Source organism: Anas platyrhynchos, chromosome 3 (genome assembly GCF_047663525.1).
Source record: "Anas platyrhynchos isolate ZD024472 breed Pekin duck chromosome 3, IASCAAS_PekinDuck_T2T, whole genome shotgun sequence".
In the NCBI taxonomy this organism is placed as follows: Eukaryota; Metazoa; Chordata; class Aves; order Anseriformes; family Anatidae; genus Anas; species Anas platyrhynchos.
In genome coordinates this window covers 74856749-74978644 of record NC_092589.1, presented here as the reverse complement: position 1 = coordinate 74978644, position 121896 = coordinate 74856749, and the positions used below count along the sequence as shown (strand labels likewise).

The following is a 121896-nucleotide window of genomic DNA, read 5'->3' as shown; positions in this document are numbered from 1 at the left end:
ATAGTTAGAGAGCTAACAGCAGACAGGGAACATTGTTAAGTGTGTACGCGTACCTGGACTGAGCTTAGAATGAGAATCTAAGAATTCTTCAAGTTTTTCTCTTCTATGAGGAAATAAATGACAGAACAGAAAATCAGTGACAGTTTGAAGTCTTTTTAGAAAGAAAAAACAATTTAGCAACACTGTTATCACAGACTGTAACACAGTTACAAAGAGCATGAAATATAAGGTTTTTAATAATATTTGGGTAATTAATTACCCAGATTACCATCTCTTCAGTATTTCATGATTATCAAAGAACACTTTCAATTTCCATTCTTAAATAAGTTACTGTGTAAATAAAGTATGCTCAGAGTTCTTGTATGTGGACAGTACTTACATTTAATTACAGTTGACCTGGATATGCTTATTGGTGCAAAATACATTGAAATTGTTTACATGAAATCAGCTCAGCTAGCACTAACTCTGGAATCTAAATGCTCACAATAGCACTGACAGTAGCTCAGCTATTTATCTGAACATGCTACTTAAAACATACTCTGAAACGCAGTAGAAAAGAAATTCTAAAAAAAAAAAAAGGGAAGCACAGAAGATCAAAATTCCATAGCAGGTTGGATCAATAAAATATTAAACTGCAGTTCTTAAATGTAAGTACTACACCAAGTAGTAGTCTGGTTGGTCTTAAATGGTGTTAAAGCCCTTTTTTCTAAAGGAGACAGTAATAAACATTTTGCCTATTCAATCCAATCAAGATTTAGGCATCGTGCTATAAAAGCAAACATATCGGACACTTCTTCTATAACTTTAGCAGTGGGCTTTCCTGCTCCATGCCCAGCTTTGGTGTCAACGTGGATGAGAAGTGGATTGGTTTGTTTACGGCTTCGGCCCACAACGTATTGCAGAGTAGCAATGAACTTCAGCGAATGTAGAGGGACCACACGATCATCGTGGTCTGCTGTGAGGAGCAGCGTGGAGGGATACTGGATGCCATCTTCTTCTGGTAGCTTGACATTGTGAAGCGGAGAATACCTGAAAAAAGCACCCAAAATGTTCATGTATTTTTTCCTCAAGACCCAACAAGAAGGTCCTCTCCTACTGAAATTGTCACAGCGCTCATAATACTACAGTTCTCAGTTGCAAAGGTCAGAATTACACCCCTGGCAAATGATACGTCATAGATCTCTGGCTCGCAAATGTAAAGCAAGTACATTTCTTTAATTTCAATGAGGCATATGCATACACTGTACAGAAATATCAAAACATCACAAATGGGCAACAGGGAAACTTGAGCAAAAGCTGTAAAGTTCATTGCAGAATCCATCCTACTGGGAAACAAGAAAATCAAGACTTTTCCCCAGCACACGTCTGCATGTGAATAGCTTTTTTCCATGCAAATTTGGAGACAGTTTCTGATAGTAAGCCACAAGTGCTGTAGGCTTATTAAATTTGCTTCCTCTAATATTTACACCACTTTTGAACATGCATTAGGGAATACTATGCAGGAAACTGAAAGGAAACTGTAGGTTTTCCTGCTTTCTATGGAAGACTGATTCCTATTTTTTGATCAAGGAATAATCCGACTTACAAAAACTTGTTTTCATTGCAGGAGAATTTACTTCTTTTTTTTTTTTTAAACTACTGCAGCATAACATTAAAAATATATCTGCATATCTCAACACAAGATACTCTGTTAGAAATGAAATGTAATAGTAAGTCACAAAGTATTCTACCTAACCATTTCACACTTCATTTAGACAAAGCTACAGCTAGAAAGAACGTTACATTTCTTAAATCAAGAGTAGGGTAGTAGCTTTCTTTTTTTCCCCTATTTCATCACAGGAAATACAAAGAGAATTTTGCTTTACTTTTGAATCAATTTCACACGTGGATAAGTATTCGTACAGTAAACCCAAATTATTTTTAAGAACACATGACAACACTTGAACGTCTAACCCAACAGATTCCTAGCTTTATTTTTTAAGTGGAAATGAAGAAATCAGTGAATTTGTAGATGTTTTTTTTTGAAAAAAAAAAAAGCTAAATAATGGTCAGCACATAGCAGTCTATTTGCCTTAAATACTTTGACAGTTGAATGCGAAACAAAGCAGCTGAAGTTTTCCCATCAAGAAATAAGTATTTAATGTATTGTCATGGAAGATGTTTTTAAAATTATGCATTTAAATTTTGTGAGTTAAGTATAATGAATATAAGTAGGTACAGAATGACTGCTTTCTACGTATGTGTTCCTCCTAGTCACAGAATGAATTTAAAAACTTTGCTTCCACTTTACCTCTTCAAAGTATCTGAATTCACACATATTCAGGTGAATTTTATTGTTCAAAATAATGAAGAGGATCTGGATCATTTTAAATCTTGTTTTTTAAGCTACTAATAAGATGAATTATGAGACTTGTTAATTGCTTTGTGCACTATATTTACAAAAAAAGTGTTTGCCACTGAAGCCTTAAATTGATCAGCAGGAGGCCTTGAAACAAACTAATTACAATGGGCCCAACAGACTCCAGCATTTGGATATGACTTTTTTTTTTTTCTAAACTAAAAAATGTATCTAAACACTATTACATTTCAGACAAGCCAAATTGTTTAGTATGTCTGAGGCACTCTCCAGTAATGTCAATCTTCATTACTAAAGGTATACAAATACAATAACAGGAGATGAGGTGCCAGAAAAATATTTTAAAATGATAGCACTCTCGGTCATTATTTGCCATATAAATACGTAAACCATTTCTGTTTGCACACAGTGTCTCTTTGATTTTTTTTCTTCTAAATAATCTTTCCAGACCTTCTCAGCAAGAGGCTGAGAACTGAATTAATATCCTGTTGTGGTCTACTGCCATTCAATTCCTACAAATAAACCCTATCCACACAGTATAATATAATTCATAATTGTGATAGTCTATCCCCCATCATAAAAATACAATTTATGTAGTGGTTCACTTGAGTAAATTCTGTTGTTACAGCCTACAGTAGTCATTATTCAGAAAGAGTATCTTATAAATCATTAAAGCTGATAGTAGAATATGGTCTTTGAAACCATGGCCAGTTGAATCAACAGGGTTTTGAAGACAGTTGTTCAAGCAAAGCTGACTTGTAAGGCAATTCTGAACTCCCTAAATCCAGTGTGGGAAAGGAGGAAATAATTCTGTGCAAGGATGAAATAATTCTTCAAATAGCTATTGATCACGACAACCTGAAACTGTTGATCAGAGTCTGCATTTTAAAAAGCACAGAAATATTTAAAGGACACTTACTTGCACAGCCATTCAAACTGCTCTTTGCAGTCAGAGCAACCATAGTCAGTAGTCCAAGCGTGGCCAATGGTGTACTTGTGGAATTTGAGCATATCCATCACTCCCACTTGGGCAATAACACAACCAAAGAGGTCGGGGCGCTGATTAGCACAGGCAGCTTTGACAGGAAAACAACTCTGTTAGTATTCTTATCTTAAAGAATTAGACTGAGCAGTAAAAGGCTCACTGCCAACAAGTTCATATCAGAACAACTTCTGCAGAGCTGTCTTTTATAACGTGGAGTTTCTTTTCAAAAGAAAAAATAAAATACAGAACTGTTAAGTCAAAAGGAGAAGAAATATAGGTTCCCATACAGTATCTGAAGCCAAAGAACTTGAATACAATATAAAACCAATTACACAGAGAAGCCTGCCAGTGTCTATGAAATCAAATAGTCTTTTAAGCAAAACAGAAAGCAAACATACAAATGGGTAAATACCTCCCAAAGACAGCATTTTCAAAAGCTACCTCCTTCCTCCAAATATACTGTTCTTAGAAAATTGCCTTCCAAAGACAACACGTACTTTTTAAATAAGTGAGCTTTCAGATTACTGAAATTGAAGTTTAGTAAACCATTCACTTTCTAAACTTCTAATAATAGTGTCAATAAAGAAAAGGACATTAAAGAGAAAAAACTCCATTTACTGATGAAAGTTTTCCTCTGTAATTACTATGTAAATCCATGTGAAAAGAGTTCTAATAAAAGCAAACTATTAAAAAGCAGAGGAACAACCTCATTTTAATAAAGCAAATTAGTTTTTTTTTTTTAATTATTTCCATCTTCCTGCTACTGGAATGGGCAATTTCTTTAAGAATAATGCTTGCCTCATATTATAAAAATAACCAGAGTACTTTTCCATCTAGCTTAGCATTCAATTTACAAGAGTGGCAACTGGCAGATGCTGTAGGAAAAGCTGTAAGAAATAAAGCAAATACTGAGAGATTTCCCTGTACATTACCAGCTTTTGCAATTAGTTGGTTAGGTTTACCCTCAGTTAAGAGATTATCTGCAGGCATCAAAACAAATATTCTCCATAAATACAACTTTTTCCTTTCTGATTGTTTATTTATCTAGTGTTGTGATAACCTGTAGCAATGAGTTCTTCAATCCAACTTCTGTTGCTTGATTTAAATCTATTGCCTGAGGATTTTACATATTCCCCTACTTATTTGTAGCATAAGAAATAATATCACTGAGATTTTCACCAAACTACAATGGATCTCAGAATACCTTTCTTAATTCAGAGCTAATCACCGTGCATCTACATCTAGGCACAGTCATTCCCAAATTCTTTATCTTCTCATTTTTTTCCATTGTGAAAATGGATTGCCTCCCATTCTTTGCTTTCTGCTAAGCAGGCTATTGCCTGCTTATATCATGACCTTCCTTCCAGCTCAACAAGAACTTTCTTGCATAGCCTTGTGCAAGGGACCTTGTCAAAAGCTTTTGAAAATCCAATAACTAGAACACTGTTACAAGCACCACGTGCTCCCTGACTCCTTCAAGCAGCTTTAAGATTTGCAAGCTGCAACTTCAGCCTCAAAAATTCTTCCCTAGGCATGTCAACTATTATTTATTGCTTTCAATTAGCTTGCCTGTTACAGAAGTCAGATTTACCGATCTGCAGTTTGTGGACTGCCACTTTAAAACCTGGCATTACACTCATCCCCTTCTGTTCCTCAGATATTCAGACTTAGTAGTCTGCTTAGTAGTCACACTGGAGTTCACTTCAGATCTTGTGTGCGCACCATCTGGTCCTGGCAAGACGCTGCTTTTCAGTTGATTGATTTATTCCAAAACCTCTTCTGCTGATGCTTCAGCTTGAGTCAGCTCCTCAGAGTATTCCCCACAAAGACAGACTCTGGTGCAGGGAACTCCCCGTGCTCCCCAGGAGGGAACATCAACATAAATGGAGCATTTAGTTGTGCTGCTCTGCCATTATCTTTCTTTAGTGCTCCTTTTATAGATCATGACCCTGCAGATTCTCTGGCCAGCCTCTTGGCTTTGATCTGCACAGAAAGTTTTTATTGCCAATCTTTTTGTTGTTAGCAATTTGCTCATCAATCTCCTGTGCTCCATCAGTCCCTGTCAGTTCACCTCTATCCAATTTTCTTCATTTCCATGTGATTTCTGCTTTATGGAAGATGTTATTCTACTTCTGGTCATCTCTGACATAACCACATGACTCTTCCTGGGTCCTTTCTGAGCCTTTTCCATAAGGCACATATGGTGTCTTAAATAGTTGCTGCCTAAGAGGTCTTCATCCTTTTATCTCAATCTACTGATCAAATCCCTCCTTTTAATGTTATTTCCTTTCTTGAACAGAAATGCTGTTATAATAGGGGAAAAAAAAGCTGAAACACCTATCATAAGACTGAATTTTAGTACCCTTCATTGCAGAGTCTCTTGAAGCACCATGTGTTGCTTGAGACTGGATCAAAACTCCTGCTCCTAGCTCTCTGAATTGTTACTTCAGTAAGAAAACACTTACGGAGACTCATCGGTTCCCACTGCACCCCTTTAATTAGCCATAATTACATGCATTGATGAACTGTTACCTCGAACCAGAATTTATTCATGAGTTTTACCCCGCTACACATTGAGCTTTAAAATTTGGTACTAAAATAAGATTTCAGAACCTCAGAACTGTTTGTCCAAGCAAACACGAGAGGTCGAACACTGCATTTGCATGAAGGAGGTTTGCGGCTCACAGCTGTGCTGTTCTGCTAAGCTTTGGGATGCCACTCTGCAGGACAAGGAAGTTTTGTTTTGCAGCTGAATGAGGCTGCACTCTTCAGAGGCATCTCTTGTTAGTTAAGCCTAAAAAGGAAACAGTATTTTGGAGGAATGACAGTACTCTTCCTTGTCAGTTTTTTCCTCAATAAATGAAAACTAAGAAAATGTAGCACTGTATCCTTGCACCTAAAATATCTGTTATGTTCTCTAGTGTTGCAGGAAAAGCTACTGCAAAATTTAGGTTTGCTTTGATGAAAAAACACCTTACGAGTATTTCCTAAATTCACCTAATTTTACCCAGTCAAGAAAAATCCCCATCTAGCTCCATAATAGCAAGAAAACTCAGCTAGATTGTAATCAGCCTGCAATTGCAACTGAAGGTTTCTAACGCTAGACTTTTCACAGCAGAGAGGTTTAGAGTCACAGCACCTGTCTCACACTGGCATGCTGTGCACTCTGCAGATGTCACTTGCTTCCCCTAACCAAAACAAGGAGCCCAGCTGACTTGTTCAGGCAGAAACACAGATTTTTTTGATGACTAAAGCTGGGTAGGATGAATCCCATCCTGAGTGAAACTAAAGTCCAAGTAAGCTTCCGAAAATACTGTTTTAAACAACATGTTGCATAGCATAACTGAATTTTCAGATATTTGTGCTCACAAATATCTGTTAGAGAGGATATTAGTTTACTCAAAAAACAAACAAAAAATCAACAGAGCCAGTATTCAGCAGCAGATAAATAGGAAGGAGTATAAAAAGCAGAGCATGCAAAGGGTGGTCCTAATAAATCTGCTCATTTCCTACAAACCAGATGTTTATGAACTTGAAATATGCTTTTTTTCCTTCTTATGAGTAGCTTATCTTTGTCATACTGTCACATGTATTTCATGTTGTTTAAAGAAATCCAAACAAACCTCAACATTATTCCTTTGCACTTCCTTCTCCTTTCAAGACTGAATAAAATCATTTCTTTTTCTTCTGCCACTTTCAGACACTGGGATATATTCAGAAATAAATTCTGTAGCTCTTCAAATACTAGTTAGACTATGAGATTTTTGTGAAAGCTTTTTTGAGAAGGCTATTAATTTCCTTGAATTTAAGAACACGGTAGTAAATTATATGTGAACAAGATGCCTTTGTAACAATGGTATTGCGTTTACATAGTTTGTCAAAAGATCTTGTCTTTTTCAAGTAACCGTACTTGTATTTTGCATTTCATTTTGCATGGTTTTATTTGTGGTCCTGTTTTAACTCTACACAATTAAAGTGCAGTCAACGTGTTTCTGTACAGAGACCATAAATGCAGAACTGTCATGTTTTCATTTTCCCTCTAAGAACTGGAATGCATGACTACAGAAAGACTGAATGAGAAACTGATGCAGGACTGCAGAACATGGGATTCTGGTTTATGCAACGTACAAAGTTTCCTGATCCTACGTAACAGATTTTCTGTTTGTTCTGTTATTGATTCATACTAATTAGCCTTAATAAATAAATTAAAATAACTAAGCTTTTTTTAAAAGCATTCTTACTCTCTGATTTTGCCATAGGGTTTGCTCTAACACAGAAGTAATCATAAGCTTGGCTTTTAACAGTCAGCATTTGTTAGAGACTGCAGAATCCTAATGTTCTTTGGGAATGTCAAATGAAGTGGAACTGAAGTGGAATTTAATGCTTGGTATATGTCATTGCGCTGACATTCTGGCAATCCTTGAAGAAGAGGAACTGATACATTTTAGTCTGATTACTTTGATAAAGCCCAGGGAAGTACCAAACCCAGGAAATATACAAGCAGTCCTTACCAACTAATAGGCCCCCGTTTGAGCCTCCATTAATAGTCAACTTCTTTGGAGATGTGTAGCCTTCTTTGATGAGGTATTTGGCAGCACACTGAAAGTCATCAAAGCAATTTTGTTTGTTGGCCAAGATACCACCTAGCACACAAATAAAACAAATCAGTTGATTCCAATTCCATAAAATCCATTTAATACCATCTATTCAGAAAACATGTGTGCAAAAATACCTGGGAACAGTTCCAGTTTCATGAACATTTTAATAATTGATACAGGTCAGAAAGACAGCAAAAACGAAAGATTCTTTCAACACAGAGTATAAAATGGTTCTGTCGATAACTCTAATGCTTTCAGAAACTCTGAATAATACATACCTATACCGTGGAGTGAGTGCCAGGTAACGTTTCAAACCAGAAAAAATTAAAGCTAAAAGCTTTGTGTTGCAAAATATAAACAAAATGACCACATACAATCCACCTGAGGTTTGACTTAATGGGACTCTAACAGCATTAAACACAGTGGCAGTTTCTTAAGGGAATAAAACTACCAATTTGCTCCTATATAATATAAGGACTTCTAATTTCCTGGGCATAGAATATGTGGCTGGCAATTTACCCTTTTTTTCTATTACGCTTTCAAATCAGATGATATATGGCTGTGGTCAAATAAGGACTTCACTCTAAAATAAGTGGAACGAGCTATCATCTGGAGGTGTCTCTATCTCCATAGTCCATCCAATGATCCCACACACCCGGCTTACCCTGGATGCTTCATTTCTATGTTGCAAAAAGTCAGGTAAGAAAACTCTAGCCTTTAGTCATAGAGATCTCCTTGTAGGATTGGAACCAGCAATTTATTTTCTTAAAACAAACATCATTCTCACATTAACATGACTGTTGAAGAGAGACATGTTGGGACAATGAAAAATTCTTCAAAAGTGTGGCAACACGAGAGAAATAAATCTTACTACTCTGCTTAAAGTTCTGATTTGATGTAAGGTCAGAAGCCTGTCTATACAGTTAAACAGCTTTCTGTAATTGCTTTCAGAGTTAACAAAGAACAGATGCATATCTAATTTCGCAAGTGCAATAAAAGACTTGGGTCAAAATTAAGCAGGAAATAGGTGGACTAAAAAAAGCATTATCATATTAAGATAAATTTTATTAAAACCTATTACAAATCAATTGGCAAATTAAAATTAATGAAGGATACTTCACCTTTAGCAATAATATCCTGCATCTGCAAGCTTATATAGCTTCTATTTATAAAACATTACATCTTTAACTCAATTGTGAGGAAATGACCCAGACAAAAAGTTACCACAGATGAAACGAAAAGTGACAGATGTAATGATCTGGGAATACCATTTTGTTTGATACAAAGTTATTATGGATTACTCCCAGTGCAAACTGTTGCATCATAAATATCACTGTTTTGGTCCATTTGCCTGACAACATCTCCAGCAACTTATCCATCAAATTCTCGGGATATTAATAAGGCATCATCGCTGAATAATGACTGCGTATGTTATGCAGCTGAGTGGGACTTCCTTCAGCTTCTTCCTCTAGTGAAGGGATGCAGAAAATTGTCAACAATCAGACAAGTTGACAAAGGCAATCAAAGGATTTAAACAAAGACTGTACTGCAAAAATATGGAGTAATACATCAAAGATACTAAGAAAAAGGGAAAGGGATTGACAGAGTTCTGTAGTGAGTGACCTGGCTTCCCTGCAGCACTGAAGGCAGCTTAAAAAATGCCTGTCTACAAGAAGCTGGACCTCCTAAGAGTACAGAGTGTGTGATATGCCACTGCACTTGTGGAGCTGACTGAAGTTTGTATGAAAACAATCTCATTCTCTAAATAAAAAATGAAACCTGGCCTATTCATAAATTGTGCAAAACCAATCTGGTGATGTCTGTTTTCTAACATGCAAAGCTGGAATAGATGCATTTTGAACTCCAAAGTTCACACCTTCTGTAGGGTTCTGCAAATGGCTAGCTTCTTTCTGTGATACCAAGAAAGACAAAGTAGTCAGCTGGTGGTGCCCTGGGGATCTAGAACATGTCATGTGCATCTACACATAATATAAGAGGTAGGTGAAAGTGAGGCAGATCTCTTGCAACACAGACAGACATTTTTGGAAGATAGTTTAAGATAAATAGCTGGATTTCCAAATGCTGTAAGTTTAGGAAATTAAACTTACTTAAAAAAATTAAGATTTTTTTCAGAAAATATTGTTTTTGTACAAAAATATTTTAATGTAGGTTGCAAAAATTCACTGAAAATACACTGGAAATATATAATAAATATACATATATATATGTATATATAAGAAAAAAATACTTTTTGATGGAATAATTACAAGCCAAAAGGAGATATGAGTATGGAAGAGGGAAAGAAAGAATGTTGTCATCTTCACAGCTAAGCCTGCAGTTTTGTTTCCAGGCTTGGACTGATTTACCTTTGTGCCAGGTCTCTCCATATTCACCACCGCCCCTGATGTTTGCCACTGCTAGAACACCTCCTAGGTGTCGCACAAAAATAAGTCTTGACACACTGAAAAAGCAAACAAAGGATTATTTTCAGACTTCCAACTGCTTACTTTCCTAACACTTTTATAAGAATACTTTTAGGAAAAGATCTCTCCCAAGATCAATGATGAAATCATGAGCAAAGTCCTGCCCTGACAGCAAATCTGAGTAGGCAGGCTTTCTTCAATGGTTTTATATGGAAATGAAACACTCTGCAGCCTCTCAAAAGGAACCCGCACTGTTCCTTTATTTCTGCACTCTGGAGGAGAGCAGCCAGTGGTTCTGCCTCGAAGACAACCCTCCAAGACACGTCACCATTTTTTGATCATCTTTGAAGCCTTCAGTGTGGGGACAAAAACTGTCCAGTACCACCAGACCCCTGTGGCTTTCGACCTGTTCCTCCATGGTGGGCCCTTTGCTTTTTCAGGGTTTAGCCCAAATGAAGAAAGCAAACAATTAAGAGTTATGATCAGCACGTGAACTTTGCTTAAGGGCTGGTATTTTCAGCTTCTGCTTAACACTTTTTCTTTGACCTTTATAAAATTGTGTTTGCAAAAAGAAGTTCTGCTTCTGCCCTTGTTTTGCACCAGGGTCTGCAGTCAAGTTCTGGTCAATCCCTTTCCCTCATTATTTTCACTTGCATTGTTAAATACATAACAAATAGTAAAAACTGAAATTACTCGTTCTGCCTTCCCTAATATCTTTCAAACCTGTTTATTTTTTTTAATTACTTATTTTTTAAAAATTTATTTTTTTTAAATTGTTAAATTGCAAAAGTACCAAAGTTATTACTATATTTTTAAAAGGGATTGAAGTCATTTAGATTATATTTAACAATTAAGAAGAAAAATAGATCTCTGATCTGTTGAAGCAGTAGCTTAACATAGCATAAGCTCCAGATGGCAAACCATGCATATGCCAAGGGGAACAGTAATATATTCAAACTGAATCCCAACAAATCATTTTTTTTTTCTAGTAGGTTAAAATTTATTATCTTCTTGAAATTTTTGCTCATGCGAGAAACCATTCCTGCAAAAATTAATCCTATTCAACAAGAGCAAGGTTTGGCCTTCTTATTTTTAAGTCCCCCTAATGCTCATCAGAAATGTCCGGAAAGACAGTAGTCTTACAGCATCTCACACATGGATGTAGTATCAAAATAAGTAAATATTTCAAAGCAATTATCTATGTACTGGCATTGGTCTTGACAGTATATACTAAGGATTAAGAAAAAAAGAAAAGTAAAAGGATGACTGATAAGAAATTTTTGTACTTCCATAACCCAAAGGAAAAAATTCCATCCAGGGCAGGTTATCTGTGGCCATCAGATGGCTCAGGAGGCATGAATTCTCTCTGCTTCTGTAAAGACCAATTCTTAAGTCCATCACTGTGAATCATATTTTTCCTTACATCACTGGGACATGCCGATCAGATGTAAGATTTATATTCTTTAAGCATATTGTGCATAGGTCAGAGAGAATTATTCTGTCAAACTACAGCATGCCTGATTTCTACAAGTTGATACATTGCTAATGTGGACGTGGAGTAGCCTGACAGTAGCCTAATCCATGAGATGATGGCTTCTAATTTTTGGTATGTTAAACCTTCCAGAATATTCTGCACTGTTTTTCCTTGTTTCTGTCCCAAACAAAATTAATAGAAATTTTGGTCCAACTTACTTATCTTCTAGTAACTGAAATAATAGTAATTGAAGGTAAGCTATGAATTTGCTACCCAAATATATTGCCTGAGAATATTTGAAAAACAAAACATGCCAGAACAGAGTCCATCCTTTCCCGTCTTCCGAAAGAAACCGTGCCTATCTGAGGAATCAGCACATTTATCCAACAAAGAGTCTGAGCAACGCAAAACTAAATTCTTGAGTGCATCCTATCCACAGAGACTCCTCTAGCAGAGATGCTAACTTGAAGGTAGTTTGCAGAGGGGCCTCGGTGACTTGTGATCTCATAAGATACTTAATTTCAGAAGAGCTCCTAATGCAGCCAGTCAGTCTTATTATAGGAACGTAGTCCCCATTTCCCTGAGCAAATGCTCCTTCTATCACACAGATCCTCAGTGGGATGAGTTCCAGGGTTTGGGAACAATCATTATATTGCCAAAGTAAGGCTTAGTACATCTGTGCTCAATCTCAGCAATACTATTGAGATTTAGGCACTTCTGATATTACTGCCATACCCCCCAACATACATATCTGCTAACATCATTGCAAATAACAATTAATACCCCCTTGGGGATAGTTAGTGGTAAAGTGAGTTGGGAGTCTTAACTTGACCAATACTTTGAAGTGGGTGTGCCTAGAGTTTATAATAAGCTTTCTCAAAGCAGCTTTTAAATTCAAGGAATCAGGTTTTATTAGTATATAATCTGGACTCATTAACTTTTAAGAAAGTGAAAATCCAAAACAATCAGCACAAAATAATTTTGAACCTAACCCTGCTATTGCCTCCTATGTTATTCCAGGTAGGTTCTTGCTTCCAGATACAATTTCACGTCAACTTGCTGCTTGAGTCACAGCAAACTGCCCAGTAACCCTGGATGTCCAGAAAATGCCTCGTTACAGGGCTCCCTGTCCTTCCTAACAGTCTCTATAGCCTTTTTCTCATCAGCTCTGTTTGTTTTCTCCTGGAAGCAGGGTAAAGAAAAAGTCAAGGAAAGATTGACAAGGTCAGTGGAGGGAGGAGAGGGTAGTTCTTTCTCTGGAGAGTTCTTTCCTATGCCTATTACTCTTTTGTAAAAAGCGTAACAAAAAAAAGTACTTTTTGCAGTACAGAACAACATGAGGAGCTGTGCTTCAAGGAACAGGAATGCTTTCCCCAAATTAATGATGTGCTGTTGGGTATTGCAGCTGATTGCTGCAGATTTCTTCTTTGGAGGAATGCAGGCTGATGCATTGGTGATAGGGAAAATATCCTGTGTCACTTGACTTTGTTGCTTTCTTGGCTTTTGTGAAGCCGGAGGGAGTGGTAACAGAGGAGTTATCTTGCACTCTGCACTGGTCTATGCTGTGTTGCTTGACCTTTTTGTGGGCTTACGGACTTTCCCTGTGCTCTTTTCTTAAAGGCTTGCTCAAATCTGGCCCTGTAGCAGTGAAATAAAATTTCAGTCTGCTTCACAATCAGTTGTATTTCTGGATGTATTAGAAATTGCTTCTACTGCACCTACAGAGGTACACACAGAACAACACAGCAAAACATGTTGATTCCTGCAGTGTAATTAGTAGAACCTGTAGCATTATTGGTGGGCTTGCAACACCATTTCCACAGCAGCTCTGCGAAGCCACAGGTGCCGACTCCATCAGTTTTAAATTGCGCTTGCTGTGCAAGCTGTATAATTAATGACAGTGCTCTAGTGTGCACCGTATTAGAAATGCTACCAAATACAGCTCTTCAGTCCAGAGGAACATAAAAGATGCATGCTTGTATTCAAAAATAAAACACTGCGTAACTGACTTAATGACTTTAGCCTCATAGTTATTTTTGGATCCTCTAACTTGTTGATTTGTTTCTCTTACTTTCAGGGGAAAAAAAATGTGTGTGTGTGTGTGTGTTAGAGAATAAGTGAAAAGCAGTATCTGTTTCTGAATAGAGCAAAAATGAGTTTTCCAAGCTCAAGAGCTGGCTGATGTTAATGGGTGTGTTTGTAAAAAGTTACAAGAGCCTTAAGTTCAAATAAAAATCAGGAATATTTACCCAGAAACAGTGTTTTATTGTTTGTGGTGTCTGACAAGCAAGCTGTTATTCAGTTGCATTTCCATAACTATCTCAGCTCAGCATCAGATGAACTCTGTGGCAGGCCTTGGCCTTGACCATTTTGTGGCTCTTTTCTAGCACTTATGTCTGAGTTCATCTACAAAAAAAGACTGTGGGGCTGTGGTGGGAACAGCACTTCAAACTGGGAACTACTCCTGAATACTGCAGTATACAGAAACATGGACATAGTCACGTTACTTGAATCCCCCAAGTAAATGGGGAGCTAGAAAGAAGTCTGACCTTTCCAGCATAGGTTCTCTATTACAATTTCTTTTTCTGATCTTGTCTGCTTAGTTTTGGAACATGCTTCCTCATCAAGTATGCAATTCTGAGTTTATTAAAGATGCATTCCAAGGCTTTGGCTTATTTTTCTTTTAGAAATGTTGAGAAGGGATGTGTTGCTGTTACGGGGGAGAGAATGAGGAGGGAGGTGCAGCACACCTGTGTTTTCTTTACACTGTTAGTGGAATAATGGATGTTGATCTGGAGGTGACTGATAGTTCACTGTGTGTTTACTTTTAAGGAACTGTTACAGGTTCCTATTCTTATTTAATCAACCATATAATAGGAGCATAGTTTCATGGGGCTCAGGAAGATCTAGATAACTGCTCCCTTCTCTTCCTTCCTCCTCTCTTCTGTCTGCTACACTCTCCTGCTGCCTGCTCGTGTTTGCTGGACTCCTGTAAGTCAATTCTTAACTTGCCATTTGGCAGAAAACCATCCATTCTTTTTGCTAGGAGAGTTTTCTGCCATCCTTGTGAGGGAAACGAGCAAAGGTTCCAGCAAGCATCAGGGCTAACAGAAGGGAGACAGAGCAAGGTACTGTGAGATACTTTCTCCTGCTTTTGCCAGCAATCAGCTCATGTCTGCTCTGCAGTATGTGAAATTGTAACCCTAATCAATAAATACATTATATTTACTTTAGAAAAGAAAACATGGTAGGTTTTATCATGGTTTTCAGCATCTACAAAAAACTGTAATAAATCAATGCTCCAGTCTAATCTAAAAAGGAATTTAAAACCTATTCTGGTTATATAATTGTGTCTCACAAGAACTACAGGAAATTAAAAATGTAGTTTTACAAGGCATATAAAAAACTTTCAAGCAATCACAGACTGCAGGATGTGAGGTCCATTCTTAGACAAGGTATTTGCTATAGAGGACCAGAATTTGTAAATGCTGTTCAGAAATACAGTCACAGCGACGTGGAAGAGCAAGCAGTACAAAGGATTTCTTGAAATGTGCTGACTCTAAAGCAAGACTGGTAGCACACAAATTTAATAGGACAGTTTAATAATACATTACTTTTGTGTTAGTGAGATGCTCTTCTGCTGTCTGAAAAACTGCTTTCCATTCAGTCCTTTGCATTTCTGTTTGCCTCTTACCTTGGAACACTTGTTATGTATTAAAGCCCTAAGACAATCAGTGCCACTTTTACTAAATCTATTCAAATTCTCTTACTGAGGAAACAAGAATTTTCTTTAAAGAGATGATCTATTGAATAAAGCTTATGGCTTTTGAGGGCTACAAATCCTGTTTTGCAAACGGCATTTTGGGTTTACAATGCACTGCTTTGCACATGCAGAGCCTGTATCATACAAGCCTTGAGAAAGAATCATCTTTTCTCTTTCCTGATTACAAAGGAACACAGTATGATTTTGCTTCTGACAACTTCATCGAAGGTACAATAGGAAAATACAACTATTTTCATGATTTATATTAAATACATTTTCTTTAATATTTAGTCATAAGTAATTGTATAAATTGATAAAAAGGAAAAATCCTATGTTATTAGCTCAGCAGAAGGCTTAAAAACTTGTTTAATTCATTATGTCCATATGCTTTTCTGTTAGTGACAAAGCAGGAAGAGGTTAAGCTATAATTGAAAGAGTAGAGTGCCCACTGTAAACCTCTGAAAAGCACGGCACTTCTCTAGTCTGACACAAATTTCTTCTGTGACCCTGAGCAATTCCCTTGAATTCAGAACCAGCAAAGCAGATAAATGCTGCCTGTACAGTCCTTGTGGCCCCATCTTACTTCTCAAGGACCTGAAATCCTTAACTCTATCAGATCCGTAATCCATCCACAGACCTGTCTGACAGTCGTTAACATCAGATACTTTAGAAGAAGGCATAAATTATCCTGCTTACCTGTAGCTTGGTGTAATTGATATGTTGAAGCCTCCGTATCCGTACAAGAAGGCAGGATGAGAACCATCCAATTTAATCCCTTTCTTGTGAATAATAAACATTGGGATCTTAGTACCATCTTTACTAGGGTAGAAAACCTAAAACAAGACAAGAAGAAATGCGAAATGCTGTTATTGTTCTAACTCTATGTAACTACCGTAAATGAGAAGTAGAGGTTATCCCTTCCATGCTGCACATTGGGTAAAACTTCCTCAGCAATCTGCACCAATTGCTACAGCCTTTTCCTTATACTCAGCCTGGTCAGGTCAAATAATGGCCATCACCAGCTTGGTTGTTTAATAGCTCTAAAAACCATCAAAATGAGACAATGCAAGGGGTACGGCTGTATCGTTTTTACACATCCTATACCCTGACTGACCTGGCAAGGAGAATGAACAGAATTAAAATGAGATTTTTAACCTAAAATTTTAATTTCTAGATTTTTTTCATTTTTAAAAATTCAAAATTTCTGACACTAGAGAATAGCGCACAGAGAAGAAAGAGCTCATGGTAGGGCAGTGACTCAGTGAGGCCCAACTAAATGTTACACTGTTTTGGATAACAAAGAGCTAGAGAATTATTTTATTGCAGTCAATGCAGTGGTCCTTGCTTGTAAAAATATAAATTTAATCACAAGCAGAAGGCGATCCAGCAAACATGGATCAAGCACTGGCCAGTCTTTCCAAGCTGTCTCAACAACCACTTTACCTCATCACGGTGGTAGCACAACCCATGGCAGATACTTCTGTAATATTTGGTGTATTTTCAGGCATTTCCCAGCAGCTAGAACCAGGAGTGCTAGCTCTCCAGAACCCCCAAAACCACACAGCGAGGCAACACAGCTATCTGCTGGTTTTCAGGAAACCAACTCCCCAAATAACCAAGCATCCACACACAGCATATGCTTTCACATATGCCTTTCTACTACTGTCACAGCACTGTAGTAAGAAAAGCTCAATTCCACGTACAGAAATATCCACTGCAATTGCTTAGCCTAATTCCCATGTCTTGTTGTTTTGATGCATGTATCTGCGTGCATGTTCTAATTTAGGATCCAGCACATCTCATTTTGACAGTCAACAAAATGTGGGTGTGAATGGAGCTCACTGCTCATCCTCAAGTTCTGGTTGACTACTTCTCATTGCTTTCATTTTGGTATCATATCAGCAGCTTCTAGTCTAAGAACTAGAACATAGAAGTAACAGAGGATTACATTCTTTCTTCATTGCAAATTTACAGCCTCTGTGCTTTTAAAGGAAACAGACCTATCGTATTTTATAAAGCATACATGATCAACGGGATCTATTTTTGTAACTAACAAACCCCAACAGTAATATGATAGTAATATGATCCTGTGCAACACGTTTATTCTGAGCACTGCCTGTAATGTGAAACACGGAAATCCACATGGCTTGGCCAAAAAAAAAAAAAAAGCACATTTGATTTTAATTTGATCGTGGCTAAGGAAATGTGTGAAATTTCAAATGAAACTATTTCTATGTCTGAAGGCTTCACCAAATCATGTAGGATTATTCTAGGTAAAATTCAGTATTTTAGTCATCATTAGATGGAAACGTTTAGAACAAAAGGCTGAAGGCATTTTCACACAGATTTCCAGCTACTGCCACAAACATATCTTTCCTAAAGTGGTCACCAGAACCCACTACAGGAGAATTTAAGTATTTAGCTGGATGTTACGAACTGAACACTATAACCAAATAAAACAGCTCACGGACAAGAGAACTGCTGAGGCAGAGATGAGGCTTTCCGGAGAGACTCCTCTCTGAAATGCTATCCATCAGCTCCAGTCCTTGCTGGCAATTTCTGCAAAGTGAGCACCTGGCCCTCCTGTGTTTCCAGTAACGCTCACTGTTGCTGGCTAGTCATTGCCTGATGATTAAAGGATACCACTAATTTTCCTGTTTCTCTCTGACCAAGAGACTTTTTTTTTTCCTTTAAACAACTCTGAAAACTGACTTCAGTAGGGCTTTTATCATCATCAGCTAAGGTTAAATAACATACCATTAAATGAAAACTCAACAAAAAAGATGCATGTCAAGGTGACATTTGCAATTTAAGAGTTTTCATTCCTATCTTTGCTAAAATAATGATTACCTCTCTTGCCAAGATGAACAAATGGGAGGGGGAAAAAATCAATTCAGTGAGACACCGAGATATACGAAGCTATTTAAGCTTCTCCAAATAGACTATTTTCAACAACTGATTCAATCTCACCTTTAAATTAGGTGTTATCTCTGAAGCAAGTCCAATGGTTTATTCATGTAGCCAATAAAGGGACGTGCTGCTATCTCAAAGATTAAGGTAAACTGGAAAGGGCAAGCCCTAAAGAATTTCCCATGATGACATTTCATGCCTAATTTTAGAAGATGACAGCTTTTACAAGAGTAAATGCTCATAAAAGGGTACTAGTGTTTTCTGCTTTATCACAGTTAGAAGTGATCCACTTGTGCTAGCCACGTTATATTACTCATTGCTCACATATTTTCAAATAAAGACTCTCATTTCACTACAGCTATTAGCACATATAGAAAGCAAAGCGATGTACCTATCTGTCACATGGCAGAGGGGTCTCTGTGCCAGAAAGAATCACTCTCAATTCAGCCACTGGAACCAGAAGCATTTATTTAGAGCCCTTGTTCTTATTAGTATGATCCAGAGAGAAAGCAATGCTGCTTGCACAGCTACATCACTACAGAGTAGGTGAGGATTAAACTACAAACAAAAATCCTTGTCATTCTTCTTTAGTACGTACATACGTACATATATATATATATAAATATTTAAGTAAACAAGCTTTAGCTTTTGAAAACAATGTATGCACAATTTCCATCTAACAAAGACACTGGAAGTTTAGCTCTGCAGAGTGAGGTCTGCAAGTAAATGCAGTTAACAGCTGTGTGATACGATTTGTAACTTTACTTGCTAGTTAAAGTAAGATAAAAAATGTTCTGTACCTTTACTCCTGTGAAGGTCTTTGCCCTCCTAACTATTGTTTGTTTTAAAATGCAGATTTTGTTATATGATCTTTATTTAGGAAATAGGAAAACCACCGCCTAGCATGATAGTCACAGACCTAAATTCAGAAGGATGCTAAGATTATCTATTTCTGCCTCTGCACTGACAAGTGTCCTCTCCTTCACACAGTAGTTTAGCTTCTGAAAAGGTAACAGGGTTTGAAAGAGAGAGGTTGAAAACAAAGTTTTTCCTTTTGTTTGTTTATTAAGATAATATAGCTAGCTATTGAGACTTACACACTGAATTAAAAATACTTTGGCAGCCATCCACTATGTGCTTCTCCTGTGAGTAAATATGAAATCAGTATCTTTTTATACTAAAGAAAGTGATATGATCATCACAACAAACAAAATGAATCTGTCCAAATACTCACACTGCATCACACAGCTAAAAGTACTTTAAGCTGAAATTAAATACAAACTTCCACTTTTAAAAATAGTCAGCAATTTGCAAATATTCAGTTTCACTTCTCACTTTTAAAAATCTTTTGTCCATTTACAGAATAGAGAGATGGAAGGATGAATGTAATCACAGTTGTTCAAGTTTAAAAGGGCATGTACATCTGAAATCCCTTTGCTTTTATAAAACTGAAAATCATCCTAAGCAAAAAACATGCCCCTCAAACTTGTACAGATTTTAAATTAACCTTATAAAGGTAAGATTCAACACAGGTTTTGAAATATTGCTGTGAAATGCAAAATAATTTAAAAAAAAAAAAAAAACGTATCCAAATAGGTCTAATGTGTATATTTTTAAGCTGCAAACAATATCTGAATGTCTAGAAACATTTTAATTTTTTCTGACTCACTCATTAATAGCGAAGAGAATTAAAATCCAATTAAGAAGTGATTAGTTCGGCTTTTCAAAAAGAATTATTCCTTGCATATACATGAATTTTACATATGAAAAGAAACTTTGACTTCTGGGATTTGCAAACACCCTTTAAATCACAGTAGGCCAATCATTCTTAGAAAGACACTAGTGATTCTAAAAACGTCTCTCCCAATCTCTCCTTCAAGATTAGTTGCCACATACCACAGATATCAATTCTTTCCATGTCTGTGTGTGCTTGATCCAAACCAGGTAAGATTTGTCACTGCACTGACATTCATTGTGCTAAAAGGCCAAAGAATTTTACAAAAACTAAGGCAGCATACAAATCATGAGTGAACAGTCCTTATTAAAAACGTGTGCTCAGTAACTTAAATATGGGAATAACAAGACAAGGCCTTCAAAATGACTTTTTTTCCCATGTCTTCTACTACAGTTTTACTGCGATAATTCCTTTTCTTTCGAAACAAATACAGCACGTAGCAGTCTTGTGAAATTTAGCTGTTTTGTGCTGCTAGATAGGAAGGTCTGCCCTTTCAGAGGGCTGCTGTGACTCCACTTGTGGCCACCATGAAGATGCACGCAGTGCTAGGGAATCCCAGGACTACACAGATGGTGGCATCAGGGTGTTTGAACCTGTATTTAGGTACACAGCACCCAAGGCTGAGTGATGCTGTGTAGCAACACCTCCCACTGACAAACCCTAAGAGCTGCTGCTCAGCACTTCAGGGAGGCAAGTCACAAAGACCCTGCATTCACATCAGCAAGTCTGAAAACATCAGCACTGGCAGGCAGGGGGAAAATCCTCCCCTCGCTTGAGATGTCAGGGCAGGAATCTCAGATTGCCACAGAACCAGTCTGCAGCCCAGTCTGGACCCACACTTGAAGTCCACTGGCCCAGTGGACAGCTCTGGCAGCCAGCCAGCAGCAATCTGTACGAGAAGCTATTGCTAGCCACCATTCCGTGTTCTCACGTACACAGGATGAGCTAGAAGACAGGAGAATGAACAGGGAACTACTACCATTACACAGCAAATCCACAGCATCTGAGGCTTCCCTTCTTCAGAGGGGAATCCTCATCAATCTTCTTTAAATTAGCTTTGAAGCAATTCTCTGTGCTGGTTGCAAAACTTGCTTAATACAGAACTGGACAGGGGCCAAAGTAACTCAGTACAGCCAGAATTAATGCAGGTAAAACCCAGGAAGAAGAGCACTCGCTGAAGACATTTGCAAAAGCACTATGAAAATAATCAAGAAACCTTTTAGGAGAAATTGTTTCACTACCCACCCGCTGGGACAAGAAGCAGCCCCATGCTGACAGAGGCGAAGTGCCAGGAGATGGTCTTTTAGAAGAAATGCCTTCTTGCTAAGTTCAGCTGCCTAGCTGCAAATGACTGCAGGGAGGTAGCTCACAGGGTGGCGGTGGGGAAGGGCAAGAGAAAAATGCAGTCAAAAGTTCAGAAATCCTGCAGGGCAGGCATGGCAGAAAATGTTTTTAAATCTCATTTTTCTTGATTAGTTCAGAGACAACATTCCTATTACATAAACACTTAGTGGTGAATTGGTTTCAAGGAATCCCCTCTACTCCACTTCTGCAACCTGACCAACTTGTTGGCTTCTCTTTCAATGTTAATCTTGCTCCTTTCAAAGTGATCTCAGAGCTCCCTACAACAGAACAATTAGCATCTGCCATGTACAGCTATTCCTTTTCTTTCTCAATTTGCTGTAAAGAAAAATGAGCATACAGTGTAGAGACGTATTGGATTAATACACTTTACCTTTTGAGTTAAATATATACGGCAGTCTCATTAAACAGAAAAACTTCCTACAGGCCTACGAAAAGTTATGGTATCTTACCATAACTTCCTACAAAAGTTATGGTATCTTTCCTTCATTACCCCTGTACTTAGGTATTTGAGAAATGTATTACTGTGTGAAGTAGTACAGCATGAAGTAAATAAAAGGATGTCTCAATGGAAGTAACACATAAATGTGTAAGTAACAAGCTGCAGGCTAGTGCAGTTTCTTTTATTAAATCAAGATTTATTTCATTGAGAAATCTGCTCTGACAGTAGACAATTCACTGTAACACTGTATAGGCATTTGAAAGCAAACATCATTTGTCTGTACCATGCTGGAAATTCAGGTTGTAATGATAAATACTTTTATTCTTCAAGTGTAGAGGCAACTTACCCTATGGTAAGCAAAGGAGAGAACTTACATTATGTAGGCTATTCCACAATAACTGTTCTGATTTATGGTTTTATACCTTGATAGAAACACACATCTAATTGGATGTGCTGAGAAGGAGGTACTTGCACTCAAACAGTAACCAGCTAATTCAGCTTCTCCTGTTTCTATTTTGTTCAGAACTTGCTTGGTTCTCTCAACACAGCTCTGCTGTTGATCTCTTGCAGACTTCAAAAAGATAACCCAAACCTTGTTTTTTCTTCTTCCTAATGCAAGGGCATCTGGAGTATTCAAAGTATTCAAATTTTGCCCATAAACTTGTTTCCAGATGCTCTAGCACAGAACAAATACAATCTTGACACTGGTGATGTCAAGTACCCAGCTTGTGTCAAAGCCCCCCAGAGGACCCTCACTTAAACTGGCAAGAAGCTTGATTTTTGATTTATGACTTCCAATAGCTGGACAATTTCAGTGATCTGCTCTTTCTTCCTTAGAAAATAATACCCTGTTTAGAGATGTCACTGGCTACCCAAAAGCAGAGGCACTGTAAATCACCACACACCTACAGAAGCTCTGCACGTGCCTAGTGCAGTACTGAAAAAATAGGTGATACTCTTCATTTCTACTCTTTGGTTTGAAAACAAACAGGGAACACCTACACTGAACAATGCATGCTACAGAATCCTCAAAAACGTACAGAAAAACAGGTCACTTAAAAGTACAGTGAAACACTTCTACATGAGGTTTCTCAAAGTATAGCTAAAAATTTAGTATCTGAGATTTAAGCTTGAATTTAAAGTTCCCCGTTCATATCCCTACATGCTCAAATCAAACAAAAGGGCAGCAGAACGAAACAACACCAACACTTGAAAATGGTCAAGGATAAATTAAAGTCCTAGAAAATACCTAGGGAGCCTGTTTAGAAGAAAATAATTCTAAGGATCAGATCCTGTTGATTTTAACAGTTGTGTCTTGGTGCCTGCATCCTCACTTGTGGAGATGGCAGGCTTCAGGATCATCTATTGTTTTCAGATTTACAATACTCATTCTATGATGAAGAAAAAAATCACGCAGTGAGTAGCAGGAAGCAGAAAAGAATGATGAGAATGAGTTTGGGATATTGCCATAAAAACAGCAATAAAAAATAATAAAAAAATACACTAAAATTAGTATAACACAACCATGCAAAAATTTGACTTCATGATGCAACTTCCAGACAGACACCATAACAAGACTTTATGGTACTTCATAACAGGAACACTAAGAAGTCTGTTGATACATCCCTATAATAACATTGGAACAAGGAGCAGAAATATGAGGAGAAAAGAGGAACACTTTTTATTTAAAGACATAAAACAACTTCCAGCAATCTTTTCTTTCTTGGGCAAAATGTGAACAAGGTGGTAAAATTCAACAAACTTTTGTATCAGTCATAAAGAATTCAACTATTAATGATCACACACAACAGACCAAATGTTTAACCACAGCTGTGGTTAGTTAGGTGACTAACTTCAGTGAGTGCTAATAGTTCAAAAACACCAACAAATGGAAGGAAAGTGTTAGGGATATTCCTACTGGTAAAAGATTCTCTGATTTCAGGTACTGTACTATTATATATTTTGAATCTTTTTTGTGTGTTGTCTATTTTCAGGCATTAACAGTGATCACTGTGCATTAGTACTTTCAATAGTAATTGATAAACTGGCCGAGAAAAGCAAGCAGGTGTCATTCATCTGCACAGTTTGAAAACTAGTTGTTATGAATAATGATGATGCTTCTAGGAGGCTTCCCTTGTCCCATAAATTCTGGGACATGTCTCAAGGACAGAGCAGAAATAATTAATCTACGGAAAGATGATACTCTATTGGTACCTCTGGGCAGTGCTGATAAAATCAAATCAATTGCTAAATGAAGAGGCAAACTAGATTACCCTTAATAAAATCGTGCGCTGATGAATTCACACCGGATCATATGCAGACAAATACCCAAAGAAAAAACCCTCATATAACTAGTGACTGAACTGTTTCTGGGTGGAAAGCAAAGTGCTAGCTTCCTTCCTTTTCTTTGGGAAAAACATTCTTTCAGAATATGCCAAGATATTGTCATCTAAAGATTTTTAATGTTTCTGATCTTACACTGAGGACGGGTAAGAGAGAAGTCTCCTGAACAATCCCACGCAATATGAGTGCTCCACATACAGAAGCTGACAACTGCCTCAGATACTTATCAAAGCACTTTAATTTTGTCTCATCTCTACACTAGCAAATGATAATTTAACGAAAAAGAAAACCAATGAGCAGACCTCTCCAGATTGAAGAAAAAAACAAACAGTATTGATGAAGAAGCTTTTTTAGCTCTGCCTTACCTACAAGCGCAAATTTTTTCTGTGCTTAGTAAAAAAAAAAAAATGAAGACTATATTGTTGAAAGAGTCTAGGAACACCGACATAATATTAAGAGGCTTGATTGTGCCATTTTGATCTCTGCCAAAGAAAACACTGACAGAAGATAAACCCTGAAGAGGTTCTCCAAAAACTTCTCGCTTCTATTTAGTAAGAATTGTTTTCTCAGCAAAAACTGAACTGCTCATAACTATTATATGGCCATCTTCCTTAAATTGCATCCTTTACTAAGGTAATCACATACACAGTGGAAGTAAGAGTCATTGCTTCAGTTTACAAATATGCTAGTATTTGCTTTCCTTTTTCCTTTCAATTGCCAAGTCTGCTTTGAGCAGTAGTCGCAAAGCTTTGTTTACTTTCCAGAGGACTCCCTGGTTATGAACAACTTAGTTATACTGTTTGAAGCACATCTATTTACGATCTCTCCAACATTTGAAATTGTTATATTCACCATTCAGATCTATCCATCTATCTTCTACCACGGTGATGAATGTTAATTAACAACAATCACCTTAATCTACCACGCAGCTTCGGGCCTACGTGAAGAGCACAAGTAGAACTCTATCAGGCTGTTGTTATACATATATATAAAGTTTATGGTCATTTTTCATTACTTTTACATATTACTAATTATAATTTTTGACACCTCTATGCAGTTAATAAATAGTTAGCATATTAATCTTCCAGACACAACTTACTGCTCTGCCTTGCTTTCAAGCTGTGGTTGGTAAGGGCCCTGCTATGGCCTACGTTCATATAGCTCTTCAGCATGCTGCTAAACATGGTCCATGACTAAACCTCCAAAGTGCTACAATAAAACAAGTTGATAAAGAAGCAATAACCTCCTGCTTTGTTCTCTGTAGGCTGCTGTACTATGTTAAATGTCTTTGCATCAGTTGCGTCGTGTCAAGCTTAATATATGGCTGCATAAACTAGCTACTAACTTGTGTGTACTTAGAGGCCTGGAGCACTGAAACATAAACCTCCAAGCTCTGCCAGAGCCATTTCTGTTCTGAAAACACCCCAGTTCCTTGGTAGCCTGCAGGGACATCATTCAGAAAGAGATTCATTCACTGTGAGGTATCTAAACAGAATATGAAACTGCAGGGAAGCTTCACTGCTAACAGAAAGCACCATGACTGCACCAAAGAGGGGACAAGGGAGTGCTTTTTGGATGGAGAAACAAACGTAAGACAAAACTACATGAAAAAGTAAAATACAATCCAATACGGTCAGAAATTCAACACATTATGCTCAGACAGGTGCAATCACCTACAGGGTAGGGAACAACTGACTGAAAAAATAATTCAGAGAAGAGTCTTGGAAATACTTGAACATGCCAAACTGAACCTGAACAAACTGATTTTTGAGAGAAGAGAGAAAACCCTCTACTGGCACACACAGGCAGAAGTCTCACCTGCAGTATGAGTATGACATACGAAGCAATCCTTTCTGCTGTATTCAACATTTACAAAGCCTCAGCTATAGTATGATGGTTCAATTTAAAACATGGCATGTCACAAGCTGGCCATTTAAAGAGATTCTAGGGAAGGAAGAAGAGTGGCAAGAGCAATAGGAGGCCCAGAAGACAATCCACTAGAAAAACTGAACAGACTGCAGTTTTTTCCTAGTCTAAAGAAAAAAAATGAAGGGACACATGGTGACAGTCTCTAAATATACAGAAGTTTGCTGTAACTAAGAAGAAAATTGCCTGTCTCCCATCTCTGTGAGGGATGCAAAGCAATGCATTCCAAGTGTAGTAAGGGAATTTAGGTGAGACCTACTGGTGGGCACCTCACTTCTCTGTAACAGAAGCTTTTTTACAATAAATACAGTGAGATGCTGGGACAGATTGTCTAGGGAAGCTTAAGTTTTTTATCCAAAAGTAGATAAAAGCCAGTCTATAATAGTACAGGCAGAAGTGACCTGCTACAGATACCAGCACACTAGCCTTGGATGCCACAATGGCTAGCTCCAGTACATGGGTATGTGACCATGTCGCTACCATGTGCCACGACACATTCAGGCACTGCAGGTTCTTCTCTTTCCCAGTTTTAATGTCCAATAGTTATTACAGCAGCTCTGCCACAGGCTTTTCAGCAGCTTCACAGCTGCAATATCACTTGTCAGGCAGTAACAGCCGGCTCTTGCAGGAAAAGCCAGTATCTTACCTCGTGAACTTCAATGGATTCAATGATTTCTTGAGGTAATTTTTACTAACACTTTATATGATTTGAAGAAGCGAACTAGAGAATAGAACTAGAAAAGAAGTGGAAAAAACAAGGCAATTGAAAGAGAATAAGTGTCTACCTTCTGCTTTTCACAGAGCCATGATGTAATAATATCTTCAGGAAAAGTTGGTGAGAATAAAAGTTTAAAAATCCACCAACAGCATTGAAAATTAGTATTAGCTACATTACAGAGAGTCTTTTAAATAATTAAATGAAAATTGTAATGTTGTAAAACATCCCTATTCTTATCTTGCAGTTGCATAGACACCTATAAAAATGGAGTGCTCAATATTTTATTCACAAGTATCATGAGCTTCCCTTACAAGTAAACAACTGCAATTACCATTGTTCAGCAAATATGCTCCAATTTCAAAATCATCCTGTGGCAGAAACAGATAAATATCTGTCCATACAACTTATTAAATATAAGTCCTCTTCTTTGGAAACCCAATGACTATTCAACAGACCTAAGTGACACTACTAGTGCACTTAAAAAAAATATATAGTATTTAACTTGCCAGCAGCCCTCTGAAGAGTCTAGCTGCCTCAGTGGCCTAGTACTAGAACTCAGTGTATTTCCCTGCTAGATCAATGGCTTGAATGCTCGCCCACATCAGTGAGGGCTGACAACTGCAATCATTTAATGACCTTCTGCCAGCTAAGTGAATAAAACCAGTAATTGTAGTCCCAGAGAGAACTGTCTTCAATGTAGCACTATCATCACCATTTAACACCCTACTGGGTAGGCTCAAGTAAGGCAAAGTACTGGGTGGGCAGGATGGATAAAAAAAAAAACACATTTGCAGAGGAGTGCTCTCGTTAGGAACAATGCTGGCATGTCAACAATGTCCAACTTTTAGCCCCAAGAAAGGGATAGAGAAAGAAAACTGGCAGTTACTGCTACTTTCTTTCAGAGGCGGACTATACATGCAATCCGCAGTGTGGTAAAATTTTCCAGTTTTATGACTACATGCATCCAAACAAGAACTAAAGAAAAACAACAAAGTTTGGGTGCAGTTTTTTTGTGGAAGTATCCCATGCGTTTGACCCTCTACCACATATGGAACATGACTCTTCAATCTGTACTATATACAACAAACAAATACTATAGTGATCAAACGGTTTTTTTCTTTTTTTTGTCATGAAATAATACTGTTGGAGATATTGGGAGTTGTTTTTTGTTGTTGTTTTTAGCTGGTGTTAAAGGTCTCTGAACTGTTGTTTAAGACTAAAAACTTAAGTTTTCTAACCAGATCTGAAAGGCCAACTCAGGATCAGCAAAAAAGAGTAGCAGTGAACCACTGCCATTAGAATAGCAGACTGTACCCAAACATATCCCTAGCGCAACACCTCATCGGTGTGTAACCACGGACAAGTCTCATTCTGAATGTTTCTGCTCCTGTAAAATGAAGTTAATAATACTCACTACCTTTGAGAAATAACACTGATAGGCTTATACAAAGGGGAGAATAAAAGCTGAGAGAATATACCCACTGAGAATCATTAAAGAGAATTCTTTCTTATCTTGTAAGGAAGTTAATTAAAATAGTAATGTGTTCATGGTTAATTACTGGAGGTGAGATCAATCACAGCAGTGAATATGAAAGCTGGAAAAAAAGCGAAGGGAAAAATCTTCAGTGATTTGTTTACAAAGACGACAAGAAATGAGCATTTTCCCTGCAACAGCATTCTCATTTTAATTTCCTTATATTGGCAACGAATCTACCTACCTGAGGGCTTAAACAGACATGTTCTTTTAAGGTGCTCAAGTAAACAAATGTTTTCTATCTTTTTTTCTTGACGGCAAAATGTACTTAGCCATTTACTGGAGAGATCTAAACTGTTTTTATTCACCAGTAATTACACAGTAATTTAAGACATGGGAGGCTGTAAAACAATTCTTGAAGTTCCCTTACACTTATTTAAAGCTCCTGTATTTAAAAAGGGATTATGTACACCAGATTCAATGATTATGGCTGTGTTTTAATCCATGTTATTCCACCTTGTGTTTTAAGAAATTCTGAGAAAGAAATGGAGCACAGCATGCAGCTCAGGATCAAGCATGCCAGCTAACATCTCTACTCATTATAAAAGTTGGAAACAAAACCACTGCAAATTCAATCAGAAGTTCTACTTAATAAGGCACAGGAAGAACATTTTGAAATGAATTTTAGTTAAGCTACTAAGCAATCACTTCTCTTGTATACTTAAAGCAAACTAACACTTTTGTAATGCTTTGAGTATGAAGGTTCTACAGACTAACGTTTTAAAGAAGTTCTTCAATTCCCTGCGCATTCAGCAGAAAAAGAAACAATCTCATATTAAAAAGTTTGGAAATAGTGAATCACAAAGCATGTAAGATGATCCAACTGAAGAAGGAGAATGGTATTTTAGTATTATCCCCCCCCCCATGGTCTGGTATAGTGCTAATTCTTCCTAAGAGCAGTGAGCAGTTCTGTACTCCTCCATCCCAAACCACATTTCCATTGTTCTGTATTCTGCTGAACAAAAGCTCCCAACATCCTAAACTCTGCAGCAATCCTCTGTGGTATGTAAGAAGGGGATAGAGCGACCTTGGACATTTAGACTTTAAATCAGAATTTGAACTGGATTTACAAAGAAAGCAATGCAGTCTCCTATCCCTTCATCCTCTTACTTGGAATAGGGATCCCTTGTTCCTACTCCTCCTACACCTCCAGACACTTAGGGAATATCATGCTTCACCAGAATTACTGGTGTGAATTATCTGAAGTGCATTGGACGGAGCTGCTTAAATATGCTGGGTGTAGAGCGAACTGCTACTCCTCTACCCAGGTAGGACTTCAAAGCTCAAGAGCATGCAAGGTCCTTATGGGAAATCCTTCACTTGATGCTTTTCTAGACATAATATCCTTCATACTGATAATTTTCACCTTAAATGGAGTGCACTACAGCTGCAAATATAAATAATTTGTAATATGCAATCTCCGGGCTTTAAAGAAATACAGAGCCTAAAAGCTAGAAGACTGTTTTCAGGTAGTGTTTCTTCACTGACCTGGGATTAGAAAAGGTAATGGCAAATTAGAGTGGTGTTTGTAACAATCACATGCCAAGGGTGTAAGAAGCTAAATTCACACAGGCATCCTGCCAATACTGCCACAGTTGTCACTGTGATTTTGTTGATGTCCTCCAGAGTAAGACTGTTGCCTTGGTGCCAAAACCACAGCTATTACCAAAACACTGGCAGAGCTCAGAGCTGAAGACTTCAGCCTTCTTCCCGGGAATCCTGATAGAAAGTGAAGCAGCTCAAAGCTCCTTTTCTCCCTGGAAGAGGGCAGGTGTCTGTTACACTGTGGCAAGCATTAAAACCGATATGCTTCTTCACATTCCCTCCTCCACCACAGTATTACTTCATTTTCTTCCCCACTGCAACACAAAACCACAAGGAAATAAAATCCAAACAAGCAACAATAAGCAACTTGTTTCTCCCAAATATTAACTCCATTCTCCCACCCCATCCCCCATGAGGCAAAGGCAGGAGGCAAATTCCAAGTAATGTTAAAAACAAGGATGTCCAGCTCCTCAAAAATCAATCAGTTCTCAGGAGGGGATGGAAAAGGATGCCAAAACAACTTTTTTTCCCTAAAGCAAAGGGAAGAATTGTCTCTGCATATTTTCAGTGTTAAAAAGTACATGCCCTTCTCTGCTAGGGGAATGCTTTTTCTTAACACAGGTGCCAGAGCTACTGAATTTCTTTCCAAACTCCAGTGATTTCTTCATACCTATTAGACAAGTGACAGAAACAATATTAAGACCATCTCTTTATCAACACTGAAAAAAACAGTAATAATGTCAGCTCTTGTATTGCTAAGCAGGTTGAGCTTACTACAGCTTTCATAGGACACTGCTTTCTTCTGCTGCCGTCTCTTCTCTTACTCGTTATTTCAATGAGTGCATTTAATGCTTAGGGAATGACACTAACGGTGAGGGCAAGATCCAGGAATAGCGTGGGCAGGTGCTGAGCACAAGTTTCTCCCACAGCTCTGCCAATCAACTTCAAGCCTGACTCATCTTCCCGGTGTTTTATTTTCCTGAAACAGAGATTAACAACTGTGCCAAACTGTACGGTGTAAAGTTCCTCCAGGAATTGGCATGACTAGAGGTTAATTTTCCCTACCAGTGACTCATAACTTGAGATCAGCGCTTCAACAGGTTGAAGATGGGGGTGAAAGGAGGAGCAACAGAACAAACTTTTTACGAAAATCACTTCACCTATAAAAATGATTTTTGCAAAAGAGGAAATGATTCATCCCAGCCGCAAGAAAACAAATGTCCTTTTAAAGACTTGTCCTAACCACCAGCTGCTTTCAAACCAAACTAAGTAGTACTACAAATTTCACAGTTCTTCTGCAAGGCCTAACACAAAGTGCATCTGTCAATAGCAACAACTATTTTTGGTTCATCTCAGACTATTTTAAGGGCAGTACTGGAAGGTATTCAAAGAATGGCAAACGGAGCCAAACAACATTTCAATTGTTGCAGTTTCAACACTGACAATCACACGTATCAGCCTAAAAGTAGGTGAGTCCTGAGCCAGGACAGAGCACTGCTTATCCACGCCTCGGTGTCACGGTGAGGTGTTAATAGGGAGGCGCAGAAGTGTTAGTGTTTAGTTTGTAAAAATAAAATCAAGGCCTTTTATTTAAAGCAGCAGTTATTTATGCAGTGAACTACCAATGCCAACTGCCATTTGTAAGCTCCTGAAGAAGTGTTTCTCCTCTCCCGTAAAACCCACTCATGGATTTCAGCTGCTTCCTGAAAACGTCTGTCACGGTGACGGATGAAAGCATTCGGGGATGCAAAGACAAATTTTGCGAAGCATCTGGTAGAAAAAAGTTATTAACACTACTTAATATGTCATTTAACAAACACAGTCAGGATACAACTTTGATGTGTGACAAGCATTTCTCACAGCCTGATCCTTAACAAAGGTCACACACGAGTCTTTCAAGGTAAGTTACACTAAGTACTTGCAGCGTGTCCCACAGAGCCAACAACCTGTGGGCACGCTCATACCCTGGCGTAAATGTCAGGTATGGTGGAACAGCTCTCGCTTCGGTGCAAGATGAGTTGGCTAATTTCTTCTTTGGGCTGCCAAAGAGTGATAACATAACCTCAGGTACTACAAAGCAGCTGCTCTGCCATAAATTTACGTACTGTAGTAAACTTTACTGCTTGTCCGTACTTTCACAGTCTGCAAGGAGTCCGTGAAATGCTTTAAAATGGATCCAAAGAAAGAATAAAAAGGCACTGTGGCATTTTCCAGCTGCCAATAACTCAGATTTCATACACACAGAATCACAGAATGGTTTGGGTTGCAAGGGACCTTAATGCCCACCCAGTCCCACCCCCCTGCCATGGGCAGGAACACCTCCCACCAGACCAGGCTGCCCAAAGCCCCATCCAGCCTGGCCTTGAACACCTCCAGGATGGGGCATCCACAGCTTCTCTGGGCAGCCTGTGCCAGTACTTAACCATTTCTATAGAAAAGAATTTCCTCCTAACATCTAATCTAAATCTCTTCTCTTTAAGTTTAAAACCATTCCCCCCTGTCCTGTCTCTATCTGCCTGTGTAAAAAGTCACTCTCCACTTTACAATGATACCTCCCACCACTACGACACCTTACTACCACTTCAGTTCAAGTCTTCTTAACTCAGTCATGTTCAAAGACTGCTAAACCACTCATTAAAATTTCATATATGCTACACAAACGAAACTAGGGAGATTGCTAAGCTTAATGGATATTTCTTCAGGTATATGAGAATAAAGGAAGAACCTTTGCAGCTTACTCGTCTTTCATTAAGGGCGTGGGTCTGAACAGAGTCAATAACATCTTCCTTTACTACTTTAATAATTCAGATGGAAATTAAAATTCTGAAATACATACCACAGTTTTGTTTATTCTTCTGTAATTAACAATATTTGCCTATCCCCATCATTTTTCTTTTATTCTTAATTTTGAATTTCTTTCACAATTCCCTGAACTGTTGCCTGAGTTTTCAAATGACTATGAAAGGCTGAGAGGAATTTGTAAATTGCTTTGATTCACCTACTACATCTCCTTCCCTCCTCCAATGCCCAATTAGCAGAAAAAACATCAAACTACATGGGACCCCATAAATGGGGATGAGGACTGGGGTCTTGCTGAAGCATGGAAACCAGGTGGTTCCAGCCCTGGCCTTGACAAACAGCCTCCTCCATGGCTCATCTGAAAGCTCCCCATGGATCTGAATGATGTGGGAAACTAATTTCCAAGGTGTTGCCACCCTGAAATCATTTGTTGATAAAAGGCAAAACAGAAAAGGTGGTGATCCAAGAGTGCTCTTTATGAACACAGATCCCAGCGTAACTGCACAGGTCACATTTACCTAGAGCTGACACTGAGAAGGAATAAGGAGAAAACTACAAACAATAATACTGGCTTTATCTCCTCACAACTTAGCAGTGAACCTCTGCTAGTGATTCCCACAGTAAAAGTTTCCAAGGGCATAGCACAGAATGCTTCCTCCTTGAAACGAGGTGTATTACTACTCTGCTTTGCCCTAATTTAGCATGTAATTGATTTAAATGTAAAAAGAGATTTTATTTTTCCAGATATTTATTTTATTAAATGTGAAAAAATGCATTATTTCTAGTTTATTGCAACCCTAAATCTCTCTCCTTTTTTTTTTTTTTTTTTAATTATAAGGGTATTTGTGTTCCATTATTATCCTTGAGTTTGATGGCAGTATTATTATTGTACCAAGCTCTTCCCTAAAGAGAATGCTCTTTTCTTTCTCTTTTTCAGCTCACTATGCCCTGAAGTTATTCTGTGGAAGTTTCTGTCATGAATTTGAGTGAAACACACACTGTGAGTATTTTCAGCAAACTGTCATCCGCAAAATGCTTATTTGTGTCTGCAGATGAATGGACAAACAGATGGGGTTGTTTACAACAGCCTTAGGCACACACACTACTGTCATTCTGCTTTTACAGAATCTGTCCTGTATACATAGCAGGGGCAAAATTAGAAATAAGAAATTAAGAAAAATACCAAATCTCCTTTCAAAGATTCTAAGCCACGGTGTCACACTGTTGCTTAACTACACTATTTATATACATCTGTAAGATATACACTCTATAAGATATATATCTTATAGATGTATTGAGTATATTCTCTATCTATAAGATATCTATATATCTATCTTAACTCTACTATCTATACTAGGTAATTTCCCCTTTTTCTGTACTAGGTATATTTAAATTCTGCTTTCAGGCGTTGGTTCTTATACCTTTGTCCATAGAAATTAAAATCCTCTATTCCACTCTGACTGCGTTGCAAAATCTTACATATAAAGTAACTAAACCACTCTCCAAATTTTCTTCCATAAGTATGCTACACCTCATAATGTAATGACTGTAATGTAATTAGAATTACATGACTTTTCTAATTCTTTAACAAATTTCTATGAGCGCTCTCTAGAAGTATTATTACATAATCTTTTTAGCCACAATATTTGCTATGAGCTCAAAGCACATGTCTACAAAGAGCTCTGCATCTTCCTCGGCCTGTTACATCTCATCCGTAGCTTGCTGTTTTCATAGGAGTAATTTCACTTACCTTTATAAGCCTTAAACTTAGCTAAGTCTTAGAGAAACAGGCACCTCCAACAAAATTTCCGTGTTACTCAACTGAGGTACCAGTCTGAGCCTTTAGAGACTATTTTGTGAACCTACCATAACATTTCAGTTCAACACGTGTGGTTTTAAGTAAGTCTCCCCACCACTCTTCTTGTGCCTTGGCTCACACAGCAGAGAGGTTGCAGTGCGTGCAGACTGGATTCCTTCTGGATGAAACTCAAATAGCAGATACACTGCGTGAGTGCATCAGAAGCGCTTCAATCAGTTCTCAAGACAGGTCTAAAGCTAGCCTTAAGTAAAACTCACAAAAATGGGCACTGAACCCTTAGCACAAGCCATTTCACTCTACAGATCTGCTCCTGTTATGCCGTGCTGCTTATTATTATAGACGTAGCTTATGGCCTTCCAGGGATTGTAAAGAGACCTCTGGGTAACCAACTGACACAATGCATATGATTTCAGATTGTGAAGTGCAATAAATCCCTCTGGTGTCCAGATATCTTACCTTCACTCGGCTATATATACACTGAGTGACAGATTGTCATAATGGGACCATTTAGTAAAAGTTTACATCATTCTAAATAAGTAACCTGTTGTCCTTGTCATTGCTACCTGCCAATCTTTGTTGATGCCAAATACTTCATCAGCAAAGATTTTATTCTCTAGATTTCTGGGAAATTTACTGAATGGCATTAGACCTTGCTAGTGAAGACCTCACTCATCTCTCCCTGTGGAGAAATGGTTTGTCGACCATCCACATACATCATTTTGACACTATCTGTGCAAACTTTTAAATCCAGCAGAGGCCTTTTTTTTTTTTTTTTTTTTTTTGAATCAAGGCAGAAAGTCTTCTAAGAAATTTAATCCTTTGATAGCTTTATAAAGCGCCCATTCAACCTTCCCCTTCCAAAAGGCAGCAGACACGTTTGCCATGAAACAATTCCACAGAGGACAACGATATTTTCCTTTTAATTCTTTATTCCTGGAGTCCCAGTGAATCATTACAATGTTAGGAAATAATTAAAACAGAATTATGCAGTTCTACCCTACTACTTATTAAGTGCTGCAGCAACATCCCATGGTCCCAATCCCCTATGGTAGCAGGCAGCATACAGATAGAATGAAAAGATCCCTGTCCAAAACCATTTAAACTTCTAATATCAAAAGATGTTAGATCTGTACAGTAATTGCTTCATGGTGTATTACATTAAGAAAATTACTTACATGTACGTATACGTGTATTTTAAATTACTCTCATCTTTTGCTCCTTGTTCTAGTTGTGCCAGCACTGCAAGCAAAGGGTCTAATCCTGCTTTTACGGAAATCAAAGTGAAGTGTTTCAAGTGTAACTGCACCAATATGTTAAACATAATATACTATGCCACTTCTTGGAAAGGTGGACAGAGTAGGAAATTCTTATATAACATGAATGAAAGTGATTTTTCTGTTCACATCACTAGATATATTCCTGCTCTTGTCCCAGATCACCATGGTTAAGACATTTCATACTTCTATGGCAGACCTCACATATTTGACGCTAGCTCTGAATGAGTCAATGCATTTCCTTCTTTCCTCCCAATGTCTTCTTCATGTCTTAGAGTTCCCACAGCAGGAATCTGTAGCAAAAACTATCACTATTTTTATATAAGAATGGTGGGAGGAGAGAGGGTTTTATCTATTATTGCTACTTTCCATTGTGGGCTCTGGCATACTGTGGAAGTGCTGGGAAGAAGAATGGCTATTCAGCTTTCTTCTATTTCTTTACTGTCTCTTAAACCTTGCCCTATTACACACTTACTGGAGGCATGGCAAGTTGCCCTGCTGGAAGAAATAAAAAACATATGGAAAAGAAAGAGCCTGATGTTAAAACAAATATCCAAAAATACCATAACACAATAAAAGATTATAGAACACAGTGCCTTGTACCAATAGACAACTGAGGATTAAGCCTGCTTGGTTACTTGTGGTATCTCTATTCCAATCTCTAACAAAACTTAATGCAACGCCTTCAGTGCACTATACTTCCCACACAGACCTGCAATCCAGCAGCTAATAAAGGCACTCTTACCCTCAGCCAAGCACAATTTTGTTAAACTCTCATGTAAGCGATTAAAAGAAGACAGAAAGAGTCACGTTTATTACCTGAATTGTCTGGTAAACTGAAGGATCAAATCCTTTCACAGTCACCTCGCGGAAAACTCTTGGCTCCAGTTCCTCTTTGGTCAGATCACAGTGATAAATAATACCTATAACAGAGCACAGCTTTGTCAGCTTAGTGTATGGGCATCATTAAAAGGATGCTGGTTTAGGCACTGAGATGGAGTAATGAAAGCAAAGATAACTCAGCAGGGTAAAAAACAATAGCTCCTGATACGTTCTTTCAGTCGATATACATTAACATATACATATATGCACTTCATCTAAGAGGGCTGCAAAGGCTTTCCATAAAGACAGAATAATTCTAGCTGCCCATACAAAGTCTGTTTTCAAAGTGGGTTAAACTGAAAAACAAGTTTAAATGAAGTTACATAAACTTTCTTGAAAATGATAAAATTGGAAGAATTCTAAAGTCTACTTTAAATCATCTCCTCCATAGCCAACAGCCTAAGAATAAATACACCAAGAATTTTATTCAAATCTACATTTTTCTCTCTATAATGTGGTGTTTTTAAATTACAATTGAAACAGAACCCTAGATAATGGAAAGAGCTGGGCATCCCCTTGAAATTGTGGCAGAGTAGCAGGTTACCTATGTGACTGAACAGAATTTCGGTCTACAACAATTTATTTTACATCCTGATCCTGAAGGCTTGAAGGCAACTTCGCTTGCTGGAGCTGCACCTATGATTTCCAAATGATTGTGCACATGAGAAAATTTCTCTCTCTGAGCAGTACAAAACTTCTAGGCTTCAAGGTATTTTTTCAGACTGCAGAGGCAGAATCACAGACACTGTAGCAGTCTAGACACTACACAGATGTGTAACTAGCCAAGAGTAATTTTGTATTTAGAGCAAGTCACCTATTCTGTCAATTAATCCTGGTACCACTTGAACATGTGCCATACAGGGTAGGACCTTTAGGAGAGGGGCTCAGGCTACTATTGTGTTTGCACCCTAGTTCACATACTACAAAATCCTATGATTCATGCATACAGTGCAGACACATACAATATACCCGCAGTGTTAATTGTTCTGGTTTTCTGCTTTAAAACCAGATGGTCTCTGCAGAATTTTAAATGTGCATTAAGGAAAAGAACACTAAAAGTTGAAGGCAACAAGCCTTCTCTATAGAAATTCTCACTGTAATAAAATTAACCAAGGTGGACAAGACTTGATTGAAATAATGCAATATTGCGTATCCTTTAAATAATTACTTCTGTTTTCCTGAAAGTATTACAGAGGTTATGGCTATAAAAATTATATTGAAAAATGAAATAGCGAGGACACATCTAATACAAGTTAATTGCCTCATTAAATCATTTTTTATGGACTGTGGAAAATCAAAGATACAGATTGGCAAAGAAACACAGACAAAAAGCAATACTTCTAATAACTGATACAGCCTTTTTCCGTAATGGTCAATTAATAGGGGAATAAAAAGGAGGACTGCTCTGATCTGCTAGGAATACTTTTCCTTCATTTTCCTTCACAAAGTGACTAGCAAACTTAACTAATGCGGGGTGACAGATGCAAATAGGCATTAAAACAGCATTTCCCTTATGTATAAGGATCCAGCAAGTGATGTGAAAATGGAAAATACACCAGCTGGTCACAGGCAGGGCAGTTTTACTGCTGCCCAGAGTAGGCAGAATAGCTAACAATGGGAATTGTTAGGGACAATGGGAATTGCAAAGAGATTTTGACACCATAAAAATCATAAGGTTTTAGAAGTCCTTTATTCATTATTTCAAATATTTCACTATTATTATAAGCATTAAGCATCAGTATGTTAATTTGTTTCTCATTAGAAAAAAAACATTAACTTTATGCAAGAGTAAATAATACTGCATTCTAGCAGAAACGTAGGAAGATTTAGGTTAACCAAGGACCAGTCCTATACCTTTCATCTGATTATTCTACTGATAAAGTAGAATAATCTACTGACAAAGGTTTTAGGCAATTAAAAAATATATATATATCTATATCTCTCTACACACTTACCTAAAAATTACCTCCCTGGTCTGCTTTCCTCACCCTTTCATTATTCCCATACATTTTACCTCAATTTTTTCCCTTCCTCTTTCTTCAAGATTCTAGGTCCCTCTGCCGCACAAGGCAAAGCTACTCCATGGTGAATTTTCTGTACATGCTAAGCACTTGGGAAAAGAAGGAAAAAAAAATTGCCTACTTGATCAGTGAGAGCAGCCATTGCTGGCTGGCTGGCAAGCCAGGAGCTAAACTGGATCTTGGGGCTCTTCCCCTCCACGTGTTTAGCAGCTGCAGAGACTAGTAAGATGGATGGCACAGGCTTGTAAGACCAGCAACTTCTGTCCCACAGAGTGGGATGTGAATAAGTGAACTATCTAAACCATCAAGTTGGGATGAAGTTAGGTGTAAAAGCAAGAGTAAGAGTGTCCTCAAGCTCCTCTCCAACTGATTGCAATGATCTAACTGCTGTTCTAAAGTGTTTATTTTATTTTTCTTTTTAAGGAACTGGAAACATCTTATTTCTGGTTGTGCAAACAATGAGATAATAGGAAAGTCACCACACTTCTTTTCTGCTATGTTTGGTACATAAATTAGATAATTTGACACAAACCTTTCAAGCAAAACCACCAAATCTATCAAAACTAGCGTACAGCCATTTTGTAATGCAGCTGTGCTCTAACTACTGACACAGAGCAGAACTATACATCAGATGCTGTAAGAACATTTCTGATCATCTTATCATTCGTGATTACTAATAACTCTGGATGAGGCTAGAGATTCTGGCTAAAGATTCTTCTCTCCCCATGTGAATCCTGTCCTTTATTAACTATTGGCTGTTTGGGGGACAGAGCAAAGAAGAAAAAAAAAAACAAAACCCACCAAACAAAACAAAACCCAGAATCAAATACATTTTTTCTTATCACATACTGACTTCATGATTGTAACTTGGCAATTGTGTAGGAAGTCCTTTTGTTTTTCAGAATCCAGCAATATCAGTTTTAGCTGGAAAAATTAGACTTGAAAACTTTCCTAGTGTTAGCAGACTTTGGCTTTGTCTCCTCCACTCCAGAGAAATGTGTTTTCATAGCTTATAGCTCTGATGTATACCATTGATGCATATATACCAATATATGCATACCAATGATGCATACCATTCTAACGGGTGGGCACCCAGGTATTTTGGCAAAAAACAGGTATTAACCCAGTGCTTTGTCATTAATGCTGGTATTAATTTATGAGAACTAGAAAAGTTTCCCAATTCTTTCTTCACATCAAGTTGAAGAGAAAAAGGAAAAAAATAAAGCTGTTTTTCTCTTGAAATCTTTTACAAAACAGATTCCATAAAAGATCAAGGCATCTTCTTTTTTCCAGAAAACACACTTCTGAGACAACAATCATAACTGTCCTAGTGTCTTAATTAAAAGTGACATGATACACGCTCTCTGATCTTACGTGAAGTATTTCTTACGTCAAATGAATCATCTGATGCATTACCTCCAAACCTGAAAACTGAAATTAATACTCAAAAGTCATTATGAGACACTCACCTTAGTCTTTTGTCAAACCACAGAATTTGTACAACAACATTTAGGTTCTTTTAAAAATTATGAAGGCTGGATTTCAAAATAACTTATCAGTATAAGTTATTCCAAGTGAGCATTGCTATGAAGCTTTACTATCTTGTTTACCTGACTGTTACTGTTAAGAATGTATATTAGGTTCAAAGTAAGAGATCACTCAGAAAGCCCAAGCAGATTCCAAAATAACACAGCACATGGGGTTTAGTTTTGTATTTCTTGTTAATGCAGTGACATCATTACATGACTGGGAATCCCAGCATTAAATCCCCATGTTTGCTCTGAAGATGGCCCTTTTAAAGTTCAAAGCATTACACTAGGGATACTGGCCTTTTTTCTTCAAGTCATTTATGTCTGACTGCAGCAATAGAAGGACTTCTCTGCTGGGAATAAACACCACTTGGTAACGTGGCTTTCCTGAACAGTACACAATCAATACTGCTCTTAGAAGATAAAGTATTTTTTCACTGTTATTGTTAAACACAGTACAAGGAACATCACAAGATAACTTTATTTTAGTTATCTCTAATGTAACTTTTAATTTCAATTCCAGCATTGTATGGTAACTACTGGATTCTGAATATGGATGGTGCAAGAGATCTAAAGGTGATTCCATCTTGCAACTGAGACTACCACATTTCATGCTTTGCTCTGTACTCAGGTCAAACATTACAGTCATGCCAAACCTACAGATTTCTATACTCAGTGAGCAGAATGATGTCACTCTGGAAAAATGAAATGTAATGCTAAGGGAATGAATACCACTTCGATGAGGGAAACTCTCAATACAGGTCAATGCTAGCTTTATGAAGACAGCCTTCAGGATATATTCCTATTTGCAATGGACTTCAATTCTCCTCCTTCCCTGTCTGTAATTAGAATACTTGTATTAACCTCAACAAAACAATACCTATCTAGATATTTTATATTATGCTATTTTGAAGACTCTAAGCTTTTAATTAGTTTTGCTTTGACCTCTTTACACCCTCATTTTTCTCTTTAAATGATAAGAAATCACATGAGAATCTCTGAAAACATGAGCTATGAAATAGTGAGAAATATGCCTGAAAATTGTTTTTAGAAAAAATCCTTTCCAGTCGGTTGCTCATTTCTATTACTAAGATGCAACCCAAATTGCCATCCTTAAAGCGAGTGGGAGCTTAAACGAGTAGAAGAACAAGTAGAAGAAACAAGGATATAGACAAAATTGGGAAGTTTGTAAGTTTCCTTAGATTCAACTAAAGCTGTTGTTCAATTTAACATATATTTTCTGGAAGAAGAAAGAGGAACCTTTGGTTTGGGACATGAAATAGCTTCAAAAAGGATTCACTGTCTGCACAATTAACTTGCTTTTTCAGGTGAGGAGTGCTTCTGTGGCAGCAGTCACACTAACCATACACTGCAACACCATTTGTAGACTTTGATTTTACTGTATGAAGCAATGCAAATGCTAGAACTTCATCTCTAGCACAAGTCAGTCTTTTGTAGTTTCTGAATACAGATCTCACACGTTAGCAGGCACATTATTATATAGATCATGGACTTCTCCACTGGTACATGCTATGGTTGCCCATAGGGTGAGAGAAAGCAATTTTATCTGCATCTTAGATGTACCTAATACATACTAAACAACAGAAAGCAGATCCCCAGGAAAAGGAACAATACACAAGAGAAAAAAACATCTTACCTGGAGATAAAAAGGAAGTAAACTGATAGAATATTTCACTATCCTTCTTTTGACCGCTATATCCCACAATACTGCCAACCTCTAGTGGGAAAGTCTTGAGATGTGCACCAGTAGCTAGATCATGAAGTTGCAGCACATTCTTCACATCATGCAGATAGCACAAAACCAGGAAGTTGGACCTCACGCAGGCAACCCATTCTGCACAGAAAAGAAAAAGTCAAAAACAGTCAAAAAGAAAAACAAAGACATAATAAATACAGATAAATTGCACAAAAGAAAACAAATCAGGTTAAGAGCTGACTCAAATTCTTTAGCATACCTTAAAAAAAAAAGCACCAACCCTTCTGACATTGACCAAATTTAACTCTTAAATCCTTTAAAGTCACCTGCTTTCTGAAACCAAAAAAATGAATCCAAACGTAAAAGCTGACATCCTTTGGACATGCACTAACCATGTAGATTTACATTTATGCACACACAGATAAAAAGAATTGTTTAACCCAGAGTTTTCTGCATTTTGAGTTTATGCATCAGTATTGTTCTTAAACATCACATATTTTAATGAAAAAAAGACCAAACAAAATGGCCACCAAAAATTGTTTTAGTTTTCATGTATTTCCATAGGTATTGCTGACAGAATTCAAATCAGTATGATCTAGGCTTACGCTAAATTAATAGTGAAAGAGAGACATGTTATCCTGTATTGCACAATAAGTATATAGCCTAGAAGTTACCATTCATCCTGGTTTTACTGTCAGTATTCAGAAGACTATTATTGTAATCAAGCTTTACTCAGTATACGAAAAGGGCTGTTCTGAGCCCTGTGAAGTTCTCAAACATGCCATTTTCTAAAAGCAAACAAAATAATGACCCTCCTCCCCCCAAAAACAAACAAACAAACAAACAAAACAACTAAATCAGAACACCAAACTACCACCTGCTTATTCAAGAAATTCATATTTTTAAACAGCGTTTTTGAGACTCTATAGTTGGAGAGACAGGATAGAGTGTATCTGTATGCCTCAGCCTGGCATACAGACCCAGGACCAAATGGCACTGCAGAACTTCCTTTCCTTTATGCCTCTCCTGACAGCCCCAAGCCCCTGCAGAGCTGTGGACCTCAGGTGTGCAGCTGTGCAGGAATGAGAGCTGCTGCTGCACCTAACTTTTCATGTGCTGATTTTTCCCCCAGAAGAATTACAGGAAAAAAAAAACAAAAAAACAACCATAGAAACGGGAACTTTTTCATTGAATGCCTTTTTTTTTTTTTTTTTTTTTTAATTCTACTTTGGAAAATCAAATACAAATAAGGCTAAAAGTCATGAACAAATAAGGATGGAAGGAGGGACTTTTTGTTTGTTTGTAGTCATTGCCTTCTTCCAACTACATATATGCTACTTTTGCCTTGATAAGTGTGACCAGAGACCCAAATCATAGACAGGGTAGCAGCATTAGAATTCTTATCTACTGGAAGCAAAACCAAAAAAGATGGACTCAAACAAGCAAGAAAAATGAGACAGGACTGACTGGACCACACCGCAGTGTCAAAGTATCACTGCAAGGTGGGGACTTCAAAATACCAACACAGGAAGAAAAGACAAAATAAAATGGAAGCAAGAAAAAATTGACTCATTTTCTGTCTTACACTATATTATTCACATTTAACAGTTCTTTCAATTTTTCTCAAAGCCTTATAGAACCCAGTGATTTGAGTTCACAGAGTTGTACTGACCACAGCCTTATTAAAAGCATCTTGGAGCATTCAGGTTTCAGAACAAAGTTCAAAGACATATCCTGTGCCCTTTCCTTCAAGGATAACAAGCTCTTTCTGAATTGTAGGTCAAAACTCATTACTCTGCAAAGCACAGCATCTTCAACAGTCTCTGCTTTTGTATACAGTTCAGGTCTGTCATGATCCCCAAGAGTTTGAAGACCTTCAAATCCTAATAGGTCCAGGGAGTCTGCTTTCCTCTCAGCTCGTTCCTGAAGAACCAGCAAAATTTAACTATTCTGACTTTCTAGCCATACGAATTTGTGAAAAACAATACTCCCAAAAGACTACCAATGAAATTACTTTTTTTTTTTTTCCTAGGCTTTCAACTCCCTCATGAGCTTGTAGCCTAAATCTGTAATTTTTTGAGCCAAAGCCCCAGAGTACAACACTAATTGAAATTTCAGCCATGAAGCCATGACCTGAAATAATACAATACAGCACAATGTAAGATAGTCTATAAATTTAATTGCTGTGTAATTTTTGCTCTGGAGTGACTTAAACCTCTTAAGTGAGACTGGAGAAGAGAATAAACTTCATAACTTTGTTATATCCAATTACAGATTTTGAAATATAGAACCATTCCTGGCTTAACACACAAGGAGAATATGCAGTCATTTCAAATATTCATTACGTTGTCGTCGCACAAATCTGCCAACAGTCACATGTATAACTGGTTTATTAATAAAAAGCTGAATTAAAAAAATAACATCCCTACAGTAACATCGTGCAGTCAGAATCTGCTCTTGTGAAATTTTTAGTACTAACAGGAACATCTGTGGCTAAAATGTCCAGTTTTACACTGGAAATCTCCTGATAAAGTTTCACAAAAAGGATTGAGATACTGTCAGATCTGCCTCAAATGTATATAATATGTAGCTCTGATTCAGCAAAAAAACCCTTTGGGCAGTCTTTATTTTAAAATTAAATTGTGATGAACCTTAATTCCTCACTGATTACTTAACAAAGCATTGCAGTTTAGTGGATGTTTTCATTAAGCTGAAGTACATGAGGTATTACTTTTTTTCTTAAAAACGATTCACTTGCTCAGGGGTAAGGCTGCTGGCCTACACGAGGATTTCTGCTATGGAACTTGCCTAGGAAGCAGCAATATTACCTTAATCACCACCCCTTTTATTTACAAATTGGATGCCTTCAGCATGGTGAAAATAGCAGATGAGAAGACAATGGGAAATGTTTTTTAAATTGTCTAGGAGATTTTGGAACACAGCTTCTTTGGCATCCCTGTGTTAGAACTGGTTTGGTGCCTTGCTAACTGCCTCCAAAACTTATAGTAAGGAATGTTGAAATATGTAAATCAAAACATAAAACAACTGAGGCAGACAAGAGTGGAAGAAAATAAGACACCTTAAGAACCAACATTTATATACATAACAAGCAAAAACAATGCTAAATTATTAACAAGTGCTATTTCTGACTGCAAGCTGAGTCTGTTACTCCCATGATCAGCACTGAGAACTGCAAATACCCTTGAGTTAGTCAAGGGTAGTCTGCTAGTTAGCCTCCCCAGTTTTGCTCATGCTCTGAGAAAAGCATCCTGCATGCCTCTGCACTTTCTTGAAGCTTTTAAGATTGCGTGCATGCAGCTTCACATGTCTAGAAGTTAAGACTGACATCGTTGCTGTAGGCTCCCTTTACAGACAATGGGCAAAAATAAACACCTTTAGGATGCACTTCACTCAACTATATTGCCTACCCTGTTCCCGGACACTGTGAATTGCTTACTGAGCAATTTGTCTACATACTCACAGGATTTTTTTTTTTTAATACGTTTACCATCTGAAAACTCTCCAACACATAGGGTCAGTTTATTTTCAGTTAATACTAATGGACAGATTGGTTGTTCTCACATTTTTTTTCAAGCTCGGGTACACCTAAACTCATTAATTGTTCTCCAGCATACCTACAATCCACATCAGGCAAGGGATTTATTTTAGTAAGAAACAACCATGCAGAAGGTTGCCTTTTCCAACCTGACCCTCTTGGCTTTGGCACCAGAGATGGATGGACACATTTGGAAGCACTGGTCAGTGCTAAAAGCAAGTGTAAAGGATTATCGTTGGTACCACCCAGTTCTTTCAGAAGATGATGTCCACCTTGATGGCTACATTATGTTCCACAAAATTCTTCAATTGCTAAATCTGGGCTAGCAAAATTGATTGTCAATGCTTTGAGCTCAACCATCTCTCTTTAATAGAAGTGGTCTAGGTTCAACCTTTCAGAAACCTATACACTAATACCTTCCAAAATCTAGTTTACTTTGGCAGCTTTCACAGAAACACTGTGAGAGCCAAACTAGTGCCATGCGTATTAAAAAGTTATGAAATAGTTTTAGGAAAAAAATGTTGAATTCTCACAGATACGTTGAGCACTCTGTGCCACTAACCTTAATTACTTATACCAGTTCTGACCTTCATTTCTGCAGCAGTAGCTACAGCATGTTAAGTGTCCCAGTGTACAAACGTGTTTTGACAGATGCAGGTTGAAATGTTGATGGTAGAGGATATGCCAGGCTAGAACTATGTAGTCATAAGAAGAAACAGTTAAGTTAGTTTCGGTACAATATGCTTATGCATCCACTTAATAAATAAGAACACATTTGAATGGACTTCCGAAGCTTTAGCTGGAAAATAGACCTGCAAGGCCATTTTTGGTTTCTTTGATCATCACAGACAGCAACCATAAGTTCGCAGATCAACAGGTATGCACGTTGATGTTGATCTCCCATAATATGACCCATAACCATCATTGAAGGTTATCTACGGGCAGACTTGAAAGTAAAGTATTAGCAATTTGCAGAATAAAGCATGAATCATTCCGAAACCTGTGAGTAAAAGTTCATGAGCCCTCATAGCATATGTCTTTTCTCTGAGACACCATCCTCTGCCCACCACGTTTAAGTTAAGGACAAGGCTCCAACAAACTTTAATACACCAAGGATTTTATACTCCACCTTCTCTCAGTATGAGACAAACAAGAAGGAGTAGGAAGGCACAGCTCTTCTGAAGCTCTTTCGAAAGCTTCTTCAAGTAACTGGCAGACTTCAGTCATCTGTGACTGATTGAGGTTTTTCCATGCTAAACTGAGTTAATCAGAGCCACAAAGGCCCTAGCAGAGGAGCAGAATAAAACTCTCAGTGGGACACGCATCTGGACTTCATCCTCTCCTCATGTCCCATAGTGACTGAGGGATCGTATCTAGCCTGGCCAGATCTTAGAGGGTAGTTTTAGTTGCTAGGAAACATGGGAGCTAACCCATTTTTTTTTTAATTAAAAAAATAAAACACACACACACAAAAAACACATTTCACAGTAGAATCTTATCAATCTGGTCCTTTGCACTGCAGCAGATTTCTTCCTCTCTGCCATACCTCTGTGCAAGCTGTCCCCACAGTGTACTTCCTCAAGGCCCTAAGATGGAAGTTCACATACGTGCTCCTCAGAATACCCATGCAAACCTTCATTTGCTTTAGTTTGAACACAAAAATCCCCAGTGTGGAATAGGGGTATTTTAGGAGACTACACAGGGTAATGGAATGCACAAGTCTCCCAACACAGATAAACACAAGGGACTGCTCACACCTATACACGTCTTTGTCATTCAGGATTAGTTAGCAATTTTGTGACTATTTGGTTCAGACTTTCTCTCCTGATTTTGCTACAGCACCAAACGACAGTTATCTCTAAATACATTTGATGATTCTGGGTGTTCACCATCGTCCAGCAAAACCTATATGCAGAAGAATCAAATATAATCTGAAAGACTGCCTGTTGTGCACAATGCCGTGCTTTGGATTTGTGATTACAATAGAGGTGGTAAAACAGGGATGTTCCAGTCACTGCAGAGCAGTGCTCGCACTGAGCCGAGGCCTCTCCTGCTCCTGGTGCTGCCCGGCCAGCAAGGAGGCTGGGGGTGCCCCAGGAGCTGGGAGGGGACACAGCCAGGACAGCTGGCCCAGGCTGCCCAAAGGCATGTCCCACACCGTGTGGTGCTGTGCTCAGCGACAGCAGCTGGGGGAAAGGAGGAGGCAGGGGGGATGTTGGGGTGATGGCGTTTGTCTTCCCAAGGTGGTCTTCTCCTGGAGGTGGCTGAGCCCCTGTCTGCTGATGGGAAGCAGCGAGTGGATTCCTTGTTCTGCTGCATTTGTGTGTGGCATTTGCTTTGCCTAGTGAGCTGTCTTGGTTTCAGCCCATGAGATCTGGCACTCTTACCTCTCCAGTTATTTCCCCCGTCCCATCCCAGGGTAGTGAGTGAGTGGCTGTGTGGGGCCGAGCAGCCTGCTGGAGTTAAACCACAATAGAAGGAAGCATCCTGCATGGACTATGTTTTAGGTATGCAGATATCTGCAAGGTACAGGAGTACTGCTAGCTCTGCCTATGCTTGTTAAATGGCTGAGATTCAAGGAAACGAATGAGGTCACTTACCTGATCTATGACACATTCCAGAATACTTAGTATTTCTTAGCACTCCTTACTCAGGAGGATCTACTGTAATTTTAATTATCACAGCTACATATATACATGGATATAATTGGATAAAGCTGCACGTTACTACTACTTTCAAGATGCCCTGCTCCACGGGTACTGGGAACTTTTGAGGTGATCATCTCACTCTCAAAAAAAAAAACTTTCTAAAGACCACAGGTTTATCCAATACGTGAGGACCAGGGTCCAAGTGCCCATAACGATCATGGTGCATTCACAGTTTGATAGCTGCTTTTTAACTAATCGAGCACACCCAGCTGCAGCTCTGTGGTCATTTAAACCACTAGCTCAACATTAGACATGAACTTCACCTATGGGTCAATTTTAGACTCCTTGAAAATTAAAACACTTTATAAACAATCTCCAAAGGTGGGGGGAAAATGAGCCAAGATGTCCTCAGGCTCTTCTTTAAATTTCATTTTAAAATAGATATCATTTATTTCTTCCCCTCAACTCTCAGAGTAGAGATCTAAATTTACTTCTACTCTGTGTGAAGTCCCTGCTGAGAGTTGTAAAATGAGATGTATGATCAGTCTCATTGTAGGAAAATGTTTCCCCCTCCCTGTATTTCCCAAATTACCTCATTTCTAAACAGTCCTAAAAACAAAACTGTCAAAGTCAATATAAATACATATATATATTTAGAAGAACATGTTGATGAAACCAAACAACATTCACATGGTCTCGCAAGCAAGTATATTTATTTATTGGTTAAATCACATTAGCTATAGCATGTTCCCTAAGAATGCATTTTAACACTTTGTGGAATTTATTTTCACCATTAATGTAAACTAGAAGAGTTTTATCACTCATAGTTCCTAATTTATTAATCATAAATAGAATTTATTTCTGTACGTGCATGGTGCTGCTTTTCTGAAACTGAATCCGTTAACATACAGAAACGAAGATCATGCTAGAATAGGAGGCTTTGAGCAGAGTAACTATATATTCCAGTAAAAGTACAAAGATACATTTGTAACCTATAAGATCACTGACTACAACGTTTAGAATGAAATTCTAATACAGCTAAGGACATTTGGGTAAACAATCATCCCCACATATGGAAAACTGGACAAGAAGCATTTGAATCACCCTTTGAATCACTGCTGTCCTAGCTTTTGCAGAAGGATCTTCATTACAGTCATCTCTGGATCACACAAAATCAAATTCCCTTGACTGCAAGGCTTTGAATTATTAACTGCCTTCTGCTATAATTATGTCTTTCCAAACCAAATCTTGGAAAGATTAAAACAAAATGACAGAGACTGGTTTGCTTGTTGACTTTGAGTGTGAACGCACATTTTTTGTTGTTGTTGGTGGTTTTTGTGTGTTCTAATTTATTCAGGCGATAACCTCTTGAAAATGATAAAACTCCCTTACCTTGGAGCAGAGAATACAACATTGATTTGCAACTGTGAGCCACAAAAAAGCAAGCAAACAGATCAAGTTTACTGTAGCATTAACTCTGAGATTTACTTATAATGCACCTTCCTATAAAGATGTTTTCATTTGCTCATTTAACACAACTCCTTTATGTGCCACCCCAAAACGCTGAGGAGAAACACGTGCATATGACTGCCTACTCTGGCTCCAAATTCAAATACAGTAGAAACCTGATGATAACATAATGGACTCCTGAAAGTCACTGGGACGTTTTCATGTGACAGATTATATTTGCCTTCAAGTATGTAAGAACTGAATGACCGTTGTGTTTATAGTCTGAAGGCCAGTGCCCTCAGCAAATCCATTTATCTGAACTTTTGATTCTCTAACTGCAGCACTTGTTATGTTTATACAAGTCAAGACTGCCACATATAATCCATTAGAGGAGCGTTGCATACATTCTGTACATATACATACATATGTGCACAAACACGAACTTTGTCGTTAGAATGAAAACAAAATGGAGTTTGAGCTAAATATCACACTGTAGTTAAGAACAGATATGTTTCTAGGAAGGAACACATAGCTAGTGCCTATATAACCACTGCTTAGTGCTCCTAGGCTGCCTAGACCACATCTCAGGTAAATCCATACCCAGTAAACATTTCATGCCAATCACATTTCTTTCCTATTTTATTTGGAAGTGCCATCCCCAAGTCAATTCTTCAACTTTGTCCCTTTTTATAAATCGCTGTATAAACCTAAAAATGGCTTTATGGACTGTCAGCAAATTTGCATGCAATCAGAAACTAGACTTGAAAGTAATTTTTTGCTTTTACTTATTCTTTATGATCTGCCTACGGCTTCAAAGGTACTTCATTTAAAATCCAGATTGTTCCTGATTCAAAGAGTTCACAATCTTAAGAAGATTTGTTTTTCATTAAGTTCTGTTTGCTACTTTTGTGTTTAGCAAAAAGTTGGCTGCACTCAAAACCCCAGCTGTTTGCAACATCACTACAGTTCTGGATGTAGAATAGAATAACAGAATATCCAGAGTTGGAAGGGACCCACGAGGATCATTGAGTCCAAGCCCCTGGCTCCACACAGGACCACCCAAAAACCAGACCATTTGTAAGAGACCGTTGTTCAAACACTTCTTGAACTCCATCAGGCTCGGTGCTGTGCCCACTGCCCTGGGGAGCCTTTCCCAGTGCCCGACCACCTCTGGGCGCAGACCCTTTCCCTAACCCCCAGCCTGACCCTCCCCTGTCCCAGCTCCATGCTGTTCCCTCGGGTCCTGTCGCTGTCCCCAGAGAGCAGAGCTCAGCGCCTGCCCCTCCGCTCCCCTCGTGAGGGAGCTGCAGGCTGCCATGAGGCCTCCCCTCAGCCTGCTCTGCTCTGGGCTAAGCACACCAAGGCACCTCAGCCACTCCTCGTATGTCTTGCTCTTTAGACCCTTCACCATCTTTGTTACCCTCCTCTGGATGCACTCCAATAGTTTTTATATCCTCCTTATACTGTGGCGCCCCAAACTGCACTCAGTACTCGAGGTGAGGCTGCCCCAGTGCAGAGTAGAGTAGGACGTGCTCTATAGGTGCCTCGTTTTCCCTCACATATCTGTTATATGAGACACATGGCACAGGGGCTAGCCAGACAGCTTTTGATCATCTGAAGAACCCACCAAACATTGTGTTATAATAGCTTTAGTCTCCATTTATATCATACTGGAGATGCAGCCTGCCTAGTCTGTGGCAGAAATCAGAGGACACATTGCAGAAAATGAGATTATTTTTAGAGGTCCTGGAAAGATCTTGAGAGGAATTTGAAATAGTAGCCAAATAGATTTGTCTTAGTGAGAAAAGACAGAAGTTACTGCATACACACTTATCAATCATATACACAGAGGATTCTGCTCATTCTAAAAAACAGCTCTTCACTGGAGAAGTAACAGACAATGAATGAGTGGAGCTGTATAAAGAAGGATTAATAAAAAATAAACGCTGAGTCTTTTTGCATAGCTGTAATTATGCTACTCAGATAAATCATAGTTATATCTTGCACTGTCTGGAGAATAGACTACATAAATGTACACAAAGCATTTGTTAAAAAAAATAGCTCAAGGGAGATTTTTCTGTATTATCTGAAACTAATTCAAGTACTAAGTTTTAATATAATTTTCCCCCAAATGATGAGATTAAGAAAAACCCTAATGCTGAAACTTCTTTCAGAACATTTATCATAATACATCCTTTATCAAAATCTTTTACGTTTTGAATGTTTTGAACTTGTTTTTACACTCAGAAAATTCCATGCACTTTGACTTTCCTAAGGCTTTTTTCTAGTGGTGCCTACTCCTCTTATCCTAGGAACAACAGAAAAACCTGTTTCTGACCAGTTCTGTTCAATGTGCTACACTTCTAGGCTTGCTGTTTTCCTTCTTTCTGACTACGAAGCACCCCTTGCTGTAATTCTCGGCTGTCTAGTAAACATTTACTACATTGACACAAAGCAGGAAAATACTTTTCCCTCATTTCCTACAAACACAAGGACAGATGAAGTGACTTCATTATGGCCACACAGGATGTTAGAGAGCAAGAAACAGAATTTGGATCTCTCATGTCTCAGGCAAGCCTTAATTGCAAGCAAACATGTCAAATCCTAAACAAAATTTAAACACAATAAAAAAGTAACAAGGTCTGTACAAGATCATTCAAGAGACTAATGACTGAATTAGTTTGAAGAGTCTTACTTGACATAAACTCTTACCTAGAACATCTCTTTCATGTTCAGGGATAAGAACTTTCCATTTGGATTCCTCTGGGTCACTGAAGTCAATGTTGATTAACCGGTAATTTGGAGAATGACGATTTGTCTTGAAGGTGAAAACTGTTCCTTCATTGGTGACATACTCATACTCAGCCTCGAAGTTATCTATCAGCTTCACCCAGTGAAGAATTCCTGCAAGATCAAACACATGGAACAAATTCTTCACCTCCTGAAATGAAGATTTTTATTTTATCTTTTTAACACCTGAGAGCAAAGTCTTCCCAACATTTGCTGTAGGCTCTTTCTCCAGCAAGAGCACTGACCAGAAGGGGTACAGCTATGAGAAAGGCTGAATATATACTAAAGCTTATGAAGAATTGCTTATGAAGAATTGGCCAGTTTAATAGGTTGCAGAGGAAAAATGCCAGATCATGGACATGTTAACACATCGGTTTTGAGGAATTTCTAGTTAAACTCATGCATAGTACTGACAGAACCATGACTGACTTTTCATCAGCTTTCTTATGGGGCTGCTGGAAAGCTCAGATATTCACTGTGCAGACACTTCTACCACACTGTCTGCCCTGGAGACAACAATGCTGAGTGCATGAGGGTCTTGGCAACAGAGCTCACCAGCCCCCACTTACATGGATTTCTTGGAATTGAGAGTTACGGCTGAGCCAAAGAACTCTGCAATAAGCTTTCAAGCTTGATTCTACTAAATAGCTTTTTTTATTTTTAAATAGTACTTAACCATAAAAGAAGTTCTTTGTTTTCTTTCTGAAAAGTTATTTTTTCTTGAAGCACAAAGTTTTCCATCTTCCCTTAAAGCACAGAATTTTCCACAGAATAGAAATGACGATAATTGAATTGAGTATAATAAATTTAAGAATAAAGCCTTTCTCTGTCAATTCAGAGATGATGTTTCTGGAATGTTATTCTACAAATGCTTGTCACCACCACCAAGAAGGACAACACACAGTTAGCTAAACTGTTAAATTGCAGGTTTGTCGAGAATGATATTGCATTTTCCCTTATCAACCTTCTAGAGTATCATACCCACTAATATACATGTATACTGCTTAAATATGAATTGCTTCAGCTTATTTGTACTCTCTTTCACAGTCTTAGTATTGACAAAACCAAGAGTTAGGAGTGAAAGACTACACTATTTATTCACATTTTACTGTTTTGAAATAGGTTTAGAGGGTAGCAGAAAGAAAAAGAAGCAAGGCTATATCAGGTATTTAATATGCCTGCTATAGCTACAACGCAAGCCATCAGCCAAATGTATTATCATAAAAACTGTGCATTAGCTACGCAAAACAAACAAACAAACAAGCCAGTCCTTACTGATGAGAGAAACTGAAGCCTTACCATCTGAAAACAGTTGCCCACTCCCTGCCTCACCCCTAAAGCTAAAGGTTGGGTCCTTGCTTTTTAAGTCGAAACAAACAAACTGTGCATAAACCTGTTGTTTAAAGTCCACAATATAATGTTTGCTTCCATAAAACAACATGATTACTTTATAATATTAACAAATGAGCAAAAAAATAGAATTAGATCATAGCTGAGCTATAACTGCTCTAAGGAATAATTGAGGAAGGAGTGAGATGGCATTTTATACTCATTAAATGCAATAAGGTCTAGTACATTCATGAAGTTCAGATCTCTTAATTGCTGTTTCAGTTTAAGGAAAATTTCCCTGCCTCTTCATGTAAACTAAGGAATTAGCCAATTAAATTCTCCTTTGTAATACTACTGCAATACAAACTTTCCAGATAATCCTGTCAACGTAGTATTCTGGACGAGTGGACCAATTTCATGTGAAATTTTGATTTTTCACTGAGGTCCAAAGCTTCATTTTTCTCGAGAGATTTCATGCTGAAGAAAAATCCTGCTAAAGAAAGTCCCTCAAGTTCCATAGAAAATATGTGCTTTGATGCCCATGAAACAGAATATCCAGACTATATCCAAGTCTGATGTACACCTGCAAAACTGTTCAAAGATCTCAAATCAATGCACAAGTGTTTTGGTAAATAAAAAGTTAATTGCAGAGTAACACTATAAAAATATTATTATATTTTAGTCTCCGACAGAATGAAACCATTCTACTAAGGAAGAACAAACCTTCATAAAAAGGAATCCCAAGACCGTTGAAAAAAATCATTTTCTTATGGTAAATACACAGAGTAGCTGCAGTCTGCACAGTCACAACAAAAATTATATCCCATAGAGAAAAAGGACAACACTGTTACATTAGCGATTTACATCGCTGCCTTGCAACTCATTCATCCACTCCCAAGTGAACAGTCAGCACACGGCGAGAGGGTTGATACTCTACAGGGAGACACTAAAATGTTATTACAAAAATCAAGAGCATTCATCTTGTTAAAGTGGATGTTATATAGTCCTTGGAAGACAAATACTGCAGATGAATTACCTCTAAACCATTGTCTGACTGAAGTGGTTAATTACATCAGTATCTGCTCTGAGTTAAGAGCCAGTAACAGGGCAACTACAAGAAGCTGAAAGGGAAAGTTACATCCAGTACTTTGGCTACTGTACAGGTTAGTACTTCTTGTACTTTCTCAGTGAGAGGAAGAAACCCTTTGCATTCAGATGTGTCAGCCATAGAAGTGTATCCTTATGGCTGGCTGCAGCTGATCCAGATGTGGCATACAACTGAAATGCATGTCCTAGGATTGCCTGGGAGTGCTCTGTCTTGCTCTCCTCTGAGCTAGGATTAACAGCTTGCTGACCAGCATGGGGAGTTTACTGGGCTGAAAAATGACTTGGGGTGGGGGAACAATTATTAGGTGGCTGAGCTCCTCCTGGCTGCTGATCCCCAGATCTCACCAATGCCAGCACGAGGGAGGGGGCAGCTGTAGCCGCATGGTTTGCAGCACGGCACCACACCATGGGGAGCAACCCGACCATGCAGCTGAGTTCATCTAGCATCTCTTCAGTACCTGAGAGGAGCTGTCCTTCACCCCACTGCTGTTCACTCATCTGCGCTAGTAGGGAGTTGCTTCAAATCGTTAAAGTGACCAAAACCACCTGTGCTACAAAATAAAGTTTTATTTCATTGCCTGCACCAGCTCACTGCTAGAGCAGAGAAGCACAAGCATTTACAAGGCAGCCAATATGCATGAGGCAGCAACAGAAGCAGAGGATCACAAACATTTTTCATTACCAATGAGCGATAAGATAAGCTTGACTGCAGAATGCTGCCCCTGCCCATTTCGCCCTCCTCCTCCATCAGCATGTCTCCACTTTCACGCTTGGTTTGGCGTTTGCCTGAGTGAATAGTAAAGCTCATTAAATTAGTTAACCTAGAAGAAAATTAATTTTTCTGTTCTACAGGAGACAGTTTTTTTTTCCTGACAGATTAGCAAATGCAATCACCCGCTCATAGGATGAGACAGAAGATGCTGATTGACTTGAATGGAGGGGACAGCAGCAGGTAATGCCTGTGCATGTGAAGACAGATGGGACATCTCTCTTTCAGGGCAGCAACTGCTTAGACTGGCTCTGTCTCAAACTGCTCTCTCCAGTACCCAAAGCACCCAGGGGATCAGGCAAAATACATTGTTATTGAAGACAGGATGCTGCACCAGGAGGTGAGTCTGTTTGAATGAACATAACTTAAAGAGTGAAGCTTTCCTTGTCAAAGATTTTTTTTTTGTTATTGTCAGGAATAAGTCTACAGGTCTGCCTAGATAGGGAGACATGCATTCCTGATTTAAACTCAGTGCAAGCAAATTAAGTGCAACTCTTCTTTTATTTTTTTAGTGTATTTTGTTTACACATGTGACTGATTACATGTGACTATGGAAAGCATCTGCATGCAGCTTTTACCTGGCTTGAATTCAGGATGGTTCTGCAGCAACTGGTCAAACACTCAAAGGTGTGGCCAAATTTGTACTGCAGACCTTAGGCAGCACTCATTTCCTTACAGCATATTCACTATCCACAGGTAATAACAGAGCACACTGCTACAGGAGCTGAACAAGCAGGGCTGATGGCTGTTATCCAAAGCACCATCAGAAGGGGATGTTCCAGTGATCAGAGGTAACCAGAAAAGCAGTTTTGCATGCCGTGCTTGGCCATGGAGGACCCACATTATAACTATTGCTGGAAGAAGAACGAAGATGACTACACCAGAAGAGATGGGAAACAAAGCCTCCCAAGTCACTTGTTGCAGCACAAAGTCACATGTACTGATTTCCAAGGGACATGAGAAAGTCAATGAAGATATCAATGAACATGCAGCAGTAGCCAAAGCAGCATATGCCTTACTGAAGGGCATAAAGCTAAGGAAACAGGGAGATGAACTTAGTTTCTCTAAGACAAGGCCTGGAGAAAGATCCTTGTTTCAGACTTAAACCCAGAAGAAACAGCTGTTAAGCAACAGAAAGAACAGCACATCTGTAAGTTATGAGTTTAAAAAGCCCTCCAAAAGCAACTTTTATCAAAAACTGTAACTAAAAAACAAGTTCTTGATAAAGATTTGCACTTTTAATTAGCAACCTTCTGAGAACATGCCTTTGAGAAGAGCCATTGAGAAGTGGCATTTGTAGTCCAGGCTCCCTTATCCTTAACACCAAATCCATTGAAGACTCAAGATCTTAATCTACATGAGCATGCAGTGGAGACAGATTTATTACGTACGGAAAAAGCATAAGGCTGAAGCTCTTGATAGTTCTTTGTATACTGCTGCTATAACCTAATCCTTTTCTCTGCCAGTCCTTCCAGTAAAACACATTGCTGAAGAGCTATAGATGCTTTTGCATACATATTTTACCAGACTGCTATCCACGATGAGTAACTGCATCACAGTAGGAACTGGGGGGGAAACAGGATTTATAACCTTTAGTTGATGGTCAGTAAAAGATGTGCCACGTTGCAGAAAGTCATAAGCCTACAGAGCTGAATGATAACAACCTAGAATGTACAGGCAGGATTTTTAAACAAAATTTTCAGATCAATGAAAACAAAAGGAAAGTGATATCAGTAAGCAGCACAGATTCAGTCCTCAGCAGGCCTCTGAATACAGCAAAACGTTCAGTGGTCTGCTAAGGGCTCTCTGTATGATGAAGCAGTTTTGTGGCTGACCGATGAAAACTACAGTGGAAGGAAAAACTAATTTGAACAAACTGTGATTATAACAGCAAGAATGATCACAGAGAGCCTGCTGTCAACCCTCTTTGAGAAAGACAGAGAGCTTGAGAGTCACTGTTCATCAGTTAGCAAATGTTCTCAATAATTCCTTCTGTATTTCATGGTTCATGGAAAGGCCAAACAATCCATTTGCAGCAAATAACCTCCTGACTGTGCTGGCTGCAGAGACAAGGTTTACTGATCAGCTAATGGTAGTTTTTCATCTGACATTACAAAAATCCCTCTCATTCAGCCCTTTTCATGTACGCTAGCAGTCAAAGTTATCAGGTAAAGATATAAATGCTAATTTCCATTAAATTATAATCCATCTCACATTATGTCAATTACATTTTTTGTAAGATGGATAGTTTTTCTGGAAACAGGAGTGTGCTGAGAATGAATGATTAGGGAACCAGGTGAACCACAAGCTTTGGTTCGGAATGAAGGGATAGGCATTTTATCTGAATGAGTTATGCCAAATTTCGTTACGACATATGCACTATGTAGGCAAACTTCTACTCAAGGAAAGATCATGATTTTTCAACTCTTAGATTTTATTCTTAGTTGAAATAATCAAACAAGTTTTGAAAGGAGTTGGTGAAAGGTAAAATGCATTCCAAACAACTGGTGAATGCTATCAAAATTATTTCAGTTTAGAAATTAGACCTGTAACTAAGTTGGAGGCTCTGTTTTAAAGGCTAAAGATAAACGTTTTTTGTTGTTGTTGTTGTAAAACCCAAGCCACCATACCAATGTCAATCTCCTGCTTCCTGCTTCTTACATCAGCAGCTGGGATCAACTATGCATCTTCACTGGATTTGTACTTTCCAACTGCTGGAGACTTCTGTTCAGAAATACTCTGAAATGTCAGCTCCCTAGCCCTATTGTGGTTCTGAGACATCAGGCTTTGCTCTACCAGTAACTTTCTTACAGAAAGAAAACAATTAAAATAACCACAACCCGTCAACTATAAAACCTAAGAGGACGGCAGATTATGCTTGTGTGTACCCAGAGTACTGTGTTCAGTTTTGGGCCCCTCGTTACAAGAAGGACATCAAGGTGCTCGAGTGAGTCCAGAGAAGGGCGATGAAGCTGGTAAGGGGCCTGGAGAACAAGTCCTACGAGGAGCTGGGCTTGTTTAACCTGGAGAAGAGGAGGCTCAGGGGCGACCTTATACTCTCTATAAGTACATTAAAGGAGGCTGTAGTGAGGTGGGGGTTGGCCTGTTCTCCCACGTGCCTGGTGATGGGACGAGGGGGAATAGGCTTAAGTTGCACCAGGAGAGTTTTAGGTTGGATGTTAGGAAGAACTTCTTTACTGAAAGGGTTGTTAGGCACTGGAATGGGCTGCCCAGGGAAGTGGTGGAGTCACCATCCCTGGAAGTCTTTAAAATAGGTTTAGATGTTGAACTTAGCAATATGGTTTAGTGGAGGACTTGTTAGTGTTAGGTCAGTTGTTAGACTCAATCTTGAGGTCTCTTCCAACCTAAACAATTCTGTAATTCTGTGATTCTGTAGCTAGCTATTCCTATTTACCGAGTACACAGAATAAAATGTATCTAATGGAGAATATCTAATGATTAACTAATTCAGTAATGTACCACACAGGTTTTTAAGAAAAACACCGTATTGTTTCTGATGTTTTTAATGTAAAAAACACCCTTATCTCAATTTCTGAACTTGTTACTGTCAGTGACAAAGAAAGGTGAATTTATTTTAAAAATAATACAAGAAGTTTCATCCCTATTATAAAATTTCAAGTCATTTGTCACCAGAGAAGACATCTGTGAAGACAAAAACCACACGATGCTTAGGATGATAGTTTATATAGCCACTATCCTTTTCTGGTGTCCAACATATGAACAAAAACCAAACCAACAAAAAATGGTGCTAGTGAATATGTTGCTTGGAAAAATAATCACGTTGACTAGCAGATGAAGTTTATCTTTTAATTTTCACTATAGCCACTCATACCAGCCAACAGCTTAACTGCACAAAGCCAGCATGGTTTAGGATGCAGTCACCGTATAAGTATCTGAGTTTTCATGCAGAAGCACATTTTCATTGCAGAATACCAGCAAATCAGATCCATCAGGTTTTTAAGACAATTTTCAGACCCTGAAAATACATATATTTAGAGGCATCTAAATTTCAAGTACTCTCTATGAGAAGCGATTTTGAAAACAAGTCATTTACTCCAGTATTTGTCACAGTATTAATATACATAAATTATGTTCAACCTATGATAGATAATCTCATGGTGCATACTACGGTTCAAACTGGAAATGACTGCGTCATGGTGGTATGACCACAACACATCCTGGAAAATGAATGACAGCATGCAGCCCTTCACTCGGACATCAAAATGTAATTGCATTTTGAATCATGCTTGTTTTTAAGCTCTCACTCAGAGCTAGGCAGCTACAGAAAGGACCTTAGGATCGGTGGTGGTTTTTAAATATTTTTTTCCCCTCTTTCTTCTTCACTGTCACAAGCCTTTAATTGTGTCATTCCAGTCTCCAAAGGTAAGAGAGAGTCCAAGAAACTTGGACTCTTGGACTATTAACATCTCAATCTCTTGGGACCAGACTTCACTTAGGAACATGTGAGGGAGAAGAGGTATTAAGGGTTCCTGAAAGCAATGCAACTTTGTTGTGTTTGTACTGAGAGGGCTCTCAGTACCACTCATGCGGTGGATGATGGCTACTCACTCATCAAAATATAATGCATTATTCCTCCGAGTTAAAAAGTTCAGACATGTCAAGATATATCAAATACTAGCCCAGATGAAAGAAATCAAGCACTTTTATGAGCAGAGATTTCTCCATCAGTTTCAAGGCTTCTACTTTACTTCCATTTGGATGATTACTCAAAGGACAGGAGAGAATATATATGCTTTGTTTTGAGAGTTATAGCTTATGTCCTCATGCAGCAAAACAGAACAACAGAAAAACAGGAACCAAAGGTGACCTCTTTCATACCTTGCCTTCTGTACTGTACGAATTATACATAGTCTAAAAAATAACCTTACTGTGAGTGCTACTTATTAATGTTGTGCCCAGTCAGGCTGAAGCCTCACAGCCCCATGTTGTTTGAGTAAAGCTAAGAAAGCAATCTGCCTCTGGACCAAACATTGGCCTCACCCCTTCCTCCTCTTTTCATCTTGACCAAACCACACAGCAAGCCTTGCTGAGAGCCAATCGGCACATGATTAATGTCTCAGTCCTACCTCACCAGAAGTATAAATCTGGTATTCAGAAACCTGTTTTGTGGATGAGAACTCCAACTATTGGACAGGTTGATGGGCCTGGACCTCTTTCATTCCCAAGCAGGACACCTCTTTGTTAAGATGCTTGCCTCCAACTGTCTGATGTTACCTGGGAAAATATTGATGACTAAAGCACTGAACTATTAACTCGAGCTCAATCATTGCAGTAAGTGAATTTATCAACGACAGTTCTGAATCTGCTATATTTGTCGCCTTAATAAGTTACCCAGCTTTTCAACTTTGCCAAACTGTCTCAGTGAAAGCCCTTGGCAGGGCTCTGAAAAAGGCAGAAGCTGACTCTAATAAGAGGCTGTATACATAACCCTTTGGACATAAACCAGTGAGCAAGTCTGGGACCAGGACTGGATCCAGCCACACCTAGGCTGCCCTCTGAGAAGGGGTTTGGAAAGCAGGAGGACCCTTTCTGAACCTTGTGACTCAACAGGAGGGCCTTCCTCAGCCACATACCCTTAACACAACATGAGGCATCCACATATTTTCCAAGACTCAATTGTTTCTTTCCCCTCTGTTTGCTAGGGAACTAGGATGTAGTAGGATGTAGTGGCCTAGTTTCAATATTGATTTTAGAATATACGTTTTTTCTTAAGTTGCTTGAATCACAGAAAAGTCTTTCAAAAAAGAGTATGCTCCCCACCACCATGCTCAGCTTTCTGGCTGACGACTACTGCCTCCTTCCTCACTGTTCTTTCTCTTGTTCATTATCATTATAAAAGTTTTGATCCACATTTTCAGGCTACACAGCAATCACATACTGACTCATCCTTTTGATGTTACTGTATAGCACCGTTCATTCTTTTTATTTATTTTAAATATGATCGCATAAACTGCAAGGCTGAACTAAAACACAAAAGGTCACATAAATGCATTTTCAACAGGAAGTTGGGAAACATCACCTTTGTTTTTCTACCTGTCCTCAAAGCACATAAACACTTTCTTCAGTGTGCCTAGGAAAAATAGAACACCCTTCCAAAATAATTCTTATAGCTGATAACCCTGCTTTTAAAATTCCTTCTTGCAACCTGTCTCTACCAGCTGAGTACAGAGCAATTTCATCTGATGACTAAGCAACTAGCAAACTCAACTTCAGCTTTTGCTCAATTTTTCTTGCCTCTTCCAAGCCAGTTGTTTTCAAGTATTTCAGACTAGCTTCTCTTCCCGTTCCCATGTCCTCCTCCTACCTCCCCCTGTTCCCACCAGACAAACTACCAGGCTCCAAGCAGCCCCAAGTCTCCAGTTCCCATTACCCAAGCACAAGACCTCTCACCACCACGTCCTTTCTTTCTCACTGTTCTCACACTTTAACTCCCCCCAGGAAAAGGAAAGATCCATCCAGAGCTCTGAGGCAGTGACTCGTAAATCAGCTCTGTGGTGCTATAACCAGAGGATCCCGTTTCTTTACTAGGCTTCCTAACTGCCACAATACAAAATAAAGAAAAAGGTCAGTATCAAGAACTTCGAAAAGACCAATTGGCCACGTCACATTGGTTTAAGTTTTTAACCAAGGATGATTAAAGAGCTTTCATTTGCTTCTCTTTGCACGCCTACAGATTCGTGCTAAATCCCCTTCTACCTTCACCAAGCCACACGTTCAAAAGAATAAATAATCAAGGCTGACAACTTAATCAAAAAACATTTTCTAGAAGGGAAAAAAGTTATTACCAGACACAGAAACAATAAGAGACATGTCAGGAGAAAAAAAATTGTTACTTTCTTTTTTTGTAAGGTGTACAACAAGGTTTGCTAATATATAAGTGCTTGATTGCTATGTATTCAGCTGTTTGGCTAAAATGATGTAGGCATACTGAGAACAGCAATTAAGCAAGGTGACAAATTAGAAAAGTTTTTTTGTTTGACTGGTTCAATATGCAGACTCCAGAATGTTGCCAGCATTGCAGAAGACAAGTTTGATAAAACAGCTATTAAAAATTGTGCCTTACAGTGCTCAGCTACTGGGCAACTGTGGTTTTTAAAATAAATATTCATCATTAAATAATTTTAAAAAGTGTTATACAAGTCTGTGCTTGAGAAACCTATGTTCAGTTTGGCAAGACAAGTAAAGAAATGTGGAGTCTTGAATGAGGGATAACCTCTGGGACATGAGCCCACAGTGCTACTACCCTTCCTGATAAAAGGTGCAGCTGCTATACCTCTGCTACTGAAATCTCATAAAACAAAACTAAACCTCATTAGTCTGTTCAGTGGCTGACAAACAGGAGTGAAAAACCAGCAAGAATTCCGACACTTCAGTTTTCCCTGATCTTTCTAAACCCAATCCTATAAGCACCCAAAGAGGCATACCTCCTTCAAGTTGAGTACGACAAGAAAGTTTCTCCACAAGCTTAAATAACATCCCAGCTGTCTTCTTCCACTGGTGTCTAAGACTTCTCATAGTATTGTGAATTAAGAACACAAGTATCTAGTCTTGAAGAACAAAGTATTTGCAGAACACATTAAAATTAAATAATATAAAGCTTTTTTTTTTTTAGGCGCATTTGATTAAATTGGTTGCAAATATCAAACTGCGGTTAACAAGCCTGGCCATTCCTAACATGAAGAGTTCTGTAGTAAAAACAAAGCAATGAACAGGGTTAACTTGGTGGGATTTGTGAGGTACATGTGGTAAAGGGGGGGGAGGGAAAACAATATTCCCCCAAATCTCTTGTCTCTGCAGCCTAAATCACAACCCTCATTAAAAAGTAGCACTGCATTTGTCAGAAGTTACTTACACAGTGATTTTCTATTCTAAAAAGGAGCATTCATGGCACAAATAGATCACAGTGGCCCAGTTAAAACCCTAGCAAACAAACTGAATATTTGAAGAGCAAGATGACTCAGTCTGTATACAGTATGAGGGATTGTGAAGGAGGGAAGGGAAGCGCGAAGAACATTTTACCTAACCTGAGAAGCAGAAAAGATACTTCCTTTATTGTTAGTAAAAGGAAACAGAAGCACTGTTTTACAGGTTATCTTGGATAACCTGTCAATGGAAAGCACATTGACAAGGATTATTATAGAAGATTGCACTGCAAATTCAATTAACCCATGGCTGTTGACAAAGTGTCACGAGTACTCCCATGCAGAAAAGGGCTAGATGACACTTAAATTTTCAAATGCAGAAATAAGCAAATGAAATCTATTGTGTTTCTTAAACGTTTAGAAGTAGCCCATGTTTGTTTGTTAGATGTGATCTCTACTCAGAGTCAAGAGCATTTCCTAACCAACACAAAGCAAGTTGACTTCCACGGGTCCACATCCACTGAAATAAAGAATCAGTGAATACGCAACACAACTACACTCACAGCAGCAAAACTAATACAATGTCATGCTTGCACAGTCTTTAATGATATCATTATCTCCTCGCTTGTAAATTAAACGGAGTACCTACAAAGAGAAGCCACAACTCATACTGTGCTGGAAGTTAATGAAAGGCATTAACTCAAGATTACTACAGCAATAATGAAGTGTCAAGTATTGGGCAAACCGTGTTTCATAAAAAGATGACTTGTGAGACAGTTAAGCCAGAGGTTCCCTCTACATCAGTGTGGTTTAGTTGGACTGGCTGACATCTAGGATGCTGCACTGAAACATACAGCAGATGATTTCCACAAGTAACGTATTTTCCCCATAGTATTTAAAATAGCAATTTTCAGATTTTGACTCGATGAAAATGCATATAGCATTTAAATTAAGAGGCTAAGTTGAAGACAAAGTATGGCTTGAATACAGAATCTCTTCTCAAAAAGCATCTGCAGTCACAGCAAAGACAATAGTATGTGTTTACCATATTATGCCCATACTGCAAGGACTACATTTTTGTTGAGGTACATGGTTGTAAGCTTTTTGGAAATCCAAGGTAACTGTACAAGTTCACATCACCTACATTCAAAAGTCTGTTGTTCCCTTCAAAAAACATCAACTGGTTTATAAGATGTTTAGATGTAGAGCTTGGTGATATGGTTTAGTGGAGGACTGGTTAGTGTTAGGTCAGAGGTTGGACTGGGTGATCTTGGAGGTCTCTTCCAACCTAGATGATTCTGTAATAAGATTCTCCTTCACAGAACCCAGGTAGACTTCTTATTCGGTTGCCTCCTAATTCTATTCCTATACTTCCTACTAGTTTATCTTGTACAGACATCAGACTTCCTAGAAGTCCTTTACAGATTTTGCATTCCTTTCCTACCTTTCACTTGCTACTCTGCACACTACCTCAATAGTTGGGCTATTTTACCTTGAGTTCTTCTAGAACTCATGGGTGAGTTCCCGTAGATTTATTTATCTGTTCTGGTAAGTGGATTGCTCTTTTGTCAATTTCTTTTCCAAAACCTCTTCTTTAATCCACCAGCAAACTCAGACCATGCTCACTTGAATTTTAGATAGATCTTGTGATATGTTCCCTGAAAAAAGCAATTCCAGCATTGCATTAGCCTGTTCTTATCTACAAGTAATTCACAAACTAGCTTTGGATGTTGTAAAGACTAGCTTGTATTACCACACACCAAGTGAATCTCACTTGGAATTCCCAAGAAGGTAGCTATCCTGCTACATAAACATTAGTCCTGCCAAGCCATGATGGATAATTTACCTGAGATTAAAAAAACAAGACTGTTCTACAGAAAAAGTATGATGCAAAAGAATTCATTGCTCAGTAGTTTGAGCAAGACTACTAAGATATTCTAGACTTAAAAGATATATGTATTTTATATATATTTACAGGAAGGATATAACATGCATCTGTGTTAATGGTATTTGAGAACTATTTAAGACTAGCAAAGAGACAGGACAAAGTTCACAAATCAAAAGTCCTGTTCTGAAATTTGGTAACTAACTGCAAGTGTATTTGGTTCTTACATAATATGGCTGTTTATCTCTGCCATGCTGTATTTTGGAATGCATTTAACAGAGAATTCTTCTAGCCTGAAGAAACAGCATAAACACAAACAATGCTATGCCCACTGAAAGAAAAACAGATGGATTCCATTTTACAGGATTACACTGCTAACAAACAAAGTCAGCTCCTTCAAGGTACAAATGATAGGTAAGAGAAATTTTGCTCCTAGCAAAATACTTATCTGGCAAGAACACCTGTACAGAGTTCTATTTTAAAATCAGGACTGCACACTGAAAAGGTATATTCTAACTTCTACACCAAAACTAACACAGAAGTTAGTAAGATGCTTAAACTACATGGTCACACCAGCCATTTTGAACCTCTATTAACCATTAAAAACTTATTTCATAATAAGGAAGAGGGGTAGTAAAGAACACATCCACTCAATACAGGACAAAACATGGAAATATACTTTATGTTCCATATTTGTAATTCTTCTTTATAAGCAAGATTTCCTAAGATGATGCCCACTATTGTAAGTGAAAACATCGCATTCCATAAGAAAAAGATGGAAATTATTCTAACTAAAGACAGCTAAAGATGAGTGAGCTACGTCAGGTAACTTGAGACAACAAAGCACTTAAACTGTGTCACTGCCCACCAGATTCCCCTAGGAAAAGAGATGAGTGGATTAAAGAAAAGCTTAAAGGAGCTGAAAAATAATAAAACAAAGTCACTGTCAGGAATAAGAGACAAAAGAACAGCTAGAATACTGTTCTTCTGCTTAGGAAAGTAAGCCATTGTTCCTACTACTAATAGATTGTTAACAAAAAAGGGGTGACCTTTTTATTCAATTGTTCCATTCCTGCTGATTCTCACGGGATGATCATGATCTTCCATTTCAGTCTCTAATATGGAAAAGCTGATGATTCACTTATTTGTATTGTCTAGATACCCAATGAAAAACAGGATGAGCATGTAATTGACCATAAAAGAGTTTGTAATTTAAGGAAGCAAAAAAGGTTTTAGAGCTTTACTTTTCAATTGGATATGCTTATCATGTGGTATTCATCTTTTCAAAACAAATTAATTCAATTTGCAGTTAAAAATGAAATCCTTTTCTTGTTATAAAAACACGCTATATGTAAACAAAGGTAAAAAGGGAAGGACTACACATTCCTTCCATCTACTGGGGAAAGAAATACCTGAACTCCTGTAAGCCTGCTATGGGTTATATTGTGTTGCACAGTTAAGTAATTCCCACAGTAGCTGACTCATCCTTGAATTCACAATCATCTTGAGTTCTCTCAGGCAGATTTCTGGAAAGTGTTTCTCATTTCCACATATGAAACAAACTGTTTCATCATTTTGCATTTCTATTTCTTTTTCTTTTCCCAAGATGTATTTTTTTTTTTTACCCATCTCTTCAATCTCTCCTACAAATGTAAGCCACATAATTCAACTGGATACTGTATTGTTCAAAGGACAATGATTTATTGTTTTTTATTTTTGTCTTTGAGACTAAAAATAAAACTTTACTTTGAGCTTTCTTAATAGATAGCTCGTGTTTTTTCCTAATCACACATTTCTAACATATGCTAAGTCGGAAACACAAATACTAAGGATGAAACACCTTAACTATCCAACAGTAATTTTAGGATCCCTTCATAAATAGTGTATTTACTGCTGCAATGTAGCTTTATAAACTTTAAACTTATATTTTAAAGTTCTGAACTACATGAAATTAGTTGATACCAGTCTTGAAATATTTGAAGAGTATAACTCCTGTATCTGTGCACCGAGTTAAGACTAGGACAGCTAAAACCAACAGATTACTAGTGGAAGACACTATCTAAACATGACAGAGATGACCAAGTTTCATACACGTGTATGAAGTCTGCCACCTACCAACCTCCAAGTAGTACTGTCATACTGCATGATCCCCCCCCTCTTTTCTGAAGGCCTTTTTAAAATGAGAAAAAGAAATAGCAACTGCTTTAAACTGTAAGTTGCACAGTGCAATATCACAGGGATCCAAGCCACAAACCCGTTCATGGCAACACAAACATCTTTCACTAAATAGAAGAGCATCATACTAAACACCACAACGTTGACAGCCCTTCTCTTACAGCATAGCAACGTATGACATGCCTACAAAATATCTAGGACGAATAAATGGCCTTAGTTTATTAACCTGATCCCTCTGTAGTTAAGAGAAGCCCTACATTTGTTTTGCCCTGTCTAGACACGAGTAGTAAGATCTGCCTCCGTTTATCTTTCCGCCTTGCTGCTACAGCCATTATGCTGCTGTGGAGAGACACGATCAGTACCATCAGCACATGAGCTTCTACACTGGAAATGTAGCTTTAGTCCTTACGTACTTGTATATTAACGTGTACTTATTACTTTGACCTGCTGCTCAAAACAATATTTAAATTCTGATGCATCTGAAAGGAGTTAAACAGGATGAAGGACACTCCTATAACTTATGATAATTTTGGCCCTATAAGACCTTGAAGTACATGTCCAAACACTGTAGGGAACAGGGATGTCAAGGCCTCTAACAGAACAAGGAAGGAGAAGAAAAAAAGATAACCGAAGCAAGGAATTCCTACAGAACCATTTATACTACCAGAAACCTGGTCACAATCATTCAGTTTTGAGGTACAATCCATGTATTAGATCCTTTCTTTTAAATTATCAGCAGTTCTTTCCTCATTACAAAACCAGAGTACTATCTCTGGCATATATGACAGAAGCTTTCTGTAGTCAATCGCCTTCCACAATCCAATACCTAGTTTAATTGATTTCACCTTAGCATGGTGTTTAAAAAAAAAAAGTGTTATCTTAGCTTCCAGTTGCAAAGTCAGACTATTGGTACACATCTTTCCACAGCAAGCTTCTACAGGATGTAAAGGTATTTTGATTGAAGTAACCAAAGCCACTCCTATTTCTAATTCGATGCTATTTCATCTCTTCTTTAAGGTCACTAAATTGGAGTTACACTGTCAAAGCACTTTGTCCTTACAACATGTAGGAGACACCTATATCAGATGCGTTATCTGGTACATCTGGGACTGTCCTGATTTTGTCTGGGATAGAGTTAATACCTGTAATATCCTGACATTTTCTTTCATTTTTCAATATCCCTCGCTCCCTCTTTGCCTGTCTGTACAATTTCTGAAATAACTAATGCTCATTTAAATAGTCCTGCAACTAGTTCTCTGAGATCTTTGTGAACAGCTGCATCTTAATTGCCTCATTTTCTCCCTCACTTCTGCTGTGTACTTTTTTCAAATACCACAGGAGGAATTTTTGCCTTTTAATTTCTGAGAGTGGTCTTTAGTTTTGTGGTCTGGCCCATTTCTTTCTCTCCCTTTAATTTTATGAGCATGGGAGATAACAGCCTCACTGCCATGGGTACCCTTTGCATTCAGCACAGAAGCCTAGGTTCATCCAGAGGCTACCTGTAATTATCTCGATGACTTGGATTTCACAGGAACTCTTTCTCCCTAATAGCTACAGGAAAAAGGCAGGAATGCAGGAGCCTCAGCAAATGGCCTACACAGGTCAACTTAGTCCACCATTCCCTCCTTGAAGACTTCTAGGGTCTAGAAGTGACTCTCCCATTACCTCTTATGCAGAACTCAGCAGTAACTGCATTTTTGCAGTACAGCATAATGTAACAAAGTTCATTACCCATCCTAGCCAAATGGGATCTCACTGCAGTGAATAATGCAACTAGCTGTAGGATTAGCTTAATGAACACTTGAAATCAGAAGAGACTTAGAACAACTTAGGCCCGTTATTACATACACAACCTACATCTCAGTTATTAGCCAGTTCAAGTACAAATTTAAAACCAACCACTACCTTCTATCTATTCACCATATATGTCCTTTAAATAACATACCACATTGTCTAACCTTCCTTCTGGTACATTTTTCCAGTTATAACAGTTAAACTTTATTTTGACTCTGAGAATACAGTTGTAAAACACTATGAATTGATTTCTGACTTAGTTGTCATCTCTAGGAACAGTCAGAAAACAACTTAAGGAGTTCCCTAGAAACACAGCTGCTTCTTAACTGCTCCTTCCAGGTCTGAAACTGTACCACCTCAGGTCACAATTGTAGCAGTGATGTAGCCCTGATGAAGATGACAGTAATTCAAGTAAACAAATAGACTGGAAGGGGTGTCATTCTGTATCTACTTTCTACTTGAGGACTTCTATTAAAATACCAAGTGGCATCCTCCAGGTAAGTATGCAAGTTCTGTAGAAAACAAACCTATACAAGAAGTGCATCAAGCCCATGCATTATTTTAGTCATGAGATCAATCATCCCCTCAAGGACTGGAGCCACTGCAATTTTCCAACATCTTTTCATTCCTTTCCTCTCATTATTTTGTGATAGTGAAAGAAATTTTAATCTAAGTCACATATTCTGAAACTTGGTGTACAGACTTGTAGGAAGTCATTTGCTGACATTTTAACTCAATTTGTATTAAGATTCAGCATAAGCAAGATGCCATCTTACTATTCATCAGAGAATTCACAGAGAAGAGCACTGTTATTAATGTCACAACTGAAGGACAAACTTCATTGATTTTCATGTCTCAGGTAATCCATAAGGGATAAAACCTGAACTTAAAGTGTCTCAAGTCAACTAAGGCAAAAAATATCTTCTGAAGCTTTCTCTATACTTCAGGCATCAGTAATGGTACTCATCTGAGTGAATCTTCATGGTATAACAAGATCTAGTTCATGTTGCAGCTTCTCATGTAACAGGCTCTTGCTTCTCCCTAGGATACTTGACCTTCCATGCAGTATCGTGAAGGCTGCAGCCTATTTGGACCTATAAGCATTACATGTAGATTGAATATAGGAGCAAATGGTTCACAATGCAAAGTGGGATTAAGTACCTCTTATTTCCATAAAAAAAAAAAAAAACAAGTTAAGGAATAGAAAACATCCATCCATACAGATCCATTAGAAAAACTAAGGATACAGTAGCTATTACATCTCACTCTGTGCTACTATACTGTTATCCACCTGACTAAGCAGGGCAAAAAGTATCCTTGCAACTGGCTGGCCAACCTCATAAGGAGAGCTTTAAACTAAAAATGACAGGGGAAAGTAGAGAAGTTGTGGTTGGGCAGGCAAGCCAAGGGCCTGGGTGACAGGAAAGGAAGGGACACAGCAATCAACACAGCAGAACTGAAGTGGAATCACTCCAAGTGTAAGCACACGAAGAAGAAAGTGCCTGCTGAACAGCCTCATTGGGAGGTTCTCAAACCTGCATGGGGAATCAGCTTGGTTGGGTGCCTCTCTGAAATGCCTTCTCATTAACACACAACATGGGGAACAAACATGAGGAGTTAGAAGTCTCTGTGCTGTTACAGGGCTATGAAGCTCACTGGGATCATGGAGTTGTGGTGGGTTTGGGATGTATCAGGAGCCTGTCAAAAGCTATGGGTCAAGATGAGCAGACAAACCAACATGGGGGTGACAGTAGTGGGTATCTACTACAGACCTTCCTGATCAGGAAAAATAAGAGGTGGTCTTCAGATAACCGGGAGAAGCCTTATCTTTACTTTTCCTTATGGAGAACTTTAACCTGTTCTAGCTGACCCTATTAGAGCAGGCAGAATCAGACTAGGTAATCTCAAGAGGTCCCTTCCAGCCTAAACAATTCTGTATGTGACAAATTAGCGCTTGGACAAGTATAACAGACATGCGTATAGAGAAAGAAGAAGATGGAGATCATCTCTTAAGGAAACAGAGGTTTCTGTAAGTCAGCTTTCTTGTAGAAGTGATCTATTACAGTCATTACCATCATCTACCATCCCTGTTTTGTGACAATTGCTCCTTAAAGGCATGTAACTTTCATTCAGGCAGACTGCAACTGTATTGCTTCCTTTCCTCACTTCTATCATCCGATGCTGCCATCTCCTCAGCTCTGGAATAGCTCAGCTGGAAACATGCCAACTAGATAAAAGTCTATGCTCAATGCCAGGTAATTCACAACTCCAGCTGTAGAAGAAATCAACACAAAACAGGCTGCTGTGTCAAATCAACCAGGTATACACGAGTATGCGAGAGAGCTGAGGCATGGGATTGAGGCACTGCTCCATGACTTCTGTGTTGTTTAACTGTTAGCATGACCCCTTGTCACATTTTTGGTCTGTGCCAATTAGCAGACAATATGTGGTCACAGTATGGGGGACAGTGTTTGCCAAAAACATTCTTTGTAGACAACTTGGCCACAGTCACAATGCCTGGGAGTGCAGAGAGCTCTGGCACATGGAGGAGGGCTGGCCTGTGCCTCTTGGCTTCAGTGTAATGGCACAAGTTAGTTTAGTGTAGGAGCATAAGCATACCTCAAGTTACACACCCACCCTATCCCATCCCTACGATGGAGCAGTGGGAAGCCTCAACACATGCTTCAATCAGCCAGAAGACCTGAAGGGCTCAGGACTTCCAACATGAGGGTAGTACTGAGAAGAACACAAAACCTATGGATGGCATTGCTGCTTCCCCTATTGGTTGTAAATTCAGCTCAAGGTCTCTGTTTCAGCAAGAGAAAAGGGCAGTAGAGGGTATGTTGACTGGGACCATAACGAAGGGGTGCCAAAATATCTCAGACTTGTCTTCTTCTTTTCAGGAAATACAACAAAAAAAAGGTACTGATTATACACTGATAGATGGGAACTGCCTTTTAGCTGCCTTCAGTTCATTCGTGAACCTGTGAGGACAGTAATAATTAATTATACTGCTTCATTGTAAAATTTTATCTAGATAATCAGTTAATTGCATTTAGAAGTGTTATTGGGATAATTAGAGCCCAGCTGCCTTGGAAACTGGATTTTTGTCAGTTTTGGAGACTGCTACTGATTAAGAGGCGCACTATGAAAATGCACCATGATTTTTTTGAAGAGGCCAAATATATTTTATGTTCTCTCACTTCTCCCTAAGGTGAGGTTTTTCAGCCTTTATTTTCATCCCCTATAAAACAAAAGTGAAAAGACTTTGTCACTGGAGAAGGTTAAATTATAAATACAAGCTTTCAGAAGACTATAGTCTGGAAAAGGAGATCATTTGAATATACCTTTGGAAGACACTAATTACTGCTTTTTTCACTGTGTTAATGAATGACACTACTGGATAAAGTATGAAATAAAGAATACTAGTAAGTTCTATCACTATACATACTACACAACTAATAATCATCCAGGCTCAAGAGAAGGAAAAAAAAATCTAATTTCATTCAGGGAATGGTGTTGATAACGTGTTATTGCTAAGAGAAATTTCTTTGTGCAGCCTCCACCAAACAGAGCAACTTGGTTCTTTTTGGGTAAGACTGGATTGTTTTCAAGAAATTACCTTTTTCAATTTATCATACTCCTACTGACTTATTCAAGGCTACAGCAGATCCTGATGTTGTGAAATCTCTGGAGTATTTGTTCAGTACCACCGAAGCAAGTTTTAATCTTGATGACTGAGGTGTAAGACAACCCAAGTTAAAACAACAAAAAAATACTACTCCTGTTACCCTTAGACATTAACTGTCTAGAAATCAAGATAGCCACAGGAAGAGTAACAGATGAATGCTAGAATGTGACACTAAATATGACAACTGAAAAGCTGTGAAACATGCCCCACCATATAAACATAAGCAGGCAAGAAGTTAACCATTTGTGGTTTCAATAACACCAGCAAAGGAGACTAACAGATGTTACTACTGTCACCACAAAAAGATTCAGTAATTAAAAGATCTGATGCATATTAGATAATAAACTACCAATTTTTCAAGAAGAACACACCAAACCTAGGTCTGATGCAACTTTTAGGTCGTACGTTACCTTGTTCTCACATCCTTCCTACTGAAAAAGACATTACACAGAATATTCTAATACAGACTGCCACAGGTATAAAAGAAGAGAAGGCTGTAAAAGGAACATGCATGCACACACACTCTTTTAATACAACCTGCCATTTTCAACCCTCTCTCTAAGAATCTACCCTACAGATATGGGAGCTTTCTCTTCTCCCTCTAGATTTTGGCTATTTTAATTCTTAACAAGAAAGACACTTTCCCAGCTCCCATCATCCACAACATTCTTTCTAACTTTCCAGAAGCAGAAAGTGTTAATAACAGTATTTATTTTGGGGTTTTAAAACTCATCATCTTTGCTTTTGAATCACCAAAAATATTCCTACAAATAAACAATTGCATTATTTAAAAAACAAAACAAACTATCACATTTTTCTTGAAACATAAAGTATGGAATTTATCTCCCAGTAAAATGTTAAGTTTCCATGTCTTGGGAATAAACTACTGGTCTTGAACCACAATTAATCTAATTTCACAGACACCTTGACAAATTTCCAACAACCTGACATTTTTGACATTCAGTACTGAGGTCGCAACACTGAACTTTGTGACTTCACAACCATTTGTGAGCAAGTGGGCCAAACAAGTGACCTTTTTCACTGCAACCATCATCTCAGAGAAATAGTAACAGAACTACAATTAACTCCACGAGGCCCTCAGTACATCAGAGGGAAAAGAAATTCAATCTTCAGTGGTCATATTTCTTGACTCTGAAAACACCTTTTTAAAGAAAACTCTTTAAACAACTAAGAAATTTGATTACCTCCTGTCAAAAGAAAAGATTGCACTGCTAGCAATCAAAAGCAAGAAAGGTGTGCCTAAGTTAGTTAACCTGACATTTGGAAATAGGTTTTTCAGGTAATAAATCACAGATCAGAATCAGCTCTGTGTATTTTTGTGCAATTCTAAGTGACAGAAAATTCTTTAGCTCATCACTTTACACATGAGCATTTCAAATTATGCAGTGGTACGTTGACCTTGGGAAAAAGCACTTTAAAAATAAATTTGTGATTATATAATTGAAATGGTATTTATAACCAATATTTGCTACAGAGTAGCTTTAAAAACAATCTGTTGAAATGTGTCATTCTATAACTAGGGTTTTGTTACAGGCTTCATAGGAATTCGAATCTCATCCATTACCTTCTGATTAGCAGTTGCTTTTATTTCCTCACCAAAACAAAACAAAACAAAACAACAACTAACTTGTTACCTTCTAAAAAGACTTCACTGCCTCTGATGTTCAACACCCCCTGAATAAGTCTAAAGAAGTATAATACTTGAAAAATCTAAAGCATAAAGAAAAAAGAGAATGACAGCATCCTTGGACAACCTGGATTAAAAGAGCAAGGAAGGAAGAGAAATGTCTGAGAAACTATATTTTTTTCCTCAATTTCAAGTACCACCTAGGGCACTGGAAATACACTAACTGTCCTGGTTTTCTTTCCCTATCGCACAGAGATTAAACTGTCAGTGAGAAAGGAAATCATAAGTAGTATCTTAGATGTAACCAAAGGAATAAATTCTTCTCATTATAAATAAATTCTGTTCTAAAAATTAGAAGGATAATATTTTTTAAAGTACAGATATTTTTAAAGTAAGACTTGATTCCCCTAGTTTTGTCTTCAAGGTTATCTGGTGTATCTATAAATAAGAGGGTGAATAGAGGAGGAGAGCTACACTTTTTATGCATTCTGTCTCTAGCTGGAAAATGTCATCCTGAATGACAATACAATTTATCATTTACAAAACCCCTTCGCTATACTAAACAGTTTTACCTACTCAGTTATGATGTTCCATGGAAATGTAACACGTAATGATGTTCCATGGAAAGCATCTGTGATAAGTTACATTAGGTCTGCTACATTTTCTACATTCAAGTGGACATTAAACAACTACTTAAGTTGCCTGAGACAAATTTAGAAGTAATTAAGAAATATTTTAAAAGGGTAGAGTTACATGCCCACAAACAAAAAAAACTATCTCCCTGGAAAAGAATTTAAAAGTATATCATCATCACCAACACTTAACTCACCAAAACTCAAACTACTGTACTAAGTCTTATTGATCAACTACTGATCTAATTGAAAGACAACCATGCAACCATGCAGTATAATAAAGGCACTGACAGGGAGAAAAAAAATACACCCCCCTACTGCAGAGCTGCTATCAGTTCTAATCACTCTCATACGCCTTGAATATTCTGTTTATGGCCAAGAGAACAAGTTTCTTAAGATCCAATATTTAACAAGGAGGTACTGCATTATTTATTGTCCCTGAAGTTTTTGAAAATAGAAGCAGCAAAGAATCAAAAAGAACTAAGTTGTTTTCTTCTGTGTAAAGCATATATTAAGGAAGAGATTTCAACAATGCAGTAATTTGACAGTACAAAACCCACCAATCATCAGAAAAATGCCAACTATCAACCACAGCACCTTACTTTCTACCCATAGTACTGAAGCTAATACAACAAATCTACAAAAGCCAAATGGTAGTCAACTATCCAAGCAAGTAAATGACAGTTCATAAATGTGTGTTTGAATCCTTAGTAGATGTTTCTACTGTAAGAATAACAGTGCTACAAAGCAAAGTTTTTAGTAATAAAACATTATAGTATTTTGTTCATGTCCTGGTACTATGCAAACAAAAAAAGCGCATAGAAATCTTTTTTTGTGGGGTTTAAGTTTTTGTTTTGTTTTTATAGGGCTGAGCAGTTATTTAAGAGAAACACGCATTATTGAATCATGAAAAAAATTGAACAAAATACTACTCGTGTAGAAAAACCTAAAAAAAGCCTAAGACTGCCTATATTATTTCAATTTTCCTTTGTGACCTTTTAACAAACTACAAAACTAAGAATGGATTTTTTCATCTACTGTTACATAACAAAGAAAACCAAGTTCTTTAACTGTTATTTCTCACACTCTTAGAAAAAAGAGATTAAGCAATACATATTTCAATATATATGTTCAAACATAAATATTTAAAACTGTCTTAAAATAAAGAAAAAGCTGCAAAGCAAGAAAACACATACCTGATATACCCTGAGATTCTCTCTGTAGGTCGCAGTACCACAGTCTGTTCACTGGATCACACCCTTCCCGAATGGACAGCAGGACATATCGACCATCATCTGATACCTAGAAATTATAGAAAATCAAAGCCAATTCATCCTCTGGGAAAAAAAAGATCCAATTTGAAAAATTAGTCCCTAAAACCCTAGAAAAAAAAATTAGTTGATGCTACATTTAGTTGAATTAAGAGATGTACATGGAACATGAGAACTCACCAAGAACCCTCATTCACCACTTGCATCAACAAATAACATCAGTATAATCTGCCGACATTTCAGGAGATCAAAATCAAACAGCTTTATCTGTTTATTCCCAGATTTAATTAAAAAAAATATTAAAAGTATTTGAACAAAAGGAGTCTGTGTGAAACAAACATCCTTGCTACACCTTTTTTTTTTTTTTTTTTTTTTTTACTAGAAAAAGCTGTACGCTTCCCTACTTAATACTGTTATTCATAGTGCCACATACAACACAATGATTTAACCAGGTGGTAGAGGATAGCTTTGGATTTTTTGGTTTGTCTCATTACAATGAGTTTCCAATATACCTGCTAGAAGTCCCTCGCTGCTTTGGAGGTGCAAGGAGGCCAGCAGCTTTGTCTCCCAGTGACTGTCTGAATGATAGTCACTTTATTCACAGCAATAATGTGATTCACAACAATTTCACAATTCAATTTCACCCTCAATTTTTCAAGTGACAATTAATTAGGTATGGTTTATGTCACAAAGCAGTACACAATGTCCTAGAAGTCATCCAAGTTTTAGTTTTAAGCATATATGCACTTCCCGTGGCAAATTAAACGACGCTTACAGAATTTTCGTTTTTGTCATTTTCATTAAGTTTACATGCTGCTGTTAAGTTAATATCATAAACTACAAACACATCATGAATTTTCAGATGAAGCTTCTGTTTTTTGTCTTTTGAGAAACATATACACTTGATAAAATTTCCAGAATGGAATCTGCTGGTACATAAACTCATCAACGAAGCCTTCTTCCTACTCAAGCTTTGCAAACATGCCCTGCTTCCTTGCAAAGCTTTTGAAAGTGCAAGTTCATGAATGGAAGGCAGGAAGTAACAGGAAGTCATCAATTTAAAGTTTCCCTCTCCTCGCAGAGCTGTTCTGGGCGTGTTCCAAAATTACCAGGTTTAGATGTGTTATTAACAGCTGATGTAGGATGCTGGTTCCCGTCCACATTCTTACATAACAGCGTGCAATGGAAAAATCAAATCTTTAGTCACAAAGTATGAGTCCAAATTCTGGAAGCTTTCCATTTGGCCCTAAGCATCTTCAAAAATTTTTTACTCATAGATTGCAATAACCTCTTAGACTTCCTTGGGTTAATATTCCTAACTTTAGTTGTGCACTGTATTTGTAGAGTTAGTTATGCAAAATAAATTTCAGAGGAATTAGCCTGTAACTATACTGCTCTTCAAACACATCCATGGTTTTGAAGGACACAAATGAACTTAAAATACAGCATTAGATCTCAGAATAAGGAAGCTGACTAAAAAAAACCAAAAAACAAACAAAACCCAACAAATGAGTGTTTCCAAGTTATCTTTTTGATAAGCATTCTTATCAACAGTGAATTACACCACTAAAGATGTCCATACATCTGAAAGTTTACGAGATGAACAGAACTGAACACCTAGGATTCCTCCTGGACTAAGAAAAACAGCGATGACAGGTTCAAGAGGCAGTCTGAAAAACTCAGACAATTTGCCTCCTCCTTCCAAGATGGATTATATCCAGAAATGAAAACCAAGATCAGGTGACCTCTGTTGAGAGAAGCATCTTTAGTGTTTTTACACAAAAATTAACAGTTTTAATTAAACTAGTCACTGTAATATGCTGCTTAAACAACTGCTCATGCTTGCAAAAGCACCAATTTTCTTTATTTTCCTCACTAAGTCATAAAACATGCTAAGAAATAGCAAGTGTCATACACAAATATAAATTTCAGTTTAGCTCAACAGTATGATGAACAAAAGTCTTTCAGTCACAGCCAGAACCCACACAAATCTGTTCTTTGATGCTGTGAGTTAACAGTTAACAGAAGACTGCTCACTTTACCCAAGAAAGAAAACTTATTTGCAAGTTTCAGATGTTGTTGTAGCGAGGGCAATTCAGAACCTCTGACGACGGCAAATTTGAGCACATCTAATGAGTTTTTCCTTCCACATTCCCAGCTGGACAAGTGAAGAGTTGATAGCAGTTTATGTTTAATTTGAAGCAGGAATTCCCAAAGCATATTGCTGGTGGGATGCCAATTAGGTCTGTCCCTATCACTGAGGCTGTTCTTACATCAGTGAGCTCTGTAATCCGAAGGAATGTGACAGAAACAGGACGAAGCACTGTTGACTGCAGCATGCTCAAGTGTTCAGTATTACAGCACAAATTTAGACACTGGCATTCCAAAGTTACAGCTTGATGAGCAGATCTGGGCAGCAGTACCAGCTTATGCAGTCTCCACCTCTAGCTCTCTTTTCTGCTATTGTTGCTTGTATCCATACAAGTTCATTCCCCTAGTCATACCATTGCAGGCATTTACCATTTGGGTAGCAAACCAGACTGGGGAACTGATCCAGCTGTAAAAATACCATGTCCAAAAACAGTCCTCACTGCCCCTTGCAAGGAAAGAAAAACCCAGCGGGAAGGAAAAAAGGAAAATCCAGAAGAAAAAAAAAAGGAAAAAAAAAGAATAAAAGGGAAAGCCCCTCTGCCCGAGTAGTATTTCAGTCAGTTCACTGTGCAGCTGCTCAAATGGCTGAGCTAACAGCACACCGAGCAACTGGAAACATGAGTAATAGGGGCAGAGATTGCTTTGAAGGCAGCTCAGATGGTAGTACTGATGAATGTGTAATCACTGCCTGAATGCCCCTGACTTCTCTATACCGTAAACAGACAACAGTCTTGCTTTCAAAGTGACAAAAGGAAATAAGATTTCCCAACTATCGTTTGGTTATCCTTGCACAGATACATCACGGTGAGGTCAACTGCAATCCTTGCTCCTGGCCCACAAACTTACAAACTGAAATCCCATACCAGCATTTCACCCAAACCTTAGCACGCACTCATGGCTCAGCATAAGGGAGACAGCTGTAATGTCAGAACTGACAGCCTGAAGCAGAAGTAACTTCTTCTGTTTTCCCACATCCAAGCTGAAAGAGAAACATACCTCAAGGATTTCTAAGAGGAGAGATTCACTACATTCAGTTCATATTTCTCTCAGTAATATACTTTCTATCATTTCAGACAGCACCTGATAAAAGGTAAGGAGGCTATAAAGCAAGTAAACATCTTAAGGTGACACTGGCAAAGTAGGCCAGAAGTAGTTCTTGTAGCCTTCCAACTGGAGCTGAGCTCCCGAGCCTGCTCAGTACTTTTAAAAAAGCCTTCAGCTTAACAATGACTTTACTGGCATAACACAGCAAGAAGCCCTAACTCAGCACTGCTAAAGGAAGGATTATTTCAAAGAGCAGCTGCTGGTGTATAGCTTGCAGTTTTGCTGTTGTTGTTCACTCAAATGACAGTATGGAATGGATTAGATCTGCTATTTCTGTCATATTTTTCTATCATTACTTATTTGTGTCTATACAGTGTATCACTACAATAGAGTTGCTCACAAGTAATGCTCTATTTAAACTCTCAGCGACCACACCCTCTAAATCAAACCTCCTCTACATTTTCTTTTATAGGGGGATGTTTTTTTTTTATCTTTACTAGCAATGTTGTTTCAGTGTTACCTGTTCTCTCCATTTCCATTTATAGTAAGCACTGCTTAGAAAAATATCGAGAGGAAGCAGTTTACCTGTGGCCTGGATAAGTTAACGGATGTAAGTTTCTTTATTTAAAGCCTCAGTAGTGCATACATGTAAAAAGTTTTCCAACTACTTACATTTTTCTTTCTTTTACAAAATGTAGTTAATACAAGTCATGTAAGGAACTCAAAGAGTTGTATCTTCTGCATTTAAAATAGCAGTAACAGTCTATGAGGATCCACAGCAAAAGCGAAGTTAACTATTCAGGCTGGATATCAGGAAACAGTTCTGCACCCAGAGGGTGGTCGGGCACTGGGACAGAATCCCCATGGCAGTGGTCACAGCACTGAGCCTGCTGGAGGAGTTCAAGAAGTGTTTGGACAGTGCTCGGGCACATGGTCAGATATTTTTTTTTTGGGGGGTGGTCATTTGGGGACCCAGGAGCTGGACTCGATGATCTTTGTGGGTCCCTTCCAACTTGGATATTCTGTGATTCTATTTTGTCTAACAGCAACACATTTCAGACCAGCAAGTCATACATAATTAAACAAACAAACAAGAACAAGCAGAAGGCTGTAAGGTTTTCAGACTTCCTGGCTTTATGCATTGCTGCTCAACTAAAAAGTCAATAGGAGAGACATTAAAGTGCTTTGCTTCCAAGTAAAGTGGCTTGACAGCAACCCCAGTGAATATTAATGCTAGTTCTTTGAGTACTATCTGGGTAGTCACCACTGCAAGATTTAGGATAGGAAAGAGCCTTCTATTTTTAGTTCACAAATACAATCCCTCCAAATGCATATTATCATATCAAGACCATTTTAAGCTAATCAATTAGTTTTTACCACTTTTGCCCTTTTTATTATCAAGGTGGAAAATTGGGATGGGGTAAAGAATAAAATAAATCAATCACAGGTTGAGATAGAGACAGATAATCTCAGAGAAGGAAGGGAAAATAATAATAATAAATAATAATAAAAGAATATAGAAGACAAGCGATGCACAATGGAATTGCTCACTACCTGCTGACCGATGCTCATCCCATCCCCAATCAGTGGCTGACACCCCCAGCTGCTGTCACTGAGCACGGTGCCACACGGTGTGGGACATGCCTTTGGGCAGCCTGGGCCAGCTGTCCTGGCCGTGTCCCCTCCCAGCTCCTGGGGCACCCCCAGCCTCCTCGCTGGCCGGGCAGCACCAAGAGCAGGAGAGGCCTTGGCTCTGTGCGAGCACTGCTCTGTACCAGCTGGAACATCCCCGTGTTATCAGCATTATTCTCATCCTAAATCCAAAACACAGCACTGCAGCAGCTACTACAAATGCTTGTTTTGTTTTCTATTTGTATCACACTGGTTTAATCAACTACATTTCAGAAGAAGTGATAGCGGGTGATCACAGCAATGGTTGATTTCAGGATCAGGTCTAACAGAATCCCACTTTTTACACCCAGGAGGAGTCTGGATATACTCTAGGCAGCACATAGCCTTATTATATGTAAACATATCAGTGTGCTCTCCCACCATCCATTCCCTAGCCTAGAAAAACTGCTTTGGGCATTAACTCAATATCCCTATTCCTTCGATTTCCTACATGAGACAGCCTTGTTCCAAAGGGAACAAAGCAATAGGCACATGGGTATTTACAGGCATTCTCCTTAAATCTAGCACAGAGTAAGATTAGCAGCCTTCTGAGGTAACAGACTAACACTGAAACTGTTTTTTTCTGTGGTCATTAACTTGCTTTTGAGTGCAATGAAAGCCCCACAGCATCAGGAACTTGGCTCTGTAAGAGATTACCGTCCCTGTTTGCAGCCCGAAAGTTTGCCTGGCTGTTTCACTTGAGCAAACTGACAATGTTTTGAGCCTTCCCTGTTTATTTCTGTTCATTCTTCCCCTGTGGATGCTGCACTTTCACATTCTTGCAGTGAAAACGTGCCCTCGCCAGCACACGTCTGGCCGAGGTTGTTCCTCTGCACTCTGAATTTCATTTGCAAGTTCACCTCCCTGGCTGGGAACCACTGATGTAAACTGACAGCTCTGAACCTTAAAAAAATATATATATATATATATTTTCATCAGGTTATGGATTGCACGCAGTGTGTGTCAGACAACAAACCGTACTTGTTTACTTCTGGCAGAATTAGGACAGGAGGGTTCCCCAGCCCTCTCCTTTCCCTCCTGCTTACATTCCTGCCTCTACAGCAGTGACTTTTAACACCACCAACTGTGAAAGACTCTTATATAATTTACTGTTTAACTTTGACAATAACAGTCTGGCTGTGAAAGACAGTTATGATACACGAGTCTGGAGAAGAAACAAGAACACGCCACAGAGATAGAAGCCTGGGAAGCTCCTCTGCTTTCAGAGAGTACCGATGACATTGCAAAGGTTTTAAAAATCTTCATACCAGACTGCCATCTACTGGGATGTTACTCGAGCTCTCTCTCTGCTTCTTCCCAACTCCTCTACCATCCTAGAATCTGTACCAGAAAAGTTAAGTGTTTTCTCAACTAACGAAAAGATTTGATAGCATCTTCTTCAAAACTGACCTAGATATGAAGTATGATTAGCAATAAACAGATTTTTCTCAAAAGCAATCCATTCAAGTGCGGAGATGGAAATGCATCTGTCTTTCTATCCCAACACCAGTTCCAGCACCAGATTAAGCATGCTTAATGCTGGTGTTGAATGAGTAACAAGTTAAAATGCTGAAGGTATTTTCTTACCTGTTGCCTTGTAAATACAATAAGCTGACAAAGTTTTACTCAACCCTCTTCTGTCCTAATCAGTCACCTAGATTCTTCTCTCCACTGAAGCTAAAACCGCTCCAACTCCCTACAATGTACCCAAGATTACTTATTTTTTTTCAAGTATGATGGCAACATTAGAGCTTTTGCAGTCTCTGAAAGATCTCCTTGTCAGGTACTTTTCGCTGGCAAGTAAGGTATTATTCTCCATCTACCCTATGGTTTCAACACCTGCAATTTTTGCTCAAAACTTAAGTACAAAACTTCAAGTTCCATCCCTGATATAAAGAAAGGTTGTGTGCGTTGATACTTAAATCACCCACGCCATAATCCAACCGTCTTCCCTGGAGCTTGTGTACAACAGAAGAGAATCCAACTGTCTCTGCCTATTTGGCCAGCAAGGCCCTGTAATAAACAAATGTTTTTATTTTAATCTGACAAGAATGCAAGTAAGCAGACTTTCATAAAATACTGAGCTGTGCAAAGCTGTATTCTAAAATCTCTGGCAGCATATTAGTACCAGGTAAGAATATTTATATTTAGGGTAGTGCCAATAAGCTGTATCATTTGATTTTTACTAAGGCTACTTTTAATTTTTCCCTATTATTTTGTGGTCTTCCACTTTCTCAAGGACATGCTTTCAAAAAATTGACCAGAAAACTTGTTTGGATGGTCTGAAAAGGAGATTTTTGACCTATTCCACAAAGATGAAACCACATTTTGCAGTCACAGTGGTATACTTTAATTGCAGAATATTTGTTTTCTCCTGACCATTAAAAACCATCTTTCATTAATATCAGGAAAACAGAGCCACATTTAACAGCTAGAGCTCACAGCACACCCTAGAAAATCAGCTGTTTTATTTAGTACCACCACTCAGATAAGCTCATGGTTATTTACTGAGGCAGATCTCTGCTTTGCCACACCTTAAAATAGCATTTCTTCTTAAATATCAGTATCTCCAGAAGATTATGCCTCCTACAGATTAGGAGAAGTTATAAGCAGCCACGTTCATTTATTAAACAAGAATGCACAATAGTGATGTGTGTTCTCTATTCACCACCTTCCCCTTTATCCCAATATTCAGGGAGATGTTTCAATCCCGGTGATTTCAGAACTAGCACCTGCAATAGATTCTATTACTCTCATGTTCTATAGCAAGAACTACTACTACCAGTACACTCTTCCTATCCCTTATATTAAATGCTCAAAAGTGTGTGGGGTATATATTTTCATTTATCACAAATACTACCCAAGCATTTGGTATCAGAGAAAAAGACACTTTTTATGTTGAAGCTTGCCTCACGGTTTTTGCTCACAACAGAAGAGCCAGAAGATGTAGGATGGCTACTTCTCTACACTCTGGCCTGGAAAACTTTTTGCTACCCCCTGTAAGAACCGTGCAATGAGTTCTCTTCCTTGGTCCTCCTAACATTCTGTTCTGTATTTCTGATCTTGAAATGCTCCAGCACTGTTTCTTCAACTCAGTTAAGAAAAGGCTCTATTACTGTGCTATTATCTCCAAGATGGCTTTGCTAAACAAGACCTTTCCAATAAGAAGAGTACCTCTACACCTAATACAGAATACAGCATTAAATGATTAAATGACATGGAAATTATATGCAAGTCTGCAAACTTTCGCCACCCTACAAAGCAGGATATGCTCATGAATCAAGACTGCAATACCAATCCCCCAAGGAAAAGGAATTTGCATCACAACCACACATGTAGTTTCACTCACAGACACCGCAAAACAATAATAATCACTTGATGTATCACTTGTGTGAATCAGTGGATACATCACTACAAGACATCTGTCACCAACAGAAAGAAACCCATTTATTTATGGAACTAGGGAAAAATAAGGATAAGGATTTCTAAATTCCACGCTATTGCTAGTTTAACTCAACAGAACTAACTTTTGAACAGTAAAAAAAGTTTCAAAGCCCTATTTGCAAGTTTATACTGATTTTCAGGTCAGATGGCAAAGGTATGCTTCATGAACAGATAACATTATATAAAAAGGTTCTGCTTATCTGTAGGTTCCATGACTAAATTTGATTTGTATAGACAAAGTTCAGTGTGGTCACTTGGTGAAAAACCTGTCACACGCACGTTCACTGTCTCATTTTGAATCTCAGAGCTCAAATTCTTTGAGAGACGCTTTGCTTGCTGGCAGCCCACTGAAAAGAACCCCCAATATTTTCATGTGTTGATATATTGAATGGTGAGGATAAATTGATGATCAAATCTTTAAAAGGAGGTACTCTTAGGGAAAAGTAGTTCCTGGAACTGAATATCCCAGTCAGGGTAAGTGCCTTCCATATTCAATTAAAAGCGTTAGACCAAACAAGACCTTCCATGGAAGCAAAACCTACAGATTTAGCATGGTAGCCAGAAAAGTACAAAGAATTGCAACAGGATGTTATCCACTGGTAAAATGTAAGTTCCCCAATTAATAGAACAATCTCTGTGTTCCAACAGCACTTCAACAGTGCTTAAGTGAGCGTGTAAATCTAATACGAACAATAAAACACACCAATGACAAAACTTATGGTCTTTTGAAGCATTCAAGTAAGGAAGAAAAGAGCGTGGTTACCTACAACTATGGTTAACTGGGACTTTAAATAATGCATACGTAGCTCAACAAAATAAACTTAAGTCATTTCCAGGAGTCACTCTTTCCATCTCCAATAACACTGTCCATACCATATTTGTGTTGATAAAGTTTGTTGAAGAGGAAAAATAAAACTCTCCAACTGTGCACATAGTATTAACAGAAATTTTAATCTATATATCTCTATTCTTCAAATAAGTAGAACAGGCATTTGCTTTCAGGAAAGACACCATGAAAACAAAAGCAAAATAAATATGAGGCAGGGAATATCCAGATATAATGCTTATTGGACTGCACTTTTTATTCAAGAAATGAAGGCTGGGGCTTGACACTGACACTGAGCAAACAGAACAGTGACAGATTTGCCATCAAATAATCCTTGTGTATCCTGGAATTTGCATCAGACTGAATGTCCTCAAAGAATTAAAAAAAGAGTACATGACAGTGTTGTTACAAACTTGAGGACTGATTTAAAGCAGACCGGTCTTACTTTCATCAATTCTTAGTCAGTAATTCTTAGTTCAATGCTCAGCTCTGCAACAGTAATAAAAAGATTTCTTTAACAAACTATTTTCCACTCTACAGCTGCTACCAGCTGTTAGAACCTGAAAAGCCAGACTTGATGATAAGCTTCACAGTGTTTACCATACCTCAGCTCCACCCATCCATTTTGGTTCATCGGGAAATTCAGCACATAGGATATCTTCTGACTGATTAGTTCCCAATACATGATAATGCAGCTTTTGGTGCAGATTAGTGGAGGTCTCAGTGCCTAGAGAAATGTAGATATTTAAACTAATTAGTTGTCAAAGAAATCCAACAACACCCAAGTAAAACCCTCAGGACCTTCAATAACCCTCTATGTTCTAAAAAAAAGAGAACCATTCAGGAAAAAGAACTAGGAGCAATTCAAGTCCACAAACCACTCTCCTGCAAACAAGCAACGTTACACACAATAAAATAAGACATCAAACCATATGGCAGACCTGTTCAGTTACCCTTTTCGTTTATTGCAGATACTTTCTTCAAATGTCAGGATTCATCATTTCAAGATTCACTTTCTAGAAATACTAAACATGCAAAGAAAAACAACAGCCTCTGCCACATCATTCAATTATGTGTTTGCTCCCATCTCATCTTGGACAATCAAGGGGAGAACTACTACTAATCCTAGAAACTTTCTTATTTCCATCTGCTGAAAATAAAAAGCATTCTGAAGAGCTGCAGGAAGTGCTATTTGTCTCTTCCTTTTAATATTGTTCTTGCAGCATTTTCCAATGCAACGCTTCAGCTTCTGAACTACAAACATGCCTAAAAGCAAAGAAAAAACATAGTGTGTACCTAACTTGCAAGTTTGGCAAATTTATAGGCTGCAAATATAAATATAGACAAAATTTAGGTGGTCTCTTCTAGGGTTTAATAAAGAGCATAGCTCCAGAAGAAACTTTTCAGTAGTACTGCCTTACAGTAACAGCTGCTAAATTCCTTTCTTGTGCTACTCCTAGAGTTTTGCTAGCTTAAACTGGGCAGTGAAACGCAGACAAATTAGCCTGAGTAATAAACACCTTATGCCCCAGTTTGCTCTTCACCAAGTCAACTTCCCAAGTCAGTTCACCTATGGCCATAAAAATGCGTAAGGGACAGCAAACTAAGTAAATTAAATAAACTGTCACGAGACATCATATTCCAGCCAACAACACCCTGTATGAAAGCAAAGAAAAAACACTGCAGAGAAAAAGAAAAGGACCAGTAAACTTTCAGAAGAAAGACAGGGCCAGGCAGACAAGAGTGTCCGTATGAAAGGAAGGGACACTAATTAAATATAGGTTTTGGTCATACAGGACAATCTGATATCTAATTGTATAAAGTAGTATATCTAATTATTTGTTGCACCAGTTTACTCAAAAGGTCATTTTGTTTCCTCATAGCGTATAATCAGTGCAGTCATACTTACCATCACTTTTCCCATCTTGTTTTGGATAGCAGTTATAGAACATTCCTTTTCCATCATGGGTCCATGCCATGCAACTGAATTTAACTCTCTCCAGCGTATCTGGAAGCTCCTCAGGACCTTCCACCTTCATGAACTTGATAGTAACCCAGTCAGAACCACTGGAACTCAGGCCATACGCAAAGTATTCGCCGTCTTCACTGAACGCATAACCTAGGAAATTGGAACCAAATAAGATGTGGTAAGAACCAGTACAACAAATCAGTATTTTCAATACAGCATTTATTTTGCCACACAGCTTTTTACTACTTACTACACAACAGTCAAATCCCAACAAAAGGGAAGTGAAACTGTGAAAGCAGGTAAAAGCATGGTGTTTACTCAACACTGAGAGGAGAGGATTTATGTTCAAAAAGACAGTGGAAGCAGCTACATGTTATTATTTGGGATGTGCAGAACTTTCCCTGTCTCTGTGGACTTCTCATATAATTCATAGATCCATGTTTAGGCATGCACACTCAGGAAATCGGTTCAGTAACATCACTTATGTCCAACATCTGATAGACAATTTGAGTAATAGCTCTTCTGCTTCCCTGAGGTTGGGGTAAGGGATGGAGACTGAAAATGCACATACATGTAGGTATAGACCATAAAATGAGATTCTAAGACACTAACAGCACCAAACAAGTCAACATGAATTGAAATGCAAACAGTAAAACCTAATATAAGGCAGCTACCATTTCAATATTGGAATCACTGAAAACTAAACCCTGCAAAACCATGAAAATGGAATTAACTGGAAAAATTCCCCACCAGTGAGCTAATGAGTTCATTGCTGGTATTCTCAGCTAAGATCTAAGATATACGTAGTTCCATCTGAACTGTGAAGAAAAAAATTATTCTGAAAAAAATCAGAAAAGTTTCCATCATAGTTAACAAGGATCAAATACACATTTGCGAATCAACTCAAGTGAAGAGACTGAATTATTGCAGGCCTATCAACATCTGAAGTTACAACTATAAAGAGTTTTTTGCGTGGTTTCTATTAATTGATCTTGTACAGACTTCAAAGACTTTGTAGAAGCAAGGCTCTTGAACTTAGAAAAGCCAATGGCAAGTGGGAAAATGGACAGATAACATGAGTTAACATCCTAGTGAACACAAGTCATTTTGTTCCCAAAGAAGTTAACACTGTGCTCCTTCAAAGCATCTTACATCAACCTGCTGGCTTTAAAATGTTAAGAGAATTAGTTGATACCAATGCATCAACTTTTCTTTCTTAGCTATGGACAGCTTCAAGATCAGTTTATATTTCAGTGAAATACATTCCAGAGTTGTGAGCAAAAAAAAACAAAAAACAACTGTTCATTTTTGCAGTATTTTGTGAATAAAATGTAGATTTAGAAGTATTCTTCTGAAAGGCTATACAAATCCACATATGGCTACTGTGCCTGCTTTCATGCAAACACACCACTCTAGCCATATTTCTACACATGAAGAGCCGCAAACCATTTCAACATTTCAAACTGCTGTTTCACCAACCTCGTAAAGCCACAGTGCCATCATCAGAAAGCTTATTTGGATCAAGAAAAACTTTGGCATCTGCATCCAAGGAGTCTTGCACATATAAAACTCGCTGATTCTGTAGTCCAGTATTGTAAAAGTGAAAATACCTGAAAGAACAGAAGAGGGTAAAATCAGTATGAAGAACTCAGATTTTCAATTAGGCTAGCAAGACAAATTTGTGTGAGATTGTCAAGAAATAAAAGGCAGATAAAAATATATAGAATAACAAGCTTTGTAGTAGAGCAAGAACCACATCTTTCCTTTGGCCATCAGGGAGTCAGTCATCCTTAGTAGGTGCCTTGCTCTCTCCTTGGCACAGAGGAAGCCCAGACACTAATTTCTGTGAAGATCAGAGGAATCTCAACTCAACAAGATACAGAGATTATACAAAGGAGACTGTAGGATGCACCTATAATATCTGAGCAATAAAAACTGCATTTACCACAGTGCATTTCAAACAAAGCAAAACATTCTATAAATTCCAAGTAACTGTCTGCTAAAAGCTCTGGCAGCCTTAGCGTTTCTATTACAAGTGCTGGCAAAGGTTCCCATCTCCTATGATCTATGCTTTGTCATTCACGTAGCTGCTTTCAAGCTGCACTGGGCGGTAGACAAATGTTCAAATGAAACAGAACTGAAATTGTTTCATCTGTATTTCCCAAGATCCATAACAGGGTGTGCATTTTGAAACAGTTGTAGGAACGGAGTTACATAATTCTCTTCAGTGAGAGATACTGTTCACATTAGAAGACACTAGAGAAGAAAAATTAATAACTGTATTTTATGTAATTCATAGGTACTAGTTTCCTTCAAGAACTCTACACAAACCTGCAACTTAAACCAAGTAGCAGCTTCACCCAGGGGAGCAGGGAAAGCTATGAGGTAATGTTCAAGCCTGAATATAAGTTTACCCATTCCCTAAGGATGTCTAGTACTTGTACACAGGAAGCTGGTAAACCCAGAAGGGGGAACTACACTTGCAAAGGCCTGGCTAACAATCTGCACATTGAAAATGTTCAAATACTAAACGTACATTCAGTGAGCAAGAAAACAGAAATATTCAAAGCAATGAAAGAAAAATATATGTCGTCTTCCATTTGACCATGCATTTTCTAGCCAATTTTATCTCTGCTATGCTAAGCAATAAGCTGAGAAGCAAAGGTCAAACAATACGACTGCAACAGGAGGACAGTCTTCCTTTTTGCAGATCCTACAGAACATCTCTTCAGACACTGTCCTTTAGTGACTATTCCTCAGCAGAAAATCGGTACATAATCAATTTAAGATTTTAGGATCCATTTTGAAAAAAGGAATTCCTGGTGCTTTTCTCTGGCTGTGACTAAATAAAAGTCTGACCAGCTGTTCAAAGTAGGACCAACATGTTTCAGAAAACATTTAGAACAATGTGCACTTGACAGACTTGTGCTTTTTCTAGGATGAAGTGCCTCTACCTGACAGACCCAGAAAGGAACTCCTTGCAGTTTTACTTTTACTTGTTCTTCTACAATGTAGTTTTGATAAGCTCAATAACTTGATACACTTGAAAGTTTTGATAACTTCAATAAAAAATATTTCTCTTATAAAAACATGACAAAAACACAGGACAATAATATGATTTGGAATTAGAGACAATCAAACGTCTTATGCTCTGCATCATGCAACATATTAATACTGGCTTGACACATACTTTTCCTAGGACCCACCAATAAAGGAATAAAGGCAAGCATGATTTCCAGTTTATCTTGTAGTTGCTTTTGACCTGCTCCATATTCTTCATCATCTACAAAGACATTCCTCACTTACCTCTTTCCTTTCTTGAAGTGGCAACTGTACTTAGGATAATCATAGAGTTCAGTCATTCGTTCTTTGAATAGTCCTCTGACAGGACATTGCTCAAGAAAGGGTACTGTAAGCTTGTTCTGAGCCTCCACAAACGCCTGTGAGAAAAGAACACCGCCAGAATACATGAGTTCAAGCACAAATTTACACTTCCCACAAGAAACACTTTTTTTGATGCAATGCATCACCAAAATCTTTCCCCCATATAGGGTGTGTAGAGTCACACCTGAACAGCCTCACATACTTGGCTGTATTATTAAATGCTGCAATGTTCTAACTAGATTGATTTTATATCTTGAATAATCTCTCCATCACACATTAGGGTAAGCAGTGGTCAGGACAAAGACAAGCAAGATTCCTGCCACTCCCCTTAAAAAAAAAAAAAAAAAAAAAACAACCAACCACCAATGCTCTTTTTTTTCCCCTTTTTTTTTCCCTTTTTTTTTTTTTTTTAAATAAAAAAACAGCTCTAGCAAAAAAGTCACTTCTTACTTCATCAAAAATACACAATACTCCAATGCTGTAGAATAGATCAATTAGAAAATTGGTAATGAACCCTTTTGCCCATATCTATGACTACCACTTCAGGAACTGTGAAGAGCTGGAAAATGATACAAAACGTCATGTGCACCATCTGGTCACCCTATTAACAAAACACTTAGCATTAGTCCCAGCCGGTATTTCTTGGAAGGGCCAAAGTACTGTCCTTCATGAGTACAGATGAGCCATTTTTCCCCACCCCATCTTAGTTACAAAAGACAAGAATATGTAACATCCAAGAAGGTAACTTCAAGGGGGCTGGTTTCCTTAAAACACTACCTCAAACATGCAAACATGTAACTACAGTGGCCAAAACCACTACCATCACAGCTGCTTGTTAGAGGCTACCACTCCCATGACGGAGATGGAAAAACTGGTGCTATGCTGGCGTTTCACCATCCCTTCTTACAGCACAGTGCATTAACATAAAGTTAATACCTAAGCATCTCAAGGTGACAGGGCGTGAACCACAGCTGTTAAGAAGCAGACACACAGGCTTTTCTGTTAAGATGGAGTGGAAAGGACAGCACACGAGCTCTAAATCACAGCCAGGCTTTGTGATGCTGGCATTTTGCAGCACCACACAGAAGCCATCCTCTGTCATTGCAATGTAGCAAGGACTCCAGGTTGAAATCCCAGACCCCATCTCTTGCCTACAAGGGTTTCTTCCTCAGTGCCTTTGAATGAGGTCACTGTTTCTACCTGTCCCGAATCTGTCACGCAGCAAGCAGATCAGTGCATGGTAATGCCTGAGCTGCATTTCACAGCAGGGTATGATCTACAGGAGCAGGTGGGCTACAAACCATGTTCTACAACCTGCGTTTCACGGCTCTTCAGAAACGCCACCTGCTCTACAGAGCACCCGACACACATTTACCAACTGCGGTCAGTGTTTACCCATTTATCAGTTCTTCAGGTAAAAAAGCGAAAAGAATAGAACATAAAATTCTTTCAGTGGCATTTTACAGACATTTCACACAGTGAAAAGTGACTCCATGAAGCAAGGAGAATGACAGACTCCCTCTCTCATTCACCTCGCTGCCACAGCAGTACACGGCCAAGAGCTGCACTGCATGCCAAGCTTTGTTTTCGGAGACTTGTCAGGCTACAAGGTAAGGGAGAAGGTGCATTAATTATGGCCACTCTCCACTTGAGAGGTATTTATTCATGTCCAACAAAGCATGCAGAAAGTGATAAGCTTTAAATACAAGTGCAGGATTAGTAACGCTCCAAGAACACTTGGCAAAGTGCTGAAATGCACTGGTTTAAGAACATGAGGGCTGCTTACATGCAAGTCATCGCTCAAGTATAACAAAAAAATGATCACCACAGCACTGAAAAGGGAAAGATACAGATGGCTAACAGCGATGACTTCTGGACCTTTACTCAAGTTAGACTCCATGCATCAGTGAGGACAGAGTCAGGAAATTATCTCCTGAGACAGAAGAAGGAAAGAGGTGAATACATTGCTAAGGAAAAGCCGATTTTTTACGTCTGATTTCCCTTTGAGGATGGTACTGGCATAGGCAGCTTTAGCATCCAGCACGGCAGCACAGCACATCCCAGTGGTAAATGAAAACATTACTCTGCTCAGAACAGGCTGCAGCCTCCACCTTGCACCACTCTGTTCCCCACCTCCACCAGATGAGGAAAGAACTTTATCAGATCTACCCAAGAATTACATATATCTGAATCTGTTTTCTCTAAATGGAAGCACATGGATTTCAGCAAGCACAGACACGAAAAACCAGACAACACATACCACACTACCTACTCTCAAGTGCTGTGACATCCTCAGAGCAAACCTGTCTTATTAAAAAGATGTATAAAACTATCCACTGTACTAGACAGGCAAAAGAACTTTACAATTGCATTTAGTGGACAGAAATTGGCATGGATCGTTGTTTCCTAGATCAATAATGCGACCAAAACAGCAGAATTGCCGCAAGGGTATAACGAGACCACGTTGTGACTCACTTTTACCTACAGCCACCCTTTCACCACATTTGCTTTCATCACTGGTATTCAAGGAGAGAAACTTTTCCTTGAAGTGTTCATTGCACAAGAACATGCTTGCAAATCAACTGTTGCACTCAACTGAATTACTAGTAATCTTGCTTGTACAGCAGTTTCACACATTTTTCCCAACTTCCACTGATAACGCACAAAAGAGTTCCAGTCTATAAAAGGGAATATCATTGCTATCTAAAAAATGAGGTAGGAATTACGGGTTTTTGAAAGAGATCTTGTGCAATTTGGGATATGTTCTCAGATATTTGATCACGTGGTTGCACTCATACTCAAAAGTCACTATATATTTTACGTATCAACTCAGTATCAACCATGCTGAGTTAAACAGATGCCACCCATGGTATAGGACTAACAACAGCTCTCCATACACCTTCCTGAACCTCCACAGAAAAAATTTTACTTGTTGAAATCCATGTCTGACAAACTATCATCAGCCTTGACCCAGCACTGAGTTTACTAGTAGAAGAACAGAATAAGGGTCAATGTAAGGCGTATGCTTACACACGCCTCAGTAAATAACGTAACTTTGAAAGGACAATTTCTAAAGCGTGGCAGTAGGAGCAGAGACATTCTATTTAAGGCTGAAGCATTTGGTTATCACTTGAGCTGGTAAATTGTTATTTTTAAAACCTTCATATTTAATTTTTATCTGAACAAGTGACATTTTTTTTAACCATGCTTTGTTACAAAGCATCAGCTTTCCACATGCTACCATGCTATTCTCTTAACAAGATAATGATTTCTACCCTAAGAAGAAAATTGCCAAAGGCTCTCACAGTATACTTTCCAGGGAAAAATCTTAGGATGTAAATTGTATTTAAAACATTACCAGTCTTTGTCATTAACCTGTAAATATTTACAGTTTAATAGTTACCTCCATATGTACCTTCTCAGTGCAGTTCTGAATATAAGAGGGCACATACATTGTATCAAACATTACAAAACCAGGACAAGAGGGAATGGCCTCAAGTTGCCCCAGGGGAGGTTCAGGTTGGAAATCAGGAGACATTTATTCTCAGAATGAGTGGTTATGCATTGGAACAGGTTGTCCAGGGAGGTGGCGGAGTCACTGTTCCTTGTAGGTGTTTAAGGAAAGGTTGGAGGTGGTGCTTAGGGATCTGGTTTAGCGGGTGATACTGGTAGTAGGGGGACGGTTGGACCAGATGATCTTGAAGACCTTTTCCAACCTTAATGATTCTATGAAAATAAAACTAAGCAGATTTCTGGTGGCTTGCTCCTTAGCATTTACTTTTAGTATTACTTTAGGATTTACTAAAGCAAAATTCAAAGTGCAATTGCACAACTACTAAAAAAAAAAAAGTAAATAAAAGCCTGTTCATTTATAATTACAAATCCATTTTTAGTTTTGAGAGTTTCAATTCTAGTCTCAGCCCAAACACCCATCTGTTCATAATACCACAGGTCAACTGTCTGCTACACGATCCCTTTTTTTTTTCATCCCTTGTCCACACCTCATATCTGAAACAAGCTACACCTTCCTGTCTACACAGCTGTTTTAGGAAGGTATGATATTGTAGATGACTAACTTAGAGAAGCAAAAGACTTTCCTAGACCAAAATAGAGCTTATATCCCACAAAGTGTAAAACAAGCCAAGAAGCTGAGAAGTCCAACCAAGCCAAACCCAAGACACTAACAAAGTGTGGTTTTGCAGTTGTGGCCTGTGTCACCACCGTAAGTGTTTTACCAGAGCAGCAGAACACTGCAATTGAGCCAGGGAAGTTTCCTCAGTTTGTCTTAAAGGTCAATGAACAGTAGAGCAGGAACCCACCGTCTGCCCTCTTTTCTCCAAAGTAAGATAGGAATTTCTTCCTCTGAGCAGTGCTTCTGTTTCTATTTATGTATCTGCAGAAGGGATTTTTAGTTGCTTATAACTGTGCATAACTACATCCACCACGTGCACACAAGAAAAATAGTACTACAGCTGGCACACAGATCATGGACATGGACATGTGCATTTCTTGAACAACAGCTTCTCAAGAGACTGAGGATGTGACTTGATTATTGGCTTCATCACCTCCATAACTGCTCACCTGACGAGAAACAGTCCTGGTTACCCACCTGCAGATTTCCAAAATTTCTTTTATAATGTCTTCTTACAAATTTTCAATAAATTTCTTTTAAGTGATGTTTCACTGACACCTGTCAACACAGAAAAAAGCGAGCCTACCCTTTTATTTTCTATGACCACACCAATGCCTGACACGACTACGTCTGCAATGTCTAGAGTTCAAAAGTAGAATTCTAAACATATTTGTCCAGCTATTCAACAGCACACTAAACACTATTTTTGTGTGAAGAAATACTCCTAGCCACTTAACTGAAGTTCACCCTTCGCTTTTAGCATAAACCAGAATTTGCCCTGTTATACATACACAAATCAAGCGTATTGTAAACAGGAACTGAGTAGGAGCTTTTTCACTGCAGATAAACATGAATGCCTCAGGAATTCTTCTAGTTCTGTATGTAGCAAATTAAAAGGTAGCCTATTGGAGGGGAGTGTACACCAGACATTTGACTTTTCCCCCAGACAGATGGAAGTGTGGGATACTAAGGAGCACATAAAGAAAGAGGGGGACTTGGAAGAGGAGTAGGGAAGGACGCAGGTCTCCAGATCAGTGACTTGAAGGCTTGGAAAGTCTACAGAGTACACTCCAAATTCTCTCTGAAGCCTGGTTCTATACCAGTGTCTGGTTATTATTTGATCTGGTGGGTACAGAACAGCTACTCTTCATGAGTCCTGTAGAATAATCTCAAGGACATGGAGATAAAACTATTGAGAAGGGCTAGCAATGAAGAGTGGTTGTCAGCAACCTCTGCTGCACAGCATGAGAAAGCAAGCGATAAAGTAGATGAAAGGCTTAGCACTTCAAGACTTTTTTCTAACCTCTTCTGTGAAAGAAGTAGGAAAGCGAAATTCCCTGTTGCTCACTAACTCCTGGAACATAGGAAAAAGATGACCTACTCAAACACAAACAGGAACACCCTCCCATTTGCATCTCTCTCTCTTTTTTTTTTTTTTTTTAAAATAAAGATGTTGCAATTCCCCATTCCTTATTTTGTCTACTATAAGCTACAACCTCTGGAGGAGATTCAGCCTCCTTTAACTTTTCTTCCCCAATCTGTTTACAATATGTGGGAAAAACATTGAACATGGGGACTCAAGAAGTCATGTATTGTCATTTTCTCAATCCTATCTCTCTTCCACAGGATTCTGAGACCAACTGAATGGGTATTTATACAGTTGCTATAAGAGAAAGAACCGTAACCCCCAACAAATACATGCCTCTGAATTTGACATAAAACTATCCTATGTGTACCATTTCTTAAGGATAACAGAATCAAAAGATCAAAATACTCCAAACTTACTACCAAACTAATTTCCCTTGTTAATGTCCACTGCTGAGTTTTTCACTAAAATTCAAAACCTTTTTAATTCAGGTGAATATTTATAAATACTGACAGCCTCCTATTTCCTACTTCTAAATCTGTGTACATTTCATTTTACTCTTAACTGTTACAGCAAATTAAATTCAGCCATTCTCTAACTCATCAAAATGTTACCATGTAAGCATACATATGAAAGAACCTAGGAGGAATCTCATGAATGGAAAGATATCTTGCATGATTTTTCTAAACAAAGAACCTGCCCTCTATCTTCTTTCTCACACAGTCAAGCACACCAGATAGAATGCAGATCTGCAGCTCTGGCACTACAGCTGTCACAAGGTTATTAGCTATTCTAAGGGGGAATCACTCTCTTGTCACTGTACCAAGAAAAGTTTTCTTTCTACCCGTTCTTGCCTGTTTTATTATGGCAATTTTAGATGTCTTTAGGACAGAGGTAAAGCGCTCTAAAATCAGAGCGTTTCTCTTCAATATGCCAATATAACCTTGAACATTTGAATTGCCTAAGAAAAACTTGTACAAGTCAGGTAGGGCCTTTGTTTTCCAAACTGTGTGACCGACCTAGGTTACCAAGTGTCTCTGTCTTTCCCCCACCATAACACAAAGGTGCAAAATAACAGCACTACACTGTTGGCACCTTTAAATATCAGGTGTACTACATCACACCTACATTCACAATAGGAAGTTTTAAAAAACTACAGAATACCCACGTACTTAGCCTGTAAGAAAGATGTAAGTTGAAATAGACATTCCTCAAAAAAGAAAGGTTACCTTTGTCTGCTCGCTGTCGGGATCTTCAAGCCAGCAGTATGGGTCGCTGATTTTATGCCCATGGTAATCCAACACCTGCATTTATAAGAAACAATGCTTTATAAAAAGAGATATGCATACAAGCAAACTATATTAATCAGGGAATAAGCTGCATCAAAATTAAGTGTATTTGGAAATTCACACAAGTACATAGGGCTAAGAAGCGAAAGATGAGGAAAGCAGCACCTTGCTGTCAGGTGAGTTAATAATTTTATAATTTTTGGTGGAAGAAATGAGGTAGCAGATTTATCCTCAGAAAAACAAAACAAAACAACAAAAAAAAAAACAACACAGGGCACCAGAGAGATGTAGAACACAAACATTAATTCCTTCCACAAGCTAGATGAGAAGAATGACTTAAAAAACAACCAAACAAACACAACCCCTCTTCCAAATCCAGATGCTGAAGTGCAGTCACATAACCTGATTACGGGGTACACCCAAAATGTAATTTCTGGTTATGCCTCTGGTTTTTCGGTGATTAACTGCCTCCTCCTGCTAATGTTCCTCACAAATACCTGAGCAAAGCGCGCACAGCAATACAGAAGTAAAATCACATGTTTTACCATGCAGGTTAGGTCTTTTACCTGCATGCTTTCTGCAGCACACAAGAAATAAACCAAAACAAGATACCTGCTGTTGGGGGTTGCACAGTTCTGCCTTTCACTTCAGTGCTAAAAGAAACACTGAAGCTTTTTCCACTGCTGGCTCATCCTGGCACACGTTTTGGTCTAAAAGCGAGCTTAGTTCTGTAAATAGTGCCTGGACCGGTGCCTGAGGCACGGCACTTTGTGGAAGGAGACGACTGGCAGGATTTTAACCCAGACAGCAGGGCAACCCCCGTGTGCACCCGGCCATGGCCGCGACACGCGGGGAGAGGTTTATTTCACCCCGCAGCCCCGCTCCCCTCCGGGGCAGGCCCGGCTTGCCAGGGACACCCTGGGCTCGGCCCTGCCGGCCCCACACGAGCAGCAGGAGGCTGAAAAGCAGCCGGGAGCCCCCCGGCCCTTCCCCTGCCCCCGGCCCAGCGGCCGCGCCCCACGCCCGGGGCGGCTCCCCGCGGCCCAGCGAGGCGCCGGGAGGCCGCGTACTCACGGCGGTCTCGTCGCGGTACACCTCGGGGTACTGAAAAGCCTGCATGGCGGCGGGCCGCTGGCGGAGGGGAGAGGAGGAGGAGGACGAGGAGGAGGACGAGGAGAAGGAGCCGAGGCGCGGAGGCGGCCGCAGCGCTGAGGCGGAGGCCGGGGAGGCAGCGGCCGGCAGCAGGCGTGCAGCGCGGCCCAGGCGGAGCGCGGCCGCCATAGGACCCGCCCCGCGCCGCCGCCATGGGGCCGGGGCCCGCCCCGCAGGGGGAGGCCGGCGGCGGCCACGGGAGCCCGGCGCCCTCTGCTGGGAGCCGCAGCCTCTGCCCCTCTGAGGGGGCTCTTCCCCCTTTGCCACCTCACCGTTCACCCTTGCTTAGGTTAAAAAAGGAAATAAAATTGCGTTTTCATGCTTGGGTTTTGGGTCTGTTTTCCTTAGCTCGCGCGCCTTGATGCTGTTTGGGGGGAGAGGCTCGGGCTCTGCTCTCTCACACACTGCCTGGAAGCTGCCGGAGATGTGGTTTCACTCCAAAAACAATGTCCTAGCTGGCCACAGAGGCCCTGTGAGACACATGGCTCCTGCACACCACCCTGGCCAACTGGTGTCTGTCCCAGTCCCTGTGGTGTCCCAGCTCTGGTCCCGCACAGAGGCTGGCCAGGGTGGAAGTTCACCCAGTGCAAGTTTTGGATCAATGACTTTGGAGCTCCTCAGCCAGGTGGTTATTTTACAATAGGGCTTCTCATATTGTACAGCTTATAAACCCCTTTCCTTTGAAGCAAGCGACCTACTGGACTCTCATGTCATAAAAATAGTGGAAACATGCAGCAGATGGGCTGTTGGTTCTTTGACCAGCAGCATGGCTAAGCTGCTTTCCTTCCAAACTGATGTTGATTCGAAGTTTCCTCTCATAGCCCTCACAAAATCACTCTGCTACTGTGGGGAGGGTTTAACTGAACTTCCCCAAGGTACACTCATGTGTACGTGTGGTGCGTGATGCGAAGCTGGAGACAATTATGTTTATACGCAGTGGTGTCTAAAGGCTAGAGCAGCCCAAGGAGTGTTCACAGTCCCCAGTAAAGACACAGTTTGGAATGACAATGACATGAAATATCCCAGATACTGAATCAAACCGTCATAGTTACCATCTCAGAAATATGTCTTGATTGGTTTCTCTTAATGAAAAGAGTTACCATCTCTAATTGGGCATACTTTGGGGGAGGATTGTGTACGTACGATGAAACAAGGCAATGCAATAATGATCACTTACTAATTGACATAACTATGTTCCTCAGCTTCATTTACATCCTAAACAACACCCATATGGCTTCTTGTCTCTCCTCTTTTGGTCATTTTTCCTTCTTACCTTGTTGCTCTATTAATCTTCTTGTGTAAGGCTGTAGCATAGCTGCCAACTACACCTTTTCTTCCAGAACTTAAAACATTAACCAATGTGGTTAATGGCAATGCCTTGATGGTCCCAATGCTGCCAAAAGTTTGCTAGTTTTCTGAGTGACTTGCTCAGATAAATACTGAAAAGGAAAGGCTGAGCTACCCAGGCAGAACATATATGCACATTGTTATCGTATAGAGAATTAGCTCAATACTTCTGTAAAGCTTGCCCATGTGCTACACAAATACGCTGCCATGTGTACTGTATATCAGAATCACAGAACAGTTTAGGTTGTAAGGGACCTCCAGAGGCCATCTGCCCCTGCTCAAGCAGGGACACCGACAGCTGCTTGCCCAGATGTTTCTGAAGATCTCCAAGGAGGGAGACTTCACAACCTCTTTGGGCAACCCGTGCCTGTGCTTGGTCAGCCACACAGCAAAGAAGTGCTGGCGTTCAGATGGAATCTCTTGTGTTTCAGTTCATGTGCTTTGCCTCTGGTCCTGGCACTGGGCTCAACTGGAGAGAGCTTGTGTGAGAAACAAAGTTGTGGTTTTGCAGTAGAGAATTACTTTTCTGTATTCCAAGGTAGTTGTGTAGTCATAATAAGGAGAAATACTAAGTAGATAAGTGGACAGCAGAACGCCTCACTGTTCCGAAATAAGGTAGAAGCTTGAGAAAAACAGGATGAGCAGTGTGAGAACAGCAAAACAAAGATCACAAGTTCTCAAAACAAGAAAGGAGAAATTAAAGGGTTGAAAAAAAAATGTACATATATGGTGTAGAGGAGCGTTGAGTAGCTTGTGAACCTGTAGTACTCAGCCAATGAGGAAACAGGAGAGGTGATCAGGTGTTGGGTAATAGGGAATAAAAGGTTATGATTTGTTTACTAAAACGTGCTCCTGATTGATGGGACGCCCGCCATTGCAATCACAAATAAAATAGCTTCACAGAAGATCCTGTCTGAAGAAAATTATTTGAGATTTTTCTCACAGTTTGGCTCTGTCCTCTTTGCACCCTCCCTTCAGGCATTTGTATACATTGATACACATTTATGAAATCTCCCTGAGCCTTCTCTTCTCTGGGATGAACAGTCTCAGATCTCTCAGGCTTTCCCAAAAGGAGAGGTATTCCAGTCCTTTGATCATGCTTGTGACCCTTTTCAACTCTCTTTGGTATGTCCAGGTCTCTTTCATACTGGAGGGCCCAGAACTGGGCACAGTGCTCCAGTTGCAGCCTCACTAATGCTGAGTAGAGCAGAAGGACCACCACTCCTGACCTGCTGGCAATACTTTGCCTAATGCAGCCAAGAATACCATTAGTCTTCTTAGCAGCAAGGGCACACTGCTGGCTCTTGTTCAGCTTGGTGTCCACCAGGAACTGCAGAGCTGCTTTCCAGCTAGGTGGTCCCCAGCATGTCCTGGTGCCTGGGGTTGTTCCTCCCCACGTGCAGGACTTTGCACTTCTCCTTGCTGAACTCCATGAGGTTCCTGTCAGCCCATTTCTCCAGCCTGACAAGGTTACTCTGGGTGGCTACGCGTCCCTCTGGTGAGTCAGCCATTCTCCACAGTTTTGTGTCACCCACAAATTTACTGAGGGTGCACTCTACCCCGTCATCCAGATCGTTAATGAAGATGTTAAACAGGACTCGACCCAGTACTGACCCCTGGTGTACTCTGCTTGTTACTGGCCTCCAGCTAGACTTTGCACCATTGACCACTGCCCTCCAGGCCCAGCAGTTCAGCCGAGAAAGTTCTGAGTAGTCTCAAAACATTTGATTAGCTGAGAGTTTTCAGTTGTCTCAACTGCACATTCACTTCATACATAGCAAAGGCCTTGCATCTGATTCAGGCTTTCTGATTTCAGTTTTCTTGCAGAAAACATCTTCTTTTTCAGCCTTAAAATGTTGCCCAGAATGAATGTATTTCACATTTGTCCAGAATTTCTGGATGTTTAGCAGCTTGGTCAAACTTGCAGGTAGCTCTGACTGAGCAGCCATACATCCGAGCAGCCCAGACATTTCCACAAGGTATCTGTAGATCAGCATCACGCAGTAATAGTAGCACAGCAGACACGTACTAAAGTTTTGGACAGATGTATCTTGGGCACATGAAGAAATCTGACCTGCCAGGAGAGGGCAGGCTGACTGCACGCCACCGTGCAGCTGACCCAGAGGAGTGCCCATATTTTTCAGACTTGAGCAACCCTCTCCAACCAGTGCACAGTAATTACTGCATGGGCTGGCGAGCATCCAGTAATCACAGTAATTATCCATTATAATACCTTCCAATTCATCCTGGATACAGAGAAGGCGGGAATGTACAAAGAAACCCAAGTACATGGTTGTCCGAGATAAGATCGTTGGGCCTGTATTTTACAAGCAGTAATTTTCTTTCAAAGGTGAGCACCAGGGACAGGCAGAGAGTGAATTTTTTCTTTAATGTAAATTTCTCTTTTGTTTCATGGGGCGTGGGGGGTGGGGGAAGAGATTGCATGTGAACAATAGCTAAAGGAGAAAATCTACACTGTCTGAACTTTTCTTATCAGAAAAGCAGTTATTACAGGTTACACAGTGTCTAAAACACTGCCCCAGACATGTTTTTCTTACCAGTGATCTTGTACTCCCTGTACAAATGAAAGGGAGTGCAGTGTGCACTCTGTTAGCAGAGGTACTTATTACAAAAGATGTAGCAATCTTCTCCCTTTTTCCGTATGTTTGTTTAACACAAAGTTAAAAGGGATTAATGTTGGGATTGTATCATAGCTCTGAAGCCTAGTTTAATTGTTTAGTGTTGCAGCAGCAGGTAAAAATTTTAGTAAAATTTTACCTTTTTTTGGGCCTAAAAAAACCCAGCAGAGTTCAGATATGATATTTGCTGAGTTTTGAGGATACGCTGCTGAGCAAGCAAAAATTCTCTTCCTGTTCTTTAAAAAAAAAAAAAGTTTGAAAATCTCTCGGTAGTCTTTATCATCTTATCACACTCCCATGTTAGCATGAATTTGATCATTTGAGAAACACATTCTCGTCTCTGCTGATATTAATTACACTTCTGCTGATCATCCAGTCATTAGTAAATTTCTTTCACCTTAGTCAGCAGATCCACAATGACTCACTGCAAGTCGTGTATTGACTCAGTAGGAAGTGACCTCATTATCCTTGTCAGGGAAGATCTTAAAAAAAAAAAAAAAAAAAAAAGCATCAAATTTTCTTTTCACCTTTCCTTTTCATTCTTTTCCCCAACCTCACCCTACCACTATGACTTGACAATGACTTGAAATTTTTCTGCTATAGCATAAAGGCAGGCTTGTACCTTTGCTCACGTTTTCTTAGTTTTTAAGATGTCATTTACTTAATTGTAACGCACCAGTTCTGCTGTTCAGACATTTATCAACAGGTGTCAGCAGAACCTCAGTCTTTCATTAACAGGAACGTGCTGAGGTGTACAAATAACTCAAGTTTCAGAGGAATGATTCTAAAAGTGTCTGCCCTGCTGGTTTTCTATTTTGAAAGCACTGATTCAAGAGACTAAGTCCTGCTGATTTCCACAGAATCTTTGATTTCTAAATAATATTCCCCTACAGCACACTTTACATCTTTACATGTGAAAATTTGGAAATTCGGTATCGTTTATGGATATCTGGAGGGTTGCTTTTTTTTTTTTTTTTTTTTTTTTTTTTTTTTTTTTTTTTTTTGAGATTTATAAAGTACCTTACATAACACAGAATATGTTTTTACTATTTAAGTTACATAAACTACTATGTGATGTAGGACTGGTCAACATCTGAAAGCACTGTCAAGCAAAGCACTACTTCATTGACGTTTACTGCTCTGCACATTAAGGGACAGGATGGGTGCACTAAAGTCAGTGGCATGCTACAGAATCTTACTCTACTTACCCTGGTGTTCTGGGCTGGTATGCTTACACTCTGGTGCTATGAAGTCAGTTAAGTAATGTAGGGATATCCACACAGGGAGTTAGCATGGAATAGCAGTTACAGAATAGTTATTTCAAAGTACCTTGGGCAAATCTATTGTGAGTATAGTGTGATAAACCACATCTAAATTGGCTCATGAGTATCAACATAAATATCATCTTAGAATAACTACCTTCAGTTAAAATATATTTTCTTAAACTGCAGGAATCTTTTCAGCCAGGTAAGAGTTAAAGTGTTTTAGGTTTACCTTTTCCTTCCACAGTGACCTTCCTTGTGAAGTGAAGAATGGACAAAATTCTAATCCTAAAAGAGGTCAATGACCAAAGTTTTCTTAATTGGCCCTTTGTTTTTATTCCCCAATTGTTATCTGATTACAATTGGCCATTAAAAGAAGGATTTACCAAACACCAGAGACAACATAGGAAAATCTGGGCTCTTGTATCCCTGAGTAGGTACTGAGTATTCAACTTTTACTGAATTTGGTGTATCTGTGTCTTTTTATAATTATCAGGGAGTCCTCCAGAGTTTGAAAGGCTAGGTAACTATCTACTTATCCACCAGACTATGGTTTATTCCTGACACTTAGATTATATATACTTCCTTCAGCATTTCTGGAAGTGCATCCTAATCTTTTACAATTCAGATGGGACTCCAAAGTTCATGTGTTTTGCTGTTCTTCTGAAGAAGGCTTTTTCAGAAAAGTTAGAAGGGTTTCAACTTTTGTTGCTACACACCATTTAATAGGCAAGAAAGGGTGTGACATAAAGCTCCACACAGTCAACAGAAGTTTTTCTACCTACTTTTTTCACCCCATGTATTTCACCAATCAACCCTTCCTCCCTCCCACCAAACACAATTCTTCAAAATGAACTCTACCTTTATAAGCATAATTTTCTGTCTAATAAAATTATACTAATCCTTTTGTGTGGGAAGATTGCAAATCCATATTAATAAAAGGTGCTTATTTTTATGTGGGATTTTTTGTTGTTGTTGTTCTTTCTGTCTTTTTTTTTTCTTTTTTTTAGTGTTTTATGCTGTGAAAAAGATATAAGCTAATTTTGTGTCTTAAAACCAACTCAGATAACTTCCATATTGTAAAGAATGACAGTATAAATAATTGCTACATGGCAGTATTTGGAAAAAAAAAGAAAAAAGAAAAAAGAAAAAAAGAAAGGGGGGGGGGAATATGAATTGGAAGGAGGCTTTTTATTTCTTCCAGTTCTGAAAATATGAGAAAGTATCATTTTCTTGCTCTGGATGAAACATTCTCCCCACTGAAGTCAAAGGAAGTTTTGTCATTAATTTCAAGAGGATAGGAATGTCACCCCTAATCTTGGCAGCAAGCAAAACAGAAGGCAGCTTCCTGTTAACAGCTTATGACTTGTTGACAGAATCTGAAATACACTAAACATAGGAAAACTGATATATTTTTCTTGGAAGGGAAAAGAGTTTTAGCTCCTTCTAAAAGACTCCACATTTAGAAATATCTTCTTCAGCAGTCATCATCTATCCATGCTTAATACATTTTGAATACATGTGTTCAGATACCTTAGAAAAAGAGCTTTCCATTGTGCCTCAGAAAGCATTTGGTTTGGGTTATAATGCTATAGAAACTATAGATCCCTGAAGAAAAAATAAAACTTGGAGCACCAGAAACGTGATTTCAAACAAGACTTGTTCATGCCTTTGAGAAGAACCTCTCAATACGTGGGAAAAAGAAGGAAATAAGACTGTCTGTAATTTAGTGACCACTGAATTGGAAATGGAAACGACATTGGACAATGTACTAGGTTTTCACTTACTGTAGTGCTCTGGCCACCCCATATAACAATTGAGTTAAAATACTGTAACTACAATTCAATAATGGAGACAAAAATTAAAAGAAAGATGTAATTTTAGTTCCAGAAGTGCCTTCTAAGAAAGGCACTACATTTCAGTAGACACTAAATACTTATATTTGTTAAAAATCCAATTTTATTTTTATTCTTTTTAGTATCACCTCTTTTAAGAGAGTATGAATTAAACCTAGTTCTGTATCCGAAGAACACATTCTTAACATTTGTATAGCTGCATGTGAAATCTCTGTATTTCTAGTATTGCAGTGTCTATGCAATTCAGACACGGACCAGGGTTTCACCATGCACTGTGATTTTTTTTTTAATTTTTATTTGATTTTTTTTTTACAGATTGCTCCTCCCAGACTGGAAAGACAATGTAGAAAAAGTAATGGTGTAAAAGCTGTGATGACTGCTGGCACATCTCTGGGTTGTCAGAGATGACAGTAGGGCTGGAATCTGCACAGAGGAAAATTCTGTTGTGCTTGGTAATGGGGAAGATGGTGTGACGAAGCAAGGAGAGAGGAAATCTGTTTAGAATTGTGAGTAAAGAGGAAAGAGTGGGAAAGCACTCTGTCAAAACTAGGGAGGACCGTCTTGTGGGAATAGACATGTAAAAGGATGAAACACGGACAGATAATTTTAGCTGTGTGGAAGTATGAGGGAGGTCATAGCTTTGAAGTCTTACGTATCAAGATTTACACGGAGCCTTGATATGAGAAGCGGAGGCAGATAAGGATCTAGTCTAAGGGTGCTGACAAATTCAAGGACTGAGCAGCAGACGGAACAGTGATGTTAGCCACAGCGACTGCAGAAAGCAGCAGCAAAGAAAGCTAAGAAGAAAGATTAAGAGCTCTGGTGAGCCATACTAAGCTTGAGCCGATGGCTAGACATTCGGAGAGAAGCAGGCTGAGATCTGGGGTTGGACAGAAGGGAGCATAAGAGTGGATTTGAGTCATCAGCATGGGCGGTCGGGCTTGTGTTTACAGATGAGCTTACCCAGAGAGGAGGTGCCCTCAGCAGAGGGAGGACACATCATTCACCTATTTTAGTGTGAGATTTATGGATAATAAGTGCTTTTAATACCTATGCGATTTTAAATCCTACCACCAAAACTTTTTAATACACAGATTCTAATCTAGTGCAGAGCTGGTACAGAAACCCTTTGTTGTTTACTGAGAAAATAGTCACTTTGGGAGATGAATTTTAAATTTCTCACATTAAAACAATATTACTGAAAACAAATGCCTTGAATAGATTTTATTTCCTACTCATGGAGAAGTGTGCAGTGATTTCAAAGGAACAGGACTTCCGAAGACTCAATAGATATTCAAATAAGTATAACTTTTTTTTTCTTTTCACTTGGAAATTTTCATGATTTTTCAAGCTTTCATATCTTTTTAATTTTTATGTTTATAGGGTTTGGAATTCTGACAGAAAGTGAGGGGAAGGAGAAACTGAGACCAGGTTTGTGAAAATAAATTCCTTCTCTGAACATTTTCATTAGATGTTCTTCTTGTGCCTTCACTTTAGGTGGAGGAGGCGTCCTCCTCACTGACTGGAACAGGTTCCCAAGTACAGCCAGAAAACATGGAGCAAATCAGGGAAATTGCAGAAATATGTGTGACACATTTTGATGGAAGAAAATTGCACAAAAAAATCCTCACAAACATCTAATTCACCTAATTCATCAAATTCTGGCAGGAGTCCTATTCTTAATCCTGCACATGCTTGAGTCATCAAAAGACACAGGACAAGGTGAATGTATAACCTTTGGTTATAGGGCAGACCTACTATTCCAAAGCTCTGCTGAAATTACCCAGAAGGATCTTTTATGCATCTTGCAGGGAGAGGGGGAAATTAAAAAATTAGCTTATGTGTGAAACAACAGTGACATGTCCTGCTTCTCATTGCACTTTCATAGGTAGTGGTACCCTGAAGTACCACTACAGTCATTGTAGAACAGTTGACTGCTGCAGCTCATTTGATTCCTTACAAAAATTATTTAATTGCCTATGGTTAAGTGTTCTAGATGAAATAAAAGTACTTGGGGAAGAAACTTAAAGGAGAGTAATGCAAGAACTAAGGACTGGGAGACCACATCTTCTACTGCAAGAAGGGTCTTGCTTGCCTAGTAGAATTTCTTTGATCTCTAATTATGTTAGATGTTAGCATTGTAGTAGGTTTTTTTTTGATCCCTAATAATGTTAGATGTAACATCAGTGATGTTAGTGCTGTAAATAGCCTCTCTCTGAATTCACTAATTAAATCTTTTAATATTATTCATTCCTTCCTACCAAAAGGTACTTCAGTAATCAAAAAAAAAGAAAAAAAAAGATGGTGATATGATGGCAATGTGACTATTTTGCTTAGATATTTACTTAAATAGCTGAATTTTATTACAACCACACAAAAAATCATCCTCATCATTTAATTAGGTATGTATGTGAAAAGCCAGGAGGAATTTGGAGCTCGGCTGTGTTTGTTAGCTTTATTTATGCCCTTACTCTTGCGGACGTCAGGGTATTTGCAAAGGTATAAAGGGTAATAATGGTTACCACACCAAGTAAAACTTGCAAAATATCTCCATTTGCCTCATGATAAGCGTGTTATCTAAATCTTGTAAGCACTAAAGAGATCGAAGAAAGAAATGTACCTTTCTCTTGTGTAATGCTACCTGGATTTTCTTTTTGTCTTGCAGGAGACTGACACATTGCTGTAAGCTGGCCCTCACTGCTCCAGAGTGATACCACCACTGTGCCCAGTATCATACAGACCCAGCTGCAGGCACATTTCTACACAGCTCATAGGATTTCTCTCTTACCAGAACTAACTGAAGGTTGCTGACTTTTTAAGGGCTTTGCTCATGCTGGCAGGTGACGATCTGAGGCGGCAGGTTTGGCTAAAGGCACGTGGAGGCACCAGGTAATTAGTGGGAATAACAGACTTGCTCCAAGGCGCAGCCTTTGGAAAAAGCACAGTAAATTTAGTAACCGTGCCCCTACACCTACTTAAGAAACCGATCTGGCCTTCCAGCTCCAGGATAATAAATGTAACAGCCTCATTTCCTGGAGGGTGCTGAAAATAAACGAAGCCAGCCCCTTCATTCCAAGGGGTGGAAAAGTTGGCAATCCATCTTCTCCATGGGAAAACAAACAGAAGCAGTGCCTCAGTCCCAAACACTGGACAGCCCCCCCCACTTCTTGCAGAAGAGTATAGAGCTGAAACCACACTTGACTGAGTTAAAATAACCTTTTTCTCTTCCCTGGAGGCTGCCTGATGCGCAAGTGAGATGCTGGGCCAGCCACCAGGCAGTTTCCCACTGAGCCATCCACATCCCCCAGCCCACTGTGGTGAGGGATATTGAACCCCCCTTATTTACTCCTGCTAACTTCTCCTTTTTGGGAGCATTTGCTTGCCAGTTGGGAGAGGGACCCAGTGAGGGCAGGGAGTGCTACACCTGTGTCTGATGCTTCCTAGGTCACATGAAAAGGGAATTCTCTGTGTCTTCCCTGATGACATCCAACCACTCCAGGCCCCCTCATAATCCATCCCTGCACAGGCAGGATCAGCAGGATCAGGTTTGGAAGGCCAGTGACAAAGTGGTGAGGAGAGCCTTCATCCCCCAGCACCCTGGGTCTCTGCCTTAGCACCCAGGCAGCCAGCCCATGGCTCTCCCAGCTGTGCTGGTTCAACTACTGGGCTAATGTCTATGGGCAGCTCTCCTGCGGTGCCTCGTGGCTGTGTCACTCCACCAGGCCCTTGCCTTTTGCTCATGTACATCTGAAGGACATCCCCACCATACATGAACAGAAACAATTGGCTGTGTTTTTCCACACTTGCATCAAATCTACTTTGGGTGAGAAAAGCCATTCTGTAATACTTGCATTGGTTCCTGAGTCACTGTTTTTTGCAAATCTCAAGATCCTTCACCAGAGACTCAGAGAGGAGCCCACCCATTCTAGGGCAACAGGCAATTCTGGAATGGCACTGTGGGAGGGCATTCAGCAGGTCTGAGGTCCAGCCTGCAGCTCCAGTACAAAGCAGGTGATGAGCTTCTAGCAGGAGTGAACAGTTTCTAGCCCTAAACCCTTTTGCCAAGATTCAGGTCAACTCTGCATCTTGCAATATTTTGCTGCTAATCTTGCAGAATCCCATAGTCACAGAAGTACATGCACTGACAGCCCATGTACCAGTACATACCACACCACCCAGTATGGTAAAAAATGCCCAGTTTGTAGGCTCAGGCTCCCTCCTCCTTTTTCCCTGCCCTTGCATACCTGCACACTCAGCGCTTCCCTCATACACAGCATGAAGATCTTCCTCTGGGTTTGCTTTGCTTGCTTATCATAGTCTCAAGAGTTAGTACTATGCAAAGTTAAAATCTGTTGAGCACAAGGGCATTTGACCCTGACCACAACCTGCTGTTCCTTTAACAAACAATTAAGACATTCCATGTGTGACTGAATTTGAAAGCAAACCCAAGAATTAATCTGCTTGTTTTAAATAGGGATATAAATAAGAACCAGCCCAGCCATTGCCCAAGAGATAAGCCAAAACTTCGAGGTTCAATAAAAGTTCAGTCACTTCCGTAGCTTCTTAGGCAGGTTTTGTTGGGTCTTTATTTAGGGAAAAGGTCTTTATTTAGGGTTCATTAGGGAACACAACGTCCCCCTGAAGCTTGAAGTATGTGCTCCCATTTCTATTTGAGTAACAGTTTCCTCTGGGTATGGATCATACTAAAGGAAAATAGTGTAGCCAAATCCATTACTACCTAGCACAAATAGCATTTCTCTGAGACTTCTACTTTTAGTGTGCAGTAGCAGCAGACAACATAGTTATAAAGGTGTCTGCATAATTCTGCACTACATGTATCTATCCCATGGTTTGTGGGAAGAGAATGCAGTAAAACAACCTCTGTATTTAAATCATGTTTGGCTAGCAAGATACAGCATGTTTTTTTAAAAAGATATTAACAAAAAGGCCATCAAGTTTTAAAACTAGTGGCACCTTGTTTAATCAAATTTGTTAAAATCACAAGGATCTTATACAAAATGGTATATTAGATTCTTGAATCACCTAAGTAAAATACATCTTCTAGATGCTCATAAATTTCCATGTTACAGTTTTGGATCATATAATATACAAAAAAGTATAATAGTTTCGATTCTTTATGTAAGTAAAATGCTCTAAAAAAAAAAAAAAGCATTTCTCAGGAGAACTACTGAAGTATCTTTCTAGCATGAAAAGTTTCTGCATGGCAGAAAAATAGATGGAAGTAGAGTTTTTGTTCAGCTTAATACTGTGAAGTTAACAAAATCAGTGATAAAGTTATGAGATCATGGAAAGTGACTATACCCACACATTTTTTGAGGTGATATGGAGTGCGGAGAGTTCATTTTTCAGGCTTTGTAGATTGAAGATTACATATTAACCACTAACCTAACTGATAACTCCATGGACAGAGTCCATTTTTCTGTGTAATATGGCCCTGCTTGTCCCGTGCATAATGTTTTATGAGTGCTCTAAAATTTATGCTCACGGTGGTTTCTAGCAAATTATTTTGCATGTAGGTTATAGTAAGTAAACAGGGCCTTTCCTAGAGAATTCAGCAAAATACCTGTGGAATTTCATGTAGATAAAATGAATCCTTACATGAAAAATGTATTGAATTGAATTTTTACTTTTGAAAACTAAAGTGAGCAAGTATTCCTAGTAGTTTTGGAAAGGAATTTGAAAGAGCATGGCTTTCTGCCTAAGAATTGCCCACTGCAGCCTACCATTGCAGGTAAAGCTTAAATACTACAAGGTATTTAAGTGCCTAAGAAGTGTCATGATCTCAGAGGGTCTAGATGCATGTGTATCTTTGAAGTCTTATGTGCCCTCTACATAAAATCAATAGCAGAAGCAAGGCCACAAGGGGGTTTTATGATGCTTTGGGCACTTCTCATTTTTAAGAGGTATTTTTTCAGGGTAGTGGGGAAACTGTTAATTTCTCTGTAGATGCTAATTTATTATTTATTTATTTTCTAGTGAAAGGTATGCATGCTGTTGGAGAAATTCTTATAGTAGTAAGATTTTTTTGAAAAGGAAGAAGTTTTCATGCAATGTTTTAAAGAGAAGTTTTATGGCAGTATCAGGTATGTCCAAAGAAAATCAGAAGAACCATTTGTTCTGCACAACACACAAAAATATCAGCAAATAACGGTATAATTTTCTTTCAAGTTGAAAGCTTCCTGTTTTTAAAGCTTTTTTAACTTTTTTTTTTTTTGAAGTCTTTCTCTGCAAGTGAACTAAAGTCGTGTAGCCATTAAAATAGGCTATTACTCAAATACAACACTGCAGGATCAATACCGAGTCCTATTGCTCTGAAAATTCTTTTGGATAGTTTTCTTGCAACCTTCTGCAAACCAGCTATGCACATGCTATTCATTATCAAGAGCTTAATTTTAGTTTTTCATTTGAAACATTAATGAAACATGTTTCCAACTTCATCATTTTTTATGTCTCTTTGTTCACATACTACAAAAGTGTTCCAGGCACCATGAAGTGGAGATTTTTCTATTATTGGTGAAAAAGATTATTTATTTTTTTTTAAAGCAAAATGATTCAAAGGTAATTTTCCTTTAGAGCAATCTTAAAATGCATTTCTTTTCTGCAAGATATAAGAGATATGTTGCCTTTTCACTCAACAAAGGCAAGAGCCACCTTTTTGAAAGGCTTCAAAAAAGAAACCGTTTTGAATAATTTCAAAGAAATCACATCTTTTTGCTTTCCTGAGTACTTGCTTGAAAAGGCAGTTCTTGTTTGATTTTTGCCTGTTTTGAGGAGGTTCCTAAAGATCAGAAAGTTTAGAGGTCAAAGAGATGATCTGACCCTTAGCAAGTGAACCCCTAATTATTCCAAATGACCTCGGCACCAGGGATCTGGGATCTTCATTCTTTTCTGAAGCACCATGGTCCCACTGAGCTCTGTTGAGAGATCCCTCCCCTCAATCAGCTCCTTGCCTGACCAGCAATTCTATACTTTACATTCTTTCTCTACAGGTAGCTCAAAATCTGTCAGATGAAATCTAGACTTGATATTTGTTATCATGTTACGTGTTATTATGATGCGGCGCACATTATATGATTTTAAAATAGCATCAGAAATGCCATTTCTGAGAAGTGGGACTGTTTGAAGCCCTCAGACACTGGGAATGTCTTTTCAAAACCTTCTGGAGCTTGAGCCAAAGCCAGTTAGAAGTAACGAGACATTTTCCACTGACTTAAAAGATGTGATTCCTCAGAGTGCAATAGGTGCTGCATGTTACAATAAATAAATAAATAAATAAATAAATAAATAAATAAATTTTAATGACTAACATTACAATGATGCAAAATCTTCATCTCTACACCCTCATTTCTTTGGCTCTTGGACAAAATCATTCTGGTGAAGAGTCTGAGAGATACCAATTATGATAAGAGATTTTACTACAGGTGTACCAAGTCTAAAAACGAGTCAGACCTGAGGATTTTATTCAGTAAAAGTAGTGACTGACCAGGAGGGAGCTCTGGCCTGGAGCTCTGCCTGAGCTAAACACAATGCTGTTCTATTTCTGTATTGCTGCACCTCTCAATGAAATAAGTTATCCTTTTTGTAATGAAACAGTTTCTGTCTTTCACCCATTTTTACTACAGGTTCCCGTCTTCCAATTTCGGTTTGTACGGTTGCACTGTCTGCTGTGTGCTGGTGTCCCCACAGAACCCTTTGTTTCCTACCTTTGAAAACATTCAAAACAAACAAGACCCTTTCTCTTCCCATAGATGGCACATGTAATATTAATGGTTATCTACCTGCGATAAGCAAAGCAGTATCGTTTTACATGACTTGAAAGGGCCATCCATATCGTCAGGCACAATTAACTTGTCTTACTCTCACAAAACAGGCTGGGGGAGGCAACTAAGAGGCCATGCTTTTTCAAATACCTTCGAAAACAGTTCCGGGACAAGGGGATGACCAAAAGATACAGAAAACTTGCAAACGACAAATACAGCATCCTTTTTTTTATTATTGCTATTTTTATTATTATTATTATTATTAATTAGGACACAAGAAGTTTTGCTGCACTTTCTTGATGTGGTGCCTTCTGCGATGCATGTGGGAGTATTTAGTGGAAATGATCACTTGTGTACAAGTTTGAATAATGCTCCTTACAAGACTTACCTTGCTACTTATCCCACTTTTAAAGGAAGAAAACTGTGATTTTTTTTCTGGAAAACAGAATGGATTTCAGTGAAAGTTGTTTTGAGGATCTATCCACATTACAGTAAAGTCTGTGCTGAAATCTTGCAGAACTTGCACTGTTCTTCTGTATTGTTTTTGATTTGCCAGCATACCTAGACCAGAATAGCAAACAAAGAGTGAGTAGCATCTCTAATTCACTAAAGGAAGCTTCCGCACCCTATATGCTAGCTCTTCTTCAGCTCTCAAAACTAGTACTTTTAAGATGGACCCTACTTTGAGCAGAAAACATCCAGGAAACATGTATAGAGAATGGTGTTTGAAACGCTTTGGCAGGTTAGTGTAGCCCTTCTGAGTCCCAGGTGATGTTTCGGGCAGTACTCGGTACTTGAGGATGCCGTCATTCAGACAAAATGATGTTGACCACTGGGGTTGTGGAGAATTGCACGGCGCTTGTCACAATAACACTGCTATTAAATGTGTGACGTGACCAAATACCAAATCAAAGTATTACTCTAGCCACACATATAATTCCTGCAATTAAGTGAAATATATTTCACTTCCTGTCTTAAATAACCAGGTAGTATTGCTGCTGACAAGGTGCTGAGTTTCAGCAGACGAATGACTGAATGTCAGTAATATATCATGGTACCCCTTAGAGTATTTATCTAAAATGTTTTAGGATACTTTGGAAGGAAACATCCTGGCTAATGTATATATTTTTTTACTATTAATAACACAAGTGCCATTTTCTTTTTATGACTAATCTAAAAATAGAGGGACAGAAGAGAGTTAATCTTTTTACTTCTGCAAATTTTTAAACAGAGAAATGGCTGAGAAATATTTACTTTTCCCTATTCTTGCAAAGAGAATAATATTAAGTCTGTAGAAGTATTTTCTTCAGTAGAAAAATAAAAATGTTTTGAAAAGGAAGAGAAAGGCTTCCTACATATTTTCTGTTTCTTTAAAAATTATTTCCTGATGAAGGAATCACTCTTATGTGTATTTTCCCCTCAAAAAGAGGAAAGTTGGAAGTGCTTCAGAGTTCCCTTTGGATTTCTTTCACAGGGATTAAAGATAAACCGCATGTTTTGGTGGAGAAATCAAAATCTCCTTTCCTCCCCAAATCCTGCGATGTCAAACTTTTCCCAGCTGTGTGCCGAATGAAGGCAGCCTGCCTGAGCACCGGGGAGGTTCATGGGGGTTAAAAATAAGAAATTGTGGAAAGCGAGCAGTCAGATGAGTGGCTGTGGTGCAATTCGGGATGTCTCAGGGTACTGCTGGGGACGGACCAGCTCTGTCAGGGCTGCCGCCGAGGGCTGCTGTAACATGAAGCTCCCCAAAGGTCAGCGGCCATGCTCTGCAGCCTGCTCTCTGCCTATCTGTGCCATCTCTTGAAATAATAGGGGCTTCCAGGGCTCCTTCAGCTTCTTCCCTGCCTGGCCCCTGCATCCCCTCCCTCCCCTGTTCCCCGGTCCCTCTCTGGCATACGTCCTTCAGCACCACTCTCTTTTCGTTCTTGAGCTTTTCCTGTTGTCATCACAAAGACCTCTATGTCCTTTATTGTGGCGCGTCCTCTCCTGGCCTGGCTCAAAGGCTATTGCTGGCTTCAGAGATAAAACCCTTCTTTAAGAAAAGGATGGAGATTTAATTTAGAAAAACAAAACAAACAAACAAACAAAGGGTTAAAGAAAGAGAAACACTGGTGTCCTGTCTGGGGGGCAAGTTACCTAGTCAGATAGCACACTTGAACTTTAATTAACTACTTTCTCATTACCATACCCAAACTTTGTGAATTTCCTGAGCAATCTATTTACGACCTGTTCCCTTGAAACTTGGAAGCAGTTCATTTAAGAGAAGCTTCCATATTGCTCTGCCAAGAGCATTACCAAAATAGACCTGCAGCATTGTTATTTTTGAGGATTCGTGACCCTTCATTTGTTTGTTTGTTTTAGAGGGACTTTTTGTTTGAAGCCGTTTTGTCTTGGTGACAATGAAAGTTGAAAGGGGTGTTTTAAGTAATAAAAAGTAACTGTTTATGTTTGCAGTGCACATTATTTCAGAAGGACCTGCACAGCTGATAGAACAAGAGCTCACACGTTACTGCTCTAACATACTGCTTAAGGTACTAGAAAACATGCACCATATGGAGAGTCTCCACTAACCTGGAACTGACGTTTAGGGTAGAAAAGCAATTTGCTCCATGCTTTTAGCACATAAAGTTCTGTTCAAATTCCCTTCCAAAACCAGGGCACTGTACCCAGCCCTGTCTGCCCAGGGCTGAGTGTTGGGTTCCTTGTTTTGGCTGTGCATGCAGCAGGGGAAGGTGCTGTTTGCACCCTCACACCTCCATCCAGAAGAGGTTGAGGTGTCCTGCTCACCTCTTCCCTTCTGCGCTTCTCTAAATCATTTTCCTGCAATGCAATGCAAACACAGGGAAAAACCTGCAGCATCCAAAGCATGCCTACACAAAGAATAGTTCACATGAAAGAAAGCAAGTAAAACAGGTAAAATTATTAATGTAACAGAAATGTGATGAGTGGTGCACATAATTCTGCAGATTTTGTCATTAACTGTTCCTCAGCTCCTGCTGAAAATATTTAATCAGGTTGCTGAGGGAAATTTAGTTACGATTATTTTAAATAAAGAAGACAGTAGAGACTATTCAAAAGGAAAGTATTTGTAGTAACATAGCTGGAAAATGTTTGCAGGACTGACACAGATTGCTTTTAAAAACTGTCATGCACTTTACCACAATGCTGTTTACAGATCCAAAAAGACACGTTGGCTTGTACAGACAGATGAATCACAATAAACTCTCAAAAATCTATGCTGGAGCTACGTTACACTTTAGGAGTATCCTTATATCTACTCTACAGAAGATACCAAATCTTATTCAAGTATCTCCCTCAACTCTGAGCATCTGCAGCCTACTTCAGGACAGAGCATTTAGGGAAGAGTCTGAACATATTTTATGCCTTTGTGAAAAATACCATACCTATGCAAATCGCCTTCTCAAACAGCATGGTACCTATCAATCAGCAGCTCATTTGCACAGCTTGTTCTTTAAGTTACTTTTGAAGTAAAGCACCCAAGACAAATCTAGCTCAAGACTTACAGTCCTTCCTGACTTGTGAAGAAAAGTTCCACTGCGGGACCTCTGAACTGGAATTGCCAATATCTCTCTCAGAGAATGAGTATCCCTTGCCCTTATCAAATGCACAGTTTGCTTCTTAGCACTGAAGACATCTGACCATACCATAGATATTTACTCTTAGATAAACCCCCCAGTTGTAAATATGGAGGAATTATATGCCATTTACAGGCTCATCTACTTGAAACTAATATTTAGATCCAGAAAATATATATATATTCTTTAATATTAAGGATTATTTCCTAGTTCCAATCAGTAGGTGTGCTTATAAGGATATGGCTGCATTTCCAGACCCTGTGTTTAGTATTTTAAAATGATGGCCATGACTTTGTTGTCTCCACTGAGAGAACTGGTAGGGTTTCAGATCAATGAATGAAACCATTATCTCCCTGGAGAAAGTCCTAGTCTTTACATCTCTTCCATCTTTCTTTTACTACACTATTGCTGCCAGAATAACCCTTTTATTGGACAGATCAAATTATGAGCAAAGTTTCACAGATCTGAAATAAAGCCATGACAGAAATTGTGTGAGTAGGTGGTGGAAAATAATTTGATGGATGGTCCTGTGGCCAAAGTGAATAGTTTTCTTGTCTTTAATTCAACCTGCAATATAGAAATATTGTTGAAGTCCTGTTCATCCTAAATGACAATAGAGCTGCTTTTCTGTCATCTGTAGCTAGTGAAGTATTTCCATCTCATCCTAGTACACGATGATGTGTCTTCATTTATTTATGACCTTTAGCAAGGCTACAGCAACATGATGTTCACAGGCTTTCAGCACAGAAGAAACTGCAAAGGGTGCAGGACATTACTGTACATAGATTATCTGAAGGTATTGAAATATGTTTCTTTTCCAGCTTCTGCAAACCATTATGCACATAACTCAAGAGCTCCTCATGCTCCTCAGCAAAAACTTTCCTCTGCTGTAGTAAAGCTGTGTGTAATAAGGATAACAATCTTTGCAGAAGACAAATAGTCAGATGCAAGAATGAACTCCTGGGGAGTTTGAGGGTTACCATAAATTCCATCAGCCTCATTTCCAAGGACCCAGCACATGGGGGCCCATTTCTTGGACCTGGCCTACTAATCACTTGCATTTAGAACAGGAATTAGGAAACATTTTCCAACCTTTGAGACAGCGGGTTCTGAATTGGCCTTTCTACTGAATTGTGGGGGAAAGAATAAAAAAGTATTTTAAAGATAACTTTATGGATGGGATTATGTGAAAAGATAAAACAAACCCAGAATACAGATTAGTGTTTAAGACATCAGTATTTGGCTGCTTCATTTTTGGACCTCTTGATCATTACTGAAAGTAGATGTGATCTCTTTTGTTGATGAGTTATGTCACATTAATGTAAGGTTTCATATTTCTGCTGGCCACCTGCAGAGACCAAAGATTTTTTCTGTCTTCCTTGATTTAAACTTGGCTCCTAGTTCACTTTGTTCTCAAAATCATTTCTTCTTGCTTCCTCCTGCAGCAATAATCACTGACCATGGTAAGACCAAAGATATCTTGCAGGATGTGCTGAGGCTCCAACTTAAGTACATAAAGCAATCACCAGATTTGAGATCAGGTACACCTTTCCCTTACACCATGTTGCCAAAGCTAATGGGTGTTTTGGAGGCAGTGGGGACTTCTTTACAACAGGGAAAATAAAACATTTTCCATGATCATGTGAGCAAGACAAATAGCAACTATACAGAGGACAATGTCATCGATCTTGGTTTCACTTGCTCCCTTCTTGTGGCACTACACAGTTCCACAAGAATCTTCACAAATCTTTTTTCTGTGGCATGCCAGAAGTATATGGCTTGTGGTACATGGAGACATGTGGAATACATGTGCTCGGCATCCTTTTAGGCCTGTTCTCAGTATCCCATTTTGTGGGATAGTCTTAGATTCCTCCCTAGTAATGTGTATATTGAAAAAAAAAAAAAAATGGAAGGCAAAAAAGAAATTAAAAAAAAAAGGCTAGAACTTTGTACCAAACCCCAAACATTTTCACTGCATGCCTCTCCTCTGGGGGAATGGATGAGAAAACAAACAGCATATGATAAACACTAACCATGCAGCTTAATACATTCATAGCAATTACTTACCAACTTCTGATGATCAAGCTGGAAGACTGAAAAGCACATTTTGGAATTGCGTAAGACAAATTAATAGGGACAAGTAGAGATTTCACTGTGTAACACCATAAATATTGTTAAAATGCTAAGCGTAAATTTCCTTTGATTGTATAGATAGGGGAACTCAAAGTTAAATAGCATTGCTACTATTCAGTGTGCATACCTAAGTTTTGTTATTTATTAAACATTTACACTATGAACAAACGTACTTAAAGACACTTGGTGTAAAGTGTTACTGTCTGCTAAAGATCTCTTCACGTAATGTTTGTAGAGCCCTGAGTGGTTTGCAAGACAATTAAACACTGATGGAACAGAGATAAACACTTCCTACTGAGAAATGTCACATCAGTCTTTCTGCTTCATTTCATTGTGTCATTTAATGCACCGAAGGGCGTTCGAGTGACACGGCACCAGCTTTAATATCATAGCAAAGGCCGTGGAACATGCTGAGCCATGTGCAGATGGGTAAACAGTACTGTAATCGCAGAAGCTTGCACTGAGAGCAGGCAGAAGCTGTCATGTATTTACTTTCAGGGCAAACTAACATGCAACCAGAGTCTTGATAAATGGATTTTCTCTCATGCATTACTCTCCAAGCAGCAGCATGCAGGCATGTGCAAGTTAACACCCAGTAGCTCTCCCTTCCTTGAAAATTAAAACGTCTGGCAGCCAGCGTTGTCAGGATCCTTTTAGGATTAGGTTTCCTCTTGCTTTCTACAAATGGGAATGTTAGCAAACTCTGTCACTCTGCTCTACATAATGCATCACTCTTATTACTCAGGGTCACAGACAAAGCACTGGACTTTGAGGAGCGCCTAAAGAACTGCAGAGCAGTTCATGCTTACAGATTTTCAAATGACTGAAATTTCCACCTACTATCACTTCTCTTTTTGAAGAGCTCAAGAGGCCTCTTTTTCTTAAGAGCCATGTTGTTACAATGAAGGTAAAAGCACGCCTGGTGAGCAGAGAAACCATATGTCCCAATTTTAATATGAGGCCTCACAAACTTGGTTTCAAAATACTTGAAAGCTTCCAGATTTTTATTTCATTGTTTGGATGCTCCACTATTGTTGCTAGTGCTTTGTTTGACAACAGCAAAATCTATGTTCAGAGTTGACTCAGAATTCATTAGTATATTGTGTGCGATGTTTCATTCATGTATAAATACTTGGAAGAAGTATACAGTAGTATTAAGAAGTATTTTTGTGAGATAAACACTGAACAAAGACAAGAAGAGAATTGAATGCATTTGGGAACTATTAGACTTAGTCTTGTACTTCAAGTAAATGTTGGTGTCATATGATTCATACTTTATGATAAATTAATGCAGCACCCTGAAATAGAAATAAATAAGTCTCCAGTTCTCAGAAATGTGCATACATTACTGTTGAATCAGAGCTTGGCAACGATACCACTGGCACACATGAAGAAGTGTCCTTTTGTGTTCTAAGGGGATATTTTTGGAACTGTGTTTTGAAAATAGTTTTTGAAAATAGTTTTTGAAAAAGTTTTGAGCTTGTATCTGCAGCAAACCAAAGAGTGCTAGCTAGCATATATAGGCATGAATGAATCTTGCTGCATTTCCTAACTGAAGCTGTGACACAATTTTTTCTCTGTTCCCATTGCCAGCTAGTGCCAGGCATCCTTCCCACTGCAACTGAACCGTGCTTCTGGCAGGAGCTGCATTAGGTGGGAGAGACTTGGGTCCCTCTACTGCATCCATGTCTTTGCTCACAGAGAACACCTTAAGTAGACCTAGCCTGTTTTTATGCATTCATAGCCCTTTATCATGTTACTTTTTAAACATAAAAATAGAAATTGTGTCCAGCTCTGGGCTCCCCAGCACAAGAGGGACATGGAGCTACTGGAGCGAGTCCAGGGGAGGGTTACTTAGACAATTAGAAGACTGGAGCACCTGTTGTATGAGGACAAGCTGAGAGAGCTGGGCCTCTTTAACCTGGAAAAGAGAAGACTGAGGGAAGACATCATCAATGTGTAGAAATATCTGAGGGGAGAGTGTCGAGAGGATGGAGCCAGTCTCTTTTCAGTTGTGCTCAGTGAGAGGATGAGAGGCAATGGGCACAAAC

At 38.8% G+C, this 121896-nt stretch overlaps 1 protein-coding gene across 1 annotated transcript; it reads right to left on the bottom strand.

The window, feature by feature from the left end:
* Positions 1–218: 218 nt before the first annotated feature.
* PREP (prolyl endopeptidase) lies at positions 219–99394 on the bottom strand. Its single transcript, XM_027454772.3, has 15 exons — positions 99154–99394; positions 98020–98094; positions 91215–91348; positions 89388–89518; positions 87849–88058; positions 86545–86666; positions 76729–76834; positions 52521–52712; positions 42096–42293; positions 36826–36929; positions 16296–16432; positions 10306–10400; positions 7853–7984; positions 3276–3432; positions 219–1029 (listed from the first exon to the last, which is right to left on the bottom strand). The coding sequence occupies exons 1-15, from the start codon at positions 99358–99360 to the stop codon at positions 735–737; spliced, it is 2295 nt and encodes a 764-aa protein (XP_027310573.2). The 5' UTR covers positions 99361–99394; the 3' UTR covers positions 219–734.
* Between the last annotated feature and the right edge of the window lie 22502 nt (positions 99395–121896).

What these genes read in the sequence shown, in the direction of transcription:
- PREP (XM_027454772.3), bottom strand. Translation starts at nt 99,360, where the DNA reads ATGGCGGCCGCGCTCCGCCTGGGCCGCGCTGCACGCCTGCTGCCGGCC. An exon ending in AATGGATGGGTGGAGCTGAG is followed by an intron (nt 76,835 to 86,544) that starts GTATGGTAAACA and finishes TATAATTTCTAG; the next exon opens with GTATCAGATGATGGTCGATA. An exon ending in AAACGGGGGCCTATTAGTTG is followed by an intron (nt 3,433 to 7,852) that starts GTAAGGACTGCT and finishes TTCCTGTCAAAG; the next exon opens with CTGCCTGTGCTAATCAGCGC.